At 41.5% G+C, this 144,179-nt stretch overlaps 1 protein-coding gene and 1 long non-coding RNA gene across 2 annotated transcripts; both read left to right on the forward strand.

Moving 5' to 3' along the window:
- The first annotated feature begins 18,308 nt into the window (after positions 1–18,308).
- On the forward strand, positions 18,309–63,742 carry LOC147636196 (Peptidase M1 family protein). The gene is made up of 33 exons (XM_086801626.1): positions 18,309–18,559; positions 19,404–19,484; positions 19,563–19,610; positions 19,699–19,842; positions 20,798–20,873; positions 24,077–24,153; positions 24,426–24,539; positions 24,639–24,713; positions 25,037–25,144; positions 25,250–25,462; positions 25,566–25,627; positions 58,423–58,450; positions 58,544–58,630; positions 58,786–58,811; positions 58,988–59,051; positions 59,183–59,263; positions 59,504–59,551; positions 59,667–59,685; positions 59,838–59,842; positions 59,974–59,985; positions 60,075–60,131; positions 60,260–60,369; positions 60,504–60,584; positions 60,676–60,862; positions 60,949–61,097; positions 61,213–61,351; positions 61,431–61,577; positions 61,667–61,748; positions 61,902–62,077; positions 62,200–62,310; positions 62,383–62,499; positions 62,623–62,694; positions 63,111–63,742. The coding sequence occupies exons 1-33, from the start codon at positions 18,404–18,406 to the stop codon at positions 63,189–63,191; spliced, it is 3,033 nt and encodes a 1,010-aa protein (XP_086657752.1). The 5' UTR covers positions 18,309–18,403; the 3' UTR covers positions 63,192–63,742.
- Positions 63,743–86,462: 22,720 nt separating this feature from the next.
- Positions 86,463–87,084, forward strand: LOC147636197 (uncharacterized). The gene is made up of 2 exons (XR_015266394.1): positions 86,463–86,711; positions 86,808–87,084. It is a non-coding gene; the product is annotated as an uncharacterized LOC147636197 (long non-coding RNA).
- The last annotated feature ends 57,095 nt before the right edge of the window (positions 87,085–144,179 follow it).

The raw sequence follows: 144,179 nt of genomic DNA on the forward strand, positions 1-144,179 counted from the left end.
CAAGCGTTCGAGTGAGAAAGTGCAGTACCTCGTGGCCATTGCCATGGCGCACGCCTCCCCTTGGTACGACCATAATTGCCTATTGTTTTCATGATTTTCCACAATTCTAGTGTTTACTGCACAAGCCACAAAGATCATTTATGGCCAGGTAGTGGTGTGGCAAAATCGGTATGATGCCTTTCCCTTTCCATCCATGCACCCTTTTATGGGGCAGAACCATCGTTTTTCCCACCACCTCCATGGAATTTCCAGTTGGCTCCTCGCTGTTCACACATGTTGAAATTACGTTACACTAATAGTTTCTATTTTTAGATTTTGTGCTTTTTCCTTTTTTTTGCTCTTTCCAAAATCCTGTCCCGATTTCTGTACTTTACACTAATAGTTTCTATTTTTAGATTTTGTGCTTTTTCCTTTTTTTGCTCTTTCCAAAATCCTGTCCCGGTTTCTGTACTTGATCTTGACTAGATTCGAATTCTGTACTTGATCTTGACTAGATTCGAATTTTGTACTTGATCTTGACTAGATTCGAATTATGCTCCTTGGATGCTTTTCGGTTCTTGACGCGCTTGTCGTGCTTGTGTCAGCTTCATTTTGGAAGTCTGTCTCAGAGAATCTGGGAAGTTTGTTCCGATCCGAACTTCCACACAACAAGTTTTGCCATGTGTCTAGAAATTACAACACCCAAAAACTTACTATGTTCAAGAATCATGACCTTTATATAATTTATGTATGCTTTTAACATTTTCATTTTGGTTTACATTTTGTTTTTCCTGGACTTACAGGCGACTCAATAGAGACCTCATGGGCCTCTCCTTCAACCCTTATGCCTCATTCTTGGATTTACAGGCGACTCGGTAGGGACCTCGTTGGGCCTATACTCTAGCCTTCATACCTCATTCTTGGACTTACAGGTGACTCGATAGGGACATCATTGGGCATCTCCTTCGACCCTCATGCCTTATTCTTGGACTTACAAGTGACTTGGTAGGGACCTCGTTGGGCCTCTCCTCCAACCCTCCTGCCTTATTTCTGGACTTACAGGCAACAAAGTGGACCTCTCTAGGCCTCTCCTCTAGCCCTCATGCTACATTCTTTTTAATGTTTTTATTTATACAATATTTCAAGGCAACGTACAACAATTGATGTTTTTGCACTTGGCCAATTACTCACCATTCTAAATTCATTAGGTTGTCTCAATGATGGAGCTGGATCTGGACATCCTGACCCCCGTCCAGATTCCTATCACCTCGAGTTTAGTGACCAGGACTTCTAGGTTGTATTTTTAGCTAAACCGCTCTATCTCTACTTTGAAGAGTGACAACAGGTCAGGATTCTCTCTCAGGATTTGCTCTTCTCCATCATCTTCCATGCCTTCCAAGTAGTTTAGTTCCTTTGCATGAAATGGTCAACTGGCCAGGCTAATCTTGTCCTTTCCTGCGACCGAGATGCATACTTTCTTCTTTCCTTTTCGGATTGCAATCTTGTCAATTTCCCAATTGTGTTTCATTTTTCTACTCCTAAGCCACGATCTTCCCAACAACATGGGATATGCTCCTGCGATCTTAGTCATCTTCTGAACTATGAATATAGCAGTGAACATACATCATGCTACTTCAATTTGTTCTCCTCTGACGATTCCGACTGGTCAAACCCTTTGTTGATTAGCCATCATGATCTAGAATGGAGAAGGCTACATTTTTGTGATTCCTAGCTTCTTAGCCAAGCTATCTGATATTATGTTGACTCTAGATTCTCCATCTAGGATGAATCGTGATGTTGCTACGTGTCTGACATTCTTATTTTGTGTGACACTGGTTATTACACTTCGTACACTAGACGTTTGGTCTCAATTCAGATCATATGTGTCCTTTGGCAAGCTTGGCTAGGGTGGCCTTTAGTTCTTCCTGAACATCCACACTACATGCTTCTTGCCTCTCTTCATTTGGGGCTTTTTCTCTTCAGCATCTAAATCTTTATTGGAGTCTGATTCTGAGATGTCTTCACCAGAATCTGACTCAAAAGTTTCTTATTCTTTCTTTTTCCTTTTGTCATCTCCTTTCTTTTTCTTATTGGACTCTTTGCTTGTTTGCTTCAAGATCCCTTCGGCTTTGGTTACTCCTTCTACCACTTGTTAAAATGTGAGGGTCACCAAATCATAAGAGGCTATTGCCGTCTAGAACGTCTCCCTGAATCCTGTGTCGCAAACCACTCACTCAGTGTGGATGCTCCAAGTTTTTTTTGGTTGGTCCAGATGCATTAATAATGCTTTAAGTTCTACTGCATAGTCTTTTGTTGGCCTCTTATTCTAAGTTAGCCTTTGCAGCTTTTCCAGTACCTCCGTGGTGGTCTTATATCTCCGAAATCTTTTTAGGAAAGCTTTCTTCAGTTCCTCAAATATCTGGAAGTGCTCTAGACCATATTGACCATACCAGTTGGTGGCCTTTCCACTTAGAGCTGTGTTGCAAGTACTCTTTCTTTTGTGGAAATGGAGATTGGGTGGCCAAGAAGGTGGTCTTCAAAGGCAAAGATGTGAGCATTCCGATCCTCCTCACTTTTGCCCTTAAACTTTGGATATTTCAGAGACATTCTTCCCAAAGTTACTTGTTCTTATCCTTCTTGATCTTCCAGGCTCCTGTCTCAAAGCCCATGGTGTTCTTCCTCTCGCTCCTCTTGATCTCGTAGAGGTTCTTGATTCTATCACTCTTTCTCTTGCTAGCATAGACCCTCTTTCGGATATCTTTATACACAATTCGGGTACACTTCTTTTCTTGAGGCCTTCGACTGCATGTGGGTGGTATCGCATTGCTCTATTTGAACTTTTCTCATTCTCCATGCACTGTTTGTTGCACTTCTATGACTCCCTCATGAACATACCTGACAAAAGGACGTGCACAATTTCTCTCGTGATCTATCCCAACTAGCTCTTCTACGTCCAAAGTTTTCCAGGAGAACATGCATGTCATACATAACCTAATTTAGGCTTTCTATGCCAAACTAGCCCCTTACTTCCTACTCCCCTACCTAGCATACCATTCCCCATCAGAATCACCAAAAGTGTCTTGGTCTGGTTAAGACTCGATAGCTTAGTGGTTCCGGGCCACCTAGTCAGCTCTTAGAGAGCAACGCGACTATCTCAACTATGCCCAATTTGACAAGCCAACACATAGTGTTGAGCTACCAGTCTGCTCATGCTTAGGGGAGTTAATCATGACAATACACATGTTAGTTCCTAAATCCTTCGTGTTTGCATGCAATTGACACTAAGCAGATAGAACTATGTAGTACCGAATAGAGTCAAGACATAGACCAAGCCACAAGACATTCTTGAATATTAGCTCAGACTCTCAACAATACATCAATTAGAGATCTACTAATCTTCTAGCTTGCATAACCTCCTCCGGAGAGTTCCCCCTTTTACTTCTTACATCCAGTCGGGTACTACCCATTTGCAAGAGGCCGTTACAAGGTTGTTACAAAAAACAAGAAGGCTTAGCCCATAATCAATTTGTTGCAAAAAGGGGAAGAAGTGTAGGTGGCCAAATGGACTGATTGGCCATCAACAGTAACAGTACTAAGGTATAATTAAAGATTCCATAAGGTCATACTACATCATTACATTTGATGTAAAGGAATCCCATAAAGATAAACTATGGGATGTGTTTCACACCGGAGTGTCCCTTGCCAAAGGGGTGAAGGGAGAGCTCTCAATGTTTAGATGGAGGCAAGAAGAGATGGTACTTCGCGATCATTCTCTCTCACAAAAAGTAGGGGAAGAAGAAGCAAATTGAAGAGAAAAACCTACAATCAGAGAGTCTCAAATACAAGTTTCAAAACGGTTGTGTGCATGCTCCCAGCTCCCCCCCATCTGGTGATGCCTACACTTTCCCCCCAACCCTCTGTGCACTCCCGCCCCCTCCTCCTCCCTGTCTTAGCTCTTCCACCCCACCACCCCCTTTTAGTGCTATAGCCGCCTCCCCCTAGCTCCCCCCCTCCTTCTTCGTCTTGTTTTGCTGCCCCCTACCTCCCCCTACCTCCCCCCTCCTTCTTCATCTTGTTTTGCTACCCCCTACCTCCCTTCGCTACTCCCCATCTTCCGTACTGTTGTTGCACTATGCCCCTCTATTTTTTATTTTCTCTCTTCGTTTCCTCGCCCCTCTCCTCCCTCCCCTCTTGCACAAGTTGATGTTTCTAGGTTTCTGGGGTTTTTAGCTCATTCAGCAAGCTTTAGTTCATTCTAATCTTCACCCTCGGGAGGACTCCATGGCAGCCACTCCGTCATCCCCAATCGAAGCTGTCATTGCTTGCATTTCCTTCTCCGAAGCGGATCTTTAGGTTCTTGCCACAACTATTGCCTCACTTGAGGCCTCCACCCTAGTCTGTAAAATTGTTGGTAGGCTGCCTCGTGCATGGATAGCTCAGGTATCTTTTTCAGGCTAGCCTCATTAGCGAACTTGCAACTGATATTCACCCTTTGGGGCGTGGATTATACCAGGTGGAGTTCGACTCGCCATCAACGTGTTGGACCGAGTCATGCAGCTGAGTCCCCTTGCACTGCGTACGGCACAAGCCTTATTTGCTTAATGGCAGCATGGCTTTGATCCTGCGTCTGACACATGGGCTGGTGTTTCTGACTTCCCAGAGACAGTTTGCTTCCCAAGCCTTAGGAAGGAGTACCTTTCTTTCTCTTAGTGATTGGTGGTGCCATCGAGAGAGTGATGGAGTCCCCCCCCACCATTGCCTCGGCCCTTGTGAGGGTAGCTGGGATTCCATCTCAGTATGTGTGTAGCCTTTTCGAAGTTAATACCGCATTGTATTTCTATTCCTAGCCTCTGAGAGGACCCCATACAGCTGCGTGTGGAGTATTCTGGCCTCCCATTAAAATGCTTCATTTGTAGACAGATGGGTCACTTAGCTAGAGCTTGCCCTTGGCTGCAATCCAGGAGATCGCCTTCGGTGGTTCCTCCCCCCGGTTCTCCTGTTGACCCTCAGGGAGCAGAGCACCAGGTGGCCACTTTAGGTGACCCAGTAGACGGTGAGCGGCAGACGGTTGGTGGGCTACTAGACGACCACTAGAGCCAAGCGTCACCCGCTGAGCGCGTCAGTGGTGGCAGATCTCAAGAGGATTTAATTCTGTCAGAGAACCGTTTACAAGCATTTATCCCAACATGTTTCCATTGGTGAACGAGCCCTCTCCAATCCCAGAGCGGCAAGCCCCTCCGGCCCCACTAGTATGGCAGCCGATCCCTCTTTGAGATTCCCCCGGACCCTCAATGTTTTGAGAGGCCGGCCGGCCTGTTTGAGCCTTCGACGGGCCCCTCCCCTCAGCTTTCCTCTCCGATGGATCCCCCTCAGCCGCACCCCTCCTCGGCCTCTCCACCCTTCCGCCCTCTCTCGCCGCCCGCCGCCTCCCCCACCTCCTCCCCAGTCTCATCTCACTGAGTTTACCTACTGCAGCACACTTTGCCCCGCCTTTATCATATGAGCCCTCCCTCCCCCTGCCTCTCTAGAGCTCTCATCGCCTCCCTAGTAGGCCTTGACTCGATGTGAAGGCAGCCGGTGGGATCAATCCATCACTTGATTCACCAATTCTCCAATCCGGTAGAGATTACCATCGCTGCCTTCGCGGTGATTGCTCTCCCGTCAGAGTCCCCATGTGGGGCCCCCAAGATCTTGGGACAGTCTATGGACTACAGTTTCTTTCGGTGTCTATCGAGACGGAAGGGACTGACATATTTGAGGAGAAAGTAGCCCCAGTTCGGGTATGTGTGGCTTTTCACCACTCCAGGCCCTCTATGCCAGATAATGGCATGATGATCTTCTCTTTCCCCTTCAATGCAATCCCGGGTATAGAGTGGGATCCTAAGTTAGTGGTGTTGAGATATCGAGCTCATCTAGTGAGGCGGTGGACAATGATGACCCGCCTAGGGGATAGGCCCCACACTTATACCACTGGCATGGTTGGTGAGATCATGGGTGATATGCGGCCAGTGGGATGACAGGCTGTGTGACAGCCATTTTTGAGACTGGCATAATTATAGCGCCAGCTCATTTAGTTGGGTTCATACTATAGAGAACCCTAGTAAGTATTTGGTTGAGTGCCTTTTTCATATAGTGTGTACTCTTATCTTTGTATATGGTGTGTTGAGTGTTGGCGACTACACCCTTATCGGGAGCTCTACGGGAGGCACCAACAAATGATCTCTGATTAAGGAGCTTTCTTCACAGGAGTAAAGGTAAAGGGCAGCTATACCGTCCTATAGGTTAAATTTTCAAGGCCGAAAACACGTTTTGGGGGCGTTAGGACCTCCATTTTTTAGAAAGCAGGCAAGTTCGAGCACTGTGGGTAAGTCATCGAGTGCATAACTCTGTTTTAAGAACTGCAGGAAGACAGATTGGTTGTGCAGACATTGTGTGCTGCAAGGGGGTCAAACAGTTGCCATTGGGTGTATGTATGCACATTGAGGTCACTGGTTGTTGTGACATTTGAGTGTAGTACACTACCACTGCAGAAAATATAACAGTTTGTGCAGGACAAACCAGAGTGCTGTTTCTTGTGTTTGGCAAGATGTCAAATGATGGCATAAACCAGATTGTTGCTGAGAAGCTTGACAAGAACAACTTCCATGCTTGGAGGTTCAGGTTGACAAATTTCTTTATGGGAAAAGGTTACTGGGACTACATAGAAGGTGAGCATGAAGAGGCATCGAAGATACCAGAGATCAATCCAACTGCTACAGATGTGAAAGAGTTCAAGGATTGGAACCAAGGAGCCAGAAAAGTTATGTATTGGCTCTCTATCAGTATACATGACACCATGATTGGGCACATACAGGATGCCAAGTCCCCCAAGGAGGCGTGGGACACCTTAGTAAAACTCTATGAAACAAATACTAAGGCACGAAAGTTACAATTGAAGAATGAACTTCATACTCTGGAGAAAAAGAGTATGTCTGTGAATGACTATGCATTGAAGATCAAGGGTATTGTGGAATCCCTTGCATCTATTGGTATTTCAGTAGATGATGATGATAAGGTGGAAGTCTGCCTACGTGTGTTGAAATTTGAGCTAAATGATGAGCTATGGTGGATCATACACTAGAATCAGCATAATTAACAAAGTGATTAGCAAGTGATTAAGACGTAATTAGTGAATAATTAGCACATAGATTAATGTAGGCATGGATACTCAAAAACCAGCAAATTCTCATTAGGGCTATGCCTCAATTTATAGTGTTTACATCAAGCATCAAATCCCCTTGATTTCTCCATGATTCATTCCCTGAATATCTCCACCTCTTGCCTGATTCTCTCCACCTCTTCTCTTTTCCCTGAATATCTCCCAGAATATCTCCACACTCCTAAATTCCCTCATGCTACCCATTATTCTCTCCCAGTAGATTCTCCTAACCTTTTCACAGGTTCTTTCACAATTACATCTCCTCTTTTACAGCCTCTATCCAAGAGCTTGTTCCCACACACACCCTTTTCACTTGTATATTTCAACACCTCCCCTCAAGTGAATAATCCTAACACACCTGGACCCTGTATCAAGTTTCCCTCTTACTTGATAGCCCGCGACCAGTGCCTCAAGTCCCTAAACTCCATAGTCCTTGACACTCTCTCTCTCTATGTGTCCAAGGCTACTATAAGTGCCCGCGACCTTGACTAAAGTGCTCACACATACATCTACCACTTGGCCTACATCATCGGTGGCTCAGAGGTGGTTTTACTTTATTGGGGCAGGTTACATTGGGTTGTGGGTTCTCTCTCTCTCTCTCTCTCTCTCTCTTAGAAAAGATGATCCGACTCCACTTCTCTTGGAGCCTCCATGAAGTTTGCCGATGTCGTTCCTTCTTCACTGGGTTTGCTGTAGCAGTCTCTCGCCATGTGTCCTGGCTTTCCACATTTGTGGCAAGTGAAGGTCCTCCCTCCTACTCTGCCTCTTCCTCGTCCTCGTCCTCGAGAGAATCCTCCTCGGGTGAAGAATGCTTTTTCCTCTCCTGCTGTTGAGTCGAGCTCTTTCTTCTCTTTGCCTCTGCTCTCTTGCTCCAGTAGAGCTGCTTCTATCTCATGTATCTTCAGTTCAGGTACATTCTTTAGTGTTGCTACAATGTTTTCATAATCTCCTTTATCCACACTCTTCAAAAGTACAGCTAATGCTTCATCATCTTCTACCTTTTTGCCAATAGCTGCCAGCTGTTGCTTAATACTTTTATATTTGTTCAAGTGTGTGATTAAGGGTTCACTTTCCTTCATGTCCAATTTGTAAAATTGCATTAATAGATTTATCTTGGAATTTTTTGCTTGTGTACCAAATAATTTATTGAGTTCATCCCATGCATCTTTTGCCCACTGTATCCCTGTGATATGATGAATGATCTCATCATTTAAACTGAGTGCAATAAGCCCCAATGCTTTTTCATTCCTACTCTTCCACTCATTTTCCCCTCTCTCTGGGCATTCATCTCTCCCTTCAACTAATCCCCACAGATTTTTCCTCATCAGCAAATACATGGTTTTTGTTTGCCATGTATAAAACTATTCTCCATTAAATTTGGCTATTTCCTGTGCTGAATTCATGGTGAAGTGAAGGGGGTCTTACCTCTTGATCCAAATTCAAGATTCAAGGGCAGTGTCTACCCTTTTACAACTCAATCTGGTGTTTAATAGATGATTACAACAATTTTATCAGCATAAAATCACCAGAAATTACATTAAATTGAGAGTAACCAATTTGTACGGGATGTTTGGAGTATCAAACCAACTCTGATTTGCAATCTGAAGCTTTAGGGATCTGTATCAGATACCTAATGGTTAATTTGAACCCTCAATTGCACCAAAGTACAGTGATTAGCACTGATTAATCACTGATTAGCAAATTAATACTCTGGTTTGTGTGCAGAAAACAGAGTATGCGGGGAGTCCAGATCTGGTGCCTTCCACTTCAAATGAGCTCAAATGCTTTCAAAGGCATCAATAGCAATGAGTCTAGTAGAGGATTAAGCCAAGAAACACAAGATTTGACCAAATAATGAAAGCTTAATCTCTGTTTTACCAAAGTCACCTGCAGATTTGATGAAGAGCTTTGATCTCTCTGTAGACTTGATGAAATTGATTTCTGTCTTCACCAGCTTGTAGAGCATGCTTGATTACCCTTTGTGCTAAGAGGAATTGAAGACATTTGAACTGTGCTTGAAGAAATCTCAATTCTCCTCCAGAAAAAACGTGCCGGCGAAATTATTGATTTCTGCTTCGTTTTTGCGCCGTTTGCTTCGCCGTCTTGCTGAACTTGAAGATGGAGATGTTAGCTACCTTGACCTAGAAGCTTGTGACCTAATTTGTAGTGTGCTAAGTGCTAGAGACCCTCCACTGGCTGGGGGTGAAGGGGAAGAGTGAAAACTCACTAAAACTGATTTTTTTTGCTAATTATCTTACTAATCTTGATTAATTCACTAATGGGCTCATAAATCTAGTTGATTCTAGGCATGGCTCTGATACCATGTTGAAATTTGAGCTAAATGATGAGCTATGGTGGATCATACACTAGAATCAGCATAATTAACAAAGTGATTAGCAAGTGATTAAGACGTAATTAGTGAATAATTAGCACATAGATTAATGTAGGCATGGATACTCAAAAACCAGCAAATTCTCATTAGGGCTATGCCTCAATTTATAGTGTTTACATCAAGCATCAAATCCCCTTGATTTCTCCATGATTCATTCCCTGAATATCTCCACCTCTTGCCTGATTCTCTCCACCTCTTCTCTTTTCCCTGAATATCTCCCAGAATATCTCCACACTCCTAAATTCCCTCATGCTACCCATTATTCTCTCCCAGTAGATTCTCCTAACCTTTTCACAGGTTCTTTCACAATTACATCTCCTCTTTTACAGCCTCTATCCAAGATCTTGTTCCCACACACACCCTTTTCACTTGTATATTTCAACAACGTGGTCTCGGGCCACAATACAAGGCGTTCAAGACGTCTATTCGGACTCGGGAAAACATTCTCAATTTCACAAATTTGGTGTCTATGTTGATTATAGAAGAGAAAAGCTTGGGTGAAGGCCAACAGTCTTCACAAAACAAAAACAGTTCATAGTAACAGGCCTTCTACACAAGTTCAGGGGAAGAGGACGAGGTAGAGGAGGCCGTGGACGCGGCCAAGGAAGTGGCCGAACAGGTAATTAGAATCATGGCCAGCAGCAACAACAACAACAGTCCTCCTAGAATTCACAACAATAGCAACACGCAGGTGGAAGAGGCCAATTTAGAGGGGGCAGGGGGAGTTAAAGAGGTCGTGGAAATTGGCAAAGGCAGTATAATGATACACGTGGATGCTTTTATTGTGGTAAGCCTGGACATGTGCAGGCAGATTGTTATAAGAAGCAAGCTAACATGCAAAATGGAAAATTGCAGCAAAACAACTATGCATCCTCGAGCAGAAACAATGAGGATAATGAAAGGTTGTTTGTTATGCAGCATGTCGTTAATGCCATGTCTAAAAATGTTGAAGCAGCACATAAAGATGATGTATGGTACGTTGATTTAGGTGCTTCGAACCACGTGACAAGTCATGGGGAGTGGTTCAAGGAGATGAAAAATCTTGAAAGACCAGGTTTTGTGGAAACAGGGGATGACATTGCTCATCCAATTGCCCATGTTGGAGATGTGCCATTGTCTATGCAGGATGGCAAAGTGAAGTACCGAGATGTGCCATTGTCTATGCAAGATGGCAAAGTGAAGTACCTTGCACACAGATATACTTCATGTTTTGAACATAACAAAGAATCTGGTTTCGGTTGGCCAGATGATTGAGCAAGGTTTGCAGGTTCGATTTAACCCTGATGGTTGTTATGTTAAAGACTTTAAAGACAAGTGCAGGTTGGTTGCAAAAGGTAAAAGAGTGGGCAGAATGTTTACATTGAATGTAAACATACTTGAAGTGAGTGCTGCAATGTTTGTTGCAAATGGTTCAGGAATTGTTGCTGACACAGACATTTGGCATAAAAGAATTGGATATGTGAATGTGCAAAGAATGAAGTCTATGCAAACTAAAGGAATTGTGACAGGGCTGCCAAAGTTTAAAGTTGAAGGTATGCAGAAAATACATGAAGCATGCCAATTTGGAAAGCAAACAAAGCATGTATTTTCCCATGACAGAAATGTGAGCAGAAATGCACTAGATGTTATGCATTCAGATGTATGGGGTCCTACGAAGACCATGTCTATGGGAGGCTGCAGGTATTATGTGGCATTTATTGATGACCACACAAGGAAAGTGTGGGTATACTTCATGAAGGAGAAGAGTGAGGTGTTCACTCATTTTCAGAATTTCATAGTTATGGTTGAAAAGCAAATAGGGAAACATGTTAAGTGCCTAAGGTCAGATGGAGGGGGAGAGTACTTCTCCAATGAGTTCTATGAATTTTTGTAGAAGAATGGTATTCAGAGATAGTTTACATGTAGATACACTCCGCAACAAAATGGAGTTGCTGAGCGAAAAAACAAGCACATTGCTGAGATTGCACAAGCATTGATGGGAGAGAAGAATATGCCGCATAGCTATTGGGCTGAGGCTGTTTTTACAGCAGTTTACATCATGAACAGGACTCCAACTACAGCCATACATGATGTAACTCCAGAGGAGAGGTTTACTGGTAGAAAACCTAATTTGTCTCATCTAAAAGTCTTTGGATGCATTGCATATATGCATGTGCCAGATGAGCTAAGACTAAGCTGGATTCAAAAGCTGAAAAATGTGTGTTTATTAGGTATTCCCTTGAGCAAAAGGGATACAGGTGTTATAACCCTACTACTTACACGTGAGTTGAGGGTAAGCAGGGATGTTGTTTTTGATGAGATGAGCAACTGGTATGCTGCTGCTGAAAAAGAAGTTGTTAGGGCTGATGTGAGTGGAAATGTGGTTGCACAGAATGCAAGTCAGCAATCACAGTCTTTGAGTGGACCAGGAGAGTCCTCATCTAGTGGTTCAGTAGTTGATAGACCATAGAGCGACAGGCTGCGTCATAATACCAGTCTTGCAAATGTGATTAGTATATCACATAAAGGCAAAGAGAAAGTGGTTGAGCCCCTTAGTATACCTTTATGTGATTAGTACACCACATAAAGGCAAAGAGAAAGTGGTTGAGCCCCTTAGTATGCCTGACATTTCTGTAGGGCATTCTCATGTTGATGGAGAGTCTAGTGGCTCACAGATGAGCCTTGATGAGGATCTTGGGATACCAACTATGAGAACACCCAGTGTAAAGAAGGCTATGGAAGCCATGAATGCAAAGCTGCGAAGATCTCGGAGAGTGAAGAATCCTGTGCAGAGATTTACCTATGATGGTTATGTGGCACATCACTATGCATACATGGCAAAAGTTATGCAAGTTGCAGAGCCCACAAGCATTGACAAGGCTGTTGGAAATGTGTGTTGGGAGAAAGCTATGGATGAGGAGACGGATGCACTATATGGAAATGAGACTTGGGATTTAGTGCAATTGCCTGAAGGGAAGAAAGCCATTGGATGCTAGTGGGGGTGTACAAAGTAAAACATAACAGTGATGGAAGCATAAGCAGGTACAAGGCTAGATTGGTAGCCAAAGGATATGTGCAGACATATGGCATTGATTATAAGGAAACTTTCAGCCCAGTTGCCAAAATGGCAACAGTGAGAGTTGTGATGGCAGTGGGGCTGCGTCAAAGCAATGGTCTTTACATCAGATGGATGTAAAGAATGCATTCTTGCATGGGGATTTGCAGGAAGAGGTGTATATGTTGCAGACACCTGGTTATGAGGATGTGTCACCCCGAGCATGTTTGCAGGTTGAAGAAAGCCTTGTATGGCTTAAAACAAGCACCAAGAGCATGGTCTGACAAGATTTCTGAATATCTTGTCACTATTGGCTTTTATGTAGCCAATGCAGATTTCTCGCTGTATGTGAGACACAGTGATAGAGGGGTTGTGCTTATTGTCATCTATGTAGATGACCTGATCTTTACGGGGGACCATGATGCAAAGATCTTTAATGTAAAGATCTTGCTTAGACAGAAGTTTGAGATGAAGGATATGGGGGAGCTCAGATACTTCTTGGGCATTGAGGTGATTAGGTCACCACATGGTATTGGATTATTTGCAGAGATAGTATGGCTTGGACATGTCTAAGTATGGTATGTCAGGCTGTAAGCCTATCTCAGTGCCATTGGATCAGAATGGCAAGTTGAGTGCAGATTCAGGAGAGATTTTGGAGGATCCTCTATGATAAGCGCATAGTAGGAAGCTTGATCTACATGACGATCACCAGGCCAGATTTGAGCTATGCTGTTGGGTTGGTGAGTCAGTTTATGCAGGTTTCTCGGAAGTCGTATTTGGATGCATTGAGACACATACTGAGGTATGTGAGGTCTACTTTGCATTGTGGACTATTTTATGAAACTGGGACAGAGATATGTGTACATGAGTACACAGATGCTGATTGGGCTGGTAGTATCTCGGATAGAAGATCTACTAGTGGCTTCATGTTTTCTTTGGGGAGTGCTGCTGTGACTTGGAGCAGCAAGAAGCAGTCTACGGTTGCTCTATCCAGTACAAAGGCCGAGTATAGAGGTGCTGCTATGGCAGTATGTGAGGTAGCTTGGTTGAGAAAGCTACTTTGCAGATTTGGGTCTATCACTGAATAGACAAGTTGTCATTTTATGTGACAACATTACCAGTATACACCAGGATCCCAGTTTTTCATGCTCGCATGAAGCATATAGAGGAGAGAAGGTTTTGGCAGGAGACGTTGACTTTGTTTATGCCAGCACACAGGATCAGGTTGCTGACATCTTCACCAAAGCATTGGGTATAGAGAAGCTCCGCAGATTCAGGGCTTCGCTTGGTGTACATGAGATGGAGTTGAGCTCGAGGGGGGAGTGTTGAGATATCGAGCTCATCTAGTGAGGCGGTGACCCGCGCGCCTGGGGGATAGGCCCCACACTTACACCACTCGCATGGTTAGTGTACATGAGATGGAGTTGAGCTCGAGGGGGAGTGTTGAGATATCGAGCTCATCTAGTGAGGCGGTGGACACTGATGACCCTCGCCTGGGGGATAGGCCCCACACTTACACCACTGGCATGGTTGGTGAGATCATGGGTGATATGCGGCCAGTGGAATGACAGGCTGTGTGACAGCCATTCTTGAGACTGGCATAGTTATAGCACCAGCTCATTTAGTTGGGTTCACACTATAGAGAACCCTAGTATGTATTTGGTTGAGTACCTTCTTCATATAGTGTGTACTCTTATCTTTGTATATGGTGTGTTGAGTGTTGTGTGAAGAAGAATAAGATTTTCAGCCTCTCACCTTGTGTGTTCTCTTTTAGGGTTTTGTGAGTGTGTGTGTGTGCTTGCAAGAGCTCAAACTCTCTTCTCCCCTGCATCTTTTCAAGTGGCAGCTGCCTTTCAGGGGGGTCAGGCAGTCGAGCTCTCCCACCATCTCCACGATCTCCGCATCATAGACATTCTCACACATTTTTTGCCTCTGGCTAGAATGGAGCTTAGAGGTTCAGCCCATCAAGTCAAGACGGAGAGATGGTAATATCCAGTCTGGAGGTGCTGCTCTTTGTGTTCATGCATACCTCTGCGATACCTCTTCCCCCCCTCTTACAGATACCTATACTGTGTGATCGATGGAGTCCGGAGCATGCATATGTGTGTGCTTGTACAGAGTGGCATCACATGGAGGGCATGATTAGTGCCCACCTGGCGAGCCTTCGCCCTGCACGGATTGTGATTATTCCCCTGTCTAAACCCTCACCCAAGACACTCAAGTGGCTGCAGTTCTGCTAGTGTCGCATCACATCGAGATTGATATGTGGATTGTTTCATGGAACATTCACTCAGGGTTTAGGGGGGGCTCAGTGCTTTCAGAGATGAGGCGTCCTATGATGCAAGCTTCAAAGGGCCATGGTGGGGGGACCCATAGACATAAGACTCCTTTTTTTTATCACACCTCGGTTATTTTGTCCTTAGAGGACTCCTAGAGACATGACATGCATGTGAGCTTGAGGATTCAAGACAGCCTCATTCAGGACCCCGAGATATGCATCAGGATAAAGCAGATATGGGCGAGATTGTATTTTCTTTCAGGCTCTGCTGCATGCACATTGGATGAGGGCTTAAGGAAGATCAACAGTTTCTTGCAGGAGGCAGCCCTGAGCAGATTAGAGGGTTTCTGGGAGTAGGAGAGGAGTTTGAGGAGTCATCTTGCCTCTTTACAGAGCGACTTCAGGAGAGGTCCCCGGATAGCTAGTGGATCGAGAGGCCGCTCGCACGGAGATTAGATCCATAGAGGAGAGGAGGGTGGAGTACAGATATCATGCTAGGGCCTCTTTCTGGACACAAGCAAGTGACAGAGTCATAGGGATTTCTTTGAAATAGTTGGACCCCACACGAGGAGAGATTGTATTCGTAGGTTGCGTGGCTAGGATGGAGCTATTGTTTCAGATCCCCCCCATGTGAGAGCCATTGCCACACACGGACTTTTTTCGATCCCTCCTCACTGGTGCCCCAACATCTTCGCACGTGATGGATGCACACAAGAGGGTTTGGCGGGAGGTGGTTCCTCCTTCTCTTCGGTCATTTTTATTGACACCATTTACTGCTCAGGAGTTGCGGAGGCATTGATGGCACTTCCCAATGGCAAATGCCCAGGGGCGGACAGGCTTCCTGTCTCCTTCTTTCTTCACCATTGGGACCTCATGGAAGGTGAGCTTCGAGCTGCCTTCAATGAGATTATGATTACAGGGGGCAATCCCATTCTTTGAGCAACCTTCTCTGAGCGAGGTGAAAATTAGACCCAAACTTCGCAATAAACCCAAAAAGTGGAATTTTCTAGACTAAATTTCAAAACATAAATGCAATTAGATAATAATGCATCACTTTTCGCCAATCCAACGAGCATAAGACAAATGCACTTACATAATTTCCCATTCACACCTCAAGGCATAAACATCCAAAGAAAAAAAACCACATTCAGCCGCGCTCTTTCAAGGTGCGACATTTGATCACTTGCCTCCAAGTGCTTAAAACAACTCAATTTTTGCAGAGCTGCTTGGTGAATAAACTCATTGAGCAGTCGCATCCAAACCAAGGACCTGCAACAAGTAAACAAAGTACATGTGCTTGCACGAAAGGTATGTAGAATCTTTTTTGAAAATCTTCACATGTACATCTTTTGCCTTGTGCCTATGAGGTTCCTTCTTGAAATTATTCATTTAAACTGAATATAGACAATGTAATGTCATCTCCTTGCAATTCCCAGCATGAACATATGTTTCCTCCCCTTGCTCGCCATCATGCTCTCATGACGAGTTTGGGTCCCTTGCATGCAAGAGAATCCCCCCTACAATTTCAAAGGATTCTCCTGCATGTAACCACCCCCCCGCATGCCTCTTACATTGCCTCCATTATCCCGCCTCCTTCTCCACCTCATCTACACTATGCAACATCCTCCCTTGACCCACCACTCAAAGTGCATGAAGCCCAAAAGGCCCCTTATGTTGTTGCTCATGAGTGTGTAGGAGATATTGTTTTGGCAATTGTTGATGATTATGCTTAGATTGCCATGAAACCTCTTTAAGTGTGAATGGGGAGAGAGAGAGAGAGAGAGAGAGAGAGAGAGAGAGAGAGAGAGAGAGAGAGAGAGAGAGACGACATACACTTGCTTTAGCCCCACAAGGTTTTGTTGGAAAGTCCAAGGTCTCATAATACAGAGGACAAGCCGAAGGAAAACCTTGTAAATTATGTGGGAAAAGCAACCTTAATATAATAGTTTTTTTAGACGATGGCATATTCGATTTTTAATTATTGTAATAGGGGCCACATATATGTAGAAAATGGAAAATCATTTGATTAGTTGTGGTGGATTTTTGGGTAAACTTTAATATAAAGGTTTTTAAAAATCTTAATTTGGGTGAATGTTCATTTGTAATTGAATTTTCGAAACATTGCAAAGTCTGTCTCTATCTTTCTTGTATGCCCTTCTCTTTATCTTTTTCTCACCATGCATGTTTTAGTTTTGGTGGACTCAAAGAACAAGCTTGCATTAGGGTAACGCAAATCAAGTGAGTGGCATAACTCCAAGTATGTTCCCAAACAACCGAAAAACCTTAGCATTAGGGTAACACAAATCAAGTGAGTGGCATCTCAGTACGTTCCCAAACAATAGAAAATCATTAGCATCAAATTATGTTTTCATAAGTTAATTTTATCTTTTAAACCCTTTATGATTTCTTCTTTTTCTAGATTTTGCGTGCATGTGGGTTGGTGGGGGGCAGCGGCCTCCCTTTTTTGTGTTTGCTTGACATTCTCTCTCTCTCTCTCTCTCTCTCTCTCTCTCTCTCTCTCTCTCTCTCTCTCTCTCTCTCGTGTGTGTGTGCAATGTGCTTGCATACGAGGAGGGAAGACAGTCTTTGTGTGTCATAAGACAACATGAAATTCTCTTTTTGCATCATCCTTCGCTTCCCAGAGCGGGAGCGACGGGGAGTTTCATGCGCACAAGGTGCAAGATGTGGGAGCATGGTGGTGGTTTGAACCTTTGTATTAAATAATGTAGTGCCCATATGTTTAATTTTAGTTCTTTATTTTATAGCCAATTAAAAGATTTATCAATAAATAAATTCGGACATGAATATAAGTTTTCTTAGCCTCATGAACCCCATTTATGAGAACGAGAATGAGAAAATCATCAATGTAGAAAGTGAAGATGATGAGCTTGACAATGAAGTTAACATCCACAAGCTACATTATATTTCTTTGTGTAAGAAGAGAAATAGTACTATTGTAATCACATTAAAATGTAATAAATGAATATGTTTCTTTCAATTTTGAATCCATGAAATTTTTACACCCACGGCTGTAGGCTAGTGGTTAAAGAGGTCCAGTGATATCCTAGGGGTTCGAGCTAGCGGTTAAAGAGGCCAAGTGATATCCCAGAGGTATAGGGTTCGAGCCTCACTAGTTGTAGGTGGATGTGTACTCCTTGACCCTTGAGCCGATGGTGGTGTGTGTGAGTTTATACACAAGCCAGATGTGAATATGCAGTTTCCTACAATTTCAAGTTCAATCCAAAAAATCCATGAAATATTTTGTCATCACACGAATAAAAAATATGTATGGTTTTATTTTTTTCCTTCCTTTTTCTAAATTTTAAAGATGAGAAGCATTTATATACCAGCGAATAAATAGTTTTTAAAAGTTAATAATTTATATGTAGTAGACAATAAATAGTTTTTAAAAGTTAATAATTTATATATGTAGTAGACGATTTTATCTATGGATGACCCTCGTTTTAAATGCCATCAATTTGGCATCAAATTTAGGGGACGCATTGTTGTGTGAGTCGTGACATGTCCCTTTTTAGGTCGTGGCATGTGGATGATAGAGTTGTGTCGTCTTGTTGGAGCAGGCTGAACCCAACGATCCTCTGCTCTTTTCTGACACACAAACAAGGGCGCGCTTATCATCTTCACCATCTTCAAACCCATGGCCATCGCCACACCCAGGTAGAGAGCTTTCCTTCTCTTCTTCTTGTTTCTGTGCGAGCAAAGTCATGTCTGTAGCATCTCCATGTGTTTTCCCTGTTGAAACCTCGCTTACTCTTTTCCCCTCTCCCACTTTCTCCGTCGCAGAGGATATGGCGAGATTGGCTCTGCCCTCTCATCGATCGGTTATCGGCCTCACTTCATCGTGCCTTAGTTCTTCACTATTTCGCGTCGCGCCGAGCTGCATCGTGCTATTTCCTGTGATTTCCTCGACCGCTTCTACTTTTTTCGCTTTTTGATTTTTTAACGTTTTTTGCTGAACTTGGTCAATGCCAACACTGTCTGGGAAAATCAGGGTTTTTTGCAATCAAGTTGGTAGCTTGCAGTGGGGATTTTCGATTGGATGAGACTATGATACCAGCTAGGAGACTAACTAAATGGGAGAGCTTGTTGATTAAGTGTGGCTTTTACAAGCCAACATCTGCGTCATGTCAGGAGCTGTAGATGCCTTCAGGGCGGCTTCCAAGGCTGCCTGATAAGTTTGTGGGCCCCGATGTGCTACCAAGTTGTGAAGCCACCCGAACATCTCATAGTTGGATTTCAGCTCTTGTGTCTAATTCGCTTGTGATTAGCTTCAGAAGATACATACCTGTTTGCGCATGTATGTGATACATCAGTAGTTGCATCAAACATTTAAATCTTTGTAAAAGCACATGCATGTCCCCCAGACCTGCGCGTTGATGATGCTTGTTCTGGTGCCACCACCTAGGCGTCTTCAGGGCCAAAATTCTTTCCCATGTGAATGCTTTCAATTATGCTTTTATGATTGTACCAACAATTGCCATGTTTGTTTTTTGCCATGCAGAGGACAGACAAAGGTTTTGTGAAGTGGGTTCTCAACTCAAGGAGCCATTATTGTAAATCAGGCTTTCAGTGTGGTGTTGAGGTGAGCTCTAGAACAACTAGGTAATGTATATGAGAGTATTTGTCTTGCTTCGATTATGACAGGCACTTTATTGTGTAGGGGCTAGGATCTTCAGCTTGGATTTCTGGGAGAGACCTCCTTTCGCGGGTATGTATTGACCTTTGGTACAGCTTTTCAACTTTGATTTGCATTACATGATTCTGGCACAAACTGGGAAACATGTCTCGCATTGCAGGGTTTCGCAGGAGATCTTGCAAAAGTGACTTGCACCGTGGCAGCAAAGCCTCTCTCAACAGAATCTAAAAAGGACACGATGAAAGAGACTCCAAAAGAGATTTTTCTGAAGGATTACAAGGAGCCGGATTACTTCTTTGAGACGGTACATTTTTTCCTTATTAGAAAAAGACGATGACTTGCTGAACCTCCCCCCAAAAAAACAAAGATCACCACATGAATGCGTGGTACTCGTCATTGGTGGAGCAATCTAATGCCTCAGGCATCTACAAAGGCGATTCTTCTATTGTGGTTTTTGGTAATTAGAGCTATGACGTTGAGAATGATGATTATGCGCTGAAGATGATCAGGGAAGAAATGGGGGGGTGGGGTGGGTGGAGTGGGAGCACAACTAGACAAAAGCTACCCAGTAGGCTTGAAATGCATGTGTGGCAAAGTGGACAACAGTTGGCCCACTCACAGGCATTGTTTTAAGGCACCCAAGAGAGCAAACGCCTCTTGCCCATTTGGGCAAAGCATAAAGCAAACCACACATAATCCTGCAATTGCTATATTTGCTGCCTGGACATCGCTCACCTGCCATCTGCTGTTGTACTTTGACAACCTTAAGAAACTGGGGACTTTAAGATTCAAGATTTTTGAGGACTTAGACACATAGCATTGACAACTGCCTAAAGTGGCCAGACTCAAGTGTGCAGCATCCTAAACGACACCTTAACTGAAGTTTGAGAGAAACTGCAGATGAGAGGGATATATGTAGAAACATGGCATCCCATTGTGTACTTTTGCTTATGTCCATTGCACTCAGAGAATTAGGTCATTTTTTGCCTCTTTTCTATGACGTATCCATTTCTCCTACTCCTTAAGAGTGGTCATGGAGATTGAACAGACACACAAAGGCCACTCAAGCTATTCCTTTAAGGGTTTGAAAGACCTTATTATTGTTTGGTTGGTTTGGTGAAGGAAACATTATTACTGTTTTTCTTGTTGTGTCCAGACTCTAGTCAAGCAAAGTAAGGACTTATTAACATGATTGACAATGTTCAAGCCTGTCTTTCAGGGTAAATCTCATGGTAGCTTTTTTGCTGCTTAATCTATAGGTACATTTGAACTTCATTTTGGGAGAGGAGTGCACTATTGTGCATTCAACCATCTCTGTTCGTAGTCGTTCTGAAGGTATGGCTCGAACTGCTTTCCTGATAGATGGCAGGACTCTTGTTTCTCTAATTAGGATGTTTTTTGTGATGGCACTCAGGCTGGATGCACATCAAGTGCTTATGACGTTTATGTACTTCTTTTGTTCTCTTTTTGTGTAAGGTGATCGTCTGCTTTGTTTCCATGTTCTTTGATTGATCTACTTTTTCTTAATAAAATTTTTAGTTCGATGCCAACGTGCTGTGGCAGCTGCATGCATAGTTACTTTCGTGAGCTGCAATTAGGTGCTTTGTGTTAAAATATTGCATCTTTTCTTGTGTCGTGGAGCTGTCGGCCTGTTTTCCTACAGCCGACTGCGTCCTTCACTAGGATATAAGAGTTGCTCCCTTATTCATTCCAACATATCATTTCTGCCCTATTTGCTGGCTCTTGTACTCTGTAACCTCAAGCTAATAAAGCTCCGTTCTTACTTGCAATCTTTCTCTCTCTCTCTCTCTCATGTTCATTGCTTCCACTTGTGCACACTCTTTCATGGTATCATTCGCCTAGGCTCTGGCTGCTGCACAATCTGTTCCTCTTTGTTTTCTGTAGATCCTTCAAAACAGTGGTTGCGTTTCTCTCTCTTAGCTGCGCTTTTTTCTCTACAAGGTCTCCAACTACTGTCGGCCAGCCCCCAGGCTACGTTTTCTTCTACAGAGGCAAGCGGAGGAGATCTAGCTGCAGATTCAGCAAGTGCATTAGACAAGTGGCACATCAGCTCCTCTCCCTCCAAGATCCCCTCCCTCTTCCGGTAGGAGGTTCCTGGTGGTGTGTTTTTTGCGTTTCTTTTGCTGCTGTCCAGCCTGCATCTTCAGAGGGGGGCTATTAGTCCCTAGTTGGATCTTGTGGAAAAGTGCTTGAGAGAGCACGTGGATTGCTTAGCTACAGAGGTTGTTTGAGACATAGCTTCTTTGAGGCAGACATGGGTCCCCCATGCATGAACAAGGAGGACAAGCTCAGTGGTACAAACTATGATCACTGGAAGCTACAGATGAAGGTCTGGTTCACACACAAGGGTCTCTGGGAGATTGTTCAGGGCCACGAATGAAAGCCCGAACGCCCTACCAGCTCTAGGAAGTGGACTCAGGACCAGGAGGATGCCTTTCTCACAGAACTTTCAGCTTGGGAGAATCAAGACTCAAAAGCTCACTCTGCACTAGTACGAGCCATCTCACTAGGGGTCTCCCCCGCTGTGCAAACATTGGATTGTGTTGCCTCTGTTTGGAGAAAGCTGACAGACCTATATGCACGGGACTCTACAATGCGGTTTGTCAACCTATTGGGTCAGCTCTTTTCTCTGGAGTTTACAAGCAGGGACTTCCATGCAGTCATTTGTGATGAAGGTTAAGGTAATTCATGATCAATCAGTGGCAATGGGTACTGCCCTGACCTCTTCTCATCAGTTAGCTACTCTCCTCCTTATCAGGCTTCTTGCAGATTATGACATGGTTTCCTGAGCTTTGCGGATTCAGATCGCAACACGTTCCCTCGAGTTTAATCTGTGTACTCTCCTCTTGGAAGAGGAATCCATCCTAGTTTCTGAAGGGAAATTGAAAGTTTCATCGTCTATTGGACCTGATCAGGCACTCTCGATAGCGCAGAAGAAAGTTCGGAGTCGGTGTTACAAGTGTGGGAAGAAAGGCCACCTGTCAAAGGATCGTCAGTCAAAGGACAAAGGCAAAGCCAAGGACAAGGGCAAGTCTTCCAAGAAGGGCAAAGACAAGTCACATGACACTGACACAGACTCGTCTAGTGACAACCCCAGCTCTCCCAAGGCCTTACAGTCTTGAGAGAATATGATTGGTGTTCTGCTCTGATCCTAAGGGCATCCCCCGCGTGCTCTCTTCCAGAAACGGCTTGTGGGCGGGTGAGGGAGCTTTTAAAAGCTCTCTTATATAAATCTGGAGCATGGGACCCGTGTGTCGGAGTTCCAAGTATAAAGACAGGCAAGTTCACTTGATGGTCCGGATGAGTTCCAGGATCAACCAAGTTTCCTTCATGGTTCGGATGAGTTCCAGAACTATTGGTTAGCAGAGACTATGGACAGGATGTGTTTCATGTTATTGGATGTGATGTGTTCACAGTTCTACTTTGAGTTTGGAGCCAAGCAGTTTTTCTTTTACTCTTTACAGTGGCATTATGTTTTTTGAAGACAACAAGCTGACATGTGCATTTTTCCGAGGTGTACTCAATACTGGCCATGCTGAGGTGTCCATGGTCGCACCTTCGTCTCATCAGTTTTCTTCCGACTTTTTTTGCACACTTCAAGATATAGAGGGGGTGTTAAAATATTGCATCTTTTCTGGTGTCGTGGAGCTGTCGGCCTGTTTTCCTACAGCCGACTCTGCTTCCTTTCACTAGTATATAAGACTTGCTCCCTTATTCATTCCAACATATCATTTCTGTCCTATTTGCTGGCTCTTGTACTCAAGCTAATAAAGCTCAATTCTTGCTGCAATCTCTCTCTCTCTCTCTCTCTCTCTCTCTCTCTCTCATGTTCATTGCTTCCGCTTGTGCACATTCAATCACTTTGTAGTTTCTATGCATACTTTCAGGGTGTTACCAATTCTTCAATTTGAGTCTATGCCACAAATTTGACTATGGCCGCGAGCATGTGGAGAGAGAGAGAGAGAGAGAGAGAGAGAGAGAGAGAGAGAGATTAACGTCCGCGGAATGCCTTGAAGGCATATGGGACCAAAAGACATGACATCACAATCATTACAATCCACTTTGGGGGTGCACTTCGCAAGTGCGCAGAAGCGCGAACATTGAAAATAAAAATAAAAAGCTAAGGGTCAACTACCATGTGTAATATGAAATGCTTGTGGTACGTAGGAGAGAGCCAGTTAGTGGGGTTTAGGCTTTCGGAAGTCTTCAATTATTGCTCTTCCTTCGCGGTAGACAGCCCACTTTCTAGCTTGGCGGGCTTCTCGAACTTCAGCAAGTTCTGAACTTTAGAGAGAGAGAGAGAGAGAGAGAGAGAGAGAGAGAGAGAGAGAGAGAGAGAGAGAGAGAGAGAGAGAGAGAGAGAGAGAGAGAGAGAGCGATTTTTAGGTTAGATTGAAAAGTTCATGACGTTTCTTTGCAAAAATTTAATGTAGTTTTTATTGCCATGTAGGAGCTAATTTCTTGTGATCAATGCCTTCTCTTCAACTCATTACACATGGCCTTTTTGGTTTTGGCAGGTGTGCACTCTCCGTTGACACTCGATGGGGTTGATGTAAAACTTCTTTCTATCAAAGTAAATGGTGAAGATGTAAAGGTATATTTGATTTTTAGTTATTTTTCAAGTGTTTTTAAAGTTGATTTTAATTTATTGTCATTTTTTTAAATATGAGGAGCTAAGAGCTACTGAACATATAGCCCATGGGTCCACAGCTTTAGTAGCAAGGGCAGTGGGTTTCCAAGGCTTGGGCCCAAGTTTGAATCCTTGCTAGCATATGCTTGTGACTGCCCTATAACGAAATATAATACTCTGAATAGAAATGAGCCACTGAACCTAAAAAGGGGTCATTACTATTTATCCTTCTGCAGGCAGAAGGATACACTGTAACTTCTCGACATTTGGTTTTGCTCCATCCTCCTTCCACAATATTCAAGTTGGAGATTGCCACAGAGATCGAGCCTCAAAATAACACATCTCTTGAGGTCCTTATCATCTCTGATCCATCTGTCCTATCCTATGGTGTGCTGCGTTTTGATTTTTTTCCTCCATTCACCATTCTTTCTTGGTTTTGCCTTTGGTAGGGTCTCTATAAATCCACTGGAAATTTTTGTACCCAATGTGAAGCAGAAGGTTTTCGTAAGATAACTTTTTACCAGGTATTTTTCTCCTCCAATGCAGTAGGCTGAAGTCTTGTCTCGGGTTCTTTAAAATAACATGCACCTGCATGAGGGTGGACTATGGGATGTTGTGGCATGCAATCTCTACTGATGTTCAGAGCTTTGTGAGTGGACTTTTGTTGTCCCAGCTCAAGTATGTAAGGCCCCTATTATATGTAGTAGCCATGGTTGAGCAGCCTAATGTCTGGCACTCCCTATGTAGATGGGTCCGTTTTTCTGGATGTAGCCATGTGCTTCATGGGTTGTATGTTTATGATCTTGGTGGATGTGCAATGGTTTCATCTCAGTTTCTTTGGTCCCAGGATCGGCCAGATGTCATGGCCAAGTTTACTACTCGTATTGAAGCTGACAAGTCGCTATACCCTGTGCTGCTCTCCAATGGAAATCTTATAGAACAAGGGGATATCTCTGTAAGTGTAATGCCTGCCTTGAGCCATTATCACATGGATATAGAAAAACATGTGACATATGTAAGTGGTATTTTCTGTAATTATTGTCTTTTTTTGGTGGTATAGGAGGGTAGACACTGTGCGATTTGGGAGGACCCTTTCAAGAAACCATGCTACTTGTTTGCTTTAGTGGCCGGTCAGCTTGCAAGTCGAGATGATGTCTTCACCACATGTTCAGGACGTAAGGTTGCGCTCCGCATTTGGACTCCAGCGCAGGATGTCCCAAAGACTGCACATGCAATGTACTCTTTGAAAGCGGCCATGAAGTGGGATGAGGAGGTAGGGCAAAGTCTTAAATAGACTGAAGTTTTCTTATAGTGCCTACATGCATTGGGATTTGAAGGGAGTAACATGTTTGTCCCTTTCAAAAATATCTTTACAGGTGTTTGGGCGGGAATATGACCTTGATCTTTTCAATATTGTTGCAGTTCCAGATTTCAACATGTATGTGGTTATGTTTTCTTCCCTTTTACTTCATGTCTGGCCTTGTACTCAAAGCTTTTGAGTTTCTTTCTTGCTTTGGTTCACACGAGCGTTATAGCTATCGATATATATATATATATTGCCTTGTAAATGCCACCATTACCAACTCAAAAAGCATATCCAATTGCTTTTTTGACAAATGCTTGGAGTTTGGCTGATCATCCTTGGGCTCTTTCCAATGGGATTCGTTTTGATGTACAATCTCCCACTTCAATAGAAGTGTTAGGAAGGCTTGGTAGTCTCAAATACTAAGGCTGCATACAAATTGTGGTAGTTACATTGGTGGTCTTCTTTAGTGTCATCATTCCTTGCGGGACTACTTGAAGGAGGGAAGAGGCCTTTGTGCACATATACATACATACCTACATACATATATAAATATGTGTGTGTGCGCCTATATATGTATGTAAGTATAATATTAAATGTCTATAAAAGACCACCAAAAGGTGTTACAATAGTTCCAGGAAACAACATGATCATGAAGAGAGAGAGAGAGAGAGAGAGAGAGAGAGAGAGAGAGAGAGAGAGAGAGTTTTATCCGTTTCTAGGGAAGGTTAAATAGCAAACTGGAGATTTTCCATCATGGGTGAAGTGAAGGAAGTAAAGCGTATGCTATTGCAAGAAAGGCTATGTGCCGATTCTGAATTTCAGAAAAATAAGGATAAAATAACTACGATTTTATGCAAGAAACCTGAGAAAATGTGCTAAACATGACCTATGTAACTTTCGGAGTTTCACATTTATGCAAGAAACTTGAGAAAATATGCCAAACATGACCTATGTAACTTAGCGGACATGGAGATTTCACATTGTGATGTTTTTGTCCGAGTTGCGGCTAGTTGATATTGTGCTGATTCTTTCTATCTTCAGCGGTGCATTTACTCTATCAACTACTTATTATTATTAATTTTTTTCAAAAAGGAGACTTCTATTAAGTATGATTTTTTTTTAACAAAATGGAGATTTTACACCAAGCAAGGTGGAGATCTCAACCAATCAGGAACCGTGTGTTGCCAATAGGGTCCCAATTGAGAGGATGTGAAAAAGATACCAATGTCCCACTCTCTCATAAACTGGTTGCGCTTCCTCTCCGCAGCCCTCGAAGGTCCCTGGATTCTGGCCCAGGTAGCCATAATGGTGTGAATAATATCACTCCAAATCTTGCAAAGACACTGAGAAACAAGAGATCGGCATCGGTATTTTCCATAGCCGGCAAGCCTTCGCGTTCGACAAGAGGCTCCAACTCGGATTCTTGGGTCGACATCGTGAAGAGGGCAAGGGGAGAGAAAATTCGATCTTGCACAAAAAAGTGCTAGAGAACTTGAGAGCTTGAGAGCTTGAAAACTTGAGAGATATGTGGCAAGAAGCCCACTTAAGGGGTTTATATAATCTTTCCCAAAAGCAACTTGAGCTTTTGCTTTTGTGTAAAAAATAAATAAATAAAATAATAAAATTATATATATATTCTATTTTCTTAAAAAAAATCACCTTTAAACCTTAAGGGGTCTTTAAACTCTTAAAAAAAAAGGTTAATCTAAAAAAAACGAAAGCAGTGAATTTGGCGTGTCAATGCTTTTACCGGTTTTTTTTTTCACCCCTCCTGGATTTAGCGCCGCCAACTTGTATGGTGGAGTCGCTTGACTGGGTGCTTTCACTTGCGTTTCTGCTCGCGCCGCCTTTGCTCAGGTGGCTTGCTCCAGCCTACGCCTGGGCTTGGCCACCAGCCAGCGTAGGCCTGGGCGCCTGCCAGCTTGGCTTGGGCGCCTGCCTGTGTAGGCCTGGTCACCTGCCTACGCCAGCCTATACGCCTGCTATACGCGTGCGCCTGCAGCACGCGACCAGCAGCACCCGACGAACTTCTCTCTCTTTCTCTCTCTTTCTCTCTCTCTCTCTCTCTCTCTCTCTCTCTTTCTCTTTCTAAAAAGGAAAAAACAATCGACATGCTTTTTCTTATTTCTCTCTCTTCAAATTGTTCATGCGACTGCACAAACACCTCCAGCCTTTCTCTTGCAAAGCAAAACAACCCTGCTAAACCACCTACTCCCTCATCATGGGTTTCTTTGATGAAAAAAGCAACATACTATTTGAAAAAACAGTAGCATGTATAACAAAACAGCAAGCTTCTTGAACACATACCTTTCTTCGACCTCATCTTCTCTACCTACCGACGTGCTCGTTCACGAGGCACGCTCTCATACCACTCTCAAATCTCCATCGGATCTCCTCGTAGAACGCTCATGGTACCAGACTCGAAACTTGCAAACAAACAAACAAACAAGAAGGGGGTGCAAGCTTGACTCACATCCCAACCACGACAGCCGTGGGCAAGCCCACAGACTTGGCTGTCCCCACCGAGCCACGAGCTGAGCTAACTAGATGGACGTACTGAACAATCTCTACCTCGCGACGACCCATACCGCCTTGAAGCTACCCTCGCAGGCCTTGAGACTGATGCCGGCCTCGGCTGCATGAAGCAGGTGCACGTCTGCACTAGATCCAGGCTCCAGACAATAGAGCTCTCACAAATCACGCGAGACTCTATATCACTAATGACTAACCTTGGCCACCCTTTTATAGGCTCTTGGTTGGTCATCGGGCATCCACACTTGGGCGCCCGCCCGTCCATACTTGGTTGCCCGCCCATTAGTCTATCCCTAACTCAGCTCGCCAATCTGCCTGCCTAGCTCCAAGCTTCCCCAAACCTCGAAGCTAGTCTTGCGTGCTACACACACGGTAGATACACACTGTGCACATGACAAAAGCTAAAGCAAAACAGGAGTCCTCCTTCGATGGCTCAAAAACTTCACCCACGACAAATGGTTCAGATACTTCGCCAACGACAGAGGAGGGTACGAAGTCTCATGCTAAGATGGCTTTTCTTGCTGCATATGATCCCCGTGTTCTCTCATCTTCACAGGAGCAAGATGAGTCCATCCTGGTGGTCACAGAGGAGGCTTTTGATTCAGAAGTCAGTGCCCTATCCGCAACAGAGGATTATTTACAGGAGTTTCTGATAGAGCCCTTATCAGTTCCTCTAATCCCTTTGGATGAGTATCTCCCTTCTCTTTTGTTGTTTCATGCTGATGCTATTATTGCAGATTTTCTCTCCTCTCTTTCAGAGGAGGATAGTGGTTTTTCTACTGGGCAGGTGGATGATTTTGCCAAGATATCCTCACTTATTCTCGAGCTTCCTACTTTGGCAGTTGCTTCTCCTTCCTATGTTTCAGAGGAGCCATCTTCGACTATCTTGGGCCTGTCCCTACTTTGAACGTGACAACTTCTACTATCACTAATGATCAGTTTGTACCAATGGTTGTTTCATTTCCTTCTTCTTCAGAGGAGGAGTATACTTCGGTCCCGACACTTGTTGCAGATGCAGAGGAGGTACCATCTATGGTTCCATCTCCTGAGGGCTTCTCTCTTCAGATTGATCCTATTGTTTGGTCTACGATATCTTCTCAATCTTCTCGTGGCTTCTTTCGAAGACCTTCTTGGTATTCAGATGTACCATATCTTCGCGAGCTTTGTGTCTTTTATGAGGACGTTGTTCCTTCAGACTCTTTGGATGTCAAATCCCCACAGATCCCCTCGTGATCGATCTTGGTTCGAAACTCGAATCCTGCAAACAAACGAACAACAAACAAGCATGGGGGTGCAGGCCTGACTCACCTCCCAACCATGACAGCCGTGGGCGAGCCCACAGTCTTGGCTGTCCCCACCGAGCCACGAGCTGAGCTAACTAGGTTGACGTACCGACCAATCCCCTCCTCGCGACGTCCCATACCGCCACGAAGCTGCCCTCGTCGCGGGCCTCGAGATTGTTGCCGGCCTCGGCTGCATAAAGCAGGTGCACGTTTGCACTAGATCCAGGCTCCAAGACCATAGAGCTCTCACAAACTCGCGAGACTCTCTATATTACAATAACTAACCTTGGCCACCCTTTTATAGGCTCTTGGCCGGTCATCGGGCGTCCACACTTGGCCGCCCACCCGTCCATACTTGGGTGCCCGCCCGTTAGTATATCCCTAACTCAGCTCGTCAATCAGCCTGCCTAGTTCCAAGCTTTCCCAAGCCTCGAAACTAGTCTTGCATGCGTATAGCAGATACCCACTGTGCACATGACATACTCCCCTTCCTCTAAGAGCTCACTCCTGAGCTCACTAAAAAGCCAGGGTAATCTCTCTGAAGAGAAGTCAATGTCTCCCATGTAGCGTCCTCCTCAACACGATCCTTCCACTTGATCTTGTATTCCGTGATAAGCGTATGACGCAATCTTCGTTCACGAAATCCAAGAATCTTTTCAGGTTCGTGCGGAACAAATGTCATGTCCTGGACATCTATAATTTCTTGAGGAGTAACTAACTGATCTGCTCCACCCAGTACTTCCTTAAGTCTACTGACATGAAATACAGGATGAACTTTCACATGAGAAGGCAAATCCAATTCATATGCAACTGAACCAATCCGTCGTATAACACGAAATGGTCCACAATATCTAGGGGATAATTTCGGAGATCTACCTGTCCGTAAAGTCTCGTAATCTTTCGGAACTCGCAAATACATCATCGTTCCTTCAGAGAACTCTCTAGGTGAACGATGTCTATTAGAATAAAACCTGTCTCGGTCTTGAGCACTTCTAATAGATTCCTTTGCAACTTGTAACATTTCCTGCATATCTTGCAAAAAATTACGTGCTGCATCATGCTGAAGTCCTGAGAATCCTACTGTAACAGGTGATCTTGGTTGAGAACCGTACATAAGCATGAAAGGACTAAACCCTGTACTCGTATGCTTAGTACTGTTATATGCAAATTCTAACATAGGAAGATAATCCTCCCATGAACTCTGTCTTTTGGATACATATGCTGGAAGCATATCCTTTAAAATCTGATTCACTCTCTCAGTCTGGCCATCAGATTGAGGATGATATGAGGAACTCAAATTCAAAGTTGTTTCCAACTTCTCAAAAACAAGTTTCCAAAAATCACTCGTAAACTTAGAGTCCCTATCACTGACTATGTCCTGCGGTAACCCGTACAGTCTAAGCAATTGCTCGATAAACTGCCGAGCTAATTGCAAAGCTGTAATAGTCTTCCGGGTTGGTAAAAATCTAGCCATTTTTGTCAAGCGATCTACCACAACCCAAATAGAATCGTGGCCTTGATGTGTTCTTGGCAATCCGGTAATAAAATCCATGGAAATACTTTCCCATTTATTACGTGGGATTTGCAAAGGATGCAACAACCCAGCCTGTCTAAAGCGTTCAGCTTTATTTGCCTGACAAATCTGACACTTGAGAACATAATCTTCTACATACCCTTTCATCTTCGGCCAATAAAAAGTGTGTTTCACTAATGATAGCGTCCTGTGTACCCCAGGGTGTCCAGCAGAAGGGGCGTCGTGACACTCTCTCAGAATCTTGGATCTAATGTCCGGGATCTGTGGTACACAAATTTTGTCATTACGGAATAGTAAACCATTCCGAATGATCCACTTACCTCCTGCAGCCTGAATGGTAGACTGCGCAGTCACCGAGTCTTGGTCAATCAATGAGCTCCCGTCCTAGATCTTCTGCCAAAATGGACCAAAAAAACTATCAGTCCTGCAAAGCCCTCTCAATGACTAAAATAAGTCAGTAGAAATCTCGGTGAACGACAAAGTATTCACCTCTCTAATCCGACTAAGCACATCTGCAATATTATTCATGAATCCTTTCCGATAACGGATCTCAAAATCAAAATCTTGCATTAACTCTGCCCAACGAGCTTTCCTGCCTCTCAAATCATCCGCATCACACACATACTTGATTGACTGATGATCAGTCAATACCACAAACTTGGAGCCATATAAAATAATGTCTCCAAACCTTGAGAGCATGAATCACAGCATAAAGCTCCTTCTCAAGGGTTGGCCAACGAGATTGAGTGTCGTCTAGCTTTTTACTTTCAAAAGCAACCGGTCTACCATCTTGAAATAAAGCAACCCCGATAGCATAGTCACTGGCATCAGTTTCAAGAACATAAGGCCGACTAGGATCAGGCAATGCTAAGATAGGTGCTTCCTTGACTTTATCTTTCAAAAGTCTGAAGGCCATATCCAAATCGTTATTCCAAGTGATAGGCTGATTGGACTTACGTCCACAACCTTTCAATAAGTCGGTCATCGGTAGTGTGAGCTGAGAGTACTCTCGTACAGATTTCCGAAGAAAAACAACAAAACCGAGAAAAGAACGAAGTTGTTTCACTGTTCGCGGTATAGGCCAGTCCAAAACCTTCTGAACTCGGTCATAGTCAATGCTCAATCCATCTCTAGTGATCTTGTGTCCCAAGTAAATGATGTCGGTCATAAAGAACTCACATTTACTGAACTTAGCATATAGTCGATTCTGTCTTAAAATAGATAAGACAATCGTGAGGTGTCTAACATGATCCTCAAGAGTACGGCTATATATCAAAATATCATCAGGAACACCACCACAAATTTTCCCAAATGTTCACGAAAGAGATCGTTCATCATTTGTTGGAAAGTGGCTGGAGCATTGGTTAACCCAAAAGGTAATTCGAGAAACTCGCAATGGCCATACCTAGTTCGAAAGGCGGTTCTTTCGACATGCCTTTCATGAATACGTATCTGGTGATAGCCAGTACGTAAATCTATCTTCGTGAAATATTTCGCTCCTGCTAACCGGTCAATTAGGTCATCTGATCTAGGGAGAGGATAACGGTTCTTAATTGTCAGCTTGTTCAATCTTTTGTAATCTATACACATTCTCCAAGTATTGTCCTTCTTTCTCCTAAGCAACACAGGTGCACCCCAAGGTGATTTACTTGGACGGATTTGGCCCATCCTCAAATAATCTTCGAGTTGTTTAGCCAACTCATCTTCCTCAGCTTGGCTCATCCTATAAGGTGGAATACTCACAGGATGAGCACCAGGGATCAAGTCAATACGATGATCTACTGCCCGTTCAGGTGGTAAACCCGATGGCAGTTCCTTAGGAAATACATCTTGAAACGAATCAAGTATCTTCTGTAATTCTTTGCTTTCAAACACACTTAATTCATTCACATCCATGGAAGGGATGAGAAAAGAAGAAAGTGGAATCAAGACACAATGGAAAGCGTTATACAAAGAAGAATTCATTATATTTCCAAAATCAATTCTATTTACAAGAGGTCCCTGAGAGGGATGGATACAATCAGCTAAAATACTATACTTGGTGTCCCTATGCTGAAAAGAAAAAATATGACTAGACCAATCTATCTGGACGTCAAGAGTCTTAAACCACTCAATCCCTAATAACAAGTCTACATTTTCCAGATGCATAACATAGCATTCCAGAGTATCTTTGTAGTCCTGAATCTGGATTGGAAGCATCTCCACCTTGCGATCCCAAACTTGTCTGCCCGCAGGTAGACGTACCTCATAGGTATGGTCGCTGAGTGTCGTATCAAGACTCAATTTCTGCACAAGTTTGTAGTTAACAAAGTTATGCGAACTGCGAGGGTCTAACAGAATGTGAATTTTATGGCCATTCACTTCTCCATAAACTCGAAGAAGATCATGCATGCCAAATACCTTAGAATTGAACAGACAATCAGAACAAGTACTAGGGCGAGAAAGTACAGTAATTGACGTACCTGTCAAAGACAACTGGTTAGCTGCCTTTGGCTTGGGTCCTGCGTTTGACTTGGTACCCTTTTGCTTTGGGCACTCGTTACGCATGTGTCCTTTTTCTTCGCAGATAAAACAACGTCCTTCCTTCTTGAGCTTCAAAGCCCGAAGGAGTTGTTTTTTCTTCGCTGGTGTCGAATTGGAATTCTTCGAAGGTTGGTCCGAAGACTTGCCGTCAGTCGTGTTAGCCATAGGTGCGGAGAACTTTCTTTTATGCTTGTTCCCCTGCTTGGTAACGGGTTTTGATTTGGAAGAGACCATCGTATCATCATAGATACAAGCTGAATGAATGGCCTCGTCCAAAGTTTTACATTTGTTATTTTTAACCTGTAATCGGTACGAGTCTGGTGAGGGAAATAACGCAAGGTCTGATGATCTGTCTGCACAGTGAAATCAGTCCCAAGCAAATAGTGTTTCCATGTAGAAAGAGCATGAATTACAGCCAACATCTCTTTCTCATAGACTTGTAAATGCTTCTCGGCATTCTGCAATATTCGACTCTCATAGGCTATCACATGTCCTTCCTGCATGAGAACTGCCTCAATGCTGTTTCCACATGCATCACACTGGACAACAAAAGCCTTTCGGAGGTCCGGTAATACCAATAGTGGATCCGAAGTAAGCTTTTCTTTAAGCTTTTTAAAGGCTGTAATTTCCTGATCAGCCCATCTAAACGGAGTTGCCTTCTTTGTTAAGGCATGAAGAGGCGAAGCAATTTCAGCAAAATACCGTATGTACCTCCTGTAATAGGAACACAATCCCAAAAAGATGCGTACATCATGCACAGTCCTCAAATCTGGCCAATTAAGAATTGCTTCCACCTTCAATGGATCCATACAGACTCCATGCTTAGACACAATATGCCTCAAGAAATGTATCTCTTGCAAGAAGAACTCACTCTTCTTGCCATTAATAACCAGCCTATGGTTTCGGAGTTCTTCAAACACAATGGCCAAATGCCTTCTATGCTCCTCCTCAGTGTGTGAATGCACAATCATATCATCAAAGAACGTGCCCACAAACGCTATATGAGGTCGGAAAATCCTGTCCATCATTCTGTTAAATGTGGCAGGTGCATTTGTCAAACCAAAGGGCATAACCAAGAACTCATATAATCCAAAGGTGGTTCGAAATGCTGTCTTATGCACATCCTCGGGTCTAATACGTATTTGAAATTTTGATGATACTCGCTTTTCAAGTCAATCCGACTAAAGACTGTAGAGCCCTGTAAGCGGTCCAAAATGTCATCGATCCACGGAATAGGGATCGATTCTTGATGGTATTCTTGTTCAGTGCCCTGTAATCAATACACATGCGCCAAGAACCATCTTTCTTTTGCACTAAGAGTATAGGTGAGCAAAAGGGTGATAAGCTAGGCTGTATTAACCCTTTATTCAACAGCTCCTGTACCTGACTCATAATTTCTTCTTGTTGGGCTGCACTAACACGGTACGACGGTCTATTTGGTGGAGTACTACCCGGAATTAGATCAATGGCATGATCTTCTAGACTTTCCGGAGGAAGTTCTCCTGGCAATGACTCGGAAAAACAATCTTGGAACTCACATAAGAAATCAGTCCTGTCCTTATCTAATGTAGACAAATTAGACATAGACTCATCATCTTTTGCATCCTTTACATAAATCAAGTACGCGGAAAGATGCTTTTTCATTACTGATGAAATTGCCGAAGCTGATACAATAGGAACAGATACCCCTTTTAGCTTTACATCCAGAACATGTTCTTTTTCTCTATGAGTCAAAGTAATCTTCCTATTGTATGTATCCACCACGGCATGTACTCTGTGGCACCATGGCATACCCAACAAAACATCACATCCATCAAGTGGCATGATGAAAAACTCTTCGCTGTCCACATAACCTTGCAAATGAAGCCTGAGCTTCCCAATAATAGGAGTGACGGGTTCTGCATACCCAGGGCAAGCCATGTTAGCCTCATATAAAGGCTCCATCTCCTCTGCATGGATCCCAATCGGCCAGCCAAATCCGGTGAAATAAAGTTGGCTCTAGCACTTGTGTCAAAGAATATCAAGGCATTTTGATCTCTCACTTTGCCCCATGCCCTGCACAACTCAGTCTTTTCACCACCTGGCTGTTCCCCAACAAGATCAGGAACTAACCCTGCAGAAGGTTTTGGTTTCTTTGACTTGGGCTCCCCTTTAATGTCAGAGTCCTTTGGGGACTTACGCTTGGGACAATTAAAAGACATATGTCCCTCTTCTGTACCGTAAAAACATTTCCGAGCATCCATCAAAGCGTGTCTCTCCTCAGGAGTTCTCTTGGGCATTGGTAACTTCTTATACCACTTCTCTGTAAACCCTTTTGCATCTCGCGAAGCATGCCCTGACTTTTCAGATTTCTTGCTTGAGCTTTTACTTCCTTTAAATCCAGATGAGACTCTTGTTTAAACTGTACCCAAGTAGATGGTGCTATGCCCTGTAGAAGAAGAGTGGACCACCACTGCAATGCATTACCTTGAAAAGTCGTGGCTTTTCTCACCTTAGAGGACTCCGTGTAATTACCGCCAGAAAAAGCAGCACCAAACTGTTGTAAAAAGGTAAGTGCCTTTAGCTTATCTTTGGCCCCACTGAATGTGTCAAATTTCATGGCAGCTCCCCCTTCCTTATAATCCTTCGACTTACCCGTAGGCGTTAGATTATCGTAAGGAAGTGGCTTCGCAAGATTGCTACCCCCGGCATTCATGCCCATCATAGGGTCAACATTACCAATTCCCACACCTGGCATGCCATACATTCCAGCCATGTTTCCAAACATACCATTATGCATACCGGGCTGCATGTCCCCATACATATTTCCTTGCATTCCAGGTTGCATGCCCCCAAACATGTTTCCTTGCATTCCGCATTGCATACCACCATACATATTCCCTTGCATACCAGGCTGAAAATTAGCTCCAAAAGTCCGTGGAATACCCATGCCTCCCTGAGGATAACCCCCAGTCATGGATTGGAACACAAAGCCACCACCAAAATAACCTGGATGCTTAGACTGCTGAGGAATAGATGGCTGTCCGAAAAAGGAACTCTGTGAGTTAGCACCAAAAGTATGTTGCATGTTCGGAAACTGTCCAAAAGATGGATCTTGTGGAAACTTGGAAGGCACCACTATTGCCCTGAAGTGGGTTCTTAGAACGCACTTTCTTCTTTTTCTTTTCAGGCTCAGAACGGGATCTCATAAATCCAGCAAACTTCTCACTTTGTGTGAGCTGCATAAATGTTGGGTTTTATGCTGTGTATGCACCCAGAGGAGTGCTAGTGATCATCAGTAGGTTACTGGGGCACTTTTTACTTCAGTTAGTGGAGGTTTTTTCTCCCAGTTTAGTTCAGTTTCACTTATATGCAGTTTATAAGTGTTTTGGTCCACCCGGCACATTTATGGCCGGACATGTGAACACTTATCCTTTAGGGGTCACTATCATGTGGCTTGTACTTCACTTTTCTATCATTGAGATATACAGCAGTCGTGTTCATCTCCTGCTTCTTGGTTTTCCACGTCTGATTGCTTTCTGTAAACCCTAACCCTAACCCTGTTTGTCTTCAATTGGTATCAGAGCCATTGAAGCTCTGCTCAACACTACCCGTACATTTGTTGCTGCTGCCCGTACAGTATACGCACATTCAGTCAAGCGCCGACTTCAGCATCTGCTGCCTGTACACCAAGCCTGCGTCGCCTTCAGCTGTACGTGTGCGCCACCTGCCCGTGCCTAGTTGCCTCCAGTTCGCCTTCAGCCCGTACACCTGTGCGCCGTCAGATAATCTCTACGCCTGCTGCCCGTAATCGGTTGCCTTCAGTCGGGTACTATAGTACGCCGCCTACAACTACTACACGTGTCCTTCAGTCGGGTATAGCGCGCCGCCTTCAGCCCGTGTACCTGTGCGCCACCTACAAGACGCCGCCTGCAGCCCCAGTCAGCGCTATTCAGCGTACGTGTACCAGCCACCGACAGCGCCGACTGTCACCTGCGCAGCCAAACACCTTCAGCGCCGACTGTACTCTGGTCAACTTTGTCAGTACGGTACTGTGGTCGCCTCAGTATCCGTACTGTACTCACCTGCACAGTACAACAGTCTACGAGTACAACAATCAACTCATACGTATTGCAATCTCAACTGGTAAGCATTATAGGTTTTGAGTTTTGGGCATTCTTATTTTTCTCTGTGAAAAATATACAGGCACAACAGGCAGTTTTTCTAGCAAGAAAATATACAGGTTTTTTGCACAGTTTGGGTGCAGCAAATTTGGGCATTTTTGGGGCATTTTGGCATTGTGTACGCCATTTGCTGCTCTACTCAGTCATTGGTGCATTGAGCTGCACATTCAGAGGATTGAGAGTGCAGGCAGATTTGGGTGAACTGTATTCAGTGGAGTACAGTTGTTATCAGGGTTTTTGCTATTGGGTTTTTTGGTAAACAGGTACAACATTGTGCGTAAAGCATAATGGCAAATCAACAGCAAAGTGATGTATTCACATATGTATCTAAGGAAGACAAATTGGATGGCACGAACTACTCCTTGTGGAGTTTTATGCTGAAAAATGTGCTTGTGGCAAAAGGTCTTTGGGATTTTGTTAGTGGTGATGAACCACGTCCAGGTCCATTGGCTCCAGAGACTCCTCCCCAAGGGGGTGCTCGTGGACGAGGACAACAGGTACAGGCTCCAGGACAGCCATTGCCTGTTCAGAGAACAAATGCTCAAAAGACATGGGATGCCAGAGATGCACAAGCTTTGTCACTCATTGCATTGTCAGTTCAGAGGTCCATTATACCTCATATTCGTTCAGCTGGCTCTTCACAGAATGCATGGGTGACTTTGGAGCAAATGTATGCTGCTCGTAATGAGGCTAGGATCTCATTTTTGAAAAGAGAGCTGGAAAATCAGAAGATGAATGAAGGAGATGATATGTCTAGCCACTTAAACAAGCTGCAGGATTTGAGAGAGCAACTCATCAATGTGGATGAGATTATTCCTGAGACACAGCTTGTGTCCACCATCTTGCACTCTTTGCCAAGATCTTACTTGGCTTTCCATACCTCTTTGAACCTCAGCATGAGGAATGCTGTTGAACCCCTCAAGTATCAGGAACTTGTTGCTCTCTTACTACAAGAGGAGCAAATGAGGAAGAATATGAATATGAACACAAATGCTGAACAAGCATTTACTACAGGTCAAAAGGGGAAAGGGAAATCTCAGCCAAAGAGTGCAAATCAAAACTCAGGTGATGGTGGTTCTTCACAGGATACCAAGAAAGGTGATGGACAGCCCAAGAAGAAGGGCAAATGTCATTACTGTAAGAAGCCAGGTCACTACATCACGGAATGTAGGAAGAGGATTGCCAAAGAGAAGGCAAAGGAAGCTGGGATGTCTGTTAATGATGCTCCTAAAGCTCCTCCAGAGACTGCTTCTTTTGTTGAGGACAAGATTACTGTTTTTTTACATGCAGCTATGATGCCTCTTGGTCTTCACAGGCACTCAGTTTGACAGAGCATGCATGTACTTGGTATTTTGATAGTGGTGCCTCAAAGCATATCACATCTCGCAGGGATTTGTTTAGTCATGTTGGCCCTGCCCCTGTTGGCAAAACTGTTCAGTGTGCCAACAATGCTTCATATCCAGTGTGTGGCATTGGGGAGATTCAGCTTACAGCCATTGATGGCTCTATTCTCCGCCTTACAGATGCCTTATATGTACCAGGGATAAAGAAGAATTTGTTGTCCATTTCTTCTTTAGCACATTGTGGAATGCAAGTCCATTTTGATGATGATAAATGCATGGTCAGAGACAAAGCAAATGCCTTGACCTTGATGCTTACTGGTACATTATGTCATGGACTTTATGAGTTGGATGCATTTTAGCCAGTGGATCAGTCTGCTTATCATGCATTCACTCTTACTCCAGCTATGGTTGATGCGGAGTTATGGCATGCTTGCATGGGGCATGTAAATTTTGGTAGTCTTATGCTTATGCAGCGACATAATATGTTTACAGATCTACCTCTCATGGAGAAGCCTCCAGATCACATTTGTGAAGGATGTATTTTGGGAAAAATGCACAGGTTTTCCTTCCCACGTGATCAGGCTCTAAGAGCAACTGCAAAGTTGCAACTTATACACAGTGATCTTTGTGGTCCCATGCAGACGAAGTCATTAGGTGGTTGCTTTTATTTTGCAACATTTATTGATGACTTCTCTCGTATATGCTGGGTCTATCCTTTGACACAGAAATCACAAGTATATGATGCATTTTTGGCCTTTGTAGCACTTGCTGGGACAGAGTCAGGATGCAAGGTGAAGACTCTCCGTTCTGACCGAGGGGGGGAATATATGTTACATGTGCTGAATTCCTTTCTTGGGAGTAGAGGTATAAAACATCAGTATACTACTCCTTACACTCCACGGCAGAATGGGGTTGCAGAAAGGAAAAATCGGTCACTCATGGAGATGGCCAGATGTATGCTAAAGGCAAAAAGACTACCACATATCTTTTGGGTGGAAGCAGTAATGTGTGCTTGTCATATTTTAAATCGATGTCCCACAAAGGCATTGGTTTCTATTACTCCTTTTGAGGCTTGGCATGGCCGCAAGCCTTCTGTATCGCATTTTCGTATCTTTGGGTGTCTTGCATATGCACACATACCCAAAGAGTTGAGGAGGAAGCTTGATGATAAAGCCACAAAATGCATTTTTGTTGGGTATAGCCGTGAGAGCAAGGGCTACAGGTTATATGACCCACTATCCAGGAAGATATTCATCAGTCGGGATGTGATTTTTGATGAAAAATCAGAAATATCCATGGCTGGTTATGAGGCAAATCAGGCTGAAAATGATGTGTTTGAAGGTCTACTACCCATGGAGTTTCATTCTACAGTTGGTGATCCAACTCATGAGGGTACTGGACAGCCAGCAAATGATGTAGGTGGTGCAGAAATTCAACAGCCAAATGAGCCAGAAGCTGAACCAAATATGGGACAGCAGGCACCACAGGTCAGAGCCATTTAGAGGGTCCTCTTGCTGGTCGTACGGGAGACAAGGACCAATGAGCATGCACACATCATGGATTTGAATCTGGTTATGGCAGCCAGTTTACAGGATGATGATGAGCCTGATTCATTTGTGGATGCACGAGATAATGTGCATTGGAACAAAGCCATGCAGGATGAGATTGATTCTATTAAAAAGAATCAAACATGGGATTTGGTTGATCTGCCCAAAGGCAAGAAAGCCATTGGTACTAAATGGGTCTATAAGTTGAAAAGACATGCAGATGGATCCATTGACAGGTACAAAGCCCGTCTAGTTGCAAAGGGCTATGCACAGAAGAAGGGCATTGATTATGAGGAGACATTTGCTCCTACATCCCGTATGTCGACACTTAGGTGTGTCATTGCATTGGCTGCACATCGTGGTTGGGTTGTTCACCAGTTGGACATAAAGACTGCATTCCTACATGGGGACCTCGAGGAGGAAGTTTATGTATTTCAGCCCATGAGATTTGCAGAACATGGTCATGAGGGGAAAGTATGCAGGCTGAAAAAGGCCTTGTATGGTTTGAAACAAGCTCCACGAGCTTGGTATGCAAAAATAGATGCTTTTCTACTCACTCAGGGATTTGTGAACAGTCCATCAGAGGCCACTTTGTATGTGAAGAAAGAAGAGACAGATCTGCTGGTCATCAGTCTTTATGTGGATGATCTCTTGCTCATGGGATCAAATGATGACAAAATTGCAGCTTTTAAGGAGATACTGCAACAGACATTTGACATGTCTGACTTGGGCGTTGTACATTACTATTTGGGCATTCAGTTTGTGCAGGATAACAGAGGCATTGGGTTGTTGCAATCACGTTATGTTGCTAAACTTCTGGAGAAGTTTAAATTTCAGGATTGCAAGCCTATTAGTACTCCTATGGAGCCTGGGATGAAACTGTCACTACAAGATGACAGTGTTTCCTTTGATGCCACTACATATGCTGAGGCTGTTGGGTGCCTCATATACTTGTGTAATACAAGGCCAGATATTCAGTATGCAGTCTCTCAGTTGAGCAGATTCATGCACAGCCCACGGTTGTCACATTGGCAAGCTGTGAAGCGTGTATTCCGTTATTTGCAGGGTACCTCGTCTCTTGGTTTGCTTTATCCTGAGGGGGGTGACATGCAGTTACACGCTTACAGTGATTCAGATTGGGCTGGTGATTTTGATACCAGACATTCCACTAGTGGGAATTGTTTCTTCCTTGGCGCTTCATGCATTTCTTGACTAAGCAAGAAACAGACCACAGTGGCCACTTCATCTTGTGAGGCAGAGTATAGAGCAGCCTACCCTACTACTGTTGAGTGTGTTTGGCTGCGTCGTCTTATGACTGATATGGATATTTCAGTGGAGGAGCCTACACCTATCTATACTGATAGTCAGAGTGCCATTGCTGTGGCCAGGAATCCTGTGTTTCATGCTCGCACGAAACACATTGAGATTCACTATCATTTTGTTCGGGAGAGACTCCAGGCAGGAGATATCAGTCTGATCTACTGTCCTACAGATTAGAATGTGGCCGACATCTTCACCAAGGCATTACCACGTCCGAAATTTGAAGCATTCCGCAATGCTTTGAATTTGTTTCCTTTTGGTGGATGATGTACAGTGATCACATATCACTCCAGGGGGGTTTGTTGGGTTTTATGCTGTGTATGCACCCAGAGGAGTGCTAGTGATCATCAGTAGGTTACTGGGGCACTTTTTACTTCAGTTAGTGGAGGTTTTTTCCCCCAGTTTAGTTCAGTTTCACTTATATGCAGTTTATAAGTGTTTTGGTCCACCCGGCACATTTATGGCCGGACATGTGAACACTTATCCTTTAGGGGTCACTATCATTTGGCTTGTACTTCATTGTGTCTGACATGTTGCTGAATTTTTCAGCAATGACTTTCCTCGAGTCAACCATGAGCTCACCCCCTTAAGAAAGTTGATGATGGGTCCCGGCAACGGAACCTTGAAACCGGCCTCTGGTAGAAACCAAAGTGCGGTAGACTAGCAGTCACCCTTCCAATTGTAGTCCAATAAATAACAAGATTAATTGGAGCTAGCTAGAATGCCCCAAAACTGAAAGGAAATCGACACCTGTTGGCCCCAAAGCTTGGCGCCCCTTTCGGTATTTCTTTATTCAAATTCAAGGAAATGTATTTCTGAGTACAACAAAGGCAGTCCAGGAAAAATAAAACCTGCATAAACCTGCATGTCCAATCTGGCAGCCCTCAAGACCTTAGCACAGAGGATTCACACGCAGATCTGTGTCCCACAAAAGCAACACACTGTGCTTCCCTCTAGTCAACCAAGACAATTCAGCAAGGCAGCCTTGAGCATACATCTGGCTGTTCCATGAACATGGTCTCAACTCAGTTCAAACATACATCCACTGACCAATCTCTGTTTCCACCTTTCAAACTGCCATACCCTCCTCTCACAAGGGGCCAGATAACACAACTCTGCAGCAGACGTAAGCCAGTGGAAAGAAAGAAAGATTGACAAGTTCAGAGCTTACCAATTCAATGCATGGTTCTGCACCTGTGGGACTGATTGTACCAGTCTGTACTTGCCAAAAGACTGTCTGTACTTTCCTCCCTGCAACCACTTGACTGATGCACCAACAATGCTCTGATAAAGCACCGCCTGCAGCTGGAGCTGCACCGCCTGTTACTATTCAGGACTGTACCTGCCAGTACCTGTATGTACAGGTCAGCAGTACTCCACTGTACCAATTCGTACAGTACTGTAGTACTCTGCTGTACCTGTCCGTACAGTTCTGTACATGCAACTGCTGCTTGTGTCAGCTGTCGTACAGCAATCGCTTGAACCTACAGCCGCCTGCTGTCTGTACTATGGTCGTCGCCTGCACAGACTGTACCTGCTGTTCGTCCCTGTCAGCGCCGCCTGAACTTGCAGCAGTCGGACCACTGTACCTGCTGTCGTACAGCTCTGTACGGGCAGCTTCCACCTGCGCTGTACGGCCTGTTCTGTACGGCCTGTTCTGTACGGCTTGCTCTTCACACAAACAAAAACCAACAGCTACCACCTCTATGCAGCCAGTCGACAGGGTTTCTCTCCTTCTCCACGCACATAGCTTACACGTTTTCCCAAAAGCAAGAGAGAGAGATGAGAGAGGCGTGTACCTCCAAAAGTGGAGTTGCCCCTTTCTCCAAATATATCCTAGTGGCCCTTTCTAAGGTTTATCAACTTATTAAACGTCACTTATGCATAGGGGCCACCCCAAGGTTCAAACATTAAAAATATTAATGTCCTTGGTCCCCCTTCACACTTGAGGTTGTCCACACATCATACCATTTGTCCGGGCACCCCAAATATGAATCATTTAATATTCATTTTGCTCACCAACCACCATGCCCACACTTGTGCTGTTCCATTTTCACAGGGTCATGACAGGAGCAAACTGTTGTGCAGGGGAGATGTCAACGCCCACCTGACAACCAATGTATCTAGCAGAGCATCCTCTCAATCCAAGTAAAACCATCATCTGTACCCCAATCTGCAATAGGAGAATCACTGATCCAAAAACCAAATGATTTATGCCAATTGATAGTAGCTCCTGCTGCCAAACAAAGGGCCTCCAAGGCTGCACATAAACAAGCATGTGAAGCCTCAAGGAACAACCCGTATCATCTGCTAACTCAGAGTCCAAAAACTCTTCCTTCGTGCATAAAGGCAGCCTGAGACCCACAACACGAAGGGCAGCCCAAACAAACCTGCTCATAGCCTCAGCTACAATGTGGTACGATAAAGGGGCGAGGGGACAGTCTTGCCTTACTACTGAACGGGAAATCTGAAAACGCTCGCCGCGTCCCCCACAAGCTAAAACAGTGCTATGAGCCTCCCTTTATTGGCAGGACACCCCTCTGATCCAGTTTTGGGAAAACCCCATGTGTGCCATAGTGCCCTGCAAAAAATCCGAATCCACTCTGTCATAAGCGTTTTCAAAATCAAGCAAAAGAATGGCAAGAGGCTACTGACTAGACTTTGCCCACTCGACAGCTTTCCAGAAAGAGAAGATGTTAGGGCTAATTCTTATAAGTGACAATAAGTGACTTATGAGTTAATAATCTAGGGGGTTAGGTTGACTAATTTGGTAGCTAGGACCAAAAGATTAGTAAAAGCAGGCTATCAAATATACTCCTTCCTTGGAGGAACTCATTCTGTGTATCATGGATAGTCCTTTGGAGAATTGGCTGCAACCTTATACTCAAGGCTTTAGCTAAGATCTTATATGCAGATCCAAGGAGAGTGATGGGCCTCCATTGCTTGATGTCAGTCTTGTCTCCCACTCTTGGGGATAAGGTGAATCAGCCCCTCCGTGAGATATGGCAGCATCTTACCGGACATCTACATTTCCTGAAGGGAAACAGTGATAGTATCTCCAATATGATCCCAAAAAAGAATAAAGAAGGCAAGAGAAAGACCATCATCCCTTGGGCATGAACCAGTGGAAAGAGCATGCAGTGCGTGAAGGAATTCATCCTTCGAGAAAGGGACATCCAGGGAAGAACACATAGCATCTTCAATGAGCCTGGGCATGCACTCCCAAACTTTTTGCCGTGCCACATCTCTCGGAGGAGAGGGCACCTCTGCAGTCAACAAAGACCGATAAAAATATGAAGCAATACCCCTTATCTTATCGGGCTCAATCTGAACCTCACCCTGTGAATCTTGCAAGTATCTCGATTTCGGTAAAGAGGACCGCGAGCTCGGCTTCGACAAAAAAACAATGGTTCGTCCGGCCGAGGGAGAATGATTAGCCATGATGCTAATCGAGGAGCAATCTGAACCAAGGGGAAGAGGTAGGTAAAGAGGCGGAGGAAAAGAAGGGAGGGTGGAAAAGGGAAAAGCAAAAAGGAAAGGGAAGCAAGGCGGAGGGGAAGATGGTTGGACACACAGGCGAAGTTGGGCGGAGGAAGGGCTGCGCAGAGAGACGAGGCGGGGGAGAGGTGGCGCTGTGCAGAGGGATGAGGCGTAGGAATGAGAGGAGGCGAATCAATGCAAACAGGAGACAACAGCGGGAGGAAGAAGGGTGGGCAGAGGCAGGGGCGAACAACGGTGGAGGAAGGATGGCGGCGAAATAGGCAAAGAGGCGGAGGGGCGCAGGCTGCCATGTGCACAGTGTGTATCTACCGTGTGCTACACACACGCAAGACTAGCTTCGAGGTTTGGGGAAGCTTGGAGTTAGGCAAGCTTATTGGCGAGCTGAGTTAGGGAGAGACTAACGGCCGGGCACCCAAGTATGGACGGGCGGGCGTCCAAGTGTGGACGCCCGATGTCCGGCCAAGAGCCTATAAAAGGGTGGCCAAGGTTAGTCATTAGTCATATAGAGTCTCGTGAGATTTGTGAGAGCTCTATGGTCTTGGAGCCTGGATCTAGTGCAGACGTGCACCTGCTTTACGCAGTTGAGGCCGGTAGCAATCTTGAGACCCGCGAGGGTAGCTTCGTGGCGGTATGGGACGTCGCGAGGAGGAGATTGGTCGGTACGTCAACCTAGTTAGCTCAGCTCGTGGCTCGGTGGGGACAGCCAAGACTGGGCTTGTCCACGACTCTCATGGTTGAGAGGTGAGTCAGGCCTGCACCCCCTTGTTGTTTGTTTGTTTGTTCGCAAGATTCGAGTCTCGTACCGGTTTAAGACTCGTCAAGTCCAGATAGATTGGTCTAGTCATATTTTTTCTTTTCAGCATAGAGACATCCAGTATAGTATTTTAGGTGATTGTATTCATTCCTCTCAGGGACCTCTTGTAAATACAATTGATTTTGGAAATATGATTCCACTTTCTTCCTTTCTCATCCCTTCATGGATGTAAATGAATTAAGTGTGTTTGAAAGCAAAGAATTACAGAAGATACTTGATTCGTTTCAAGATGTATTTCCGAAGGAACTGCCATCGGGTTTACCACCTGAACGGGCCGTAGATCATCGTATTGACTTGATCCCTGGTGCACATCTTGTCAGTATTCCACCTTACAAGCCAAGCTGAGGAAGATGAGTTGGCTAAACAACTCGAAGATTATTTGAGGATGGTTGGGCCAGATCCGTCCAAGTAAATCACCTTGGGGTGCACCTGTGTTGCTTAGGAGAAAGAAGGACAACACTTGGAGAATGTGTATAGATTACAAGAGATTGAACAAGCTGACCATTAAGAACCGTTAAGTAAATGTGAGTTTTTTATGACAGACATCATTTACTTGGGACACAACATCACTAGAGATGGATTGAGCATTGACTATGACCAAGTTCAGAAGATTCTGGACTGGCCTATATCGCGAACAGTGAAACAACTTCGTTCTTTTCTGGGTTTTGTTGTTTTTCTTCGGAAATCTGTGCGGGAGTACTCTCAGCTCACACTACCGATGACGGACTTATTGAAAGGTCGTGGACGTAAGTCAAATCAGCCTATCTCTTGGAATAACGACTATGGCCTTCAGACTTTTGAAAGATAAAGTCAAGGAAGCACCTATCTTAGCATTACCCGATCCTAGTCGGCCTTATGTTCTTGAAACTGATGCCAGTGACTATGCCATCGAGACTGCTCTATTTCAAGATGGTAGACCGGTTACTTTAAAAAAAAAAAGCTAGACGACACTCAATCTCGTTGGCCAACCCTTGATAAGGAGCTTTATGCTGTGATTCATGCTCTCAAGGTTTAGAGACATTATTTATATGGCTCCAAGTTTGTGGTATTGATTGATCATCAGTCAATCAAGTATGTGTGATGCGGATGATTTGAGAGGAAGGAAAGCTCGTTGGACTGAATTAATGCAAGATTTTGATTTGAGATTCGTTATAGAAAAGGGTCCATGAATAGTGTTGCAGATGCGCTTAGTCAAATTAGAGAGGTGAATACTTTGTCGTTCACTGAGATTTCTACTGACTTATTTCAGTCATTGAGATTGATAGTTATTTTGGTCCATTTTGGCAGAAGATCCAAGACGGGAGCTCATTGATTGACCAAGACTCAATGACTAGTCAGTCTACCATTCAGGCTGCAGGAGGCCAGTGGATGATTCGGAATGGTTTACTATTCCGTAATGACAAAATTTGTGTACCACAGATCTCGGACATTAGGTCCAAGATTCTTAAGGAGTGTCACGATGCCCCTTCTGATGGACATCCTGGGGTACACAGGACGCTATCGTTAGCAAAACACACTTTTTATTGGCCAAAGATAAAAGGGTATGTAGAAGATTATGTTCTAAAGTGTCAAATTTGTCAGGCAAGTAAAGCTGAATGCTTTAGACAGGCTGGGTTGTTGCATCCTTTGCAAATCCTAGGTAATAAATGGGAAAGTATTTCCATGGATTTTATTACCGGATTGTCAAGAACACATCAAGGCTAGATTTTTACCGACGCGGAAGACTCTTACAGCTACGCAACTAGCACGATAGTTTATCGAGCAATTATTTAGACTGTACGGGTTATCGCAGGACATAGTCAGTGATAGGGACTCTAAGTTTACGAGTGATTTTTGGAAACTTGTTTTTGAGAAGTTAAGAAACAACTCTGAATTTGAGTTCCTTAGATCATTCTCAATCTGATGGCCAGACTGAAAGAGTGAATCAGATTTTGGAGGATATGCTTCGAGCATATGTATCCAAAAGACAGAGTTCATGGGAGGTTTATCTTCCTATGTTAGAATTTGCATATAACAGTACTAAGCATACGAGTACAGGTTTTAGTCCTTTCATGCTTATGTATGGTTTTCAATCTAGATTACATGCTACAGTAGGATTCTCAGGACTTTAGCATGATGCAGCACATAATTTTTTGCAAGATATGTAGGAAATGTTACAAGTTGCGAAGGAATCTATTAGAAGTGCTTAAGACCGAGTTTGGTTTTATTCCAATAGACATTGTTCACCCAGAGAGTTCTCTGAAGGAACGATGGTGTATTTGCGAGTTCCGATAGATTCCGAGACTTTACGAACAGGTCGATCTCCGAAATTATCCCCTAGATACTGTGGACCATTTTGTATTACACAAAGGATTGGTTCAGTTGCATATGAATTGGATTTGCCTTCTCATGTGAAAGTTCATCTTGTATTTCATGTTAGTAGACTTAAGGAAGTACTGGGTGGAACAGATCAGTTAGTTACTCAAGAAATTATAGATGTCGAGGACATGACATTTGTTCCGCACGAACCTGAAAAGATTCTTGGATTCGTGAAAGAAGACTGCGTAATACGCTTATCACGGAATACAAGATCAAGTGGAAGGATCTTGTTGAGGAGGACGCTACATGGGAGACATTGACTACTCTTCAGAGAGATTACCCTGCTTTTTTAGTGATCTCAAGAGTGAGCTCTTAGAGGAAGGGGAGTATGTCATGTGCACAGTGTGTATCTACTGTGTGCTACACGCACGTAAGACTAGCTTCGAGGTTTGGGTAAGCTTGGAGCTAGGCAGGCTGATTGGCGAGCCGAGTTTGGGATAGACTAACGGGCGGGCACCCAAGTATGGATGGGCGGGCGCCCAAGTGTGGACGCCCGATGACCGGCCAAGAGCCTATAAAAGGGTGGCCAAGGTTAGTCATTAGTCAATAGAGTCTCGCGAGATTTGTGAGAGCTCTATGGTCTTGGAGCCTAGATCTAGTGCAGACGCGCACCTGCTTTACACAGCTGAGGCCGACAGCAATCTCGAGGCCCGCGAGGGTAGCTTCGTGGCGGTATGGGACGTCGCGAGGAGGAGATTGGTAGGTACGTCAACCTAGTTAGCTTAGCTCGTTGCTCGGTGGGGATAGCCAAGACTGTGGGCTTGCCCATGGCTGTCATGGTTGGGAGGTGAGTCAGGTCTGCACCCCCTTGTTGTTTGTTTGTTTGTTCGCAGGATTCGAGTCTCGTACCAGGAACGATCACGAGGAGATCCGGTGGGGATTTGACACGGGCCAAGGTTCGGGCGGCTAAGTTGTCTTTTTTCTTAGATCAGTTTTTGCCATGTGTTAATCTACACATGAGGGATATCAACTACTTATTTGCTGTAGTAATTCTTTCTATTTGCTGCTTCCCTTAGTGCTAGGCTTCATTATGGTTGAGTCTGCCCTGCATCTCCGGAGGTTTGACAGAAACTCAGTACGAAGGGCTTTGTGTGAATATATGCTCTTATGTGTGTGTGGAGTGCGTGTGTGAGAGCATATCTTGATACAGAGTTCTGCACCCACTATTGGGCTCTGATGACGGTAGTGGGGATGTCGTAGTATCTAGTCCATACTATGCATAATGGAGTTGATAGTTATATAGTCTTGTGGGTTGACTACCATGAGTATATAACATGCACGTTCCTAAAAGGTGAATTTGGGCATTTTCTTGGATTCATTGATGTATATATATATAGCTTCGGGGGTTTTGCAAAACATTTGACCATTAATGCAATTAAACAATGGAATTGGCCACAACCTTAAATGTATGCCACTTAATCCACAAAACTGGAAAAGAGATATGTGGACTGTGACACTGTATAGAGACCAGAATGGGTCGACCCCCGTTGGAGTATTTTATTACCCAAGGAGAGAATATCATGTACAAACCTTTGAGGGCATTACTCTCCCCATGGGAGATGCATGATTATCCATACACAAATGCCATAACAGAGCCCAATACGAGGCAACCATTAAATTCAGCCGGAACACAAGTTGTAAAAATGCCGAGCCAACAATATAATCCACATACCTCCTTGTGTTATTCCCATAAAACCATGGGTCTTCATGCAGTAAAGCTGATACAACAGGTTCAACTCTTCATTCAGCCAATACAACAAGTACAATGGTTGGTACAGAAGTATAGTGGTTGGTACAACAAGTACAAGGGTTGGTACAACAAGTATAGTGGTTGGAAATTAGAATAAAATGATTAAATATCCTTGCCTTCAATATCCCTTCGCAATGGAAGCCTCCAAACAGTCCCCAATAGCCAGTATACTTTGTGGGCAGCCTTCAAGAGAGAGAGAGAGTAGCCATTATTAGGGCAGCCTCTAATGGTGGTAGAGGCTAGTGTGCAACAAGAGAGCCTCTCCAAATGAAGAGAGAGGGCTCCAATTTATAGATTTGGGCCGCCCATGAGTGCAAATGGAAAGAGAAGGCTATGATGACAAGTGGAGAGCCACACAATAGCTGAACCATCCTATCATGCCAGCAAAAACCTAGAAAAGCATCTACTTCTTTCCAAGATCAAAACAGAGATATGGTGCTTGAGAGAAATACTTGAGTTTGGGAGTCATGATTGAAAAGCACACATTAGCCACACAATTCTTGCTTTCCCGCCTCTCTGATTAAGTGGGCTTTGAAACCAATTGTGACCTCTTGTAGGGTCACCTAAAACAAAGGCTAAACACAAGGATTAGTTTGAACAACATAGAAGGGTGCAAGCAAATCATCACCCAACCATGGTCGTGTCTAATCCCCACGGATCCCCTCGTGATCGACCTTGGTTCGAAACTCGAATCCTGCAAACAAACGAACAACAAACAACAAAGGAAGGGGGTGCAGGCCTGACTCACCTCCCAACCATGACAGTCGTGGGCGAGCCCACAGTCTTCAAGGCTGTCCCGAGCTAACTAGGTTGACGTACCGACCAATCTCCTCCTCGCGACGTCCCATACCGCCACGAAGCTGCCCTCGGCGGGCCTCGAGATTGCTGCCGGCCTCGGCTGCATAAAGCAGGTGCACGTCTATAGAGCTCTCACAAACTCGCGAGACTCTCTATATTACAATAACTAACCTTGGCCACCCTTTTATAGGCTCTTGGCCGGTCATCGGGCGTTCACACTTGGCCGCCTACCCGTCCATACTTGGGTGCCCGCCCGTTAGTATATCCCTAACTCAGCTCGTCAATCAGCCTGCCTAGTTCCAAGCTTCCCCAAGCCTCGAAACTAGTCTTGCATGCGTATAGCACACGGTAGATACCCACTGTGCACATGACATACTCCCCTTCCTCTAAGAGCTCACTCCTGAGCTCACTAAAAAGCCAGGGTAATCTCTCTGAAGAGAAGTCAATGTCTCCCATGTAGCGTCCTCCTCAACACGATCCTTCCACTTGATCTTGTATTCCGTGATAAGCGTATGACGCAATCTTCGTTCACGAAATCCAAGAATCTTTTCAGGTTTGTGCGGAACAAATGTCATGTCCTGGACATCTATAATTTCTTGAGGAGTAACTAACTGATCTGCTCCACCCAGTATTTCCTTAAGTCGACTGACATGAAATACATGATGAACTTTCACATGAGAAGGCAAATCCAATTCATATGCAACTGAACCAATCCGTCGTGTAACACGAAATGGTCCACAGTATCTAGGGGATAATTTCGGAGATCTACCTGTCCGTAAAGTCTCGGAATCTTTCTGAACTCGCAAATACACCATCGTTCCTTCAGAGAACTCTCTAGGTGAACGATGTCTATTAGAATAAAACCTGTCTCGGTCTTGAGCACTTCTAATAGATTCCTTTGCAACTTGTAACATTTCGTGCATATCTTGCAAAAAATTACGTGCTGCATCTTGCTGAAGTCCTAAGAATCCTACTGTAACAGGTGATCTTGGTTGAAAACCATACATAAGCATGAAAAGGACTAAACCCTGTACTCGTATGCTTAGTACTGTTATATGCAAATTCTAACATAGGAAGATAATCCTCCCATGAACTCTGTCTTTTGGATACATATGCTCGAAGCATATCCTCCAAAATCTGATTCACTCTTTCAGTCTGGCCATCAGATTGAGGATGATCTAAGGAACTCAAATTCAAAGTTGTTTCCAACTTCTCAAAAACAAGTTTCCAAAAATCACTCGTAAACTTAGAGTCCCTATCACTGACTATGTCCTGCGGCAACCCGTACAGTCTAAACAATTGCTTGATAAACTGCCGAGCTAATTGCGTAGCTGTAATAGTCTTCCGGGTCGGTAAAAATCTAGCCATTTTTGTCAAGCGATCTACCACAACCCAAATAGAATCGTGGCCTTGATGTGTTCTTGGCAATCCGGTAATAAAATCCATGGAAATACTTTCCCACTTATTACTTGGGATTTGCAAAGGATGCAAGTTGCAACAACCCAGCCTGTCTAAAGCGTTCAGCTTTATTTGCCTGACAAATCTGACACTTGAGAACATAATCTTCTACATACCCTTTCATCTTCGGCCAATAAAAAGTGTGTTTCACTAATGATAACGTCCTGTGTACCCCAGGGTGTCTAGCAGAAGGGGCGTCGTGACACTCCCTCAGAATCTTGGACCTAATGTCCGGGATCTGTGGTACACAAATTTTGTCATTACGGAATAGTAAACCATTCTGAATCATCCACTGATCTCCTGCAGCCTGAATGGTAGACTGCGCAGTCACTGAGTCTTGGTCAATCAATGAGCTCCCGTCCTGGATCTTCTGCCAAAATGGACCAAAAAAACTATCACTCCTGCAAAGCCCTCTCAATGAGACTGAAATAAGTTAGTAGAAATCTCGGTGAACGACAAAGTATTCACCTCTCTAATCCGACTAAGCGCATCTGCAATATTATTCATGGACCCTTTCCGATAACGGATCTCAAAATCAAAATCTTGCATTAAACTCTGCCCAACGAGCTTTTCTGCCTCTCAAATCATCCGCATCACACACATACTTGATTGACTGATGATCAGTCAATACCACAAACTTGGAGCCATATAAATAATGTCTCCAAACCTTGAGAGCATGAATCACAGCATAAAGCTCCTTCTCAAGGGTTGGCCAACGAGATTGAGTGTCGTCTAGCTTTTTACTTTCAAAAGCAACCGGTCTACCATCTTGAAATAAAGCAGCCCCGATAGCATAGTCACTGGCATCAGTTTCAAGAACATAAGGCCGACTAGGATGAGGTAATGCTAAGATAGGTGCTTCCTTGACTTTATCTTTCAAAAGTCTGAAGGCCATATCCAAATCGTTATTCCAAGTGATAGGCTGATTGGACTTACGTCCACGACCTTTCAATAAGTCGGTCATCGGTAGTGTGAGCTGAGAGTACTCCCGTACAGATTTCCGAAGAAACACTACAAAACCGAGAAAAGAACGAAGTTGTTTCACTGTTCGTGGTATAGGCCAATCCAAAACCTTCTGAACTCGGTCATAGTCAATGCTCAATCCATCTCTAGTGATCTTGTGTCCCAAGTAAATGATGTCGGTCATAAAGAACTCACATTTACTCAACTTAGCAGATAGTCGATTCTGTCTTAAAATAGATAAGACAATCGTGAGGTGTTTGACATGATCCTCAAGAGTACGGCTATATATCAAAATATCATCCAGGAACACCACCACAAATTTCTCCAAATGTTCACGAAAAAGATCGTTCATCATTTGCTGGAAAGTAGCTGGAGCATTGGTTAACCCAAAAGGTAATACGAGAAACTCGTAATGGCCATACCTAGTCCGAAAGGCGGTTCTTTCGACATGTCTTTCATGAATACGTATCTGGTGATAGCCAGTACGTAAATCTATCTTCGTGAAATATTTCGCTCCTGTTAACCGGTCAATTAGGTCATCTGGTCTAGGGAGAGGATAACGGTTCTTAATTGTCAGCTTGTTCAATCTTTTGTAATCTATACACATTCTCCAAGTATTGTCCTTCTTTCTCCTAAGCAACACAGGTGCACCCCAAGGTGATTTACTTGGACGGATCTGACCCATCCTCAAATAATCTTCGAGTTGTTTAGTCAACTCATCTTCCTCAGCTTGGCTCATCCGATAAGGTGGAATACTCACAGGATGAGCACCAGGGATCAAGTCAATACGATGATCTACTGCCCGTTCAGGTGGTAAACCCGATGGCAATTCCTTAGGAAATACATCTTGAAACGAATCAAGTATCTTCTGTAATTCTTTGCTTTCAAACACACTTAATTCATTCACATCCATGGAAGAGATGAGAAAAGAAGAAAGTGGAATCAATACACAATGGAAAGCGTTATACAAAGAAGAATTCATTATATTTCCAAAATCAATTGTATTTAGAAGAGGTTCCTGAAGGAATCACCTAAAATACTATACTTGGTGTCCCTATGCTGAAAAGAAAAAATATGACTAGACCAATCTATCTGGACGTCAAGAGTCTTAAACCACTCAATCCCTAATAACAAGTCTACATTTTCCAGATGCATAACATAGCATTCCAGAGTATCTTTGTAGTCCTGAATCTGGATTGGAAGCATCTCCACCTTGCGATCCCAAACTTGTCTGCCCGCAGGTAGACGTACCTCATAGGTATGGTCGATGAGTGTCGTATCAAGACTCAATTTCTGCACAAGTTTGTAGTTAACAAAGTTATGCGAACTGCGAGGGTCTAACAGAATGTGAATTTTATGGCCATTCACTTCTCCATAAACTCGAAGAAGATCATGCATGCCAAATATCTTAGAATTGAACAGACAATCAGAACAAGTACTAGGGCGAGAGAGTACAGTAATTGACGTACCTGTCAAAGACAACTGGTTAGCTGCCTTTGGCTTGGGTCCTGCGTTTGACTTGGTACCCTTTTGCTTTGGGCACTCGTTACGCATGTGTCCTTTTTCTTCGCAGATAAAACAACGTCCTTCCTTCTTGAGCTTGAAAGCCCTAAGGAGTTGTTTCTTCTTCGCTGGTGTCGAACTGGAATTCTTCGAAGGTTGGTCCGAAGACTTGCCTTCAGTCGCGTCAGCCATAGGTGCGTAGAATTTTCTTTTATGCTTGTTTTCCTGCTCGGTAAAACGGGTTTCGACTTGGAAGAGACCATCGTATCATCATAGATACGAGCTGAATGAATGGCCTCGTCCAAAGTTTTACATTTGTTATTTTTAACCTGTAATCGGTACGAGTCTGGTAAACCAGCTACGAAAAATCCCAACAGAGTAGTGGGATCCATCTTTGTAGCTTTCATCTGCAAGTCACGAAACTTCTGGAGGTAGACCTCATAAGTGAGGTGCTGCGAGGTCATGGTCAAAGCTGAAAACCGGGCAACAACATCATAATCATCCTCTTTCTTGAGGAATTCTTTCTTGAAAATATCTTCAAATTGTGCCCAAGTCCACCAAAGCAAAGCTTTGCCGGACAGGAAACCTGCTGCTAACTGTAACTTCTTTCCATCATCATATGGATGAAACTGAAAGTGAACTTGCCACTTGTGTAGCCAAGTGTCCACGATCTCCTTGGTTCGCTGCTTTTGCTCGCCCCCGAACGGTTCCGGAGTAATATTGGGGCCTAAAGCAGAAGCCAAGGTATCCATTCCCGAGAAAGTAGAGAGGGTAGTGGTCAATAGAGCGATGGAGTTCTGCAAAGCCTGCATCTGGGCTGCGATTTGTGCCTGACGTTCCGTCGAAGAAGCTTCGAGAGCTACTTTGAACTCTTGGAAATCTGATTTTGACACAAGCTCGTCAAAAAGATCGGCATTAGTGCCTTCCGTAGCCGGCAAGCCTTCGCGTTCCACGAGGGGCTCCAACTCTGATTCTTGGGTCGACATCGCGAAGAGGGTACGTGAAGAGAAAATTCGATCTTTGCACAACAAAAGTGCGAGCGAGCTTGAGAGCTTGAAAACTTGAGAACTCGAGAACTCGAGAACTTGAGAGATGTGTGGCAAGAAGCCCACTAGAGGGGTTTATAAAGGTTTCCCAAAAGCCCAAAAAAACTCGAAAAGCTAGGCTTAGCTTTAGCTTTAGCTTTTGTGTTTTTTTTCGTGAATAAATAAATAAATAAATAAATAAATAAATAAATAAATAAATATAAATATAAATATATATATATATATAAATATAAATATAAATATATATATATATTTTAATCATAGTTGTCACGGTACGAAAATACGATACCGTACGGGAATATTCGGTACGATATGAAATTTTGGGATACGGTACGATAAAATACGGTTTTTATTTTTTACACTTACAAGCTATGGAGCTTCAAGCTTGAATGTGAGGGAAGGTTGGGAGGGGAGGATTCTACAGTGCTTGAGAAACCAGTACATGGATATGTGTCTCTCCCAGTTGGATCTCCCGATTGTCTCCAAAAAAGAACCTGGATGGGTAATGCAATACCAAAGGTCTCCTAGTGTAGCGTTTATGACTAAGGGACCGTCCTTGCACAAATACGAGGAGTGCATCTAGGGTGATAAGTTTAGGGACTCCTCTCTAGATCAAAATGGCCATGTCCAAATGTTCTCCCTTGTGCATAACTTGAGAATCTAATTGTCTAGCCTACCTATACCAGGGATCCCCAAGTGATGTAGCAAGATTCTCTCATCCTACCAATCAAGTGTACACTACCAGTCTACCTCGCCAGATTTTTTAGGTCTCTCCACAACTCCATATGGAATACTGAGTGGACACGAAAGTTGCGAAGTATTGCGAGCATTTGGGATCTTCGTAAAGCAGGGTTTCTATTTTTTTTAAGCATTTGGAATTTTTTTTCAAGGGAAAAAAAATTTTGGGGGGGGGGGAACCTAACTCGTACCGTACGATATCGTACGGTATCGTACCGTACGACTCGTACGTACGAATAGGTTCGTACGCGTACGAGAAACAACTATGATTTTAATATATATATATATATATATATATATATATATGGATATATATATTCTCTTGTCTTAAAAAAATAAAAAATAAAAACCTTGGAAACCTTAGAGAGGGGAGGACTTTTAAACCTTTAAAAAAAAGTAAACTCCCCTAAAAGAAACAAAAACGAAAGCACTAAAAACGATGCTTTCCTTACGTGTTTTTTTTCTTCGCTTCCCTCCTGGCGCCTGGATTAGCCCGCGCGGGCGCATGCAATCGTCACCATCCGCCCGCGCGAGTCGTCCTGCCGGCGCCTTGCCTGCCGTCGGTTGTTGCCGGTAGCTGGGCTTCACGCCACCCTGCAGTATGCACAGAAAAAACAGCAAGTTTTTTAACACATACCGTTCTTCGACCCCTTCTTCTCTACCTACCGACTTGCTCGTTCACGAGGTATGCTCTGATACCACTGTCAAATCCCCACGGATCCCCTCGTGATCGACCTTGGTTCGAAACTCGAATCCTGCAAACAAACGAACAACAAACAACAAAGCAAGGGGGTGCAGGCCTGACTCACCTCCCAACCATGACAGCCGTGGGCGAGCCCACAGTCTTGGCTGTCCCCACCGAGCCATGAGCTGAGCTAACTAGGTTGACGTACCGACCAATCTCCTCCTCGCGACGTCCCATACCGCCACGAAGCTGCCCTCGGCGGGCCTCGAGATTGCTGCCGGCCTCAGCTGCATAAAGCAGGTGCACGTCTGCACTAGATCCAGGCTCCGAGACCATAGAGCTCTCACAAACTCGCGAGACTCTCTATATTACAATAACTAACCTTGGCCACCCTTTTATAGGCTCTTGGCCGGTCATCCGGCGTCCACACTTGGGTGCCCGCCCGTCCATACTTGGGTGCCCGCCCGTTAGTATATCCCTAACTCAGCTCGTCAATCAGCCTGCCTAGTTCCAAGCTTCCCCAAGCCTCGAAACTAGTCTTGCATGCGTATAGCACACGGTAGATACCCACTGTGCACATGACAGGTCATCTGCATCTGAAACCTCCCTCGAGCTAGGGGCTAAGGCTCACTCAAAACATATCTTGGCGTCCCATACCACTAGTGCTTGCCCGTATAGGCTGTTGGCAAGACTATCTGTGAGCTGTCGTGTCCACGGCAAGAGTATGACACCTCTTGGTCTAGCCATAGATCAATTGTCAAGCCATAATGATAAGTGACTAGTGTTGCGATAAAAACCAATCCAATCATAAATAGCCAGTCGGTATACATGGATTTATTAATTAACCCTAGCCACCTCTATCAGCCTGCTTTCCGTAATCTCAAGGCTCCCTTAACATTGCCAAATGAGGCCCTAGGATTAATATTAGGTACGCAACAGGGATTTGGGAAGCAATTTACTGTGGTTAGTAATGATTCTAATTGACTCTAAGCTGTGATGCTATTTAATGTTTGTTGGCACTAACAATTTTCATTGTCCTGATTGCCGTTTGGTTTCTCCGTGTGCCAGGGGTGCTATGGAGAACAAAAGTTTGAATGTAAGCTTTTTTGCCTATCTCCAAGTTAAAATGTTGGGGAACTAGTGTTTGTTTTGTTTAGCGACTCAAACAAGCATCCTTATTTTTTCCCAGATTTTCAATTCTAGACTAGTATTGGCTTCTCCAGAGACTGCTAGTGATGCTGATTATGCTGCAATCCTTGGTGTTATCGGTCATGAGGTTGGTATAATGGGCTGGTTACTCTTTTATTTAGAAGCTTTTCCCAAAAGGTTTTACTAGTTATGGATACATTGCCTTATATATGATCTGTATTGATGTATGCTTACTGGTCTTTGGTTGTATGTGGCATTCGGCTTTTTGCTATTGGACCTCAGTACTTCCATAATTGGACTGGTAACAGGTATGCTATGGTGCTGTGTTTTCAATTGGGGCCTGGCATATGTTCTTTTCTTGTTAGTATTGGCTATGGCTTATGAGTATATTTGTGGCTTCCTGAGCTTGGTTCCAATTTCTTGTTCAATGAGTTTGTGGAGTCCATTACAGCTTACAGAGGGTTGCGTATGTTGATGATTGTAGGGTTACATGCAGAGATTGGTTCCAATTGAGCCTAAAGGAGGGGCTCACTGTCTTCAGAGATCAGGTAATTTGATTCACTAAACCTAGCAAATGTAACACATAAATTCCCTGACCCCGGGCCGCCGAACAAAAATAAGGAAACATATCTTCTTGATCGTAAGGAGATTGAAAGATTTGATTGCGTTATATCTACAGGAGTTCTCCTCCGACATGGGTAGCCGAGCTGTAAAGCGCATAGCTGATGTGGTGCGACTTCGCATATCTCAGTTTCCACAGGTATGTGCCTACTTTCAATGTTCTACTTTTGGCTGAGTCTACATGGGAACATCCATCTTAGGCATTCCCATCAATGAGTCTACATGGGAACATCCATCATAGGCATTCCCATCAATGCCCTCAATGGCCGTAACTTCACCTCTCTCCTGGCTTGTGTCAAATCCACGATTGCTGAAGAAGGCAGGGCATGTGTAGATGTAGGCAGTGTACATTCATACTCTTCTGCTTTGATGGCTGCAGGATGCAGGTCCAATGGCTCACCCTGTCAGGCCTCATTCATACATAAAGGTACGAGAACTGATAACTGAAAGTTCTGAAGTATGAAGTAGATTATCTTCTTCAGAGTCGTTGCTTTTTAACTGAGGTTGTTTTGCTCATATCTTATGGTTTTGGCCCTGGACAGATGGATAACTTCTACACAGGTAAGAGTGGGCCCGCATCCGCCACTTTCTTCTCATGAAGTCAATACAGAATTTCTTTAACTGTTTCTTCAGTGTATTGTGGTACTCACCTCTTGTTTTTTTGGACTGGCTATCACTATAACAATCTGGTTTATGGCTGATTGTCAAAACAGTCACGGTAAGGGGTTTTAACTTTTGCTTTTGTTGATCCTTTGCAAACTTCATATATGTTCGAGTACAGCTCTATAATATATTATTCTTTTGTTTCATTTGGTGATGCTTTGGCGGTGCTGGTGGCCATTGACACAGGTCTATGAGAAGGTATACTGGGCTTCTAGGCAGAAAAGCTTTCCCATGGTGGTTTCATCAATGATGTCTAATCATTTCAGTATCTACTTGTCTGTGGCTAGGGTGCAGAGGTTGTTAGGATGTATCAAACTCTTCTTAGCAAACAGGGATTCCGGAAGGTATTTTTAGAAGCCATGATCACTGTACTTGAGTCCCTCGAAACCTTGGAATCAACATGCTATAAAATTGACCTGGATGCAGCAAGAGAAAGCTGAGTTTTGATACCTTTGTACTTATTTTCATGTAGGGGATGGACCTTTATTTCAAGCGTCATGATGGCCAGGCGGTGACATGTGACGATTTTTTTGCTGCAATGCGAGATGCCAATAGTGCAAATTTGGCAAACTTTGGATTATGGTATGTATAAGTTCTATCTTATAATTGCTTCAAGGGAGACCTACTCTCTTCATATAAGTTGTTGGTTTAGTTTTTGAACTCTCTTCATATAAGTTGTTGGTTTAGTTTTTGACTGGAGTGAATCTTATGAGCAGGTATTCTCAGTCTGGAACCCCCGTCCTGACTGTCCGCACTTCATATGATCCTGCCGCTCACACATTCCAATTGACATGTCGGTGCGTACACCCTACAATCTGAACATGTGACTTAGTAGGGCTAGTCTGAATGATGCTTTTATCCATTGGCTGACAATTTTCTCTCATGCAGACAGGAAATACCGGCTACTCCTGGGCAACCCAGTAAGGAACCGATGTTGATACCTTTGGCTGTTGGGTTATTGGGTAATCAAGGGCAAGATTTACTCCTTACTTCCGTTTATGATGGAGAGTCATTGAAGTCGCTTAAGAGCGAAAGTGGTGATGGCACAACGACAGTGGTTCTTCGCGTGGAAAAGGTCTGACCTGTAAAGATTACTTCTTACCTTGTATGCCTTTTGTTCAAGGATATGTTACAGTGGCAAGTACTACGGATTGATTTCAGGCAGAACAGCAGTTTGTGTTCATGGATATTCCTGAACAGCCGGTTCCTTCTCTGCTTCGTAGCTTCAGCGCACCTGTGCGACTAGTCTCTGATATCACTGACGAGAACCTTCTCTTCCTTTTAGCTCATGACTCAGATGAGTTTAACCGGTTTGTAGTCTAGTACCTCAGTTTTACCCATTGGTCCTTCAAAAGATGCATATTACCATAAGATTGCCCTGTGTGTGCTGTAAAACTTTGTTTAACTGATATCCTTATTGTGCAGTTGGGAAGCAGGACAAACCATGGGAAGGAAGCTGATCCTTTCCCTAGTCAGCTCTGTGCAGAATGACAAGAAGCTAGTGATTGATAATGGATTTGTCAATGGACTGCGCAGCATTCTCTGTGACTCAACCTTAGACAAGGTAAATGTGTTTGCAATCTAAATTGATTCCTTCCAAGCAGCCCTTTCTCTGCAATGATAAATGCAATCTTTTTGTGCAGGAATTTGTTGCAAAGGCAATAACCCTCCCGGCAGAAAGTGAATTGATGGATTTGATGGAAGTGGCTGATCCTGATGCAGTTCACACAGTCCGTCGTTTTGTTGTAAAGGAGATTGCCTCAAGCTTGCGCCAAGAGTTTCTTGATGCAGTATGTGCTGGATATTTCAAACCTTTGGGTGTAACCTCTGGGTTTTCTGCTTACCCTTGATGGATGTGATGTGATGTGTTATTGTGCAGATAAATGCTAATCGTAGCAATGAGGCATATGCTTTCGATCATGAAAGTATGGCAAGACGGGCTTTGAAGAACGTTGCCTTAGGTAACTGGGATGGCTTTTGTCTTTGTGTTTCCATCAGAAATTTGTATTTTCTAAGATTTCTTTTTCCTTAGGTAACTGGGATGGCTTTTGCCTTTGTGTTTCCATCAGATATTTCTATTTTCTAAGGTTTCCTTTTCCTTCGTGGGTGAACAGGCTACCTTGCATCTTTGAATGAGCCCGAGACGACAGATCTGGCCTTGAATGAGTACAAGGCAGCAACGAACATGACGGAACAGATTGCAGCGTTGGCAGCCATTGCTCAAAATCCTGGGGAATTGCGTACTGAAGTGCTGTCCAAGTTTTACGAGCAATGGAAAAGAGACTCTTTGGTAAGATAAAGAAGCAAAGCTTTGTAGAGAGCGAGTGTGGGATTTACTGTTTTATGAAAATCTCTGGCTTGTTTCAATGCTGGCGGGAATCAAAACTGGTGCTGCTGTTTGTCTGTATGCAGGTTATCAACAAATGGCTTGCTTTGCAAGCTATGTCAGACATTCCGGGCAATGTGAAGAATGTGAAAAACCTGCTAGATCATCCTGCTTTTGATATGAAGAATCCAAATAAGGTATGCCCTCTATATGTGTGTTAGGCGTGTTACGGAGTGCTTGATTCTTATATTAACTTTTTGGCACCACAGGTTTATGCACTTGTCGGAGGGTTTTGTGGATCTGCAGTTAATTTCCATGCAAAAGATGGTTCAGGTTATCAATTTCTTGGTGACATGGTGTTGCAGCTGGACAAGATTAATCCCCAGGTAGAAACCATGGTGATATTAGTGGGAAGAATTTCTTAGCAACTACTAGTTTTTTGGGATGAAATGTTTAGCATGTGCTAGCAATTACACCATTCTCCTTGATCTGAACTTTTGATTTCTCAGGTTGCGTCTCGGATGGTTTCATCTTTTTCCAAGTGGAAGAAATTTGATACTTGTAGGCAAGAGCTTGCAAAGGTTCTCTCTCTCTCTTTCTCTCTCTCTATCTCTCTCTCTCTCTCTCTCTCTCTCTCTCTTTGTGTGTGTGTGTGCGCCTGCACATGAACACAACACGCTGCCACCTCCATTCTTTTCCGCTCCATTAATTTAAGCTTCACATGTACCACTTCATGACACATCGTAGCAAATCTTTGTAAGGCAGACTGTGCTGCCAATCTTGCTGTTTTTGGCCTGCCTTCGTAAAAGACAGGACTAAGTAATCATTCTCATTTTTAGCCTGACAACTGTTAGAGAAAGATTTGGTGGGAAATCTCTCTCTCTCTCTCTCTCTCTCTCTCTCTCTCTCTCACACACACACACACACACACACACACACACACAAAAAAAAAGGCAGGCGCTTATAGAGAAATCTCTTCTCGTTCATTTTCTTGCAGGAACAACTAGAACGCATTGCGAAGGCAGATGGTATCTCAGATAATGTTTATGAAATCGCATCAAAGAGTTTGGCGGCTTGAATCTAGAAAAGTTGATGTTGCGGAAAGGGCTTGGCTACATGGAGTATGTGCTATCTACATGTGGCCCTTTGGAGTAGTGAGTGATGGAAATTCTGCTATAAAATGAGGCAGTGGACTTATAAACAGGGATTGTTAAAAGCAGTGTTTACAGGAAGTCATCGATAATGCCATAAGGATGCTGGTTGCTGCTACATTTCTATGTGAATGGTGGTTTCAAACGTATATAAGAAGAGACCATTAGAACTAATTTTCTACATCTGAGCTTTCTTTGTAGTGCACTACCTCAGCTTCTAATTTTCTGTGCCAAGGGTGGCTATACACCGTCAAGGGTCTGTGTGACCAGATGGGACGAGCTGCAGTGGTGACTCACTGGAGTTTGTGTAACACCCTAAGAAGTGCAAAGGTGTATTCTGTGAGTGTGAAAACAAAGGAACATAGCTATTTAAGTTCTACATGAAGGAAAAGAAGATCCAGATGATACGCTACAAGATGATCTGAGAAAAAAGATCTATAGATGTGTTGATGTTTGGAATGCAAGAACCTTGGTTGAAGGTGGGTTTTAGGGTATGCTACAGAATGCACACATGCGCATTGTGTGTGTGTGTGTGTGTGTGTGTGAGAGAGAGAGAGAGAGAGAGAGAGAGAGAGAGAGAGAGAGAGAGACATTTGACTTTTGCAGAAGGCGAAAATGGCCCATGAGACCCAAACTTAGCAAAAAGTCCATATCGTCCTTGAACTAAATCCAAGTTGTAGCAAAAGAAAACATTCAAGAAAACATCCTACTAACCATTTAGTTAGTAGATTTGTGATGGCGAGTTCAAGTAGGGTTTGGGTTTTGTTTTTGTATTGGCTTGAGAACTAACAAAAATCTTAGGTTGTCGACTCGTCTTCTTTTTGAGCTGCTTTGCTTCTGGCTAAATTTGTAGGCTTATGCTCCAGTTGCATGGGAGTTGATTTATTTGTAATCCACATCTTTTGTGCCTTGAGTGAGTTTGACTTAATTTGGATCCCATTCTCATAGAATTTGGCACAATTATTTATTACTGCATGTGTACCTTGTGAAGCTTTTGGCAATTAGTAGCTCTTAGTCAATGATTGGTACAGTTTCAAGTACTACTTCTCCATCCATGTATCATCCTGTTGGTAACACATCCACATCAATTTGAAAGGCCTTTAATTATTGCCTAATTTTGTTTTCCTTGATGTCTTCTGTGACCTCTAATTATGTGCGCTCTCATACCACCGCATTAATGTTGCTGACGGCCTTGTGCAAGTCTTGCTTCATCTCTTTTGACACCTAACAATTTCCTCTTTTTGTGGGTCTCAACTGATTGGCTTGTTTAGATTTCTAGGGCTGCAAGACTTTCTAGTTTATGCAGATGTCAGAAGTCTTCTCGGTGACACCAAAGCACTTGCATAGGTAAGCCCCAGCATGCTTGAATTCCGTGTGAACCCACTCTTAAAGCCGCATGTGAAATTTTGTTGATGTTATATGGTTTAAGTTTTTACATGGTAGTGGATCTCAGTGGCAAGCATCGTTTTTGGCTAAAATTTTGAGATTTCCTAAAAGTTCAATGCTTTTTTGTGGGGAGCCCTTATGATAAGTACTCAGTTAGTTTATATACGCTTAGGGTTATCCTTTATCATTACATGAGGTAGTGACGGAGGCAAACTGATATAATTTCCAACGAAATTTGATATTCTTTTTATACATGACTATTTATTGCATGAGTTATGTCATTAAAAAAGTATTTTTTTCTTATTCCTTTTAACATTGTACGGAATGATTTTACCCTTTTAGAGTGACTAACCATTTGAAGAATAGAGAACTTCTATTTGAACGGTTGTCAATTTTCCAAATTTCTCATGCTTTACAAAAAAAAAGGGGTATAGAACATAGTAGATCTTTGTTATTTTTTTTTCCCGGAAAGAAGGTCCTTCTATTAGTTAACAAAAAAGAAGCATCCTCAAAGGCTAGGTACAAGCGAGGATTAAAGAACGAAATAAGGGGGAAGGAGGCACTTATTCTTTCGCTGGCTCCTATATGAGGAGGATCTTATACAAGGGGTGGGGGAGGGAATAAACACATAGGTGGTCTGTAGTGCCAAGTGGACTACCACCCCTATCTGTGAGAAAAGGACGAGGTCGCCAAAGCCTCCCTATGCTTTTGCATACGGTTAAAACCACCTTGAAGTTCCCCCATTGTTTGTGGAGGATATGAATGATGTTGAGCTAGATGGTCTTGATGGCCAAAGTGTGGGTGCCTTCAATGGCTTTGTTGAATCGAGTTCTCCAGACGCTATAGATCTCTCATCTCTAGCTCGAACAATAGTGACCACTATCGAGATGTGAAGTTGAGAGACTTGAACCCTACCTTCCTCAAGCCATGACCCATCGGCCTGAGTGGCCCAAGCCACAATGCTCCATGTAATAATACCACTACCACAAAAATAGGGTGATCCTTGGAGGTCGAAAACTGTTTCAGAGCCTCTTCTTGAATTCTAAGAGCGCGGTGAGAGGCCTTGAGATTGCCATTGTCTTGTTGTCGAAGTGTCCTCGACCTTTGGGCATTTGTATCTTAAGGTTGGTGTATGCAAAGAATAGGTACCCAGAGTCTCCTCGTTTGCAAGATCACACAAGGTCCCTCTATTGAGTCCCTATTAGGTGCCGATGGGCCGGCTCTCCCAAATCCATAAATGCCAGAGCCTCTCCTTGGCCACCTTGGTTGGATGCCACTCATTTCCATGGAGTCCGATCATCCTCACCCTCTATAACGTGCACATCCCTTGAAGTCCTCCAAGAGGGACTGATGTCACTAATTTGTGATGAGGTCCAATCGAAAAATGCGGAGCTCTTGTTCGTGCCATGAATTGCTATGAGAATATCATGCCTTGTAAACACTCCCAGTCACTGCAGGGAAAGAGGATTAGGGATCGGGGTGCTGTCGTCTTCCAACACTAAGCTCTTGGTCAACCACTTTGGAGGAATGATAAGAGTCAATGTCGAGGCTGAGTTTGTCTTTGCCTCGAATCCTAGTCAAGTCTCCGACCTGAGCTAGTGGAGGAAGTTTAAATGTAAGCCAATCCAAAGAGACCTAGCAGGTCTTTGCTCAAAGCTCCCCAAGATATATGAGGCTGAGCGCCTACCATGTGATCACTAGGTAAACGGAGCAGGGGGTTTAAAATCAACGGTTGTCGAAGCTTCTTCTCGGTGGCTATCGAAACTAACTGTGGGAGGGTTGGCCTAAGGTGATCTCAAGCCAGTAATAGGTTGGTTGTAAATCCATGCCCAAAAGTTGGGCTAAAGCTGTGGGCCTGCATCTCCATGAAAGTCCATCTAGAGCTCTGTGGCCAAGGGTTCCCCAAACTCAATGTATGGGCTAAAATCTTGGCTAGGAGGAAACCCTTCCATGGCACTTTGGAGTGCTAGAGTTATGGGTTATGGCATAGTTATTGTATATTATTATAGGAGAGTACTTTTCCTTTATGTATGTACTCTTACCTTTTAGTTGTATGGTTGTAGAGAAGAGAAGAAGATGGAAGAAAATTTAGCCATCTATCTCTCTTGTGCCTTGCACTCTCTTGTGTGTGTTTTCTTGCAAGGAACTTAAGCTCTCCGTCTCCCCCAAATTCTCTTTATGGTATCAGAGCTTCGGTTCGTGTGAGCTAAGTGTTAAAATATTGCATCTCTATTTATGCTGTCGTGGAGTCCTGTCGGCCTGTTTCCTACAGCCGACTGCTTCATGCACAAGAATATAAGAGTTGCTCTCTTTTATTCATTTAATCATCATTCACTGCCCTATTTGCTGGCTCTTGTACTCTGTAACCTCAAGCTAATAAAGCTCTAGTTCTTGCTTGCAATCTTTCTCTCATGTTTATTTGCTTCGGCTTGTGCACATTCTTTCATGGTATCATAGGCCTAGGCTTTGGCTGTTGCACAATCTGCTTCTCTCCATTTTTTGCTTCCCTAGATTCTCCAGGTTGTAGATCCTTCAAACAGTGGTTGCGTTTCTTCTTTCTTAGCTGTGTTTTTTGCTCTACAAGCTCTCCAACTGCTGTCGGCCAACCCCCAGGATGCGTTCTCTTCTACAAAGGCAAGTGGGGAGGAGGTCTAGCTGTAGATTCAATAAGTGCATCAGACAAGTGGTACATTAGCTCATCTCCCTCTTCCTGTAGGAGGTTCTCGATGGTGTGTTTTTTGGGTTTCTTTTGGTGCTGTCCAGATTGCATCTTTAGAGGGGGCTACTAGGCCTCCCTAGTTGGATCCTGTGTAAAGGTGCTTTGAGAGAAGCACGTGCATTGCTTAGCTATAGAGGTTGTTTGAGACATAGCTTCTTTGAGGCAGACATGGGTCCCCCCCTGCACGAACAAGGAGGACAAGCTCAATGGTACAAACTATGATCACTAGAGGCTAAGATGAAGGTCTGGTTCACACACAAGGGACTCAGGGAGATTGTTCAGGGCCACGAACGAAAGCCTGAACGCCCTACCAGCTCTAGGAAGTGGACTCAGGACCAGGAGGATGCCTTTCTCACAGAACTTTCAGCTTGGGAGAATCAAGACTCAAAAGCTCACTCTGCACTAGTACGAGCCATCTCACCAGGGGTCTCCCTTGCCGTGCAAACATTGAATTGTGTTGCCTTTGTTTGGAGAAAGCTGACAGATCTATATGCAGGAGACTCTACAATGCGATCTGTCAATCTACTGGGTCAGCTTTTTTCCTTGGAGTTTTCAGCAGGGGCTTCCATGTAGTCATTTGTGACGAAGGGTAAGGTAATTCATGACCAATTAGTGGCAATGGGTACTGCCCTGACCTCTTCTCATCAGTTAGCTGCTCTCCTCCTCATCAGGCTTCCTGCAGATTATGACATGGTTTCCCGAGCTTTGCGGGTTCAGGTCACAATAGGTTCCCTCGAGTTTGATGATCTGTGTACTCTCCTCTTGGAAGAGGAATTCATCCTAGTTTCACAGGGAAAATTGAAAGTTTCATCATCCATTGGACTTGATCAGGCACTCTCAACGGTGCAGAAGAAAATTCAGAGTCGATGTTACAAGTGTGGAAAGAAAGGCCACCTGTCAAAGGATTGTCAGTCTAAGGACAAAGGCAAAGCCAGGGACAAGGGCAAGTCTTCAAAGAAGGGCAAAGACAAGTCACATGACTTTGACACAGACTCGTCTAGTGATAACCCCAGCTCTCCCAAGGCCTTACAGCAGTCTGGAGAGAACATGACTGGTGTCCTGCTCTGATCCTAAGGGCATCCCCCGCGTGCCGTCTTCTAGAAACGGCTTGTGGGCGGGAGAGGGAGCTTTCAAAAGCTCTCTTATATTAAATCTGGAGCATGGGACCCGTGTGTCTCGGAGTTCCAAGTATAAAGACAGGCAAGTTCACTTGATGGTCCGGATGAGTTCCAGGATCAACCAAGTTTCCTTCATGGCTCGGATGAGTTCCAGAACTATTGGTTAGCAGAGACTATGGACAGGAAGTGTTCCATGTTCTTTTGTTCGATGTTATTGGATGTGTTGTGTTCATAGTTCTGCTTTGAGTTTGGAGCCAAGCAGATCTTCTTTTGCTCTTTATAGTGGCATTATGTTTTTTGAAGACAACAAGCTGACATGTGCATTGTCCGAGGTGTACTCAGTACTGGCCATGCTGAGGTGTCCATGGTCACACCTTCATCATCAGTTTTCTTCTGACTTTTTTGCATACTTCAAGATGCAGAGGGGGTGTTAAAATATTGCAACTCTATTTATGCTGTCGTGGAGTCTTGTCGGCCTATTTCCTATAGCCGACTGCTTCATGCACAAGTATATAAGAGTGGCTCTCTTTTATTCATTTAATCATTATTCACTACCCTATTTGTTGGCTCTTGTACTCTGTAACCTCAAGCTAATAAAGCTCTAGTTCTTGCTTGCAATCTTTCTCTCTCATGCTTATTTTTTTTTCGCTTGTGCACATTCTTTCACTAAGGAGGTAAGGCAAGAACAAGCAAGCAAGGAAGCGGTACACGGGTAAGTGTAAATTATCTCTTCTCCTTCTTGTTTAGGTATAACACCTTCTCGGTAGCTCTGGGAGCTACACATCTCCGTTTGAAGAGTTGTCTTAGCATTTCGGTCTCCATTTCGTCACTAAGGTATTTTTGCCAGTTTCGAGAAGTTTGGGTGGAGAACTCTCTGGTTGAAATCTGGTTATTATAATGTAGCAATGCATTTTGGGAGTGCAAACAATGTTTGTACATGTATTGTTGATATTGAGTGTATGTACATGTACTCTGGTTAGATCTGGTGACATACACATTGTATCGAAGTACAGTTGTAGCAGAAGGTACTGTTGTATTTTTGGTTGCATATAGAAATTGTATGTAGGTTTTTGATTTTTGTAGGCAAACATGTTTGACGGACTCAAGTCAGATTGTTAGTGAAGCTCGACAAGAACAACTTCCATGTCTAGAAGTTCAGAATGACCAACTTCCTAATGGGTAAAGGATTTTTGGACTATGTCGAAGGAGACAATGAGGAGCCCCTAGAGTTGTCTAAAGAGAATGTCACTCTAGCGGATATAAAGGAATTCAAGGATTGAAATCAGGGTGCAAGGAAAGTCATGTATTGGCTTTTGATTAGTGTCACAGAAGTTTTCAACACTCCAGTAGTTTTTGCATAGCAGAATCTGGTGCATATGTTTCAAGCCAATGCAAAGATAAGAAAATTGCAGCTAAAACAAGAGCTACATATTGTGGAAAAGAAAAGCATGCCTATCGAGTATGATTTAAAGATAAAGGATATTAATGAATTCCTTGGATCTATCTATGTATTGGTGGAAGATGATGATTTGGTGAGTGTTTGTTTGAATGGGATCAGTAAAAAGTACAAGCCATTCAAGATCTCCATTGTAGTCGAAGAGAATATTCTTAACTTTTGAGACTTGGTGTCTATGCTGATCATTTAAAAATGCCTCTAGGTGAGAACTCTTCTCCACAAAGTAAGAACACATCAGAACAGGTATTTTACTCTAATTCAGGTAGAGGCAGAGATAGAGGTCGTAGTTGAGGCCAAGGTGGTGGTCGACAAGAAAATCAGAATTCTAGACAACAGTCTGATGATTCTCGTAGGAGCAGTAATCATACAAAAGTGAAAGAAGTCGGTCTGGAGGTAGGAGGAGTCAAAGACGCCAGATGGTTTGGCAAAGAAATCAAAGTGCAAATAGCATAGAGTGCTATTATTGTGGCAAACCAACGTACATGACAAAGGACTGTTATAAAAAGTAGAATGACATTGAAAGTGGAAAGTTATAGCAAGGTAACTATGCATCTTCTAGTAAACACAATGGCGATGACAGAAGTGAGCAGCCGTTTGTGATGCAACACATGCTTAGTTCTATAATAAGAGATGTGTCAGGATCTTAAGATATATAGTATGTGTATTCTAGTGTCTTTAACCATATGATCAGTCATGGTGGTGGTGAGTAATTTAGAGGTAAAAAATTAAAAAACCAGGTTATGTAAAAACAGGTGATGATACTGTGCATGTTGTTAAATGCCATTGTCTATGTAAGATGACAAAATGAAGTACTTGACAAATGTTTTTCACGTTTCAAATATTATAAAGAACTTGGTTTCTGTAGGACAGATGGTTGAGCAGGGTCTATAAGTGAAGTTTACTCCTCAAGGATGTTATGTGGAAGACTTCAAAAATTAGTCACTTGGTTGTAAAGCTTAACAAAAATTACAGGTTGTTTACTTTGGATATGAACATGCATGAGATAAAGGTAACCATATTTACGCATAGAACATGTATCATTGCATATATTAACATATGGCACAAGCGCATTGGTCATGTGAATATACAACGAGACTAAAGTCTATGCAGGACCAAAATATTGTTGCATGTTTGCGAAAGTTATATATAAAGTATGTGAAGCATACCAGCTTGGTAAACAGGCCAGATGTATGGGAACCGACCAAGATTGCAGCAATTGCGAGTTGTAGGTATTATGTTACAATCATTGATGACCATACTAGGAAAGTGTGGGTTTACTTCATAAAGGAGAAAAGTGAGTTCATTGCTCACTTTTAGAGATTTGAAGTCTTGTCGAGAGAAGGAAAAAGGCATGCAAATAAAATGCATGATATTAGATGGTGGGGGAGGATATTAGATGGTGGGGGAGGATATTTTTTCAATGAGTTCAACGATTTCTTGAGACAGTTAGGGAATCAAGAGATAGTTTACATGCATGTATAATTCGCAATAAAATGGTGTTGTGCGCAGAAAGAAAAAATAGGCATATTGCAGCGTCAGGTCATGTAGTCGGATTCACACTATGGACTGACCATTGTATATTATTGTAGGAGAGTACTTTCCCTTTATGTATGTACTCTTATCTTTTAGTTATAATGTTGTAGAGAAGAGAAGAAGATAGAATAAAATTCAGCCATCCATCTCTCTTGTGTCTTGTACTCTCGTGTGTGTGTGTGTGTGTGTGTGTGTGTGTGCTTGTAAGAAACTCAAGCTCTCCCTCTATCCCGCATTCTCTTTATGTCCTCTAGCACTCTATGTCTTTCTATTTGTTGCCAAGGCCATGAGCAGTTTTCTCTTAGCTCAGAAGACTTGGATTGTGTCTCCCAATCCGTACACAGGAGGAGCTACTAGACTCACAGTTTATGTGATATAATTTAGCTTTTGGCTCACGTCTATTCTTGCAATTGGGACTTGTTTCTCATTATAAATTAGACACCACCTACCTTATAGGTGTAATTTTTGGCATTCGTTTTGGAATACTTGGATTCACAATATTTATTTTGGTCACGTAATGCTTTGAATCCTTAAAGCAAAGTTGTACTTCCTTTGAGATGGTGTTGAATTATTTTGTAGGGGATCCTCTTAATAGATTTAAACTAGGTAAAAAAATATATTGCAAAGAACTTGATCATTTGAAATTGTATGATAATTATTTAAAGTATTCATTCTCACCATTGAGTAAACAATGATGTTACAAGAAGTTCTTAACATCATTAAGTACTTGCTTTTTCTATTCTCATTAAAGCATTCATCATGTGCTCAATAGCTTAAATAGAGTTTTTATAGCAAACAATGATGTTATTAATTGTTATTTTCTTGGTAAGATTGTTACCATACACCCTAGGAAGGTCTTGCCCCCACCCCCATGTTTTTATTGCAAATCATGTGTAGTGAGACGGAATGAACCCAGACTCTAGCTAAAAAATTGAAGGCCCTATTCATTGCACTACAACACTTGTGTTTAGATTGCTCATACGCTAAAAAACACTTGATGTGTTACTAAGTGCAAACGGTAATTAACAAGAATTGAAAATGCTTATTCAATATCGTTTTAGAAACTTTCTTTTTCTTGTTAGGGCTGGTGGAAGCAAGCTACTAAATCAATCATATTGGAATAATACTTTACACTGTGCAATCGATTTATGTATCCTTTATAGGAACTTAATTATTTTATGCTTTGTAGCACATGTAGGCCAATTATGTGAAAGCCTTTCAATATTGATTCATGTTCATGGACTCTAATCTGCATGTAGGTGTCACCTTATTTGGACAAAAGCACATTACATGGTTAAGGTACTTTATTTCTTACAAGTGGTAAAAATTTGTTTCTAATTGAAAATCGATGTGATGTAGTGGCCACATGAAACAGATAATATCATACATCTTGTTATTTTTAGTAAAGTGTTGATGTTTTAAGAAAGTAAAGCGGGTACATAATGGTTCAATCTTCTTGTGCATAGCATGAGATGGGATACAATCATTAAAAAAAAGACCCTCACCAGTCTTCCATATGTGTCTATGCTAGCATAAAACTTGGGGGGATGAGGGGGGGGAGGAAGGGAGGTTCTTTTTTTTTTTTTGGGCTCAAATTGATTGGGTATGTAGGCATGATACACCACATTTAGTTAACAATACTTCCAATGCGCAGTTGCCACTTTTATACCATGCCTAATGACATTACATCATGGGATCTTGTACAGATGCGCATTGCTAGGGAAGATGGAATTTGTATATACACAGCCTAGATATTAGATTAACTAGCTTTTAGGCCCTTGGACATAGGATGGGCAACCGTGCACTTAGTTGCCACTTTTATGCACAGTTGCCACTTTTATATCATGCCTAATGACATTACATCATGGGATCTTGTACATATGCATTGCTAGGGAAGATGGAATTTGTATATACGCAGCCTAGATATTAGATTAACTAGCTTTTAAGCCCTTGTACATAGCATGGGCAACCGTGCACTTATAAATATGAGGCAATGCATATAAGATATTTTCAATAATGAGAAAACACATAATCCCGTTATCACAATTGAGTCTAAGTTTTCTCGTGCTCTTGTAGTGACAGCTTACATGTTTTCTTGCTTCCTCTTTGATGCTTGCATGCTTGTGGATTATGGTGGGCGCTTGGAGTGATGATTACTTACTTGTCTTCTTCTTCCTCTCCTCCATTTTCTTCTTTTCCTCTCTCTTTGCATAGACATGAAGACATAGAGGTTGAGATTGAGTTTTCTATAGGTCTTTTCCTCTTTGCTCCTCACCCATTTACATAGCTCCATTGAGGTGACACCATTAGCTTCTCCACAAGAGAGGGTTATCTACTCTTGCGGCTAAGGTGCATACCGACAAAGACCCTTGTGTTGTTAACCACTCCGTTGGTCAATATGGTTCTGCGCACCCACTATTGGATCGAAAAGTACTTTTCCATCTAATGCACGAATTTTTTCTCTTTTAAACTTATTACTTTTATTATTATTTACTTTGTCTTGTTTTATTTATTCATTTACTTTTAAACCCAAAAACCCTAACGTCTCTCTCTCTCTCTCTCTCTCTCTCTCTCTCTCTCCTCCCCCCCGCCTGTGGGCATGCCAACGCTGCAACCTACCCACCTGCGTCCCCCTCCGAGCTGCTCTACCCACTATCGTGCTTCCCCCTCTTCCCCTCATGCTACACCCTCAACCTCTTGCTACTAGGGCTGTTGTGTCTTGCTAGTGTTTTATATGTTACAAAGCATTACATATATAAGGAGATGATGGACACCACCATGAATAGAAGTAATCAACTTGTAAGTTTAGCAACTTGGCTCGAAAAATTTATTTTGAGGTTGCAAAGAAAAACCATACTTTGCCAAACAATACGGGTTTGCTCTATAATAAGATCAAAACCTCTTTATAGTCTAGACTAGAAGGGATGCTTTGAGCACATGGTGATCCATGCTACATACCATCCCTTGGGCAAAGTGTGAGTAACTTAGTTACTTACTCTTGCTCACTATTTAGTTTAATTCATGCACCAAAGAAGCATTTAGAAAATTGTGTGAGTACTTGTCATGTCAAATGCACAAGTCTATCAAGTAAAGGCTTTTTCATCATGATTGGATCATGCTCACCAAAAATCAAAGTATTTGAATCAATTCTATCAAAAGAATCAATATGTAGAATTAATTAAAGGACATATCTATGTAAAGTTATTCCCTTACCTGCTTTTTTAAATCAGGCAAATTTTTAAGAACATATTTATGATAAACAATAAAAAATCCGTGCACAAAGCAAGGGTCCTAATTTGATCAAGTATATCCTCCCACAACTTTTCTACATGAAGTGTCAAAGTGACTTTGCTACTATAGAGAGATCCTTAAACCTTAAGAAAAACTCATACTTGTTCATAGCGTGTGCAAAAAATGCTCTTAACAATGGTTTGGCAGCATAAACATATATAAAACTTTCCATTTTGAGGGATGGGATAAATATTCCAATTTCGAAGATAGTCGATAGAGCGGCTAGAATCAAGTGAGATGCAAAAAATGAACACCTCCCTGTTGTTAGGTGAAAATTGAAACCACATAGGCATGATTTTAGTGTTTGGAATGTGTCTTGCTTGATCCAAATTTTTCTTTTAGAATGGGATGTAATAAAATATGATGACTATAGTGCTATTATTTATAGCTTATTGCTTTAGTGCCTCCGTCCTTTGCCATGTATCTTATCTCTTTTAAATGCTCTCTCTCTCTCTCTCTCTCTCTCTCTCTCTCTCTCTCTCTCCATATGCTATGTTGTGGAGAAGATGCATGAAACTTAGTGATAAGAAGGCTTATGATAATTATCAAACCCTTAGTGAGTTTTGTGATATCACCATGGCCAAAGGAGATTATGACCTTCGGTTAAACAATGCACACATGTGTAGGCGGTTGCCAACTTCCTAGCATGTGGTGGAGGGGGTGTTGGTTAAAAGATCATAATTCCAAGCCTAGGGGTCTAGGATGACTCCCAATCTTGTGTAAGAATTGCACCCAATCTTGTGTAAGCTTAGGGGTCTAGGGTGACTCCCAATCTTGTATAAGAATTGCATCCATTTTGATTGTTGCAACTTTTTAAAAGAATTCGAATTGGTTTTTTGTTTTGAGGATTGTTGATGGAGACATTAATGTTAGCGCCTATAAATAAGATAATTCTAACAATTTGATATTTATTTGGATGCGAATACCTTGACTTTGATCTTACTCGTGTGTTGGGTCATCTATATTCTCGTTATGGTTGAGTACTAAGGATATGATTGTCAAAGTTGTTGCATTGAGAGATATTTTGATCTTGTAGAATATTCACCCACCTCATTAACTACTGGTAACTAGTATTAGCATGCTTAAATATATTAACTATGCTACCTAATTACATGTGTCTAATTACATGGACTACTTTAATGGTAATCAAATGCTATGGAAACCAATGGTTAAAGTGACCTCCTTTATTCTCTACATTGGTGGAAAGATGGAGTAACTCGAGTTTAACTAGGACTAAGTTTTGTACTAGTTACTTGGCTACCAAACCAATTCCTCCATGCTATGTAGGAAACTCATGAATGACTATCTATAACACTGGTTACAATCTCATGCTCACTGCCTTACTAAAAATTTTGTGCGTAGTATAGACCTCCATTGGGCAATGTTAGTTTTATCTAGGGATGAGGTGGATAAGATACCCTTAATAAGCCCGCATTCCACATATCCTCCTATAATTTCACAATGATCTCATCCCCAATATCATTCCAAAAGAAAAATGTGGGAGAGATGATGCCATCATCCTTTTTTTGAGAGAGCATATGTCCCCTTTCTTAACCAAGTAAACAAGGTTAATGAGATAGAGATCCAAGGCAATTATATTGACATCAGACCACGGATGTGGTACGCAAATCTTAGCTCTAGAGAGAACACTCATTGAGCGATGTGGCAGGTAGGTGGGAGGACGACTAGGAGTGTGGCAACAACCTCCACACACGCAGCTTGGATGGGCAGTGTACATACAAGGATGGTGGTGGCAAGCACTCTAATTAGGTGGCAGAGAGGGTGGAATCAGGTTGTGTCCTCTATAGTGGCACATGTTGAAGAGAACAACACAAGTAACCAAAAGGCCTTAATATCGCATCCAGTTTTCATATGGGCTTGGTCTCCTAGAAGATGGTGTGTTGTCTTTTTGGTCTCCTAGATGATGCTGTTGAGCCTTTTTAGTCTCCTAGAAGATGGTGTTGAGCCTTTTTATGTGGCACCCCTCACACAACATCAATAACTTCCTCTTCTTATTAGCAAAAGTAGCTACCACTATATCACGGAGCAACTTGCTATTGTATTGGAGCCTACCACGTGCTCTAGCCTATGCAATCGGTCATGTGCTGACAAACTCTTTTAATGAAGCTCCATTCTTTTGCATGTAGTCTCACCAAGTCCCAAGTTCTTCTACATGTAAAGATCTAGAGGCCCTAGTTACCATGGAGCCTACACAAAATGGGGGAGAGAAATATCTAGAGGCCTTTCCATAGAAAATAACGATAGAGAGAGAGAGAGAGACTTGTATAGAACAAAAGAGGGATCTCCACACGAGAGAGAGAGAGAGAGAGAGAGAGAGAGAGAGAGAGAGAGAGAGAGAGAGAGAGAGAGAGAGAGAGAGAGAGAGAGAGAGAGTTTGGCAACATAATGGATTTATCCAAGGAAAAGCATTGGAGGTCCTTAAAAAGGGCCTTTCTATTTTCTCTTTTCAAAATGTTGTTTCTCCTTGAAACCAAATAAAACTTGGCCATTTATACACTTATGGACTCTAGAGGTCACATGGCGGTATAGGCCCGCTAGGCCATATCATATTTAGGAGGAAATGGTTTACAAGGTGTGAAAACTTTCAACTTATGAAAAACATTAAAGAATAAAAAATATCTTGAAAGAAGTGCATATTTTTGGCACTCATTTTGTTAAGTTTTTAGCTTACCTTCTATGATAATTCATTAATCATCTTCGCAAATCTTGTGCAGCTGCACATAGATGAACTTATCGGATGCCTTGTATTTGGCATCATTTCTTTTAAATTAAATCTAATCCCCATTAGAACCTTCACATTTTCTTCCACTCTTTCTTCTTAACTTTTTGTATTTGCATTTCTCTTACTAAGAAATTTACAAATTTATATTTCTCTTTTTAAGAAACTTACACATCTATATTACTCTTCGCTTGTAAGTAACAAATCCTTTTTAGGTAGGCAGAGCATTTATAGTCTCATCCTATTGAAAGAGCAAAGTAATGTGGCAAGTCACACAATTGGAGCACTCCCTCCATCCTATTGAAAGAGCAAAGTAATGTGGTAGGCCACACAATTGGAGCACTCTCTCCATTGTAAAAGTTTTCAAGTAATTGTATGTATTGGTTATCTCTATCATTCAAACATTTTGATTTTGCTTGTCTTCTTGTGAGTGGGAGGTTTTAGAGAAGAATTGTTGATTTGATTTACTTGTCTATTAATAAGTATGCTTTGGTGAAAGAGGAGCTTATGAAAATGGAGACATCAAAGGGAATATATATATTCTTTTACAAGCACTTTAGTTTGAATTGGTTAGCTCATAGATCCTATGAGGTTCTTATTATCAATGTTTAGTTCTCTGTACACTTTTGGTTATGTCTTCTATGATTGTATACATGTGAGAAAGCTACATTGATTGGAGAATATGGGAAAAGAGGTTAAAAGGGTGTCACTTTAAATGAAGTATCAATTTTGTCAAGAATATTATTAAGCTTTAGTTTTATAGTCTAAAGCTCTCAAGCTCAACAACAAGGAACAGATGAGAAGCAAAAATTTGTATGTTTAGCTTAGACCTTACAGTCTAGCAGCCTTCTATATATGAATTTTTAATATTGATTATTCCTCATGGTAAAGAGTTGCTCTCTATACATTGAATCTTTTTGTGCCAAATATTGCATCACTTTTTTCAGAGAAATTGCTTTGCTTTAATTTTATATCTTTGTGCAAGATTTTCCATCCCTTTCATATCATCCTTTTGACCTAGTCCTTTTAACCACCACCAAATCCCAATGGAAAATTTAGTCTATTCATATCAAATGTAGATTTTTGCTACCTTTCTTTTTCCTTTAATACTATACACAATCTCTTCACCTTGACCTTGAGAAAGGTTCCTTACCTTCACCTTTATTCCTACACACAATTACCCTTGGAATTTACTTCAGAATAAAATCTAATTTTTTAATTATTTTTATAAGCTAAGTGGCTTTGAGAAAGGTTCTTTACCTTCAACTTTATTCCTACACACAATTACCCTTCAACTTTATTCCAACACAAAATCTATTTTTTATTATTTTAATAAGCTAAGTGACTTAGATACCAAACAAGTGTCAACATTATCACAATAAGTTCTTTACTACTTTAGTTTTTAGCATGTCAAAATAGTGAGAACACCCAATGTGGTTTTGAGCTATATAAGATGAGAGAGAGAGAGAGAGAGAGAGAGAGAGAGAGAGAGAGAGAGAGAGAGAGAGAGAGAGAGAGAGAGAGAGAGAGAGAGAGAGAGAGAGAGAGAGAGAGAGAGAGAGATGTGATAGACCATAAGGGACAGATGTTGCACAACTCAACTTATATTCAAACTATAATTATAGAACCACCCAAGTACATGCTATTATAGGCAAAGAGAGAGAGAGAGAGAGAGAGAGAGAGAGAGAGAGAGAGAGAGAGAGAGAGAGAGAGATGTGATAGACCATAAGGGATAGATGTTGCACAACTCAACTTATATTCAGATTATAATTATAGAACCACCCAAGTACATATGCTGTTATAGGCAACAAGCCTCATATTTTGACCTAGACCTTAATAAAGGTTGTTTATATACAGGTGGACTCAATAGACTTTAAAACATCCAAGTGTAGTTTGTTCGCATCCTAAGGGGTGCGTTCACACCACTCGTGGCACTTACTAGACTTTGAAATATCCAACAAAGTAAATTTATCAATTTTAAGATAGGGCACGAAGAGATTTTTAAGAGATTTTCATAGGGCCCATGTAAAGGTAATGGTTGTGCCCCTTTAAAAAACGATTTTCCACAATGTGATTAATTTACATGATAGAGGTTCACCACTTAATCAAATCTTTGAAATTTAGTAATTTTCTTCTCAGATTAGAAATAAAGCGCATTGGATTAGAAAGGAGGCATAGGTTTCTCTAATGCTTTCCCAATTTTGTCCCTCACAAATATTGTGTTTGTGGGATTTGTTACGCAAAATAGGGAGGCATGACTTCTCACACCATAACCACATATTCTCTCTCTCTCTCTCTCTCTCTCTCTCTCTCTCTCACACACACACACACACACACACACACACACACACACACACACACACACACACACACACACACACACACACACACACAGAGGCCTATAGGCCCTTTTTCTTTGTCTTTATATCATATAGTTCTATAGCATTTGACTAACCACGACAATGGCTCTTGATTTTCCACTCATTCAAATGCATTATATTTGCTCCAAAATCAGTGTAGGGCTTGTACATGAGTTGCCAATACATTCACCCTTTTCACATACATGTTTCTTTGCCAGATTTGCATCTATTAACACCTTTCTCCTTGCATGGCTGTACAAGGGTTAGTGAACATAAAAAATACTTCATAGTAAATAGCAAAAGCACCAACTTTGCAAACTTAAAGTATACTTAGCTTTTCTCTGCCAGGTTGGTCATGAAGCCAAAAGAAATATCTCGTCTCCATACCCTTCAGAAATATCTCGTCTCCATACCCTTCAGATATCCTGAGATATATCTCCATATAGGTTGCCAGTAAGTATGTGGGAAGAATGTTGAGTGACAATCCGAGTTTGGATTTGAAAATAACTATATGTGAGACAAAATCCACATCTAGGCAGTAAATGCCAACAGCTTCCGAGATTGCTGGTATCATGATTGGTCAAGGTGATGATCATAATGTTGGTCGTCGTCGTGATATTTTATTGCATACTCGAGAAGGCACATGCAAACACATCTCTAATTTGCATAGGTGCCTCTTTTGTACGTCATGTTATTTCCAAGAGGGGAGGACGGATGGCACTTGAGAATCCCTCTCATACAATCAATGGAGATGTAGCCTAGAGAGCATGCCATGCTTGATACTATAAGGAAGGGGGAGGCTATTTTTAGGGCCAAGGCTTGTATGATGGGTAAGAATCATTGGAAAACCTTTCCACAAGAGGCCAATTTCAGGGCTAAGGCTCCTACTCGTATCGTACATGCTTTTGTGGAAAGATGAGTAATATTCTACTTCAAGGTTCTTCCTATTTTTTCACACCGAGTACTATTGCACTTGAAGCTTCTTCCTATTTTTTCACACTAATAGATAACTACACTATTACACTTGGAGGTTCTTCCAATATTTTCACACTGATGGATAATTATAGTAGGAAGATTTAGGTGTGTTTCATTATTATTATGAAAAATTATTAGGATCTTAGAAAGTTTAATTGCTTGCATTGGTTAAAACTAAGAGGTTTCAAGTAGTTTAGGATAGACCAAGGAGGAGAATTTATGTCTGATGAATTATTGGGTTTCCATAAGGAAAGTGGTAGCCACTATTACTAACACTTCATAGCAAAATGGTGTTGCACAAATCGTGCTAGGCAAGTAGGCTTAATCCTTTTAGGCTGAGAGGCAGTTAACATGACTCTATTGATTCTTAATATAGGAGTAGGCAAGGAGTAGGATTAATACTTTTGGGCTGAGAGGTAGTTAACATGAATGTATTGATTCTTAATTTAGGAGTGTAAGAAAGACTATCAAAGTGATGATTCCATTATAAGCCTACTCAAGTAAGAAACTTTCAATTGCACACTTGAAAGTTTTTGGGTGTGAATGTTATATACATGTTTCAGTGCTTAGTAAATTGGATGCAAGCATGGAATCAAAGGGACATTAACTCTATGACCCTCATGTAAAGAAGATCATAGTGAATTGTGATATGGTATTTAAAGAACAACCATGTTGGATGGTGGAGAGGCTTCCTTCTTCATCATGCAACAAGAAGGAAATCACCAAATTAACACAACCAAGCATGGGCTTCCTTCTTCATCATGGAACAAGAAGGAAATCACAAAATATGATCTTCCTTACATTCAAATGGAGGGCAACTCGTACCATTTCCTATGTATTCCTTGCATTCAAATGGAGGGAAAATCGTACCATTTCCTATGGATTCCTTGCATTCAATGGAGTGAAACTTGTACCATTTCCTATGGAGATGGATTTGCATGCAAGGAATCTAATTTCCTATGGATTCAAATGGAGGGTAGCTTGTACCATTTCCTATGGATTCAAATGGAGGGTAGCTCGTACCATTTCCTATGGATTCCTTGTAATCAAATGCAAAGCAACTCACAGAATTTGAAGAACAATCAATCTCATTTGGACAATGGAGATAGATTTTGAAGACAAAGTGCCGTAAAAGGTTAAGCCATTTCCTAAGTGGTATAGGTAACTTTTGGATATATGGTGCATTGACTATCAAGGATATGCTGCAAGATCTTCACAAATCTAGAAGGTTAGAGGAGAAAAATAGGTCTTATCAGAGTCTTGTGGATGTGCTCTCATGTTAGAGGTACTTAAGTTTTAGGAGCCCACCGCCCCCTTGTTGTTGCTGAAGAACAAGGGGATCCGAATTTGATGGAAGCTACCATGTAAGCAAAATATGAATCCATTCTCAAAAACATAAACTTGGGACCTCATAGATCACCCTCCGAGATGTAAGATAACGTAATCTGCACTATTCTTAGAGTAGGGGTGCACAAGGAACACTCCCATGTAGCATCTTGGGATTACATCAATTTATAGAGCGAGCCCACCTAAACCCACCTAGATGTAGAATGAGCTTGGGATTACTTCCATAACCTTCTATTGCCCACCCCCTGTTGAACCACCCCACCACCACCACCAACTTGAGATTGGCCTTTTGTGGGGACGAGAGGGTTGGTAGAGTAGGGCAATGCCTAGAAGGCATAAGCCCCTCTTTTAGCCCATGAGTCCATGCTTGATGAGAAGGGGTCTTGGAAGGTGTAGATCTTACATGGATGAGGGGAGTCAATAGGAAGGAGGTGCTACTTTTTTTTAACCCATATGTGGCAAAAGTGTGGAAATTGAGAGGACAAATATAGTGCTACTTTTTTTACCCATATGTGGTCAGAGTGTAGAAGTTGAGAGGACATATATAGTCCATTGGTACCTCTCACATCTTCATATATAGACCATTGGTCTTTTGTGGAAGGGAGGATTAGTTAGGTAGAGTGGGGCCTTGCCTAAGAACACCATTCCCTCCTGTATCATCCCATGCACCCCATGCAAATATGTGCACCTCCTATGGGTTGTGGACTTTGTGGTGTTTGGGATCTTTATCACAAGCATGGTAAAAACGTTAGCTTCCAACATGGTAGGATTTTTCCCTTTTAAATGGCATAAATTCAATGTATTGAGATCATTAGAGTCATAAAGAGTGTATTTACGCAAAGTGACCTTATAATATAATAACACAAGATTATCAAACTTTAGTTTTCAAATAAAGGTCTTGAGATCTTACACAAGTGAATTATAGATAAAACTCATTTGAAAACTATCACAAAACCTTTATTTAATATCTTTTGTAAGGTCAATCACCTTGAAAGATGTCAAATAGTATTGGCATCATGTATAGGTTATAAGGGAGCCCACATTTCAAAACTATCATAAAACCTTTATTTAATATCTTTTGTAAGGTCAATCGCCTTCTTGAAAGATGTCAAATATTATTGGCATCATGTGTAGGTTATAAGGGAGCCCACATAATTTTGCTGCTGTGTAGGTTATAAGGGAGCCCTCTCGATTTTATTGCTCATCCATCATGTTGATTGAAAATACATATCGTGTTTATATATAGATTATAAGGGAGACCTCACAATTTTGCTACTCATCATCATGTGTAGGTTATAAGGGAGACCTCACAATTTTGCTACTCATCATCATGTGTAGGTTATAAGGGATCCCTCTCAATTTTATTGCTTATCCATCATGTTGATTGAAAATATATATTGTATTTATATGTAGGTTATAAGGGAGCCCGCTCAACTTTGTTGCTCATCATCATGTTGATTGAAAATATATATTATATGTATATCATGAAATAATATATGCCATATTAACATCCAAAGAGAAAGTGTGCACAAAATAACATGCTCAAGTATATATACAATTTGCAATCTTAAAAGGAAAATATCAATAGATCTAAAATTAAGATAAATTATGAATAAAAAATATTTTAAATAATTGTAAATCTTTGTACTTCAAAATTGAACTATTTTAGGAGACTTCCAAATTCACATTAAGTATTGTATTCAAAGTGTTATCTCATAAATGAAATTATAATGATAATGTGGTAATATTGGATTTTTGTAGAAGAAAGTAAAGCTGAAGAATTTAATACTTGTTTCTAGGTCAATATAAACATAAAACACAAAGCAGTATACTAAAAAAAACCTTTATAACATAAAAAACAAGTTTTATTTTTTGTATTTTTAGGTGTGTAGTCAAGGGTGTGGGGAGGTGGGAGTGGTTATTTGATTTATGTAGTCAAAAGATTTATGTTGATGAACAATCACTTAAGTAGGACATCATTATGGACATAAAATGTCTCCTATATAGTTTTCAAGCACGCATTAACTAAGTAAAATTGTAAATGATTAGAACCTTCTTGAAATATTATATGTTGCTTTTAAGTTTCATCTTAATACTTAAGGGACTTAAAATTTATATCAAGAAATGATAAATCATTGCTTCAAATAAGAAAGGAAGATATAGTGGGTTATGAAAAAATCTTAGTGAAATAAACTCATTTGCATCATGTTCTCAATTTTGGCTTCGATGAAAATTGTAACATTGCTTGTGATGTCTATAGCAACACGTGCACCTATTATTAAAGCGAGTTCAACATTGGGCATACAATTTTAACTAGAGAAGAAATTTGATTAATCTAGTCTTAAATTTTCCTAAATGATGTTTCAAATAATAATGGAAGGATATTATAATTATAATTTTAGTATTATTATTATTATATCAAATATGAAAGAGAAAAGAAATAGGGAAAAATGTGTGTGTGTGTGTGTGTGTGTGTGTGAGAGAGAGAGAGAGAGAGAGAGAGAGAGAGAGAGAGAGAGATACAAAACAAGGATAATGGGTCAGAACTAGAATGAAAAGAAAACTTGTCAAAACAAGGATTTAAAGACCTATAGATTTATAACTTAACACCCAACCACTGCTATATTCTACTCTCCTATTTCTCTTGAACTAATAAGATACATTTTCCCTTTATTGAGAATCATAGATAATTTTAAGATTCATTAATAAAAAACTATTAATGTAATATAAGGGCTATGTTTTAGGACTTTGGAATTTGAAATAAGAAGGGTGTTAAGACCTTGTTTCATGTGAAACCAAATTGGCATTTAAAACACATCCCATGTGACATGCTAAAAAAATTGACACTTATTTAATTATAGGATTTGTAGTCCTAGTTTAATTTTGTAGCCAAAATACAAGACATTACAGAATAAAAAACAAGTCTCTTAAAGACAAACTTTTCTTTAAGAATTATCCTTTTTGACAACAAGCGAGGACAATGTCATGTTGTTAGAAGAAAAAAAATACTTTTCAAAAGTTGTCCTTCCTCTCGAATAATAATAAGATTTTCTTTTGGAAAGATATCTTATCTCAAGTGGTATTTAAAGTCTTTTTTGAAAGTAGTACCAATACTTTAAAGAAACGGACAAAGTGAGAGGTAGGGGGTGGGGTAGACAAATAAAGCACAAAGAAAGAAGAAAATTTAAGGCTTTTAGAAAGGTTTAATTAACAAAACTTTTGCATGAAGGCCAAACACTTTTTAGTGAATCTTTATATAAATGAGGTACTAATCAAAGGCCCCATGACAGGGGAGGAAAGCTTCTTTGAAACTTTATGGGGGGGTCCAACAAGGAGTACGTGATGTCTATTTAAGAGCTTTGTGAACGAAGGAATACATGACTTCTCTAGAGATCTATGAGCATTGAAGGGTAGGCCTTAAGAGTGGAAATGCTAGGGGACTTAGTAATAGCTAAGCTTATGGCCCTCAATGATGGCCAAAAACTCCATAAACTTTCAAGTTGAACGCATCACAAGATTCACATTTACTTGTCAAGGTGAATAAACAAGGCAAACATTACAAAAGGATTAGAAAATACCTTAGTAACAGGTCGAGGGGAGGGAATTTTTTTTGAGAAAGTCTAAATGTGTGTCGCTTTTTAGCAATTCTAAGATGGACACATGTGCAAGATTCCTAGAATATGCCTTTTTGCTTTTGATGGGGTATGGTGTGAGTTGTTTATATGGAACCCACCATTTTATTGGCCCCTCTACACTACTTGAGGAGAGGAAGAAAAGCACTCCAAGGTTATTGCAAAAAGGGCAAGTGTGAAAATACTTAAAAATGTGGCATGTGGAAAATACTCTTTTTTAAAGGGATTTCCAAAAAGTGGCTAGTAAAGAATACTAATTAAGGTACTTTTCCAAAAGTGGGGCATGGGTGAGAGAGAGAGAGGGGGGGAGAGAGTGAGGAGAGAGAGAGAGAGTGAGAGAGAGTGAGTCTACAGAGAGAGAGGGGGAGAGAGAAAAACATCTAAGACACAACATTATTGGGTCATGAGAGAGAGAGAGAGAGAGAGAGAGAGAGAGAGAGAGAGAGAGAGACGACGAGACGAGACGAGAGCTGCTTAACGTCGACTTATTGATCTACAGAGACCAATCCAACGGAGAGATTTGAACCGAAGTGGGTACATGTCATCCCAAGGGTAATTACACTAGCCAATCTACCACACTTGGGTGATAGAAAGGTAAGAAAGAGTGTGAGAGTGTGTGTGTCTAGGGAGAGAGAGAGAGAGAAAGAAAGGGGGGAGAGAGAGAGAGAGGGGGGGTTGTTGAATCTCTATTTAAGCTGTCTACCGGATGCCTACCACCTACTCTTGCTCTCTCTTGCTTTGCACACACAGTTGTATCCTCCCTTTTTTTTCTTCTCATATTATCACAATGAAGAAGGTTACGCTCATTAGCGCTGAAGGTTTCGAGTTCGTGATGGACCGCAGAGCAGCCATGGCATCCTCTTCTCTGCGAGAGCTCCTTGCTTACTGTGGTGAGAATTTATTGATATTTTGCAGGCTCTCTCCTTCTTGCATCAAAGCAGCTGTCGCTTAGATATATTAAGAAACATTAACTTGTTCTTAAACAGGTGGTGATGCCGGAAATAATGTAGATAGAGTGAGACTGCCGGAGATAAGCTCCCCTATTCTGGAGAAACTCTGCCAACACCTTTGCCATTATTATCTAGAATGCCTTAATCATGATTAAGAAGGCATAATATTATTATGAACTGGTTGGCGCCCTTGCAGTTGGATTAGGGGTTTCTTTTAATGTGTGTTAAATGTCTGCAACAGTTAGGGTTTTTTAATAAAATGTGTGTTTAATGTACGCAACCGTTTATTTAGTGATTAAGTGTATTGCAATCACTCTTGTTTAAGACATAATCACGTGGTTTGCACCTAACAACGCAGCCTTATAATTGGCTTGTACTGTATATATATTCACACAAATTTTTTGTACTGTATTAATTAAATGCCAATGCCGTTCGTTCGGCATATGAGATCCTCTGCCACCCTATCCCTCTCCTCCTTGACTTGGCATTTAATTAATACAACCTTCAGCATGAGATCCCCTAACCACCCCCTCCCTCTCTTCCTCTCTCTCCTTTACTTTACTCGTCAAATGAGCCCTTTATGACATTTTTAAAAAGAATTATGAGACCTTAAATAAAAAGGGTATAGGTGAATGAATGGAAATAGAAAGCATATGGGTGAATGCATGCAAATAGAAACCACATGGAAGGGTGAATGCATGCAGATAGAAAGCATATGTGGGCTCATCATTTCATTGCCTAAAACAGTGAAGGACATGGAAGGGTGAATGCATGCAAATAGAAAGCATATGGAGGGTCATTATTTTATTGGCTTTTTCAAGCATTAATCATTACATACTAAAAGGAAACCTTAGAAAAACAATCTTATTCTTGAAAATCTCACATAATATATTTAATAGAAATGTAAAAACTATTTTTGTACCATATTTGCCTCGTTGCTCTAATTTAATCAGTGCGTGCAGCATAATTAAACATTATTAAACATTAAATGGTTGCAGAGATTTATCAACTTTCAACATCTATAATGGTGCTTCAATTGTCAACAAATATTTTGGGTTTGTCATTTTTTAAAAGGAAAAACGAAGGAGTCGCTAGGCAGTGTGTAACTCTCTATCATCCTGGAGCTTAGAAAATTATTGTCCTTGTGTGGAGTCAACATAGAAATAAGCTTTCTTTTCTAACCAGTGAAAAAAGGATAGACCTTTAAGCTTAGCAGGTTTTTATCACAAAAATTGCATAGATTAATCGGTTTATACCATAATTGTTAAAAATTTGAACCTTTAAATTTAAGACTAGGTAAAATTGTAACCGTTTTTTCTCAAGTTGAGTTCTTAAAATTACACTAAAGGATGGTTTTTTTGACACTATTCCATAAAGTCCATCCACATGTGTGAGATGTCGCCTGCTAGGTTATAATGCAGGAGGTGGTCAGGTTAAAATGTAGGAGGTGTTCGGGTTCGAATCTACTTTTGCTCGGTTATAACCTAGGGGGTGTTGGGTTCGAATCTACCTATGGACTGCTTCGGAGGGAGTCCATACAAAGAGAGGTGATGGCATGTAAACTCTCTACCATTCCTCACAATACAAAAAAATACGATTCATCCATCTATGCTTGAGGATGGAGAGTCTCCCTCATCCATCTCCCTACCGACCCTATTTTTTATGAAGTAGTTCTATGATATTCACTACATAAATGTGTAAACCCTCTTAGTGTTCTTAAGTGTCAATGTACTTTTAGTCAAATATATCGCATATGAAATGATTTAGTCATGAGCCAGGCTGGGAGGTGTATTGATTTCTAAGGTTCATGCCTTAATGATTATATCTAGTATTTTACTCATGGAAGTGTCATCATGGAGGTAAAATATTAACATGCATGAAAACCACTATCATCTTTACATAAACTATATCATTACGTATAAACATTCTAGTGTTTAATTTTAAAAGTTACAATGAGAATAAAATATCAATATCATTTCTATCTCCTTTCCATCAATTTATGATGTGAATCAAAATCACACTCTACTCATGCTCCACTTTTATTTACATTCTTTGCAATGCTTTGACCATCTCTACGTTTCCTATCTACACTATCATGACCATTCATGCACATGAACATTTTTTATTTTGTAACATGGGTACTCACCCATAAAACTAAGCTTTCTTGACTATGAGAGAAGATAAATATACTAAGATGATATTTGCCACCAAGAGTACTTTGGTACAAACACTCCAATTGTCATTGATATTTAGGGAAACATAGTTTTCCTTTTGCCTAATGGGTATTTTGAAATGGAGTTTTTGCTTACTTATCGTATTATGTTGGGCCCAAGGAGGGCCCAAATTTGTGTGGCCATTCTTGAGTGATGCTAAGATTGACATAGAAGTGCGTATGGAGGTCTAGATGTTCATTGCAACTTCTACCTATCCTCATTGGCATCCCTATGTGAGGTTAGTTACTCTACCCGTGCCTTTGTCTATGGATCACCCTATCCTTTAAATTTCTATATTTTTTAAACCATGGTTACCATTCCACAATCACCACCCAGTGCATTTGAGATCACAATACCATTATCTGAATTCACTTATTTGATGTAATATGAATATTCTAAGAATTCGTTTGACTAGTCAATGTAGAGCAACATATACTAAGAAGCATGCTATGCTCAAGGGTACTTATGCAAAAGCTTTAATTGCCATTAATAATTAGGAAGACTTGTATTCACTTTGCCTAATTGGAATGTTGTAATGGAGGTTTTTCTACTCATTTTGTTACATCAAAACTAAGAGCATGTGAACATTCTCCATGGTTTAAATGTTAACATGGAGGTGTGGTTGTTCATTTTCCACTTATGGCTAATTGGAATATTGTAATGTATGTTTTGCTTGCTCATTTTATTACATCAACACTTGTTTGTCACCATCCTTATGGGATGGTTCCTTCCCTGCCTCAATCTCTTCTGTACAAGTATAGCAATATTACAATGGGTTTGAATGAGCGGTGGTGTTTGAATGGTTTTCAAAAAGTCCTCCACTACCCATACGCGAGTAGTCATAAGATCAATCTTGATGATGGAACCATCGAATTGGAGGTAGACATAGTTCTTCGACTAGTCCTGTGCCATCTTTGCTTCTCTCATGAATGGGCGTCCTAAGATCATTTCATATGATTCTTATTGTTTGGAAAAATCCATAACATTGAAGGTATGTTTAACCTGATGTTTAAGAGTTGTTATAGTTATACTGGTTTGTGAGGCCATAAAGTCTAACAATTTGGGGATATTTAGAGGTGCGTTCGTGACCTTTTGTCCCATAAGTGGGTGTCGAGATTAGAAAATCCATTTCTAAGATGGGCTCAGGGTTTCCCTATGGTAGTTGTCCCTTGAACCAATCAAGGATCAAACTATATGAGAGGTGGAGGCCTCAGCCTCTTCCACGATGATACTCAGCACATCTAGAGGTTTCAAATCTCAGTAGTAGGCGTGTTATGGCTCTCACCCTAACCCCCTTTGAAATACATCCAATAAGAGATTACCTAGTGAACTGCAACTATCGTGAGGATATTTCCAATGGCCGAGCTTGTAACTCTTGAGGTCTCCAAGCTCTACAACTCCTTGAGAAGAAATTCCACTGTGCCTTCCCCGCGAGCGTTGTCACACCGCCGCGTTGCACTACGGGTACTCGTCCCTCCTCTCATCTCACTTCACTTACACACACTCACACCGCCGTGTTGCACTACGGGTACTCGTCCCTCCTCTCACCTCACTTCACTTACACACACTCACTAGCATGCATTAGGGAGAGAGAGATTAGCAAGAGCAAGACTCAATTGCACAATGGGAGAGTATGTTGTATTATGAGAGATATTCGCTTATATACATGGCCATAAGTGTTCACACTCACTTAAATTGTGGTGGCCAGGCACTTAAGGCTAATAAGAGGCCTAATACTATTACAATGACTACTCTCATAATATATCCATGATATACATCACTTAGGATTTCATCCTAACTTGCTACCACATGCTCTTGAAGCGGAAATTACTATAAATACTCCATTACATCATTACGGGCATTCGTCCAAGCTGTAGCTTTGGACACCATTGCTTCATATCTTGAATGTATGTCCCTTCGGTGTATCTACCTTGACTCCTTGATGTAAGATAATGGTGGTAGCTGTTAACCCTAGGAATGGGTTAACAAGGCGTTAAGGTACTAGGGTGTACAGTATTATCTGAGACTCTCACTTGCTTGGGTTTTGGTTCAAGCTCCTCTTGGGTTTTTATAAATAAATCACCAAATTCTTGGAGTTGCTCAATTTCCTTCTGAGGGTTAGGATAAGAGTCAAGTTTTGTCATGTGTGATCTAGTTTCAGGATTTGCATGTTCTCGTGTGGGGTCTCCTTCCCTATGCTCGTGGTTTTAGAGCGTATTTTCCTAATTTGTTCAGAATTAGCCCTTGTGTTTAAGGAGCCCGAGTCCTCATCTAGATCCCTAATGGCTAGATAGAATTTAGTACTGAAATCACAAGATTATGATCCTTTCATCGTGCTGCCATATCTCACATACACAGCCATTACCATTGATTATACAAATTGGAAATACTGAAAGAAATGATACTGCACTAGGGACCAGAAGATGGGTTGGTCTCTCCCCTTGAAGGATTTGTATTGCCTTAAGGGATTAAGAAATTCACAAGTACATAAAACAGGTGGCTTGGCCCCGACCATATAGCACCGTTTCTTCCAAAATGATTGAACATGAAAATAATTCACATATACTATACTTGCTCACAACTAGCAATATGGTGCCCAATATCCTTCGCACCAAGATTGCCCCCCCAGCAATCTCGAATTTGAAGGGAAGCCCAACTTTCTGCAAATGTAGCTTAGCTTCAATAAGATCAACCACCTAGTGGCTTAAAATCAACCTTAGGAGAATTTCGCAAGGGTTCTCCCACACACGTAGAGGAAGTAGCAATTGGAACCAAGATGATTCTTCCAAAGCTTCAATCTTTTGGAAATAGTCTTCCTCTTCTTTTGTAAGCTTGAACGGAGTCTTTCAATTTTGAAAATTAGAATTCAGCTAGCTTCTTAGTGTTTTTGGAGAGAGAAAACACTATGGTATGGTTGGAAAAATACTCTACAATAAGTACACGAGATAGAGAAATACACAAAAGCCAAGTAATGTGTTAAAATGGGGCTGGGGCTATAATCAGCCTAGAAGGAGGTGCCTAGATGAAGAGAAGAAGTGGAGGTGAAATCTAGGCATCCCTAGATCCACGAGCTTCTCATGTAATAATATCTAGGCATTGTTCATGCTAGCCCATGGGTGTAATCCAATCATCCCCAAATCCATGATCTTCTCATGTAATAAAATCCACACATTGTCCATGCAAACAAAATAATAGACGTAAATAAAAATAAGCCATGTACACAAATGTATGCATTTAAACACATATTTTGGTAGAAACCCATCTATTTTCATGTACTTGATATTTACAAGGGCTATGGTATTTGGCTCTCCAAGATCCATCAAATATCCATGGCATTATGTATTGCATTTGGTTCTCTAAGATCCATTAAATGCTTGCCAGGATCTCGTAGATATGGCTGGCATACACATACATGGGAAGCTTAACCATAAACATTCCATGGCTACATACACCCATGTCCATGGATAATAAAGAATTGACAATATGAATCCGGAGAAATTATGGAGTAGTGACATTCGCCCGTCTTCTAAACAATTGTCCTCAACTGAAAAGCTTCCAAATAGTTATTGAGGAGATCCGGATATTCTTTGAGATCTTTTTCTTGCATCCACCTTGAATCCATAGGTGAATAGTTCTTGAATTTAACCAAATACTTAGGTATGACCTTGCCTCCCTAAAGCTTGCTTTCTTGATGGAAGACAATCTATTCTGGTTGAAGCACTTCCTTTAAATCATCATTTTTTGGTGGTTCTTCTATAAGTGGCGGAGAAGGTGGAGTTCCAATATATGGTTTCAACAAGCTGATATGGAAAGCATTATGTATCTTATAAAACGATTGGGCAAAGCCAACCTGAAAGCCACATTATTTATCTTTTGAATAACCTGAAATGGACCATAATACCTGTTGCAAGTTTTAGAGCCTTGCCTTCTTGCCTTGGCCTCTTGCGGAGACGTGCCTTTTTAAACTTGAGAAGAACCCAATCCTTTTCTTTGATGTCCATATGACGTCAATGCTGATTGGCAACCTTCTTGTGCTTTTCTTGAGAGCATTGTATGGTTGCCCAAACTTGTGCATAGGTGGTACCTAGGTCTCTAACATATTCATCAGTAGAGGCAAAAATCTCATCCTTAGTGCAAAGGATGGGTGGAAGTATTACCTTACCATAGATACCCTCAAATGGAGCTTTGCCAATTGAGGAATGCACTGTGTTGTTGTATGCAAACTCAACCAAGGGTAAATATCTCTCCCATGCTACCTTTTGATAAGAAACATAGCATTTGAGTAGATCAAGGACCACTAAATTCGCTATTTCACTTTGCCCATCAGTTTGGGGATGATAAATAGTAAAATTTAGCTTACTACCCATATTGTCAAATAGAGCTCTCCAAAATAAGCTCTTAGTCCTTGGATCTCTAGCTCTCTCACAATGGACTTAGGAATTCCATGATATTTGAAAACGTGAAAAAGAAAGAGTCAAGCCATATGATTAGGCTTGATAGTCTTTCTTACGGGAATAAAATGAGCTTGCTTATTATTGAAGTGATTGATAATAGTCCAAATAGCATTATTACCATAAGCAGATTGAGGAAGATCTGTGATAAAATCCATTGTTATACTATCCCAAGGCACTTGAGGAATAGGCAAAGGCTGAAGCAAACAAGACAACTTATGCCTATCATACTTAACTTTTTGGCATACCACACACTCACGAACATTTTTTCCTATATCAGCCCCCATAGAAGGCCAATAGAAATATCTTTCCAAAGCTTGACTAGTGGGCAAAATACCTCTATGGCTTACATAGGGAGGTGCATGCGCTTTATCCATGACTTTTTGAGACGAAGTTGCTTGACTACACATATGGCTTGATGCCGATATAAGAGAAAGGATGGACTGATTTTGTAGCCTTTAAATCAGCCCATATCTCTTTGAAATATTTATCAAAATTATACATTTTTCAGCCTATAAATCAGCCCATATCTCTTTGAAATCTTTATCAGAATTATGCATTTGAGGCGTAGATGAAAGGTCCTCATGATAGGTGGTGGTAATAGCATTCACCTTGGGCTTGTGAGATAATGCATCAGCTATACCAAATTATTCTTTCTAGAAGTGTGTAGAATCTGAAAATGAAACATGGAAAGAAAATTAGCCCACCGCATCTACTTTTTTGAGAGTTTTCTCTGTGTGAGAAAATGCCAGAGACTCTGATGATATTTTTTGACCATAAATTCAGCACCTAAAAGATAATGCTTTCATATGGTTAAAGCATGAATCACAACCATTAAATCTTTCTCATAGATGGTACTATGCATCTTTGCATCTTGCAATCTTTGGCTTTCAAAAGCCACAACATGGCCTTCTTGATTTAACACTGCTCCTATGCAATCACCACTTGCATCACATTCCACAATAAAAGGTTTATGCAAACCTGGCACACACTGAGAACTGGTCCTGTTGAGATTGATGGCATCTTTTAGCTTTTGGAAAGCTATCTTTTGTCTAATACCCCAAATAAAAGAAATATTTTTCTTTGTGAGATCATGCAATGGACTAGCTAAAAGAGAAAAATGCTTAATGAACCTACGATAATACGAACATAAACCAAGGAAGTTTCGGATTTCATGCCGCACAGAAGTCAATTCAAGCCAATTAACAATAGCTCGAATCTTAGCAAGGTCCAGTCCTTAGAAACAATATGGCCAAGATAGTGAATTTCATCCAAGAAAAATTCCCTCTTTTTGGGATTGATATAAAGTTTATGCTTGCAGAGCTCTCTGAAAACAATAGCTAAATGGTGCTTGTGTTCCTCCTCGAACTTGGAGAAAACTAGCACATCATCAAAGAAAATTCATGTAAACATTCTATGAGTTCTGAAAATATGATCCATCATGCGATTGAATGTATCAGGAGAATTAAGTAAGACCAAATGGCATTCAAATGTAGTCCTAAAAGATGTCTTGTGTACAATTATACAATTCAAATGTAGTCCTAAAAGATGTCTTGTGTACACTTATTATACAATTCAAATGTAGTCTTGAAAGCTATCTTGTGTACATCTTGAGGAGCTACTCTTATTTAATGATAACCACTTTTCAAATCAATGTAGTTTAAAACAGGCGTCCCTTGGAGTTTATCCAAGATATCATCAATTCTCAGTATTGGAAACCAATTCTTGATGGTTATCTTATTCAAGGCCTTGTAGTTAATGCACATTCTATTTTGTAGTAACAAAATGGGTGAACAATAAGGTGATGAGTTAGGTTGTACCAAACCCCCCTTCTCAAGAAGATCATTGACTTGTGTCATAATTTCTTCTTGTTAACTTGCACTTACCTCGTAAATAAGGGGGCTGATATGATCCTCTGGACGTTTCGTGGGGAGTTGCCCAGGCAAGGCTTCTGCAAAACAATCTTCATATAATGATATAAAAAATCTGCCCGTCTTATCTAGATGGGACATGCTTTCATCTTTAGACTTAATTTACTCTTTGACAAAAACCAAGTAACGAACAAATAGACTTGTTTATTTGCTTTTTAATGGAAATATGGCCTATGATGGGAATAGTTGCACTAGTAGTACCCGCATGAATACAATACTACTTGCCCTTATGTGAGTAAAGGTAAGATTCTTCTTTTTAAAGTCCAGTACTAGAAGCATGCAAAAATGCCAAGGCATGCCAAGTAAAACATCATATCTTGAAGAGGTGGGACCTATGAGGAACTCCTTAATGATCACCGTATTTGCTAATTTAAATATGAAGCTTGCCAACCCCACTGGCATTACATGTGCATTCAACCCTTCAAAAGTAGACTCTACATGCATACTCAAACCCAACTGCTTAGGATACAATTTAAGTGCTTCTGCCATCTCAATAAAAATGAAATTGTCAATAGAACCCGGATCAAACAAGAATAAAGCATTCATTTTACAATTTACCCCAAGCCTTTAACAAAATGTAGCTATTTGGATCAACTGAGGTATTGCCTTGAACATTTGGTATTGCATTGAAGAGGGTGGGGCTGCATGGGTGCCTTTATCATTAACAAGTTGAGGACATCCCCTCTTCATGTGGTCTTTGTTACCACATTGGAAGCATTTACCTTGCTCCCGTTACTCCTTAAGTTGTTCAAAACTAAGGCAGTTTAATTTGTTCCTACCCCCCTTGCTTCTTTTTGTTAAACCCCTTCTTCTTTTTCGCTCTTTCTCCATTTCTAACTTGCTGTCCACCCTCAACTATTGATTTGCCCTACTTTTAGCTTTGTACAAGCTAAACTCTTGCTTTCGGGGGTACCCTTTGTATGCTTTCGGTAATAATTGCCGACTCCATCATGTGTTGTAAAGTACTAGTAGGACGACAGAGTTTAAGGCTCATCCTAATAATAGGTTAGAGGCCACTTTCAAACTTTTGCATCTTCTCATCATTAGAAATCTTTATAAAGGGTGTTACTTTAAGCAAAACAACTAAAAACTTATCTACATATGCATACACACTTTCATGCTCTTTTCGTTTGACAACCGATGTGAGACCCTTCTGCCCCCTCCGTGCACTGGATTCTTGGTTGCCTAGCAGTGCAAGTAGCTCCCTCTTACGTAGGGCAGGGTTTCCCACTCAGGGCCTCGTCCTCGAATGTCCGAACACGAGACTAATTTGGTTTGGTCATTCCAAAACTGAAACTGAGAAACCCTTGCCCGGAATACGGGGACGATTCCACCTTTTTGATTTTCTTAACGAATTTTCTAATGGGGTCAAGAGACTAAACTATCTTTCACTTGATTAAACCAGATAGAAGGAAAACTATCACTGACTCAGTTTGAAGAAATCAACACTTTTTTTCCTAACCAAAGTCAGGCACAGCCATTGATCTACTCATTTGAGAAATTCTTCAGGTTTTTATTTAACTACTTGAAGTCTAAGCGTATTCCTATTATTTTAATTTAATTATTAAAACTCCAATGATTCCAGCCTAACCCCATCCAATGAAAACTCCAATGATTAAAATTCCAATGATTCAATCCGGTCCATGGGTTACCAACCATTGGAATCGGTAGAACCAGACAATTACTCATCCACCCATAATTGAATGCCTTTCTTAACTTTTGCTTTCGAATACAGATACGCACACACTCCTCTTTAAAACTTTAACATATAAAATAATCCATTGACAAATAGTTATTGGTTACCGATGTCATATCTCAAAAATTTCATCCAGTCCCTTGTTTCTCAAAAAACAGTATCACTCTGGAGACTCTCCGTTGAGACCAACTCGTAGGCACCGCGAGCCCGTGCATCTCCTAGTCAAAACCCTCCAAGATCCTCCTTAGGTGTCCCGGCACTTCACTTAGGGACCGCCTCGTCGTCCCTCACCCATCGTACCGGAAGCACACCATTTTTCAACCATATCGAGGCTGGTCAGGCTTTGCCACATGAGCCGTCCTTTGAACACTCCCCGCCAACTGTTTGCAACCGAACTTCCCTTAGAGAAACATATACCAAATGCTCCCTCCAGCATTCTGGCATTAAAAAGTCCTTTAAGAAAACAGGGTTTCTATGCAAGTTTTCAGTTTGATTTTCTTTTGAATATAAGGAGTATTTCTTGAATCAGTATCCCCAAACTTCTTGATCAAAATTCTGAATTTCATACCAGAATTCCTCGAATTCTATAACCTTGATCCACAGATCAATTTGAAGGGTCTCAAACTTAGTTTCAGATTTGGCGGGAATTTTGAGTGTATTTTTCTAAACTGGTCACACCTTCTTTCCTTGAAACTGATAAAAGAGTTTGGTCTTGGTCATAGTCTGATTCAAGATTCGAGTCAGATAAGATTTTTCCTGAACTATCTTTCTCGAAAAGGTTTGATAATTCAGTTACTATTTTACTGAATTTCTCTTTGAATATTCACTTAACTGATTTTTAAATTAGTTACGAATTCCGATGAGGAATAAATTAATCATTTATCTGAATATTTCAATCTCGATAGATTTCTTGATTTTTTTTTTACAATCCGTGTGAATATAAAACTATAGAAATTTCTCTCTTAGAGTATTTAATTATTTATTTATCAAATACTCATGGAATTTAAGAGAATTCTCATTTTGATATAAAAATTCTTTATGCATAAAAATCAACTTCAATGGGAATAACACTAATAACACTTTAAAAATAAAAAGAATTTCTTTATGCATCTATTTATGCATAAAAATCATTTTTTATAAGAATAACGCTTTTATAATAAAAAAAATCTTTTATGCATCTTTCTATGCATAAAAAATCAAATTTAATAAGAATAACACTTTTGTAATAAAAAAAATTCCTTTATGCATCTTTCTATGCAAAAAATCAAATTTAATAAGAATAACACTTTTGTAATAAAAAAATTCCTTTATGCATCTTTCTATGCATAGAAATCAAATTTAATAAGAATAACACTTTTGTAATAAAAAAATTCCTTTATGCATCTTTCTATGCATAGAAATCAAATTTAATAAGAATAACACTTTTATAATAATAAAAATTCCTTTGTGCATCTTTCTATGCATAGAAATCAAATTTAATAAGAATAACACTTTTATAATAAAAAATTTTCTTTATGCATAGAAATCAAATTTAATAAGAATAACACTTTTATAATAAAAAGAATTTCTTTATGCATCTTTCTATGCATAGAAATCAAATTTCATAATTAATATCAGTGATATCCATGCATATTCATAGGTGAATATGTACATGGAGTAATTAGAATATTTCTTTTAGATGCAAAAATGGTGGGAATTACTCTTTTGGAATAATATAAAAACAAACTTTCTTTTTCATAGAATTCTAAATTTTTTTTGCCATAACCTCCTTTGTATGGCTGACCATTTCTCATTTTTATCTTTCTTCACTTAACTTAATTAACCCAATTTAGAATTATAAGACTCTAATCTACATAATTTTCTAAATTCAAGAGGGTAAACAATAAGAAGTGTTTAATTAATCACTTAGTTAATCTTTCTAGGATTAAGAAAGGTTGGAATAATATAAAGAAGAGAAGGGGTGGCCTTTTCATCAAAGGCATAGCATTTGAATTTAATTCAATCATTTGCAAAACGTAAAAATCAAGAAAACCATAGATTTTTCATTAAAATTCGTAAATAAAGTAAGAAAATTAGCTTACATGGAGCTTGTAAGCTCTCCTTTGGCTTGAGGGATTGAGGGTTCTACTCTTGTTTGAAGCAATAGTGGTCACCAATTCACTTTGGAGAGGATTAGGCCAAAAACAATTGAATTATTAAAAAATTCAATGTAGATGGCTCTCAGGACAGGAGTAGAGTAACAGTGCATAAACACCACTAAGCTTTTACAAAGTGGGAGGCTTCTATTTATAGGAAAAAGTAAGCCTCTAACTAAGCAAACTGATTCTAGAATTTTCCAGATCAGTTTGGTCAATTTTTGACCATTTTTGGGTCAGTTTAGCTTACTTTTTGGATCTAGATTTGAAATAGGAGAGAGGAGAGATGAAAATATCTCGTTTTATTGATTGAAAATTGGGGGTAATGATGAGAAAAAGGTGCCTACTTCATGAGGGGAGATCCCCACACTGAGGTGTCAAAATTCAGTTATTTAATTCTTTTCTTTGGTCCTAAGTCCACTCTTCATCTTATGTGAGCATTTACTTATTTTTGGGGGGTTTTTCTTTTATTCTTAAATTTATCTCCTCCCTACATTTGGATTAATCTCATTGGCCTGTCAAACCTTTGTTTGGACCTTAATCCAATTTTTTTTTAAAACAGAGGCTAAGGTCTTTTGTGCACATTACAATTTATTTCTAATGCACCTTAGGAATTTCTTTTTAAACTTCTGTTTGGGGGGAATTTATTTTAATAAGAAGGGATATTTTTCTATCCAAAGATATCTAAAAACTAAATTATCTCTCTCTAGAACATTTTCTCTCTCTAGGCCAAAACAGGTAGAAACAAGATCTTTTATTATTCTGAAAAGGGGATTGATTTACAAGGGAAGAAACTGGACATCTTGAGGTGCTGGGGAGGATCCTTACATCCTCTCCCACTTGAAAAACACGAGATGTCCTCATCTCGCAAACTGGGGGTAATCCCATATCAGTTCCGCTTCTTTCTCCTAGGTGGTGTCTTCAAAAGGATAGAACTTCCATTTGACTAATAATTCTCTCAAAATTCTGTTCCTGAGAACCTTCTCTTGAACATCAAGGATTTCGTCAGGTTGGAGTTCTATCTGTCCTTGGGTTGAAGAAGTTAAGAGTTCATCATTAAGCACATGATTTGGGCTCGGTACATACTTCTTAAGTAGGATGACATGAAATACATTATGTACTTTGAGAAGATGAGGAGGCAGAAGAAGTTCATTGGCTAAGTCACCTACTTTCTTTGTAATTAGATATGGCCCACAGTATATGGGGGATAACTTCCTGTACTTCCTAAGAGATAGAGAACTTCTTTTGGGGCGTACTTGAATGAAGACCATATATGCTTCTTCAAATTTTTTGCCTGACCTCTTCTTATCTGCATACTGCTTTTGTCTATCCTGGGCAGCTTTTATATCCTTGTGGATCAACTGCATCTACTACTCCATGTTGTCAAGCCGCTCTGTCTGGACATCTTGACCCTAATCAATGGGTCGGACCAAGCTAAGATATATATATATATATATATATACATACATACATACATACATACATACATACATACATACATGCATATATACATACATACATGGTGTTAGGCAGTCTTGTCCATACAGAGCTTTGAAAGGGCTGATCCCAATACTTCGGTGATAAGATGCATTGTAGGCGAATTCGACTAGGTGCAAATAGCTTAGCCACTTCTTGGGTTCCCTACCCCATAGCATGACCGAAGTATATCTTCGATTACTTGGTTCACCCTTTCTGTTTGACCATCCGTCTCAGGGTGGTAAGCTGTGCTGAGATCCAAGAAAGTTCCTACCGCTTCGAAGAATGCAGTCCAGAATCTTGACGTGAATTTGGGATCTCGATCACTTACTATTCTCCTGGGGTAGGCCATGCAATATGAAGATTTCCTTGAGGAACACTCTGGCCACATCCACTGCAGTGTAGGTTTCTTTTACTGGAATCAGATGGGCAACTTTGGTTAGTCTGTCAACTACCACGAAGATGGAGTTGTAACCTGATTGCACTGAAGGTAGTTCAGTAATAAAATCCATACTGATACATTCCCACTTCATCTGGGGGATGTCTAATGGATGTAGCTTCCTAGGCATTTTTACTCTCTTGGCTTTGACTTTTTGACATATCAGGCATTGATGTACATGATTAAGTACATCCTTTTTTAGTCTAGGACAAAAGAAGCTTTTCTTTATACGGACATGTAGGTCTTGATGAAACCTGGATGTCCTACTATAAGGCTATCATGGGCTTCATTCAGAATTTGACCCTTAGTTCCCTCATCATTGGGAATGCATAGCCTGCTATTATAATACATAATTTCTTCATTCAGGCTGTACCCTTGAACACGGTTCAACTCTTGAGGAGTTTTGCTTTCTTGCATAAGTAGGGTAGCAATAGGGCCAAAGAATCTATCTTGCATGATCTTCTCTCTTGCTTCAATAATCAATGGATTTGATACCATTGTGATTGCAAGCAAGGAGGCTTTTCTACTGAGGGCATTTGCTACCACATTTTCTTTGCTTGGGCAGTACTTGATTTCAAAATCAAATTCCTACAGGGTCTACATCCACCTTCTTTGGGACATGTTGAGATCCTTCTGAGTGAAGATCCACTTTAAGCTCTGATGATCTGTCAGCAAAGTGAATCTTTGACCCAGTAGGTAATGTCTCCATAACTTCAGGGCATAGACTACTGAAAGTAGCTCCAGGACGTGGACATCATAATTTCTCTCATGTATTCTGAGTTTTCAGGATTCATAGGCCACTGCATGACCTTCCTGCATGAGTGCACCTCCCAGGGCAAAACCATTGGCATCAGTTACTACCTCAAAGGGTAGAGAGAAATTTGGCAACTTCAAAACAAGATTAGTTTACCAAGGTGGTCTTCAGCTTATCGAAAGTGCTCTGACACCTGGTAGACCATTGAAACAGGGTATTCTTCTTGAGAAGGTTAGTCAGGGGGGAAGCTATGAGAGCATACTTAGGTATAAAAATTCTATACCAACCAGTTAATCCCAAGAATCCCCTGACTTCTTTCACTGTCTTTGGTTCAGGCCAATCTATGACTGCTTGGACTTTTGCAAAATCTGGAGAAATTTCGTCTTTGGATACCAGAAAGCCCAAGTATTCAACATGGTCGATAGAGAAAGTGCATTTTCTCTTTTTTTGCAAAGAGTTGGTGCTTCCTTAGAATCTTAAGAACTTTACGGACGTGAGCTTCATGGTCAGCTACATTCTTTGAGTAAATCAGAATATCATCAAAGAAAACAAGAACAAAATCATCCAAGTATTCTCTAAGAATGTCCTTCATTAGGCGATTGAATGTAGCTGGGGCATTTGTCAATCCAAACGGCATGACAGTAAATTCATAGTGCCCATAGCGAGTATTGATGGCTGTCTTCAGGATATCTTGATCATTAATCTTGATCTGGTAATACCCTGATTTGAGATCTATCTTTGTGAAGATCTGGGCTCCATTTAGCATGTCTAGAAGTTCATCAATTCTGGGGATAGGATACTTATTCTTAACTGTCAGCTGATTGAAACCTTTATAATCCACACAGAGTCTTAACGTTCCATCCTTCTTTTTCTAAAAGAGAACTGGTGCTCCCCAAGGTGAAACACTGGGTCTTACAAACCCTTGTTCTAACAGCTGCCTAAGCTGTTCCTTGAGTTTAATGGCTTCAGGGACTAGCATTTTGTACGTGCGCTGGGCTACTGGGTGGCTGAGCTCCAGGGGTCAATTCTATCTCATGATCTACTTCCTGAATCGGAGGCATCTCAGGTAGCTCTCGGATAAGATTTTTCCTGAACTATCTTTCTCGAAAAGGTTTGATAATTCAGTTACTATTTTACTGAATTTCTTTCTTTGAATATTTACTTAACTGATTTACGAATTCCAATGAGGAATAAATTAATCATTTATCTGAATATTTTGATCTCGATAGATTTCCTGAATTTTCTTTTTACAATCCGTGTGAATATAAAACGATAGAAATTTCTCTCTTAGAGTATTTAATTATTCATTTATCAAATACTCATAGAATTTAAACATAGAATTTAAGAAAATTCTAATTTTGATATAAAAATTCTTTATGCATCTATTTATGCATAAAAATCAACTTCAATGGGAATAACACTTTTATTTAAAAAATCCTTTTATGCATAAAATCAAATTTAATAAGAATAATACTTTTAAAATAAAAAGAATTTCTTTATGCATCTATTTATGGATAAAAATTATTTTTTATCAGAATAACGCTTTTATAATAAAAAATTTTCTTTATGCATCTTTCTATGCATAAAAAATCAAATTTAATAAGAATAGCACTTTTATAATTAAAAAAATTCCTTAATGCATCTTTCTATGCATAAAAATCAAATTTAATAAGAATAACACTTTTATGATAAAAAAATTCCTTTATGCATATTTCTATGCATAGAAATAAAATTTAATAAGAATAACACTTTTGTAATAAAAAAATTTCCTTTATGCATCTTTCTATGCATAGAAATCAAATTTAATAAGAATAACACTTTTGTAATTAAAAAATTTCCTTTTATGCATCTTTCTATGCATAGAAATCAAATTTAATAAGAATAACACTTTTATAATAAAAAAAATTTTCTTTATGCATCTTTCTATGCATAGAAATCAAATTTCATAAGAACAACACTTTTATAATAAAAAATTTCCTTTATGCATCTTTCTATGCATAGAAATCAAATTTAATAAGAATATCACTTTTATAATAAAAAGAATTTCTTTATGCATCTTTCTATGCATAGAAATCAAATTTCATAATTAATATCAGTGATATCCATGCATATTCATAGGTGAATATGTACATGGAGTAATTAGAATATTTCTTTTAGATGCAAAAATGGTGGGAATTACTCTTTTGGAATAGCATAAAAACAAACTTTCTTTTTCACAGAATTCTGGAAAATTTTGCCATAACCTCCTTTGTATGGCTGACCATTTCTCATTTTTATCTTTCTTCACTTAACTTAATTAACCCAATTTAGAATTATAGAACTGTAATCTGCATAATTTTCTAAATTTAAGAGGGTAAACAATAAGAAGAGTTTAATTAATCACTTAGTTAATCTTTCTAGGATTAAGAAAGGTTGGAATGTAAAGAAGAGAAGGGGTTGCCTTTTCATCAAAGGCATAGCATTCGAATTTAATTCATTTGCAAAAAACCATAGATTTTTCATTAAAATTTGTAAATAAAATAAGAAAATTAGCTTACATGGAGCTTGTAAGCTCTCCTTTGGCTTGAGGGATTGAGGGTTCTACTCTTGTTTGAAGCAATAGTGACCACCAATTCACTTTGGAGAGGATTAGGCAAAAAACAATTGAATTATTAAAAAATTCAATGTAGATGGCTCAAGACAGGAGTAGGGTAACAGTGCATAAATACCATTAAGCTTTTACAAAGGGGGAGGCTGCTATTTATAGGAAAAAGTGAGCCTCTAACTAAGCAAACTGATTCTAGAATTTTCTAAATCTAGATTTTGACCATTTTTGGCTCAGTTTAGCTTACTTTTTGGATCTAGATTTGAAATAGAAGAGAGGAGAGATGAAAATATCTCATTTTATTGATTGAAAATTGGGGGTAATGATGAGAAAAAGGTGCCTACTTCATGAGGGGAGATCCCCACACTGTGTCAAAATTCAGTTTTTTAATTCTTTTCTTTGGTCCTTAGTCCACTCTTCATCTTATGTGAGCATTTATTTGGATTAATCTCATTGGCCTACCAAACCTTTGTTTGGACCTTTATCCAAAAAATTTGAAAACAGGGGCCCTTAGGCTAGGTCTTTTGTGCACATTATAATTTATTTCTAATGCACCTTAGGAATTTCTTTTTAAACTTCTGTTTAGGAGAAATTTATTTTAATAAGAAGGGATATTTTTCAATCCAAAGATATCTAAAAACTGAATTATCTCTCTCTAGAATATTTTCTCTCTCTAGACCAAAACAGGTAGAAACAAGATCTTTTATTATTCTGAAAAGGGGATTGATTACAGGGGAAGAAACTGGACATCTTGAGGGGCTGGGGAGGAATCTTACAACCAATCCCACTCTTTCTTTACATCTTTCTCAAAGTCAAGAGGAAGAAACTACTCATAAAACTGAATTTTAATGTCTTCCCAAGACTTTGGATCCTTATTCTCAAGAATCTTGATGAGCCAATTGCTAGCCGTATCCTTCAAATACATGCCCACATGACAAAGTTTAGACTTCTCACTAAAATTTCCATTCACAAATGTAACCCCAAACTGCTAATAAAAGAAAGAGCTTTAGTAATATCCCATTTCCCATTATAAGATTCAAACTTAACATCTTTATCCCAGCCTCGAAGTCTTCAATCTCTTTGAGGGCTTTTCAATGGGAGAAGGAGAACGGGCTTTCAGTTTAGTATAGCTTTTATGATAGCAAGAATGGCTTTTACAAGGAGAAGAAGTGTGGCTAGGTGAAGGGGAATGGTTATGGGCATGAGAGTGGGAATGGGTGTGTGGGATCTTGAAGAGGCTTCTTGAGATGCATGACGTGTTGGTTCTCTATGCCTCTTCTTTGGAGATTTAAGAGTATGATGAATTTATGGGATGGCCAAAATAGACTTTAATTCAGCCACTTCACACTGTAATTGCTACAACATAACCTCAGTGTGATGTGGAGAATTGCTCATGATGGCTATTGGAGTTGCCCTTCCCTCAGCAGAGCAAGGGAACACAACTCAAAAACACTGTCTCTTGAGGCATCCCAAGATTTGTCTTTTTGGTCTCCTTTATTTTCCCATTCTTAACCGACTTTTTTCTCCTATTTTTCTTCTTCTTCTTGGATTCCATTATCGAGGCCACATATCGTTGCTTGAGAACATGTTGGTTTTGGGCTTGTAGCCAGGTGATAGCATTCAATGGAGTGTGATCTATATTTTTAAGGATCTACCTTTGGGTTTGATTACTTACCCCAATCATGTTTAGGGGTGTGATGATGGGTCCTGTTTGTGGGCTTGTCACCATAATCTTGTTGGGGTAGTCCTTAATCTAATGACCTATGCCACAACGGTTACAAGTAGCCAGTGGCATGTTTTAGGGCATTGCTTGGTTGAGCTGAGGAAACTTCAAAGGGAATTCCGAAATCGATGGAGACCTTGATAGTGGTAACATTAAAGAGGCATTCTTCTAGCTATGGCATTAATGTCCCAGCCCCTACCCATTGAGCAAGTTGGTAAACTGGCTTGTACTCCCCCTCTGTCATCCAATACATAATAATAGTCAGGAGATGAAGCTCTGTGGGGTCCTCAAAGAGGTGGGGGTGGGTTTGACATCAATCCCATATTCTTGGTAATTAATCTCATATTCTTGGTAATCAATAGGCTCCTTGAAGCTTACTTGATTAACAGGTGTGATCCTTGAGGGTGAACGTTGAGGTCCCAAAACTAGAGGAGAAAATAACACATTTTGTGCATTGTAAATCCCCCTTGCAATGGGTTGTTGTGTTGTTTGATCCACATAGGGTTGAGATATTGTGGCAGTCTTTATGGCTCGTGGCTATGATGGGGCCGATAAAGCCAACTGCTGAGGCCTAGAGGCATTAGCAAGGGTTCGAAGACGTGTGCGGCACTATGAAGCCTCATGAACATAACATCCGCAAAAAGTACAATTACCATCATAGCGTGTCTTAAGACTGGACACTCACTGGTTGAATGTCCTTGCTAGTAGCTTGAGCACCATTGCAGCTCTCTCCTTAGGTACTGTGAGGCTTAGGATTTCTATCTGGCCTCACATGGTGCTCTTGAGGTATGTTTGGGTGCCCCGAATTCTTTGCTTCTATATGGGAGCACCTTGAGGTGGAGTAATGTGGCCTAGCCTGACCTCTCCTACCTACGTTCAGATATAAGATGGCCTGTGGGCAAGGGATCCCGTGCCTCAGACACCCATAAGTCTCATCACACTTGTGATCCCCATTGTAATTTCGTCGCTTGTCAACATTAAATCAATATAATCTTTTGGGTTGGAAGCCTGCATTTGGCCACCCAAAGATCCACATTACAATGACCCTGTTGTCTTCTTTCTTGCTTCTCTTGTGTGTTTAGACGTTCTTTTCTAATAGGTGCATATTCATTTAAGATGCGAATATGCAAGTCTACCTTCCTCACTCGTGATGAATTTGAGGTGTTTGTTATTTCTGTGAGTGCCATAGTAGACACAATGGAAGATGGTAGATAGCTTGGATCCCAAAGAGAAGTTTGTTGAAAGAGAGACCTACTGCAATGAGAGAAGGGCTTGGGAAGGAGAGAGAGAGAGAGAGAGAGAGAGAGAGAGAGAGAGAGAGAGAGAGAGAGAGAGAGAGAGAGAGAATCTTTTAGTTTTTTGAGTCGGACAGAGAGGAGATGTGATAGTAATCAATGAAGAAAATAATTTTTAGGTGGGTTTGCTATAAAATATAATTTTTAAATTGCTAGCCTATACAAAAATTTAAATTTAAATTAAAAAACGTAAGTTTTCCTTGTCTTTTAATGACTTGATTTAGAATTTGTGGGAACTTAAAAAACGCAATGAAAGTGTATTAAACGAGATTGTCTTTTAATGACTGTTGATATGAAATTTAGAGGGAACTTCAGAAATGCAAAGAAAGTGCATTAAATGTGATTGAAAGTTATTTTGAGACAATTATTTTGAATTATCTCAAAATAACTTTCAATCACATTTAATAAAAAATATTTTTGGGGCCCCTATATGGACGAGATTGATGATGTTTCGAGAGTTTTAGTGGCTAGAAAGAGAATCCTAGAGTGAAAATCCTAGAGAAGGAAAACTAGAGAGATCCCCTACTTTTAGGGCCAAAAGTAGGCGTCATTATGAGGTTTGTCTCCTTAAGCCTTAATAAAATTAGTCTTAATTCCTTAAGCCTTAATAAAATTAGCCTTAATTCCTTAAAATTAGGGATCCTTACAAGGCCCTTTTTATGTTCAAATGCCCCCTAATGTAGTATACTGAAAAATAAAAATAAAAACAAACGAACAAAGTGATTAGTATACCTTTCTCCAAGTTTATGCACCACTCCTTTTACCAAAAACAATATAAAATTTACAATCTACCACACATTCCACCACTTTGCAGAAACCTTATCCACACATGACTTTCCTCCAAACCTTAACAAAATTGAAAGTAAGGGTTGTTAACCATGCAAGGAAGAAGCAGAGGACTTAAAGGAGTTGAAGAAGAAAGTTTGGCTCCCCAGTAGTATGCAGTGCCAAAAATGTTGTGCCTCATTCTCAGTCTCACAACAACAAGAACTCTATCATTTTAACAATTTGTGGAATAAGCAACAACCATCGTGGGGAACTTACCTCGCTTCTAGCTCAGGACCTCCTTGACCTCCAAGCACCACCAATGGTTGCTAACTCTAAGCTCCCAATATCTCTTCCTTGTTGTCACACCACCAATGGTTACTAACTCCAAGCTCCTAAACTCTCCTCCTTGTTGTCACACCTAGAAGTTGCTTCAACTCCCTGAAGGACTCACCTCTCTCACTCTTGCTCACTCTCTCACAACAAACAAGAGACACATACACCAAGATTCATGCACTCTACTCTCAACTCTCAACTCTCTCTCTCTCTCTCTCTCTCTCTCTCTCTCTCTCTCTCTCTCTCTCTCTCTCTCTCTCGACAAGAGCAAGTAGAGAAGAACGACTCAATTGGCATAAAGGGTGATTGTGTTTGTTAATGTATAAGTTGTAATTCATTTATATTTCCATTTATAGTATTTAGACGACAAGATATTACTCTAATCGCGAGACGGGTGCCACTTCAAATCTATCCTTGTATTCCTATAAAATAGTCCTGTGAGATACGCAATGAACAACAATGCTTAGCAGTTGTATGATCAGTTAATTATCTTAATATGATATGATGTTTCAGTCTTTATCTGTATTGTGCTCTGTAGTTCTTTTAATCTATAATGATGTCTCTGGTAGATAAATATGGTGGTCTGGTGTTCTTCGCCTTGCTGATGGTTCCTTGGCATCTCCCACAGTGATGGCATTTGGTGTTCATGACATTCCCGATAGGAATGAATGACCCGACGTAATACGTCAGCACTCACACCACGCAAAGAACGGGTGGCTCGACGAAGCACGTCGGTGCCTCCTTCTCTTTCGGATCCATGGCGGTTCTCTTCCAAGGAGGACCCAGAGGCTCTGCCAGAGTCTATCGTACCCCATTTACATGGCGACTATTCTCCAAGTACTGCATCTGAAGGCGAGTAGTATGACACTCATTAGAGGGACTTCCTCGAGACAACAATTTCGAGAAGTGGTGGAGGAGGATGAAGCTTTTCTGGTCCCTGAACCACATGCCCGGGCTGTTGCAGCCAATCTCTTGGCTAGTGGGGTGCTATTAGCTCAACTTTATATGGCACACTCTGCACAACGGCCACGAAGATTGCACCTTTGCATGGTATGGCGCAACCCCTTCCTCATCTAGAGCGTATGAAGTACTCCATTTTTTGAGGGAAGAAGTCGGATGATACGAATACTCATGTCAGCACGTTTGATCGCTAATGGCAACTACCGGATGAATATAAACGTAATGTTTTCACATCAACACTGGAATTTAAGGCGGGCGCTTGGTGTGCGTAGTATGTGGAAACGCATTTTCCGACATATGCGACTCTCCAGGATGCCTTTCTCCAACGCTACCGCACTATTAAGACCACGTCTGAAGTTTTGGACCACCTTCAGATGCTCCGGCACAAAAGAAGGACACGGTGGATGATTATGCATCCTGCTTTTGCACACTACGAAGTCAGGTGACACCTACCAATTTGCTGGCACACGAAGGTCACTGGGGAATGGTTTGTGAAAGGCCTTCAGTCAAAATTACGACAGGCTTGGCATCGGCGGATTTGGCCAACACAATGTTTAATGATCTTGTAATGGCAGCAATTCGAGCAAAACGCACGTTGTCAGTGAAGGCTAAAAGAAAGACTAAGAAGTCGAAGAAGAAGAAACAACAAAGCAATCTGGAATCTTCCGACGGTTAGGAAGATGTTGTTACTACTTCAGCAAACGATGATTCGGAGAGTAATTCTGATCCGGAGGAGAAGTGCAAGTCGTGGAAGAGCCGGAAGACTACAAAATCAGTAGAAGATAAATTGATTTTTCAGCTTGGGCCAAAATCTAGGGGGGAAGCGTCGGAAGCTCTGGGGTCGGCACTAAAGGCGAAATCTTCTGTGTGAAATGTGGGAAGCAAGCACACCTTAAGGAAAATTGCCGCACCGACCAATACTAACTATGCTTTCTCTGATATGATGGGCCACACCACAGATGCTTGTTACAATAGCAAATCTGGAAGGAAACCTCCCCCACACTTGGCAGCAGCAATCTAGCCAACAATACCAGTTTAGACGGTAGCACACCAGCTCCTCCGTCGGTAGCCTCTACCACCAAGATGGTTTGTGAGCCGGGGATGGGGTATTCCTCCACTGGTGTGTGGCTACCGGTGTTTTTATTGTGCCAACGCACTAGGCACCACAAGACGGATTGCCCTTTATGGCAGAAGCATCAGCAGGACATTACTGGACAAAGGAAAGGGACACCACGACCAATAGCCAATGTGGTGGTCATCGAACAAGACCAATCGGTCGAGGATGATCTGGCCCTTATGGTCATAAAACGAGGTCCAAGCACAAGTCTAGTTTAACACCAATAGGTGAAATCACAACCTCAAAGGGTAAAGCCCCGGCATGGCAAGAGCAACAGCAAAGTCCAAGAGAAGGTGATGACGATGGTATGAAAAGCACAAGAAGGCGTTCCTACCATGGCACCTCGATCAAAGGACGTCTCAGAAGGAATGTGCAAGGTGGCATATGGTGATGCACCGTTGGAGAAATGGGGCGAGCTGTAGTACAGACAAGGTGCCAATGGTCGGACAGATGATCTCCTCGGATTCAAAATAGAAGCAAGAAACATTGACTCAAGTAAATGACCCCACCTATGAGATCTGTGAGAGGATTTAGCTCAGATGAAATTAAACATCACATTGGACTAGCTTCTTAGCCTAGTACCAAATTACCGGAAGTAGCTATTGGAAAAGATGGTTAAATTGCCCAACACACTGGCGGTTGAGCCGGTAGTCAATATGGATTGGGTGGAGGCCAGCACATCAAAGGGAATACTGGCGATACCAGATTGGGATGCAGCAAGCCTGGAGGAATCACCGTTCACAGTGTTGGGACATAAAATTTCCAGAGTATTACTAGACAGAGGATCCAGAGTGAATATTCTTTCCGATGATATGCGTGGAAATTGGGGATTTCCAAATTGGAGCTAGCCCCGTTCTCAGTCAAAATAGCAAATCAACGACGACGAGTGAAACCTTTAGGTTTGGTTCGTGGTATCAACGTGGAGCTTGTGGGATGCCAGTTTTCTACGATGTTTGTAGTAATCAAGATGGAGAAAATAGCAAGAGCTTACAACAAGGCAAAATCAAGCACAATTGGGCTACTGATTATATTACTTTTTGGAAAGGTAAGAAGAAGATCCAAGTGAATGTTATGACAAAGGAAGTCTTGAAATAGGCAATACGTCCTTTATGGGCAGAAGGTCTTAATTATCTGGAGGTTGTCAAATATGATGAAGAAGACAACCCTCACTTGGTCTCCCTATTTAAGCTAGACATGGATGGAATTGTTTCCTAGTATGAGCCCGAGGCGTTAAGGGTCCACCCTTCCCCAATCGATGAAGAGCTTGATCCAGATCTGAGAGCTACAGAAAATGACAAGGTATCCGATGATCATTTACTCAAGACCTTTTTGGCCACAAAGGCAGCGCATGAACAAGAAATGTGGATTATCCACAAGGTCGAGGAAGATGACTTGGAGGATATGGAGATGGGATCACACGAACAGTCCCGAACAATCCAGGTCAGCATGAAGCTAAGTACAAGCCTTAAAGTAGAGCTATAGCGGTTGCTTTAGACATATGTGGATGTCTTTGCTTGGAATTACAAAGAAATGAAGGGAATTGATCCCCACTTTTACCAATACTGGATTAATTTGGAGGAGGATTATGTTCCAATCTAGTAGTAGCGTTACCAGATGAATCCAAATTATACAAAGCAAGTGAAGGAAGAAATTGATAAGTTACTGAAGGTGGGATTCATCTACCTAGTTGATAAGACAAGTTGGTTGTAGATGACTCCGCTGGTCCTCGCTCTACTAGAGAACTCGAGGACTACCAACACAAACACTAGAGTTGTGGAAAAGAGAGCATGGATCCTCTCAAGGAAGTATACCCGGACAACAAGGATGAGTCGACCTCACTGGCTAGACATGCAAGACCTATGCTCTATACTGTCTATCGTGCTCTTTGACCACCACCGCTAGCGCAGTATCCCTACAGGCCTCTCACTCACACCACACCCACCATTGACCACTCACTCACCTCACTCACACAGAGAGAGAGACAAAACACCACGAGCGCAACATTGTATACCAAACTATAGACAAGAATGATACAAGAGAGACTGTGCTCCAACACAAAGAATGTCATACACTAGAGAATGTACTCTGCGCCGAATGTGCTAGAGTGAATGTGACACAAGAGAGAGTATCCTCTACTGCTGAGAGAGTGCTCCCCTTATCTCCTCCTTTGGTGTCCTCCTCAAAGTCCCAACCCTCATCATGTAGTGTAGAGGGAAGTTTAAAGGGAGATAGTGCTCAAGAGGATCTCACCCTGCCTTGGGAAAGGGAGAGGGGTGTTGCCTCCATGAGTGCCATCGGAGTTGGCCATGCACGTTGAAGATGTCGGAGGGCACCGAAAACTTTCTCACTTGTAGCAAGAGTAGCATGATCCACGTGTAGCTCAATCCAATGGGATTTGCATCCCTTTCGGAGCTAGGGATTCAACCCGTACACCGGTGCACAAAAGCTTATCCACAAATGGAGAGAATGCTTATAGCTACCATCACATGACACTAGACTAAGCACACACACAAGCTCAACTTGCCCTCATTCTTACACACCCATTCATTCACAAATACAAGCAAGAGGAACACAATCACTATGCACACAAGCAAAGAGAAAGACCTCACTCCACTCCTATCTTCCTACAAGCATGCACACACTCAAGCATAAAGCTTCCATGAAAGCTTCAAATCAGCCCACATACATAAAAACGAAATACTAACAGCATGCATAAGAGTAAAATGATTAGAGAAGAGGATGAGAAAAACTCATGACATTGCTATTGATTCAATGAAGAGATTTATCTCATACAAAGATGTAGATGGGGTGAGAGAAGAGTCTTCACCTCGATGGAGAAGAGGGAGAGTAGCTCTCTCAAAGGAGCTCTTGCATGAACTTAGCCCAAAGTGTGCCTAAGCTCTCAAATGAGCCACTTTTTATACTAAAACTCCTAAAACTCCCAAAACTTCCCATGTGGGATTATTCTTAAGCCCACTCCCACACTCATCTACAACTTGGAACTCTTTACAAGAGCCCTAAATAAGAATGTCACTTGTTTTCCTGCTTGCATCTTTTTGTTGCATCCTTGCATTGATCACCACTCGTCACGCAACACTCCCCCCTTCCTATTTTACGCACGTCCTCGAGCGTGGTAGAAGTAAAAGCTGCAAGAAACAATGGATACAAGTAAAGCCTTTTATTGAAAAAAAAAAACCAACAATGACAATCTCACACGTGAGCGAGACGTGAGCATACAAGTGAAAGGCTGATTAGAGTTTTAAAGAGTGCTAAAAGAGGTGAGTAAAGACTAGTAGTGCTATGCAAAGGCAAGTGTGCTTGCACACCACAGGTTATGACCGCAGTCTCAATGTCCTACAAGTATTTAAGTTATTCCTAAGTGGCAAACCTACTCCTAAATATGAGCAATGGTAATTGGACCTCTTCTTCTTTTCTCTTTTTTTTTTTGTGTGTGTAAAAGATGATAAAGAGGAAGGTTCCATCCCAATGAGACCAAAGCAATGGCCAAGAGACCTCCGCTAAGAGAATCTAAAGGCCGCTAAGTATCTCAAGGGCGACAGACCCTTTTCTTTCTTTTTGACATAAGGAGTATCCCATGAAGATAAGGGCATCGGTCTCGAGGGCCCATAATGTACCCCAGAGTCCTACCAGCATCTATCAAGGCGATAGAGTCCTTGAAGGTTTTTTCTTAATCTTCTTGACGTTAGTGTTCACCCCATGGAAACCAAGGCATCGGCCCCAAGGTGCTAAGACAACCCCAGGTCCTACCAAGCATTCCACATGACTGTAGACATGTCATGTCTCGATTCACTTGTATATATTTTTTAGGGCATGATTTTGTAAATTTTTTATTAATCCTAGCACCTAGCCCATACCTAAGAGGTAGCTACCACTAGGGATAACTAATATACTTCGAGAGTATAAGAACTTGGCATACTTCGTTGGTATATATCCTACACTGTCTTCAAATAGAAATACCTTCTACTAAGTCCTCTAAGAATCTAGAAATCACTCACCACATTTTAATAACTAATTTAAAACTTAAACCAGCCAACTGTGTGTGAACATGCAAACAATATATCCAAAAGTTAAAAGCACATAAAGAACAAAAGATTATGATTTGAATACACCTGTTGTAGTGCTCGTTGATGTTGTGCAGATTGCTTCTCTTTGCTCTTTGTAGGCATTGCATGTGTCCCCCCTTCCTAATTTGTGTGCACGGTAGGTGGACTATTGGGACGTGTTTGTATGCTCTTGTTTAGCTGAGATCTCTACAAAATGTTTATTAACAAACAAGAAAAGAAAAGAAAGGAATAAAATTTGTTATTGGTGCCAATCACCAAATATAGCCGAGGGAAAAAACCCAGTGGGAGAAAAGTGTCATGGCTTGTTGATCTTATTGTGGAGTTGATAAGCTTACCCTTGCACTGGTGGTGGATCCGTGTCCACTTCTGTTGGAAAGATGGTATCAATCACTTCAGGATGATGCAGGGACAACCCTGTACAAAAATCGGCCTCTGGAGAAGGTGGTAGAGGAAGGAGTGCTTCTTCGCTAAAATATAGCATTGGTTCTATGGGAAGGTTAAGCAGACAATTTCGATTTTGGAACTGCTCAATATAGGTACTCATAGTGATCTAAAATTGACATGTTGAGGCTGGGGGAAGGAGGGCGTGCAAGATAGGTGGTTGCAAGTCATGTATGCATTTATCCCTCCATTGTTGTGCTTGAACCTCCTCAGGTAATCTACGTTGATTTGGTCCTCTCTCTGGTACTCTCACATCAAGAAGGTTATGGCGTTGGGGTGTAATTCTCACAATTTGTTTCATTAAGCCCGTGCCATATCGTCGAAAGTAAGAGCGGCATAGCCAAAACAGTTCTCATATTCTCCCAAATATGATGGTAAGGTTTTCATTGTATGCTTACTTCTAGGAGAAACAATTGTTTGAAATTCCTCCTGGATGCTTGGGCGTCTAAAGTTGTTTTCTGTGTCCCTGGTAAAATCCACCTCAGAGAATGGAGGTGAAATAATAGAGGACATATTCTCATTAACTTTCTCATGAACTACTGCCCACATCTCATTTGCCATGTCCTTGTTAGCATCAATAACTTCATCATTGCATGGGAAGGCAAGGCTAGGTGGTGGCAGAATACCTTCTTTCAATGGGGTGGCAATTGGTGTAAACTTCTCGCTGCTATGAGCTTGTGAGATGAGCTCACTTTTCATTTCCCAACTTGATGACACTTCTGGTATGGTTTCTAATGTTGGCTTAAGAGAGGTTAGGCCCCGAGGGATAGGTGGAGGTGGTCCCTCAAGTATTGATTGAGCTTCCCTAATGAGTTGCTGATGTACAGCTAAATTGATCTTCTCCTCACTCACGAGGGTTTGGGTATTCTTGAAGCTTCTTGGGTAGCTCAGATAAAGCTGCAATGCGACTTCTATGAGCATCAATGATGGCATCTAGAGTCTCGTACTAGCCTCATCTTGTTTTTAGCACTAGGCCTAGGTTGAGGTTGATGCTCATCATGCACTTCTTGGGATGTAAAAGTTTGATCCCTCATGTTTTGTTTAGAGACTTCTTGAGAACTAGTGGATGCACTTTTAGTTCGCTTGTTACGGTTCTTTTTCCTCCTAGTGGTCCTTTTTCTATTGGAATGTAGGGTCTTGTCCACTAGATTTGCCTTTGCATCCCTAGTTTGAGGTGTCTCATCAGTCTGCATTTTAGCATTTCGTGTTTGTGATCTAGTCATGACTCTAAGTGGCACGACATCCTCATTCTCTGATGAAGGTGGCAATGGAACTGCCCCTACAAGGTTGAGTGAGACCTTTGGTTGAGAGGTGCCTTCCTCATGTGGTCTCAGTAAACAATCCTTTGGGAAGTGTTCTACACAACACCCTAGACAATATCTTTCAATTGGTGGAAACTGTGGTACTATTGTATGGATCGAGTTGCTTGCCTTGAGCGATGTGGACAATCACGAGCCCAATGGGGTTCTCCGCACTCATAACAGGGGCCCATTAGTTTGGCTTCTACTTTCCTTTGCTGCCATTGACCTGAGGGTCTTGGAGTCCTAGGTTGGTAGTCGCCTAGCAACATCAAAGAATTTTGTTCCACTGGTTGAGCCTCCAGTGCTTGGCTTGGATATGCGGGACTTTCAAAGATATTTTCCTTGGATGAATATGATGCATATTCCTCCTCCACATAGCTTGGGTTTAGCAAGTCTCTACACATATTTGAATTGTCGTAGTCAACAACCCTCACAAGAGTAGTCCCAGGAGCAGGAGGTTGAGCTCCACGAACAGGTCATGCTTGCTCTTGTGCCATCGGTGGCTTACGTTCAAAATTAGTATACTGTTGATGCATTTGTGGAGTCACTCCACCCCTTTGCTGCTCACGCTCCTGTCTCATTCTTGCAATGTGAGTACATTCCTGTGTGGTGTGGGTAAAGTTCCAAGCACAGGCCTGGCACCACTTCTTTGTGGGTTGGTTTGTGACTAGAGGAGAAAAGGTATTACATTCTTCGGTTTTATGGTTACCGCCACATGCTCCACAAAGATGAGGACCTGTAGGTAGTACACTCCTCATTCGCTCTGCTGCTGTTGTTGTGGCTGCATGGGTGGGCGATAGGTTTGTCCCAATCTCCTTAGTACTAGGTTAGCTATCTGGTCTGGATTTACTAGCGCACTAGACCCTGAACTTTGGTCATCACCCCACTGATCCCTAGGTTTCACCTCAGGGCCAGAACCATCTTGGAATTTGAAGTTATCTGTGAAATCCATAGCATCATGGCAACACTCATTGAAATTTGTATGCTTCTTTGCATAGAGATGTGTATGCAGTGTTGAATTTTTGAGTCCTTTTAAGAAGAAATTAATCGACTCTGGGTGGGCTTCTCATCTTCTGGGCAACGATTAATGCACTGCTTCATCCTATTTACACAATCTCTAACACTCTCAGTCTCGCCTTGCTTGAAAGAGTAGATGTTTGCTATCGTGTCATGTTGAATCCCCATCAAGGAAAAAGCAGCAATGAATCTCTCTTCCAGAACTCGTAAAGAAGATTTGTTTGAAGCCTCTAGTGCCTGAAACCAAGCAAGGGCCTTTCCCTCAAGAGTGAGCCCAAATCCTTCAATTTGAGTATGCTTGTCAGTCACTTGCTCAGCTCAAACTGCTTGCCTAAATGCTGCTACATGGTTATATGGATCTCCCAACCCTTCGTACTTCTTTACCAGTTTCTGAAGAATTGATGGCCTTACTTGTCTTGAATACTCATCATAGGGCCTACGGCCTCTCACTCTCAGTGGGAATTGTTCCTCTCTTTGGTGAGATGGTCCACATGCATCCCAAATTGGTGTGGGTCCCCTATTACCTGCCTCACCAACCCCCTCCAAAGATCTTGTTACCCGCATTTCAGGAGGTGCATTTATGGGAGGCCGAGTTGGCTCCCCTACCCTCCGATTGTCATAGTGAGAAAAACGTTGTTGTGCTGTGACCTGTGGTCGTACTTTTGGTGTAGGATAATATCTTGGTGCTAGAGTTGGGCTACTTGCAGTGGTCCACTTTGATGTTGAGGGTCCCTCTCTAATGAACTCTCATAGGGGAGGAGCAGCAGTTTCTCCAAGAAAGGCTCTCTCTCCTGGTTTAGCTGTATTTGTTGAGAACACTTCCATGAATAATGGTTGTCCTTTCCACATGAGCTCCCGAATCTCCTTTCAATCTAAGGTTCGGTATTCATTGGCCCATTTATCAACGATTCGGTTCTTGTATTCTGTAAGCTTCTCGACTACCACCACAAGTGCTAGAGGAAGATCTAGCTCTGGCAATCTAGTTGTGGCATAATATCCTTCTAAAGTGTCCTTATAGACCTCTTGAAGTGGGTCATCCTGTAAGACCTTTGTCACTGGAATTTGTCGTACAAACTCCCATTGGTTCTCAGCCCCCTAATCCATTTTGCTCTTGCCTTTCCTATCCCTTTCCAAATTTAGATCTACAAGAAGTAAATCATCTATGGATGGCTTTGAGGACTGGGCATTGGATGGTCCAAGCATGTCCGGCTCAATGAACCAATCATCTCTAGACTCCCTTGCTCTGGAAAGCTTTGATAAGTCTAAGAACTCGCTTTTAGAGAGCTCCCCTAATTTGTCTACATTCTCTGGATGATAGGTGACTTCGTAGCGAACACCATCTCCACCCATGTACATGTTACCCTGGTCATTGACTAGAGGTGCTCTATCAAGTTCTGAGAAAAAGTCTGCGATCTTAACAAGATATCGTTGCTGTGGATCCCTAAAGATCTCAGCTCCTTGAGCATTCGTGTAGACATATTGAAGTCTCACATTGAGTGGTAACCCCATGGTGTCAGCTTCAAATGGATTAAAAGATCTTGTGGGTGTCCTATTTGGGGCTAAGGGATGACTATTTGACGGCCCTAGATTGTCCATGGACAATGAGCTAGTTGTTCTGGAAAGAGTATCAGATTGGGATTTGAAAAAGGTTTCAGCAATATCTGCCAAATTTCCTACCGATTGGGTCCCACTTTCCTGCGTAGGTACTCTAGAAGGTGCCCTAAGCCCTATGGCAGTGTCTATATGACGTCCCGACCGCAAAGTGTATAAGGTCAAATTTTAAGTTTTTTTTAAAGATATATATATATATATTTTTAAACCCTACCTAACCGCTAAATGCAACTATCATGAATATGTGTGTAACTATCTATTTTTTTTTTTTACTAATTACACAAAAATACTAATTATGCACAAAATTGTAAAAATTTAAAAGATGCAAGTTACACTAATTATGCAAAAAAAAATACAAAATTTTTTAAAAAATGCAAATTATGCAAAAAATGTGGACTCAAACAAACACATAATTTACAGAATTTTTCTTTCTTCTTTCTCTTTTTTTTAAAAAAAATTGTTTTATTGTTTTTTCTTTTTATTTTTATTATTATTTTTTTAAAAAAATGCAAAGAACATGGAAATTAACAAAAAAATAAAAAAAATACTAACCTTCAGCCTTATCCTCGCCGAATTCTTCTCCTTCACCTTCGCTGGCGACCTTATCCTCACCGCCTTACGCCTGTCAACCTTCGCCTCTCCTTCACCTTCACTGCGTTTTCTTTTTTTGGTTCTTCAGCTGCTGTGCCGGCTTCGCCAAGCTTCCCTTCAGCTGCAGTCCGTCAGCTTCTCCGCTTCTGCCGGCCTTCTTCTCCTTTTCCTCCTCCTCTGCGCCTTCGCCTTCGCCAGCTTGCAGGCGCCTTGGCTTCTTTGCCTGCCACTCTACAGTAGCAGCCGCCGCCTTGGCTTCTTTCTTTGGCCACCTTCATCGCCTTCTCGCCTTCTTCCCGCTTACAGTCAGCCACCAGCCGCCTTGCGCCACCGCCTGCGCTCTTTCCACGCGGCATCCTTGCAGCCGGCCACCTCTTCTTTGCCTCCTTCACTTCCTCCTTGCCGCCGCCTAAGCTGCTGCAGCCTCAAGCCTCGCCGGCCTTCGCTCTTCACTTTCTCTTCAGCCTTCGCCAACAGCTGCAACAACTGCCGCCACAACCTTCTTGCGGCCACTTCACACCGGCCAGCAAAACTGAAGCTCGCCGCCTTCGCTCCCAGTGAGCTTCTCTTTCGGCCACTTCACCAACGCCGCCACAACCTTCGCACCGGCCGCTCTTGCTTTTATTTTCGGCCACCTTCACAGCCAGGCACCCACTGCTGCGGGTAGTGCATTATGCATTATATAATATTGTATTAAGCACAAGTTTAATGCATAATAAATAAGCTCACACATAATGCATTGAGCTTAATGTATTATGCAGATTTTCGTTTCTAATCTATGAACAAAAAATGAACACAACGATGAAAACAACCATGGAAAGCATATACATGAATGAGAAAACATTAGCGGGAGTAGATCTCAACCGCACAAGTAAGTACTAATCTATTTTTTTCTCTTCTAATCACTAGCTCTGAGATTCCACACTCATGCTAACCCTAAACCTAAAAACAAAAAGAAATAGTGGTAGTAATGCAAGCTTCTCAACCGGTTTTGAGTCTTATCCCCGGCAGCGGCGCCAATGGAGAGACGGAAAACTCTCTCACTTGTAGCAAGAGTAGCATGATCCACGTGTAGCTCAATCCAATGGGATTTGCATCCCTTTCAGAGCTAGGGATTCAACCCGTACCGGTGCACCAAAGCTTATCCACAAATGGAGAGAATGCTTATAGCTACCATCACATGACACTAGACTAAGCACACACACAAGCTCAACTTGCCCTCATTCTTACACACCCATTCATTCACAAATACAAGCAAGAGGAACACAATCACTATGCACACAAGCAAAGAGAAAGACCTCACTCCACTCCTATCTTCCTACAAGCATGCACACACTCAAGCATAAAGCTTCCATGAAAGCTTCAAATCAGCCCACATACATAAAAACGAAATACTAACAGCATGCATAAGAGTAAAATGATTAGAGAAGAGGATGAGAAAAACTCATGACATTGCTATTGATTCAATGAAGAGATTTATCTCATACAAAGATGTAGATGGGGTGAGAGAAGAGTCTTCACCTCTATGGAGAAGAGGGAGAGTAGCTCTCTCAAAGGAGCTCTTGCATGAACTTAGCCCAAAGTGTGCCTAAGCTCTCAAATGAGCCACTTTTTATACTAAAACTCCTAAAAATCCCAAAACTTCCCATGTGGGATTATTCTTAAGCCCACTCCCACACTCATCTACAACTTGGAACTCTTTACAAGAGCCCTAAATAAGAATGTCACTTGTTTTCCTGCTTGCATCTTTTTGTTGCATCCTTGCATTGATCACCACTCGTCACGCAACAGAGATGTCGAAGGGCATTGACGGTGACGGCAATTAGAGGTGGTGACAACAGTCGAAGATGGTGGTGGGAGGCTCTTGGAGGAGTGTGGAGGACCTGGCTTTATGTCCACAGGTTGCCCATTACTACTTAATTCACGGTCCCGGGGTGAATGCCATAGAAAAAAAACACAAATGGTTCTCTAGCAAGCTAGACTCTAGGCAAAACATCTGACAGGCGGGCTCCCAGGCATATCTCATACAATGATCTTTCCAGGCAAACCTTTTGGAGAGATACACAAATAATAAAAATAATTCACTAGGCTCCTAGGTAACTTCATCTTGCAAGCCATTTTTGAGAGCTCTTGGGCACTTCACCCAACAAGCCATCACTACCTGTATTACCACTGTCATCCCCCGAGAAAAGTTCCCAACAAGAAGGTTACATTGACACCAAAACAAAAGCACAAAACCAATCTAAACAATAATCATTGGCCACTTCGTCTAGGCAAAACTTCTAGCACGAAGTCCAGGCGTACAAAGATACAAAATGAAACTTGGCCATGGCCAGTACATAAAAGATCCACTTCTCATTAACAAAAAAGATCTGCTTCTCCCAAGCAACATTAGCATGTGCCAAGGTAGCCTCCAACAAAACTTTTGCTTCAAGGTCAAGACTGCTCATAAACTGCCAACGGAGATGACCATACCAAGGGCTCTACAGCCAAAGAGAAGAGCTGCACATGCACATGTTGTGTTATGGTATTGCATAGCGAAGAAAAAAGGATTGTGCTCTTGAGAGTTTCTCTACAACCTATCTGCACTCCATACCAAAATCTCTTTAACACATTCAGTTGACCCATGCAAAGGCGTGCTCCCAAATCCGAGGCTGCTCTGCAAGATTATTTGAAGGAAGTGGAGGTGCCCACTGTTTGCAATGTAGTGCATGCAAGTCCTCCCATGGGATGCATCGAAACATAAGGGCGTTAGCTCCCTCTTCCACCATAGCTCGATGCAAGTGATTGCCATGCTTGCAAAAGCAAACATCAAGGGTGTCTGGTTGTGATGAATCAAGGCCTCCACCATTGTCCCATTCTCCAAAAGCAACAAGAGGACATCAGGTTGGCATGGGAAGCTACATAGTGATGAGGAGAAAGGGCACTCTGGTAAAGGGAGCCATTGACAAGCTTGGGTGTGTGGTTCAGAATAAGCTTCACATGTTGTAGCTCACCTTCTCCAATGGCAAGGAAAAGATCCCTCCCTACATCCCTCCGGTAGCTTGTAACCATCCCCATAGCCAAGCTTCTCCTCTTTGCGTCTCTTTCCTATCCTAATTTGGATCTACATGCAACCGTCCATTGCATAATATGAATTGATCGGGCCCTTTGTGTCTTTCTTTGTCCAATTTACATCAAGAGTGATGCACTAGTGAAGCTTCTCTGAGGTTTTTGCTCATACCCATTACAGAATTTGGCCCAATCAAGGCTCTCATTGTGTTTCTCTGCCCAAAATGATGGGTACTGAGTTTTTTTTGTGCTGCTTTTTGAGCTTTTTGGTGCATCAAAAGCTGATGTTGCTTTTTTAGCTTTCTTACTACTGCCATTGCAGCAACCTATCATAGTGTGAAGTGCCCTCTGATCATGGCCCAATACTCCTTCCATAGAGCTTGAGAGAGAGTGGGGTGAGAGGGTGATTGGGTGATAGGGGGAGCGTGGGCAACAGTGAGGAGGGGTGTGCGAGTGGGGCGGGTGTGTGGTAGGTGGGGAGAGACGAGAGAGTGGAGTCGGGTGAGATGGGAAGGGAGTGAGAGGGACAGGGAGAGGGAGAGGGGAAGTGGGGGGTCGGTGAGAGGGAGGGAGGGTGAGCTCAGAGAGAGTGAGGGGGCGTGGGGGCTCACGAGAACCAGGATCCTCTTCTTGCTCATCGGCCTGTGGCACACCGCCAACTGCATCCTCAAGTTGGTGGGCAACCCACGGTTCTGCCGAGGCCGCATCTGGCACCCCGTGCTTGGCCGCCTCAAGTACCTTGAGCGCTACATCATCACCGCCTGCAGGCGGCGGCTGCCGTGCCATGGCACCTCTGATGAGGCATCTGCAGGCTCTTTCGGGTGCAGTTCAGGCGGGTATCCACCCGAGTTCATCCGCACGGTGCTGGAGACAACTCGCTTTTTGGGCAAATCTCTGTCGGCACAAGAGAGGGAGGGTGACTGGTCGGTGGGGTGAGGAGAGAGGGGGCCTGGGGGTGATCCGTGAGGGGGGCGCGGGTGAGTGCCACGAGGGGGGAGTGAAGAGTGGGGTCGGGTGAGGGGGGGTTGACGGTGGGGAAGGTGGTGGGTTGGCAAACGAAAAGAAAAGGGGGGGGGAGGGGGGGGGGGGGGGGATGAGTTGGGTCGGGAGAGGGTCTGGGGGTTGGTCGGCGAGAGGGGGAGTGGGGCCGGGGAGCTGCGCACGGCGGTGAGTGAAAGAGGGGTGGCGTGGCAAAGGAGAGGGAGAGAGGGCTGGGGTGGTCGGTGAGGGGGGAAGGGAGAGAGAGGGAGAGGGAGAGCGGCTGGGGGTGGGGGTGGGGGTGGGGGTGGGGGTGGGTGAGTGAGGAAGGGTCCGTGGGTCACAAGAGAGAAGGGGGAGAGGAGAGGGAAGGGTTGTGAAGGAGACGAAGAGAGGGGTGTTCGGTGGGGTGAGGCAAAGAAAGAGAGGGGGTGTTCGGTGGGGTGGGGGAGAGAAAGAGACGAGGTGGTCGGTGGGATGAGGGAGAGAGAGAGAGAGAGAGAGAGATGAGGGGGTGGGGGAGTGTGCGGTCCGTGAGGTGAGGGAGAGAAGGGTGGGGTGAGGGGGTGGTCGGTGGCGTGAGGCAGAGGGGTGGGGTGGTCAGTGAGGGGGGAAAGAGAGAGAGAGAGGGGGAGGGGGGACGAGGACACTCGTCATGCGAGGTCATGAATGACACGCGGGGGATACCACATGCTCGCAGTCGACGGAGGAGTTGCGGGAGTAGTTGGCATAAGACTTGTAAATGGAGCTGCAAGGGTTTATGGAGTTACAGTTGAACCGGCGGGCCTTAGGAGAGCTCACTAAGGGTCCATGTAGTTGGGATTCTTGCGGTAGATGCCCTTGCTAACTGGCCGACTGCCTTCTTTTAGTGGGATTCTGTGAGTGCAAATTACTGGATCTATCCCCGGGAGATCCTTGTAGGCCCATGCAAACACATCTTGGTGTTCTCTGAAAAATTTGGTGATTCTCTGAAGAGTGGAAGGGTCCTTCCAAACCCAAGCTGCCACTAAGATGGGGCATGGATCCTCTGATGTACTCAGGTTCATCTCTCTCACTTCCTCGTGGTAAGTGGTGGGTGGAAGAGCAGCGGTGCTGAGTGCGGAATGATGGAGATATAAGGGGTCATGGGCTGGGGTGATGTCCAGAGGGAAGTCACCAATACGTTCCTCCGTCCAGCCAGCAGGTATCTCTTCTATTGGCAAGGCTTCCTCCCTAGTCTTGAGGTGCTTTGCTCGTCGCTCCTTGCGAGTGCGTCTATAGGAGGGGTTATAGGCACCTCAGAGATGACTCCTCTTGACAGACCTTTCTAGGTTATCAAGAAAACTCTGATCCCCTAGACCTATTACCTCTATTGCATCATGTTGGGATACTGGTGCAGAGGAAGAGGCCAAAGTGAGCAAGAATTCTGTCCAATCCCACACTACTGTGTCTTCTGAGCTTCTTGGGACACCTCCTGAATGGGGTCTGGGTCCAACTCCACTATGTCCACCATATTGCATTGGAACCCGTCATAGGAATTTAACCAATTCCATAGAGGCTCTTCCACATCTCCTATTGAGCTGAATGTATCCCAAGCCTCATCCACTAGTAATCCTTGCCATTCTTCCTTATCATTGCGTCCTTCCTCCCAAATGGGAATCATGTCATATAGGGCAGTGCCCCTTGAACTCTCATTGGGGTCTTTTTCCAAGGGCAAAGTCACCGTCCCCTCCGAGTTAGGGATATGCAAGTTGTCTTGGTCCCAATCATGGATCACCTGAGCTGCCCTCAACCAAGGCCTTCCAATGAGTAAGATGTAGGCCCCTCTAGGCTGGTGGGAGGTCTAATACCACAAAATTCATTTCAAATACTAATCCCTCAAAAGTGATCGGAACTTGCCTGACTAGTTCCAAGGGCATCACTTCTCACTGGTCCACCACTCGAATGGCGAAGGGAGCTGGCTAGGTAATTCGAAGATGCAAGACTTGCCTAGTAGCTTCAGGCATGATGCTAATACTAGAACCACAATCCACAATGGCCCCTGCAATTTGAGTTCCTCCCACGGAGACTATCACCCTCGGGCTTCGATGATCGGCCACTCCTGCAACCGGAATCTTATTCTAGGAATTGATTGTGGAAAAGTAGAGAATTAATTCAATCATAAAAACCATTGCTTGTAAGCTTCAACTAAATCAAATCAATTGGAATTTAAACACTTAAACAAAATTAAAAATACTTAGCTCATAGACCATATTGGGTGCAATCTTCTCCCGAGTATTTCTTTATTAGCTTTCTTTTTCACCAAAATTAGGCCATAGCTCCCAAAATATACAAGATGTGCTTTTTAGAGAGCACGTCACTCTTCTTTAACAAAAATAGAGTGTCATATTGGGACTAGGGTAAAGCCATAGGCTTTAATAAATTCCACATAAATAAATGTATCTTTCTTAAAGTTCAAAATGGAAAAATCATTTGATAAGGTTACAAGCTACTATGCTTGCCAAAAATGAAATGTGATGAACCAAGACATTTCTTCCAAAGTAAACTCTTCAATTCCCATAGTCTTCATCACCTGAAAATATAAGCCCAATTAATTATTAAATTAATCCCACAAATATTAAACAGGCACAAATCATCACCAACTCATGACTACCAGGCGTAAGTACCCCAGGAATCACCCTGCCATACAAACCTAACTGAAATAATCATAGGTGGCCTCAAACATACGTCATATACCGCACGTATTAATATTTATAGTGGTATCACCCACGATATTAACCTAGCCGGCATGACGCAAGAGTAATCTAGGCGTCCCCAAATTACTCAAGAGGGGATAAATAATATTTTTCTAGAGGACTTAAAATATATTCTCATGACATCCCTCTTGCTTGAGTTTGCAATTGTCCTCAATTGCGGATTTGCTGGGTTTGAAAAGAATGAAGAATTTCAGGGTAAACTCAAAAAAATTTCTCAGGCATCCATTTAGCATCTTCTTGAGGATGATTCTTGAAAGTCAAAAGATACTTGAAGTATTGATTACATGTCCTTGTTGTTGTTATCGCTTGGTCAATGAGGATAGCATCAGGAACTAGTACTTCTTCCTCTCCTTCAATAAGAGGTGGTTCCTCATATGTTGGGTGAGTAGGAAGTGTTCCTCGAAAAGGTTTCAAAAGATGGATATGAAAAGAATTGTGGATATTCCAATTAGATGGAAGCTCTAGTCTATAGGCCACATCATTAATCTTTTGAAGGATTTTAAATGGCCCATAATATCTAGGCGCTAGCTTCAATGCAGGGAATTTTTCCACACTCTTTAATCGACGTTTTTCAATTCTCAAAAGTACATAATTACCTTCTTGAAATGAAAAATCTTTGCGCTTCCTATTTGCTTGAGATGTATACTTCTCTTGAGTTTTTGCAATACAATCACGCACTTCAGATAGAATGCGATCAAAGTCTCTAACATATTGGTCGGCAGCTTCAATCTTATGAGAGAGTCTAGTAGCCGGAATAGGCAATGCTCTTCCATAGATAATCTCAAATGGTGCTCGACCAGTAGCAGTATGAGGAGTATTATTATAAGCAAATTGGAGTAGGTGTATGTACTTATCCCATGCACTAGGTTGCTGGGAAACATAGGCTCTAAGCATATCTAAGATAGTGCTATTTGTAACTTCGGTTTGTCCATTCGATTCCGGATGGAAAGCCGTGGAAAAATCTAACTTAGTGCCTAAGTTTGAGAAAAGAGCAACCCAAAAGTGACTACAAAATTTAGAATCTCTATCAGAAACTATCACTTTGGGTAGTCCATGATGAACAAAAATTTGCTTAACAAATATGTTCGCGGCTTGCTGAGAAGTTAGTGTCTTTTTACATGGAATGAAATAGGCTTGCTTACTAAATCGGTCCACTATTGTCCAAATCATGTCATGGTGACTGGAAGTAGTAGGGAAGCCAGTAATGAAATCCATAGACACTTGTTCCCATGGTCTATCAGGAATAGGTAGAGGCATAAGCAATCCTAAAGCTTTGCCTTTGTAGCTTTTAATTGTTTAGCAAATGTTACATTCAGCTACAAATTTAGCTACATCATTCTTCAAATGAGGCCAATAGAATTCTCGAGAAACTACTTGAAATGTTGCGGAAACTCCTCTATGTCCCACAAATGGTGGTTGGTGCATCTCTTCCAAGACAAGTTGTCTATAAGGTTGAGTAACACACAATCTCTTCTCAAAGAAAAGATAGCCATCATTATGAGAATAACTTCCGTGAGGTGTCCAATTGTTTTCACGCAATTTGATCCATATTTGAGAAAAATCTGGATCAACTTCATAAGTTTCTTTCATAAGTACAAATGGTTCACTTTCAATAATAGAAATGTTGTTGATATTTGGTCTTCGACTCAAAGCATCGGCAACAACATTTTCTTTTCCAGGTTGATATTGAATCATAGGTTGGAAACTTTGAATGAAAGCTGCCCATTTGATATGCCTATCTGAAATAAGAGGTTGCGTAAGCAAATGCCTAATGCTTTGTTGGTCTGTCTTGATAAGAAATTCAGAGCCCATTAGGTAATGCTTCCAGATTTTCAAAGCATGCACTACTGCTGCTAATTCCTTGTCATAAGTGCTATAATTTTGCTATGCAGGCTTAAGCTTTCTACTTTGATAAGCAATAGGATGGTTGTCTTGCATAAGAACAGCTCCAAATCCTTTGCCACTAGCATCAGTCACTACTATAAAGAATGGGCTTTGAAAATCAGGTAGTGTTAGAACTGGTGCTTGTGTTAAAGCATTCTTGAGTGTTGCAAAAGATTTATCTTGCTTATCAGTCCAATTGAAATTTGTAGCTTTCTTAAGGAGTTCAGCCAAAGGATTGGCAATACAAGCAAAATTCTTGACGAACTTCCTATAATAACTACATAAGCTAAGAAAAGATCTAAGATCATGTATGTTTCTAGGCATAGGCCAAGAAGCAATACACTCAATTTTCTTAGGATCTACACGAATCCCTTCAGCCGACACTATATGACCTAAGTATTCAATCTCTTCTTGAAAGAAAGAACTCTTTTCAGGATTGACATACAATTCATTTTCTCTCAAAAGATTGAACACTTGTTCCAAGCGTTGTTCATGCTCTTGTCGATCCTTGCTAAAAACAAGAATGTCATCAAAGAACACTATAACAAAACTTTGAAACTTAAGAAATATGCGATTCATCATACGGCTGAAAGTAGCTAGAGCATTGGTCAAACCAAATGGCATAACCAAAAACTCATAATGACCAGTTTGGGTTCTAAAAGCTGTCTTGAAAATGTCAGACTGAGTCATACGAACTTGATGATATCCAGACTTTAGGTCAATCTTGCTAAAGACCTTTGATCCTCTAAGCTTATCAAGAAGATCATCTACCCTAGGAATAGGATATCTGTTCTTGACAGTAATCTTATTCAATGCACGATAGTCTACACACATTCGGTAAGTTCCGTTCTTCTTCTTAACAAGAAGTACTGGAGCTCCAAAAGGTGAACTACTAGATCGAATAAGGCCTCTCTCTAGCAAGTCTTCTATTTGGCTTTGGATTTCTTTTTGTTCTAGATTGTTGACTCTATAGGGAGCTTTACAAGGCGGAGAATTTCCAGGCAATAAGTCAATACTATGATCCTCAGGCCTAGACTTAGGTAATCCTGGAGGCAGATCTTCCATGAAACAGTCACTAAATTTGGAGATAAAAAGATCAAACTTTGGTCTTTTGGATGTGTCAAACTCAGCATCAAGCTGGTTAACCCATACCATATAAGTCTTGTCTCTTTTTCTTAGAGCTCTCTTTGCTTGAGTGTGACTCAACAAAGGACTCATTTCTTCTTTGACTTGACACTGGAGGATAATATTTTCATTGTCCTTCCTTAGAGAAATGCTATGAGTGTCATAGTCTATAATAGGATTGTATTTGTGTCTCCAAGGCATACCCAAAATTATATCTACCCCTTGTAAAGGTGCAACTAAGAAATCCCTCTTTTCTGTTAAAGGTTTGATTCATAAATCCAAATCTTTCACCTCTTGCATGCAATTATACTTTGTTCCAGTAAATGCTGCTTTGACTTTATAGTGCGTAGGTGAAGAATGAAGATTTAATGCTCTAAGTACCTTTTCAGAAATGAAATCATGTGTACTACCATCATCATGCAAAATAAGAACTTCATGTCCATTTATCGTTCCTTTTATTTTAAGCAAAGAATGAACATGAGGTTTACCTTCTTGTTCTGAGTATTTATTTCAAATAGTATATTAATTATCTTTATCATTCAACCATGAAGAAAGTGATTTGCTTTAATCCAATTTACCCTCTTGCTCGAATGATTCTTCTTCATTGTCGTCTTCTTCAATCATATTGACTCGAGCTGCTGCTGCTGCTGTTGAATTCTTGGTACGCTCCGGACAATTCGGTGCTATGTGACCTTCTTTGTGGCACTTGAAACATTTGATAGGAGATGTCTTCGGTTTGCCACCATTAACTTTCTTATTGGTACTCATGTTGCCTTTAGCCTCGTCCTTGCCTTTGTCATAACCTGGTTTATACATCTTCTTTGAAGCATAAAAAGATTTAATAAATGGTTTAAAAGAAGTACCCTCATGTGCTTTAATCTCTTTAGGAAAACGCTGTTCAATGGCTAAATTTGAGTTCTCGTCGCTTCAAACAAATCCCGAACGATTCCGCGTGATTCAAGAGACTTGGGCTAGTCAAATTGTTGATGAAAAATTTTTTTTGCACTTTGAAACCTGCTGAAATAGTCCTGTAAACCTTGCCCAATCTCTGTAATATTTTCTGAAATTTTTTAGAATTTTTCAGAAGCGATTTCGGAATTTTCTGGCCTTTTCTAGGCAATTTTCAAGCTTTTTAAAACCTGTAAATCACTTTTCTGCACCCAGAAATTTTCAGAATTGGAAACCTTTGAAATTTCTCTTCAAATTTGAAAATAGGAGAAGGTTCAAAAAGGTGATGTGACTTGCATGGGAATTGGGAAAAGTAAGCTTAGATTAACTTTTGGATTAGGGAGAGATTAGCTTATGGAGTGATTATGCTTTGGGCTTTTTTTTAATCTCCTCCCCACGCTGTTTTGCGCCGGCAGGCTGCCGCCGTGCGCCTCCTTCTCCAAAAGTTTCTCGAGATTTATTTGATGGCTTTTACACTAATTAATTTGCTCCGTCCATTATAGATTCACTCATGCTTGAAGCTTTCTGATTTCTGAGAGATACCCGTGAGGTTTTTGGCTATGAGGATTTCATCCATACGGTCAGATTTTGATTTCACTGAGTATTTGAAAAAAACCACTTTTTGATAGAGAGGGATGGTTTTGCAGGGTGGTGAGTGGGTTTGAGAGTAGATCTAGTTTTGAATCTTTGACCTTTGGGTAAAGACCTACAAAACACTCTTCTGTTTGAGGGAGGGTGATTTCCACCTTTTCTCCTGCCAACACTTCCTCCTAATGTAAATTACTAACCTTGGGTTGAATAGACTTCTCATCCTCCGTTGAAGGTGTGGTGGTTGGGGGAATGACCAAGGTAGGCATCCCTTCATTCTTCATGAGTGGTGTTTGAATGAATTCCTCCACGGCCTCCTTATAAGCTTGTTCCACGATGGATGGGTAAATTGCACCATCAAGAGGAGGGGTTGGTGACTTTGGGGCTCCTTGGGACCGGGTGACAGGGCCACCACTATTGGAGTGCCAATAGTGGGAGGTGGCACCACTGCCACTATTAGAGTGTCAACCTTGGGAGATGGCACCATTGCTTCCACCATGTTAACTAGTGGGGTTCTAGGACGATCCCAGGTGTAGTGGTCTCGGCTCTCCGGGCAATGGAGGCATGGGGGTGATCCCTCTAGTACAGTGTTTTGAGCTTGCATGTGGCCACTCCCCCCACAATGGTAGCATATAAGAGGCCGGGTGGGGTTGTTGGGAGGACGGGGATTGGTGAACCTTTGGTTAGCCGACCGGAGGTACTAGAGGAGCTGCTATATAGACCATCGGGGTGGGTTTTGATAGACTTGGGGTGTTTGTGGGACCGACACGGGTGGGAGGTACGGCTGATCAGTTGGGAGAGTGCCTGCTTGATATGGGATTTGCATAGGCAAGGGGTTGTATGTTAGGGTTGCTCCGGGTTAAGGGTCTTGGTGTATGCTACCGTGGCTACTTGAGCTCCTTTGCTGAGATGATGTGGCTTGGGGCGGTGGAGGGGTTTGTACAAAAGAAGCCATGGGGGAGGGAAGGGTATGTGGGGCAACTAAGTAGGAGGGGCCAGTGGTGACAGGGTTAATATAAGCTTGGGATTGGGGGGTAGCTACTGTAAGCTGATTGGGGGTTTAAGAAGGGTGTTGGGTTTGGTTGGTGGTTAGGGGCGTGGGCAGAAGTTGAAGCACTACTGGTTGGGGTCACCATGTAGTCTTCGGTGAAGGGATTAAGCGGGGTGGCACCTTGCTTAAGTTGTTGCATAAGGTGAAGTCCCTTGAGGTAGTAACACTCCTTGTCCTCATGACCCGTCGCCTTTGAGCAAAATGAGCAATATTTCTTGGTGGGACAATCACTTGGAAGATGGCCTTGCAAGCTACATACCAGGCACCATGGACTCATCTTGGGATCTTTGACCTTGAGCTGCTCGATTTCCTTCCTGAGCACTGCCACGGCTGCGTCCTCTTGTTGTGACCTTTTGAAATCTTCAAGGTCCTTCTTGAGCTTGGCTAGTTCGTCCATGGAAGCAGATGTAGAAGGTGCCGTCAGGGCTAGAGGAATAGTTGGAGGAGCCAAAGACATGTCGGGGATAAGTGGGGACCAGGAGTAACTATGCTCCGCCATGAGGCGAGCATTCTCCAATTGTGTAGCTCTATCTTGGAAGTCTTACAGGGTGCCTTGGGGTGAAAGGTCTCTCTCATCTTCATCACCGTTTGAGTAGGGAGTGCTCAAAGCACCCACTATTTTGCAATGTGTAGTTTTTAGGATCTTGGGGTAGCCGAGCGACCATAACTTTAGCTCTTGTGACAAGTTGGGCCATTGACTCCCCCACCTTCATGGAGGGTTGGTTGAGCTCTTGAGTAATAAGGTCAAAGTAGTTCCCACGCCGAAAGGTAGCCAAGAACTGTAGCTTGAGGGTGGCCCAATCCGGGAAGTGGTTGATAGGAAATTAACTGTACCACTAGTCGGCACTTTCTTCCAGCATTGTCGAGAACAAGACCAAACGTGCATCATCTCAGTTGAGACCCCTTGAGTCACACATAGCGAGGAACAGCCGCACATGATCTTCCATATCTTCAAGGATGGTACCTTTAAAGGTTGGTATTTTAACTTGCACGCGGTTAAGGACAATAGCCAATGGCTCTGGCCATGGAACTACCATAGGGTTAGAAGAGGAAGATGCTGAGGGAAGAGTAAGGGAATGAGGAAGAACCCTACGAGACGACTAGTTCGAAGAGGAGAATGAAGGGGTCAATCACCTCCAAAAGCTCTAGTCTTCAGGGGCATACACAACACTCCTCTCATCACGAACAGAAATTATAAATTTTGATTTTTTCAAAAAAAAGAGAGATTAAACTCACCTCTCTCTCTCTCTCTCTAATTTTTAAAAATGAAATATTTTTTATAAAAAAACCCACATCTCCAATGAGCACACCACACCACCTGGGATGGGGGAGGTGTGGGGTTTTTGTTTTATTTATTTTTAAAACCCCACACCTCCCCCATCCCAAGTGCTCACCACATGGGATGAGGGTGGTGTGGGTTTTTTTATTTTAATATATATATATTTTAATTATACTCACCCCTCTCTCTCTCTCTCTCTCTCTCTCTCTCTCTCTCTCTCTCTCTCTCTCTCTCTCTCTCTAACGCGCACACACACACACAATTACATCCCCTTCTCTCCCTCTTGCCCTACCATCTCTCCATCTCTCCCTCTCTTCCTCTCGATTTTTGCCCTCTCGGCCCTCCATCGCTACCTATTTCTTTTGCCCTCTCTTTTGCCTTTCCTCTCTCACTCTCGATTTCTATTTCTTTTTCCCTCTCTTTTGCCTTTCCTCTCTCCCTTTGGCCCTATCTTTCATCTTTCCTCTCTCTTGCCCTCCCTCAAGCCGCCCCATCTTGTATCATCCTTGCTCTTTTCCTCACTCATTTTGTGCGCCGTCATTTTTGCATCCCCCTTCTCTCTCCTAGTGTAAGAGTTCATCTTCCGACACTAAAATCGGAGGTTCTATACTTGATGGCTTAAGGTTGAGTATATGTCGAGCTTAAAATTTTTTTAATTAAGAAAAAATTAAGTTTATATTACAACCTATTTTAAAGATAGAGTGCATGTGGAGCCTGGTTGCTTCTACAAACTTGGATAATTCGTATTTAGAAAAGAGAATCAGGAATCCCTGGGAGGATCGAGGATCCAATGAGTAAACGAAAGTTTAGAATTAATTCTCATTAATTAAAGAATGAAATACAATACTTAAATGCTCTTTCTGAATTTTTACTATTCAATTCTGATAAGGTTTATTTTTTCCTTTTAAACCTTTAACAACACTCTAATACGTAGATTCAATGGGATCGAGAAAAAGTACCTTTAACTAGGCCAAGCAATTGGCAGAAACTTAGAAAAATCCTATCAGTATCGAAAGTAGAAACGGTACTAAAAGTGGATGTGATAAGATGTGATGTAGATCTGAATGAATGTGATGGGATGTAAATGGATGTGGATGTGAATGTGATAAGAGGAGATGTGAATGTGATGTTATAAGATGTGAATGTGATGTGATGAGATGTGAGTGGATGTGATGAAATGTGGATGAGATGTGAGTGTGATGTAAATGGATGTGGCTGTGAATGTGATGAGATGTGGATGAGATGTGATGTGATGTAAATGGATGTGAATGTGAATGTGAGGAGATATGGATGAGATGTGATATGATGTAAATGGATGTGGATGTGAATGTGATGAGATGTGATAATATGTGAAAGGATGTGATGTGATGAAAATGGATGAGAATGAGACATAATGTGATAAATGTGCATGTAAATGAATGAAGGGATGTGGATGAATGTGATGTGAATGAATGTGGGATGTGAATGTGTGTGATGGATGTGAATGGATGCGATGAGATGTGAGTGGATGTGGAGAGATGTGGTGAGATGTGAATGTGATGTAATGAGTGTGAATGGATGTGATGTGATGTGGATCTGGTTAGATATGAATGGATAAGATATGATGTGGATAGATGAGATGTGATGTGATGTGGACTTGGGTAGATGTGAATGGATGTGAAGTGATGTAAATAAATGTTAACGTGATGTGATGATATGTGGATCTGAATGAATATAGATGGATGTGATGTGATATGAATGGATGAGATGTGATGTGGATATGTTGTGGTGTGATGTGATGAGGATAGATGTGGATAGATGTGATGAGATATAATATGATGTGATTGGATGAGAATGGATGAAGACGATAGGAATACACATGACTGGATGTGGAATAAGCAATGTGAATTGATGTAGAAGAATGTGAAATAATGAGAAATGATGTGGAACAATGTGGAAAGATGACAGTTTGTTAGAAACTGTATTTATGAAACCTATTTTTGAATGATTGTTTTATGTCAAGAATGTTGGGGAAGCATTTTGACCATCTTGTGAATAAGGTCGTAGAGACCTAAGTGATAAAGTTGCAACAGCTGACGGAGAGTCAACGGAGGACGTCTCGCGTAGCAAGGTCGGCCGCGGTCTTGACCAACCTCGGCTCGATTTAAATGGTGAGCTTTCAGTACGGTGGATGAGGGACCAAGGAAGCGGCCTATGAGTGAAGCGCTAGGTGACCTGCGAAAGGAGCCTAGAGGGTGCTGACCATACGGTGCTCGGGCTCTGGGTCGCTGAAGATACCCACGCGTGCGTCGGGGAAGAAAATGAAATAAGGAGTTAGAGTTGTTTTCTGAACTTGGGTATAGATTTGGTTGATTGGCCTTGCTGGTCCTCAAACGGATGAGTCCATGACTCTTTTATATGGATTTGTTGGTTGATCTTGCTGATCTTCAACGGAGAGTCCATTTGGATTTTTCTTATGTGATTATATTTCTTATGTGATTATATTTTCGGGTACTATGAGCTAGGAACTATTGAAAAGGCCCCTGAGTGAACAAGTGGTGGTTTTCAAGCAAACTCTAAATTAATATATAACTAAGGGAATAAGCAGCACCTTAAAGAAAGTCAAGTTCCTAAAGCAACAAGGAAAAACTTAGACTACGATCAAATAACAAGAAGAATTTTAAGATTTTAAGGTCAATCTAAGGAACAAAGAAAAACTTAGGCTCCACCCTAGAAGCAAGCAAAAACTTTCCCTCCACCCAATCAACAAGAAATATCTCATGCTTCACCTAAGCAATAAGAAAAAACTTTCACCAAGACTCCATCGAACAAGGCACGCAATAGCTCCAAGCTAAGCCTATAAAACAAAAGATAAGAGCAAGAATTTAACCACCGAAGCAAGGCATGTAACAACTCCAAGCCAAGCTTATAACAAAAGATAAGAGCAAGAATTTAACCACTAGAAAAAGGAGTTGTTCCTCCGTGGCTTATTTAGCTTTCTAGGTATGTAGTAAATAGTTGTAGTTTGGGCAAGATTGAGGTTGTGGTCAGTGATTCCTCGGTTTGTTGATATAAATGTTATGGACGAGGCTAACTTTTCTCATGGATCTGGTCAAATTGAGAGCTTTTCTATGGTATTTAAACATGATCATGATACTTGGTGAGTGTGGAGGCACTCCTAATGTAAATAAGATATATGTATAAAAGGTTGTGGTAGCTGTCAAAGTGTAAATAATATAATATACTACTGTATGGCTAGTACATAGTGCAATGATCACTTAAGTCGACATTGGTCTCAACCATCACAGCAAATTTCGAGCCTTTTTTTATTATATGCACCAATGAATTATATCATTCACCGTGAATTAATTCCTTCATGAGATGACATGTGATCGAAGCATGAAGCATCGTGTTGATATATTATAAGTTCGATTAGACAAGTTTGAAAGTGTAAACAATAATAACCTTTATGATATCCAATTAGCTGGCTATTAAAAAACTTTCTTAGTGAGCTATCCACCTCGTGAAAATCTATATATTCGTGTACAAGTCCCTGTCATCAATTGGTTACAAGTTTTTCCCTCCACAAACATTATGGTGTACCCTTTGTTTGATGTAGTTGACACTATACTTTGAATTGGAAGCATAGAGTTGATAAATGGTTGGTGAATGCATCTAAAGCTTTAGGCTTTGGTACATTCGATTGAGGTTTCCAATTGGAATCCTCCATGTTCTTATTGCACTTTTTGTGTGACGCTCCTTTTAAGATCAATACAAATTGATATATAATTGGTGGCATCATGCTACAAGGCTCATTGCTCAATCTATAAGGAAACACATGCTATTTATATAAATTATTGAGGGAAATTGGGAAAAAATAGCAAGATATTATGGTGATTTGAATTTGAGCCTTGTGTCATATAGACTTATAAAAAAACCCTAATGATAATTTTTTACTAGTGCAAAGTTAACAAATGGTAATCATCAATCTAAATTAGATTAAATTTTTTTACTAGTACAAAGTTAACAAATGGTAATCATCAATCTAAATTAGATTACAATTTATAACTTTTTAGTAGTTTGGTTCCAAGGTGGTTACCAAATTTATACTATGCATGAGAGGCTCTGAGGCACCAATGCCCAAGTGTATATCACTCGAGCCAACCTAAGTACCGAGTCATATAATTAATTTTCCAAATTATTGCCCTCTGAAGTAAAGACAGGCCAGTCACGTAGTACTGACGTGGACTTTGAGCCGGCACGGGGTCCACTAGAGGCGTGCAGAGACAGCGCTACACGTGCGAGTTGCGGCTACGCGCCGGGAAGCAGGATTTAATGGCCATTGGGCAGTTGCCTTCACATTGCTCCAATGAGTGCTCACTGTGCCAGGGCGGGCGCCGTTGAAATAGGTCCGGATTCCGGACTCCACCACTGGGACTGTCGGGCGGGTGGCAGTGCGAGCCTGAGCCTTGCGTCCGGTAGGCCTTCATGAGGCGCGGGGCCCGGACTCGATTGGTTTCTTATTGCGTGAGTCGTCTCCCGCCAGAGGGAAATTATTGATGATAATGATATTTTTATGTATTGTGATGGGATAGGTGGTGCAGCTCACACATACGCCTAAACGTAACAACCTCCTCCTCCACTTGGGAAATCGGCATGCATCTCTGCGTGTGAAGAACGGGGCATTACCCTACGTGGACCCTGCCAGCGTGGCACTGCCTTTAACAAAAAAAAAATTTAAGACTTTAGAAAATTGCAAGATCCTCGCACTAAGGTTAGTTGGTCCACTCTAGAATTGAAGAAAAATATATTTTGATGTAAATGTTTTCTGTTGGTTTATATATATATATATATATATATAATTATTGATCCCAAAAAAAAAAGTATAGACATGATGACATAAGCTTGAAAACGGTTCCCTTCCCCACACCAAAAACAAACAAAATGGTGACCAACTACCCGTGTCAGGAAAAAACCATCCTTTAGTGTAATTTTCACAGCTCAAATTGAGAAAAATTGGTTGTAATTTTGCCCAACCTTGAATTTAAAGATTCAATTTTTAAAGTTTTAGTTATAAAATCGATGCATTTTTTTCCAATAAAAATACGTTGGGCTTGAGGGTCATCCTTTTTTCACTGGTTAGGAAAAAAAAATCTAACACTGGTAACTACGTTTTCATGTGACTAATGAAAGTGACACCTTGTTCCTTTTTCTGTTGAGCAATGTCATGTCATGTGATGCTTTGATATCGCTAGTGACAAAAAGTGTTGCAATCCTTGTATGTTTGCTCATAAGAACTTGTATTCACTATTTCACCTTGTCACTACTTAAAGGAGTCCTTTTTTTATACAATAGAAATTTAAACCTCGGCATCTGGTTCTTTTCCAATGGTGATAACAGGTTCGCTTAAGGATTGTCTTTGTACCTTTGTTGAAAGAAACTTCAAGCGTGTCCCACTGGGGACAAACATAGCAATTACCTATCATGCCCTTTTTGTACTAGGGACCCATTTCCACACCATGGCACTTAGTAACAGCACCAAGGGTAAAATTTTAAACAAAAACCTAACTTGATTAAGGTAATGAAAATTGCTTCACTAAAGAGTTTAGAGATGGCACATACTGAGGGCTAATATCTTCATGATATATTTTGATTCTTTTCCAATGGTGAAAATTGGTTCACTTTAAGGACTTCTTTGTATGTTTTGTTGAAAAGAAAAGTTCAAGCGAATATCGTTGGAGACAAACATAGCAATTACATATCATGTCCCTTTTTGTATGAGGGACCCCTCTTCTTCACACCATGGAAAGTGGTGCATGTCTCTCATAGCACTAAGGGTACTTCACATTTTAACCAAATTAAGGACCTATCCTAATTGAGGCAATGGAAATTGCTTTAATAAAGAACTTAGACATGGCTCATATAGAGGGTTAATAACTTCTTTATCTATAGACTTGATGGTAGGTTTGATGGAGAATTGAGAATAGGTGAGTTGTCAGCAAAAAAAAGTTTCAACCCAAATGGAGATACCTTCGTCTCTAAAATTAAAAATGAAATTTACTAATTTGAAGATAGTTGAAAGTTTATCTAGCTAAATACCCCTCATAAAATATAATAATTTTGAAACATTTAAACTATAGATAATTTTCAATTTTAAAAGTTGCAAATACACAAAACCTTATTTGTATGCATAGTACACCTTTCGTTACATAGTCAGTGAAGGTTGGATAATCTTGCCCATGCATCTTGAAGGTCAAAAGACTTATGCAAGTAACCCATGAAGACTTATGCAAGTAACCCATTAGGAAATGGTATCACCCTATAGGCTTCCCATTAAGTGATGCTTCAAAGTTATTGCTACTCTTTATCAAAGGTATAAGATCTAACCTCATCAATTAGTAGTGTTGGAAGCTTCAAAGAACCCAAGCATAAATAATTGCATAAAAACTCAACTTGAAAATAAAGCATAAGAGATTGCATGACACACTATTGGGTCCAATGTGCCCCAAGTGAGCCCACGCTTCCTTTTGGTGTATTTCAATTATATTTAGAAAAAGCACTAATGGGGCTCAAAATAGCTTCCCTTACAAATATGTCGACTTCAACAAAATTAGCTTGCTTTGTTTGAGCATGCAAGCTTTCTACCAAAAATAACGTGAAATTATAACCTTACAATTGCATCACAATTGTATTCAAAAATAATAAATCATAAGAGACCATTCACATGCTCTAGAAAATGTAGACGTCGCCCAAATGAAATAGGTGGACCATAGTCTAGTCATAATAAATATTTCTAGACCTCGACCAACTCACCTCCATTATTCTATTCAATAATCTACACTTTACAACAACTACATCGTCAATTAATGCATTAATTGATAAATATAAAATAACCATATCAATAACAATAAAAATATCCTAGCAATGTATCCTGTATTCATACGCATGTACGGAATCACCCGCATACGCATCGTAAGCTGCAATCGCGGACAAAATAAGAGAGGCATCCCAAACTTATTCGCCCAACATAACATACCCCGGGGGCTGAGAAGCAGTTGACCTCAGTTGTCTCACAAAAATAAAATCATGGGGCTAGTGTCCGTGTAAGGTGTGATTAAGGAAGGATAGGCAGCGAGGGCATGATCAGGAATCCATTGTGCGGCTTCTATGGGGTGGCCTTTATATTTGACTAAAAATTGCGTGTAGATGTTTGGTCATGGTCAAGAATAATCTCATGTTCTAGAATCTCATAGTTTTCTTTTAACAATGGGGGGTCATCATTAACTGGGTGAGCAAGTAGAGTACCTCTAAAAGAACGGCAAAAGACTAATGTGAAATGAGTTATGGGGGGATACGCTAATGAGACGGAATATACAGATGAAATGCATTGTCATTAATCTTTGCAATAATTTTAAAAGGTCCATAAAAACGAGGAGCGAGTTTAATTGCATGGTGTTTCTCAACACTCTTGAGTCTATGCTTTTGTATGCGAAGCCAAATGTAATCACCTATGTTGAAAGTGACTTTTTGTCGTCTCTTATTGGCTTGTTTTGCATATTGTTCTTGAGATTTAACAATGGCCTCATGCACTTTTCTAAGAATGTAGGCATGTTCTCTAATAAAGTCATCGGCTGGTGGCACATTGTGTGAAAGTCAAGAAACTGGTGTTGGTAATTTTGTACTACCATCATCATGCAAGACAATAACATCACGGTCGTGAATTTTACCTTTCATCTTAAGAAAAGAGTAATGGGAAATAGGGTTACCTGGCACATCGCTTTGGTGGCATTATCCTCATCTTGTAGTGTTTCCTCATACTAATATGGGGCATAGTTACCATCTTCATGAGGTACGTCTTTAATGTTGTGAAGCTGAGCAACTGGTTGCTTCACCCAACACTATTAGCAAAATGCCATGGCTTGTTACACTTGTAGCATGTAGGTCGAGGCTTCTTGGAGGTATTAGTGTTGTGACTAATGGGCTTAGGATGAATTATATTGCTTTGTTCACTATTAGTCTTTACATTTTGAGGAGGATTAGTGCGTGCATTGCAAGGTGTGCTACCCAAGGCTTCCTATTAACATTAGAGCTATTAAAAGAACGAAAACCACTAGAATCATCATAAGCACGTAGAAAAGGTTATTGATTTTTGTTGAAGCTTGAGGTTTGTCGATTATTTGGTAAGGGAGAATTCAGTTTGACGTTGAGGCTTACGCAAACCCCATTTGCATTCGGCATCATGTGCTAAAGAAATAGGTTCATCAAGTGAAGTGGGTTTAAACATATTGACTTCCGCTTGAATAGACTCCTAAAGATTTATATCTTCATTGAATAGAAGATTTGGGAACCTCTTCAAGCATGTGAATTTGTAGAAGAGTTTGCCAAAACTTCTTAGAGTACTGTGGTATAGTCTCTTGATCTGTCATATTCAAAGTATCCCATGCACGACGAGCCTTAAGATGGAACTGCAGTGGCAAGAAACTAGCCTTCACCTTATGTTGAAATTCCTCCCCAACAAGTAGAAGGTTTATTAGGACTATTGTAGAGTACATTCCACCAAAGTGAGACACGATCAACCATGTGATTTGCCGCACACTTAATCTTGTCTTTCTCGGAGAAAGACTCTTCAGAAAAGTAATAATCTAGCTAAGTCAACCAAGAAAGAACAAGACGAGCATCGTTTTTGCCATAAAATTTAATAGAAGAAAAAGTACGATGACTAATCTTACTGTCCTTCTTTGTAGCTTGTGCGTCGAAAGTGGCCTTGATAATCTTGGCGATATGGTGATCTTCAGAATCGGAAGTAGAAATCTCATTACCATTAAAAAGCGCTTTAAGATCAAAGCATTGTTGGCGTTCGTCAAGTAATTGGTGCTCAAGTAAAATAAGTCGCTCTTCTATTGAGGGTTGCGGAAGAGGAGATTTGAAAAATCAGCATCATGATCGTTAATATCATCATTAATAGGGTTGTTAGTGGCGTTATAGTTGAAATCGGGACCAAAATTAGCTCTCAGATCCATATATTTAAACTGTAGATGCTAGACCAAAGATGTATAAGTTGCTAGAAACTTGCTCAAACTATAGTATAGGTTGTTTAAAAAAATTAGGAATTTTCCAGGTAGTTTTTAGAGCTCCGGAAGCTCAAAAAATGGCAATTATAACCCAAAAAAACAAATTTTTGGACCAAAACAAATCTGAAAATTCTAGAAATTTGACGTGTGTTGTAGAGACTTGATTTGCAGTTGACTAGATTTTTGTAGAATTTGCAAAGAAACTATTTTTGGGCTATTTTCTAGCCTTTTAGAAGCTTTTAAAGCTTAATAATTAAGATTAAAAGCTTGATCAAGCTGTAGCTACAGCCATGGGGCTAGAAGTACAGCCCACTAATGGTTTTTCACCTTGCTTTACCCTTTGGACAATAGATTGATGGAGATTTGTTGTCAAGCCTTCTTTCAACCATACATAACCATAAACGTATTCTTTTTCAAATTAAATTGAAAAATCACCTTTCCTTTTGTTTATTTCACCCCTTTGTACACAAGTCTTTGATCGGCTTCAAAAAATTTGAATTAATCCAAAGCTCTGATACCACTGTTGGAAGCTTCAAAGCACCCAAGCATAAATAATTGCATAAAAACTCAACTTGAAAATAAAGCATAAGAGATTGCATGACACACTATTGGGTCCAACGTGCCCCCACCAAAAGTGAGCCCACACTTTCTTTATTTCAATTATATTTAGAAAAAGCACTAATGGGGCTCAAAATAGCTTCCCTTACAAAATGACGACTTCAAAATTCAATTATATTTAGAAAAAGCACTAGTGGGGCTCAAAATAGCTTCCCTTACAAAATGACGACTTCAACAAAATTAGCTTGCTTTGTTTGAGCGTGCAAGCTTTCTACCAAAAATAAAGTGAAACTATAGCTTTACAATTGCATCACAATTGTGTCCAAAAATAATAAATCATAAGAGAGCATTCACATGCTCTAGAAAATGTAGATGCCACCCAAAATGAAATAAGTGGCAAACGTCGCTCAAAAATCAAATAATGGCCGCCCAAACCATAGTCGAGCTAAAATAAATATTTTCGGACCTCAACCAACTCGCCTCCGTTATCCTATTCAATAATCTGCACCTTACAACAACTACGTCGTCAATTAATACATTAATCGACAAATATAAAATAACCATATCATTAATAATAAAAATATCCTGGCGATGCATCCTATACTCATACGCATGTACGAAATCACCTGCGTACGCATGATGGTAAGCTGCAATCGGCAGACAAAATAAGAGAGGCATCCCAAACTTGTTTGTCCAACATAACAAGTAGACCTAGCATTATGATCAAGAATAGAAAGGCTTGTCATTGTAGGCTTGTCATTGTTCAAATGTTGATTAACCACATAGATCCGAGAGCTGCAGAAGAGGACAAGGTGTTCGATGATCATTTACTCAAGACCTTTTTGGCCCGCGGAGGTGGCACATGAACAGGAAATGCAGACTATCCTCCGCAGGGTCGAGGAAGATGACTTGGGGATATGTAGCTGGAATCACACGAATAGTCTCGGACAATCCGGGTCAGCACAAAGCTAAGTACAAGCCTTAAAGCAAAGCTCTAGGTGGTTGCTTCAGACATATGTGGATGTCTTCGCTTGGAATTATAGAGATATGAAGGGGATTGGCCCCTGCTTTTACCAACACCAGATTCTGTTCCAATCCACCAGTAGCGTTACTGAATGAATCCAAATTAAGCAAAGCAAGTGAAGGAAGAAATTGATAAGTTACTAAAGGTGGGATTCATCTATTGCAAGTTAGCTGTAGATGACTCCACCGGTCCTCACTAGGGAACTCAAGGACTACC

The sequence above is a fragment of the Cibotium barometz genome, chromosome 8 (genome assembly GCF_041138505.1).
Source record: "Cibotium barometz isolate CiBa-2024 chromosome 8, ASM4113850v1, whole genome shotgun sequence".
Taxonomy (NCBI): Eukaryota; Viridiplantae; Streptophyta; class Polypodiopsida; order Cyatheales; family Cibotiaceae; genus Cibotium; species Cibotium barometz.

Coding starts and splice junctions, on each gene's coding strand:
- LOC147636196 (XM_086801626.1), top strand. CDS start 18,404: ATGTCCCTTTTTAGGTCGTGGCATGTGGATGATAGAGTTGTGTCGTCT. Junction 60,370..60,503: donor TTGGCAAACTTTGGATTATG/GTATGTATAAGT, acceptor TCTTATGAGCAG/GTATTCTCAGTCTGGAACCC. Junction 61,578..61,666: donor GCCAAGAGTTTCTTGATGCA/GTATGTGCTGGA, acceptor GTTATTGTGCAG/ATAAATGCTAATCGTAGCAA.